Source organism: Amphiura filiformis, chromosome 1 (assembly GCF_039555335.1).
Source record: "Amphiura filiformis chromosome 1, Afil_fr2py, whole genome shotgun sequence".
NCBI lineage: Eukaryota > Metazoa > Echinodermata > Ophiuroidea > Amphilepidida > Amphiuridae > Amphiura > Amphiura filiformis.
This window is the reverse complement of record NC_092628.1, coordinates 79,183,241-79,327,419: the sequence shown is the minus strand read 5'-3', so window position 1 is coordinate 79,327,419 and position 144,179 is coordinate 79,183,241. Positions and strand designations below refer to the sequence as shown.

At 36.5% G+C, this 144,179-nt stretch overlaps 3 protein-coding genes across 3 annotated transcripts; 1 reads left to right on the top strand and 2 right to left on the bottom strand.

Annotated features, from left to right (window-relative positions):
- Window positions 1-49,255: 49,255 nt before the first annotated feature.
- Window positions 49,256-118,541, bottom strand: LOC140154151 (dymeclin-like). The gene is made up of 15 exons (XM_072176761.1): window positions 118,452-118,541; window positions 112,747-113,042; window positions 111,808-111,901; window positions 111,090-111,332; window positions 109,616-109,741; window positions 105,971-106,104; window positions 105,188-105,376; window positions 104,219-104,403; window positions 102,493-102,618; window positions 101,790-101,903; window positions 75,480-75,574; window positions 74,117-74,219; window positions 72,573-72,755; window positions 71,359-71,481; window positions 49,256-50,184 (listed from the first exon to the last, which is right to left on the bottom strand). Exons 2-15 carry the CDS (start codon window positions 112,940-112,942, stop codon window positions 50,038-50,040), a joined length of 2,058 nt encoding a protein of 685 aa, XP_072032862.1. The 5' UTR covers window positions 112,943-113,042; window positions 118,452-118,541; the 3' UTR covers window positions 49,256-50,037.
- A 1,006-nt stretch (window positions 118,542-119,547) lies between these two features.
- On the top strand, window positions 119,548-127,541 carry LOC140154140 (MIF4G domain-containing protein A-like). The gene is made up of 4 exons (XM_072176750.1): window positions 119,548-119,891; window positions 121,558-121,965; window positions 122,944-122,991; window positions 124,525-127,541. Exons 1-4 carry the CDS (start codon window positions 119,727-119,729, stop codon window positions 124,729-124,731), a joined length of 828 nt encoding a protein of 275 aa, XP_072032851.1. The 5' UTR covers window positions 119,548-119,726; the 3' UTR covers window positions 124,732-127,541.
- Window positions 127,542-131,488: 3,947 nt separating this feature from the next.
- LOC140154131 (tetratricopeptide repeat protein 23-like) lies at window positions 131,489-143,733 on the bottom strand. The gene is made up of 12 exons (XM_072176740.1): window positions 143,455-143,733; window positions 141,116-141,311; window positions 139,270-139,393; window positions 138,334-138,490; window positions 137,804-137,929; window positions 136,565-136,691; window positions 136,125-136,207; window positions 135,265-135,350; window positions 134,411-134,538; window positions 133,468-133,617; window positions 133,187-133,269; window positions 131,489-132,598 (listed from the first exon to the last, which is right to left on the bottom strand). The coding sequence occupies exons 1-12, from the start codon at window positions 143,619-143,621 to the stop codon at window positions 132,514-132,516; spliced, it is 1,512 nt and encodes a 503-aa protein (XP_072032841.1). The 5' UTR covers window positions 143,622-143,733; the 3' UTR covers window positions 131,489-132,513.
- Between the last annotated feature and the right edge of the window lie 446 nt (window positions 143,734-144,179).

Here is a 144,179-nt window from a genome sequence, read left to right as displayed (position 1 = left end):
GTATGCTCGTTTTGTTCATGTAACAAGTGACCCTCGCCGGCTTTAATAATAACCGGGCATTAATAGCTTCGTTAATTTTCATGAAATGTGTATAGTGCCTTTGTTCGATCTTCGTTCAGCATAATGTGTACGCATGCTTAATTAGTTAATCAAGATTAACTTATCTTCATCTGAAGAAATTTTCTAATGTGAACAGGCTCCATGACCAGTTTGATAAAAGAGCACAAACCAATTTGTGACCCATCGCCACAAAACCTGAAATGATGATATATGCTATCTACTGTAGATAGCATTATGACCAGGGGCATAGCCAAGGGGGCAAGGCGGACCCAATTTGCCAAAGGCCAAAAAGGTTTGTGAGCGTTGCAGGCTACAAAAAGATTTGCATATGATTCTTATTGTTGTATATCAATAATGGCACACTGTAAGTGTACCATCATCATTACCAGAATGTTTCAATGTGTGGGGGGGAGGGGGGGGAGGGGGGGGGGTGCAACAGGTATGATGCCCTGCCCATGCCGCTCCACAAAAAATCCACTTTTTCTGTAAAAACTTTGAAAATCCACCCTTTTTTTTTTTCAGTACTTTGAAATTGGCCTTTTGGAATGTAAATGTCATCAAAGGTCCATTTTTGAGCCTGCCACCACCCCAAAATAATAAATCCTGGCTACAGGCCTGTGACTTGTGGTGTTCAGAATTCATGATTTCTCAGTGTTTGGAGTACCTTTTTGCATGCTTTGCTGGAACTGAGAGCGTGATATATCTGATATAACTTATATGACATTGACATTACAAAGAATTGTAGTCAGTCACTCTCTGCCAATCAACCACATCTTGATATATTTGTAAACAAGACAGTTAATATGTAAAAGTAACATCAATAAAAATTATGTCAGTATTCATTGGAGCACTAGTCCAAAGCAATTATTTCCCAGCAATTTAACTAATTCATGACAAATTCTGTTTTAAACAGCAGCATAATTTTGTGTTTGTTTTTAGCAAAAGGCACAAACTTTAATAAAATAATATCACTTAGCACGCTCAGTACAACTCATATATATTTCATTTCCAAGTTCCAAATGTGAAAATATAGAAAAATCCAAAACTTTTTCTCAACTTCATTAATTTTTTTTAGCAAAAGGCAAACTTTAATAAAATAATATCACTGAGCACACTTAGTACAACCAGGGATGGTACAACTCATATATATTTTGTTTCCAAGTTCCAAATGTAAAAATATAGAAAAATCCAAAACTTTTTCTCAACTTGATTAAATTTGTTGATCTGTCTGGTGTTGTCTGCTGTTAACTTTGGCACACATCCCTGCTTTCATATATATTTCATTTCCATGTTTCAAGTGTGAAAATATAGAAAAATCAAAAACATTTTTTTAAACTTCAATAAATCTTTTGATCTGTGTGGTGTCGTCTGCTGTTAACTTTGGCACACTTCCCTGTATATTTCATTTCCAAATTCCAAGTGTAAAAATACAGACAAATCTAAAACTTTTTCTCAACTTTATTTTTTTTTTTTTTATCTGTGTGGTGTCGTCTGCTGTTAACTTTGGCACACTTCCCTGTATACATTTCATTTCCAAATTCCAAGTGTAAAAATATAGAAAAATCCAAAACTTTTTCTCAACTTCATAATTTTTTTGATCTGCGTGGTGTCGTCTGCTGCATGCTGTTAACTTTGTCACACAGAGCATTAAATGAGACTTAAATCATGCTTATCAAATCCATTTACTATCTTGTCATATCATCATCTTTAAATTCTGTCGAAATCATAACGGAGCCTGACTAATCCGTACACACAGATATCAAATAAATGTGATTAATCCACTTGGAGCCATTGGCAGACAGTGGCTGAACTCATCCTACTTACGATATATACACCGATAATAATGAGTTTATATATGTCAAGGTCCGTAACCTTTACCAAACAATTAAGTGAAGCTACTTCTACCGTAATTATCTCTACTAATAGTATCGATCATACGGGTATAGAACCAAATTCACTGCTTCGTATACCCGCCCTGATTTTGGTTATACATCTGTTTTAAAGCAATGAATTTTCAAGCTGTGATTCTCATCACAGATAAAAAGAAGCCGTTGTATAAGTAGGTTAATGAGGAATTTGTTGAATTCATTTAATTGTTGCTTCTGCTGTTGTTTCATATAGTTGTAAAAAGCCTTATCCACGCTGTCGCCAATTGTCTGAGTCTTTTGAATTTCAAATCACCTCGTAATAATTCATATCTATCTATATGAGGTTGTAACTAGCCTAGTTTAGATTGAAGCTGAGAGTAATAGCTTCATTAGCAATTTAGATAAAGATTTTGTGGCAAATATTATTGTACATTTGCATAGAAAACCGTAATGACCTGATACGTGACTCTTATTTTTCACAGCAAATACAAAGTAGAGCGAGTCGATACCTGGGTGGGCAGAGTCTTGCAAAAATGAGTTAATTTAAATTTTGTAGGAAAATAATGGATTCAACTCTCACAGCTCTAATTTATAGCTACATGTATCTCTTATATCACTCAAAGTCTCATCTATGATGTACGAAGCAGCCTGGGTAAGAACTCAACAATGTTGCTCACATTTTTTCAAATATTTGTCAACTTCACAAGAATTGTTTCTTGCCTTTGTAACCTATAGCCTATATTTTGCAATATATGCTCTCAGGCCCGTAGCAAGGTTGAAAAATGTGGGGTGGCCATCACAATGTGGGGCGGCCAAATTACAAATATATGCCCAAATTGAAATAATAAGATATACTAGTAAAGGAAAACATAACAAATTTCTCAAAAAGTGGGGCGGCCATGGCATCCCCTGCCGTCCCTGCTACGGCCCTGTATGCTCTTCATTTTGATCAACACTGATATAACAAAAGGTAAAAATAAGGTCCCAATGTTCAAATCGAGATGGACTATCCATTTATTTTGTTTGGAAGACTGGCATTGTATACCTGTCTATCTATATGGCCACTATGACATGCCATAAGCATAATTATGTAAAGTGAAGGATATATTTGTATTATGCTACAAAACAAGTCAAACAATGTCTTTAATTATTTCAGAATAGGGACATATTTGTGTTCCTACACACATCTCACTTTTAGCAAATTCAACACAGTTTTTGTTTCTTTATTGAAGAATACAGAAAAATTATACTTTCATTCAAGTATCTACCTGTGAAAAATATTTTGCAGGCAAATCATTTTAATTAGTTACACTGATCTGAAATCAAAGCAAATCAAGCTTATAATAACTATTTTCCACACGATTCACTCTAATCAATTGGGCAACACAATATTTTCTCCTATATCCGGACAAAATTTTAAACAAAACTGCATTTTGCACCTTATATTTCATCCTTATAATCTACAAGAAACAAGTGACGCATTCTTTTTGCCTTGACTTATTTTTTACACCGGTACATTGAGATATCTCTGCTTCCCTTTATAATAAATATGGTAAGTGTAGTTCTTATTAGATACACCATACATAGGCTCCATTGTGCTATCAAAATATCTGAAATATTTAATCACGTCGTCAGCGATGATAATGTTATAAGCTTTCTCGTTAATTAATGTACTATTGAAACATTGCAGTATTCATAGGAGTGACATATAATGAAAGTGAAACTATAGAGGAGACAGACTGTTCATTACCAATTAACTAATATTACATTTTTGGAATCACTTTTGGGATATCATTGCGCTTAAATGGATTGGATGCTATTCCATCTTATAGTCAAACTCCCTAACAACAGATATGAAGCATTTCAATTTCTCCAACTTTGCAATCCTTCCAACATTTTTAGTAAGCAAGCCGGGGGGGGGGAGGCAAACATGGGTAGCATTTTTTGCCTTTTATATTCAGTGATCCCTTTTTCTAGGTCAATTTTGGTATATGAATGGGTCCCTTTTTTTAAAATTTTAATTCTCAATTTTTTTGGAAAATAGCCCAAGTTTGCCTCAATCTAGCAAAAATTTTGAAATTTTGCCAAAATTTGAGGGAAAATTCAGTAAAAACTAAGGCAAATTGGACAAAATTCAGCCAAAAATTTTGACTTTTGGTATATCGATGGGTCCACATTTCTTGAAAAATTGGTATATTGATGGGTCCACTTTCAAATTCTTTGTGGCACACCTCTACCAATATGAAACTTGAGTACCCCCCCCCCAAATAAAAAGCAAGCAAACAGCATTTTGTGTGACTTCCCAAAGGGTTATGCCAGTTATTTAATTAACTTCTCTGGAACATTTAGATTTTCAGAGTGATGAGAACCATTTTCCTTTTCCTGAATTATTCCCTTCAAAAACAATAAATAGAAACAAAACATAATCAATTTTTCATTATAACTAAACACAAAATACTGGTAGGAAACCAACTAATGAAACATTAAAAAAACAAGCAAGCGTAACACATTTTGAAGCTTGAGTGAGAATTGTGCAGGCAGGTTTCTTGATATAGACGACAACCGTAGGATAGACTTCATATAAATATATATATTGTACATTAACAACATGATCAGACAAAAGCTTAGCGACAATGGAAAGCCAGCCAAATTGACTGGCTGGCGCCTGACGTACCCTCATTAATTGACTATCATTGGTTCCAGGTGATTTATTTTAATGTTGGCTGAACCCATCCTACATTTTACACGAATGAAGAAAAGTTTCCAACTTGTTAATGTGTGAAAGGTAGTCTTTTTAAGCACTAATAAGAAGGCTGTCTGCCTGAAAAGTGGAGAAAGGCGCAGGATTGGTTGTTTTAGTAAATTTCCTATACTTAAGGTATAGGGAAATTTTACATTTCGCCACATATATAAATTGTACAAATAGCACAAATAGCTAGAAGTAAATGCAAAAGACAAGGGTTCAAAGGGCTTTAACGTACTGGCCATATAAGCAATTTTGAACTTAGATTATTTTTCTCATATCCTAGTTGCTTCCAATGATCGCTATTTGTGCAATTTGTGCAATTGGTGGAAAGGGCTTTAACGTGCCGACTATATAAGCAATTATGACATTGATCGCCAAGTCCCTTCTAGCCGTCAGCAATTTGTGCAATTTATGCAATTTTGAACTTAGATTATTTTTCTCATATCCTAGTTGCTTCCAATGATCGCTATTTGTGCAATTTGTGCAATTGGTGGAAAGGGCTTTAACGTGCCGACTATATAAGCAATTATGACATTGATCGCCAAGTCCCTTCTAGCCGTCAGCAATTTGTGCAATTTATGCAATTTTGAACTTAGATTATTTTTCTCATATCCTAGTTGCTTCCAATGATCGCTATTTGTGCAATTTGTGCAATTGGTGGAAAGGGCTTTAACGTGTTTAACTATATAAGCAATTATGACATTGATCGCCAAGTCCCTTCTAGCCGTCAGCAATTTGTGCAATTTATGCAATTTTGAACTTAGATTATTTTTCTCATATCCTAGTTGCTTCCAATGATCGCTATTTGTGCAATTTGTGCAATTGGTGGAAAGGGCTTTAACGTGCCGACTATATAAGCAATTATGACATTGATCGCCAAGTCCCTTCTAGCCGTCAGCAATTTGTGCAATTTATGCAATTTTGAACTTAGATTATTTTTCTCATATCCTAGTTGCTTCCAATGATCGCTATTTGTGCAATTTGTGCAATTGGTGGAAAGGGCTTTAACGTGCCGACTATATGAGCAATTATGACATTGATCGCCAAGTCCCTTCTAGCCGTCAGCAATTTGTGCAATTTATGCAATTTTGAACTTAGATTATTTTTCTCATATCCTAGTTGCTTCCAATGATCGCTATTTGTGCAATCTGTGCAATTGGTGGAAAGGGCTTTAACGTGCCGACTATATAAGCAATTATGACATTGATCGCCAAGTCCCTTCTAGCCGTCAGCAATTTGTGCAATTTATGCAATTTTGAACTTAGATTATTTTTCTCATATCCTAGTTGCTTCCAATGATCGCTATTTGTGTAATGTGTGCAATTGGTGGAAAGGGCTTTAACGTGTCGACTATATAAGCAATTATGACATTGATCGCCAAGTCCCTTCTAGCCGTCAGCAATTTGTGCAATTTATGCAATTTTGAACTTAGATTATTTTTCTCATATCCTAGTTGCTTCCAATGATCGCTATTTGTGCAATTTGTGCAATTGGTGGAAAGGGCTTTAACGTGCCGACTATATAAGCAATTATGACATTGATCGCCAAGTCCCTTCTAGCCGTCAGCAATTTGTGCAATTTATGCAATTTTGAACTTAGATTATTTTTCTCATATCCTAGTTGCTTCCAATGATCGCTATTTGTGCAATTTGTGCAATTGGTGGAAAGGGCTTTAACGTGCCGACTATATAAGCAATTATGACATTGATCGCCAAGTCCCTTCTAGCCGTCAGCAATTTGTGCAATTTATGCAATTTTGAACTTAGATTATTTTTCTCATATCCTAGTTGCTTCCAATGATCGCTATTTGTGCAATTTGTGCAATTGGTGGAAAGGGCTTTAACGCGTGCCGACTATATAAGCAATTATGACATTGATCGCCAAGTCCCTTCTAGCCGTCAGCAATTTGTGCAATTTATGCAATTTTGAACTTAGATTATTTTTCTCATATCCTAGTTGCTTCCAATGATCGCTATTTGTGCAATATGTGCAATTGGTGGAAAGGGCTTTAACGTGCCGACTATATAAGCAATTATGACATTGATCGCCAAGTCCCTTCTAGCCGTCAGCAATTTGTGCAATTTATGCAATTTTGAACTTAGAATATTTTTCTCATATCCTAGTTGCTTCCAATGATCGCTATTTGTGCAATTTGTGCAATTGGTGGAAAGGGCTTTAACGTGTCGACTATATAAGCAATTATGACATTGATCGCCAAGTCCCTTCTAGCCGTCAGCAATTTGTGCGATTTATGCAATTTTGAACTTCTCGCCGGCGGGACTTGCCGTATGATGCTTAGGATGATGATGATGAGGATGACAAGATGCCGATGCCTCAAATTAAGCATGACTCGGATGATTGGATATAATGATGATGCATAGGATGATGATGACTCCGATATGATGCATAGATGATGATGACTCCGATGATTACGCTATTAGCTGGAATAAGGGCTAAATCAACCGGGATATTTTGTGTATTAGCATTCCCCCAACCAAGCCTAAGCATAATGACAAAATTAATGAAGGTGTCATTTTATTAGCGATATTGAAATTAGGGGAGCCGAAAAGTTGAGTGTTACCGTAGTTACTGCGGTTTTCGGACTTGTTTTTTCTTTCTAAACATCCTCGTACGTATCATTCTTCCATAAATTTTCTCGGTTTGTAATAAGGCGGTTCTCGAAAGCAATGGGACAGAGCTGCGTCGATGCCTCAGATTCAGGATGATGAATTGTACCGTATATAATATCATCACACTGCCGACGCAGCTTTTGACTATAATATCATCACATTGCCGACGCAGCTTTTGACTATAATGATGATGACTCCGATAAGATGCCTAGCATGATGATGACTCAGATAATGATGAATATGATGAATATGATGATGATGATGATGATGTTGACGACGATGATGATGATAATGATGATGATGATGATGATGATGATGATGATTAAGGCAGCCCGAAAAGTTTAGTGTTAGTGTTAGGCGGTTTTCGGACTTGTTTTTTCTTTCTAAATATCCTCGTACGTATCATTCTTCCTTAAATTTTCTCGGTTTGTAAAAAGGCGGTTCTCGAAAGCAATGGGACAGAGCTGCGTCGATGCCTCAGATTCAGGATGATGAATTGTACCGTATATAATATCATCACACTGCCGACGCAGCTTTTGACTATAATATCATCACATTGCCGACGCAGCTTTTGACTATAAATGATGATGACTCGATAAGATGCCTAGCATGATGATGACTCAGATAATGATGAATATGATGAATATGATGATGATGATGATGATGTTGACGACGATGATGATGATAATGATGATGATGATGATGATGATGATGATTAAGGCAGCCCCGAAAAGTTTAGTGTTAGTGTTAGGGCGGTTTTCGGACTTGTTTTTTTCTTTCTAAACATCCTCGACGTATCATTCTTCCTTAAATTTTCTCGGTTTGTAAAAGGCGGTTCTCGAAAGCAATGGGACAGAGCTGCGTCGATGCCTCAGATTCAGGATGATGAATTGTACCGTATATAATATCATCACACTGCCGACGCAGCTTTTGACTATAATGATGATGCCTAGGATGATGATGACTCCGATATGATACCTAGGATGATGATGACTCCGATGATGATGATGATGATGACTCCGATGATGATGACTCCGATGATGATGACTCCGATGATGATGATGATGATGACTCCGATGATGATGATGACTCCGATGATGATGATGATGATGATGATGATGATGAGGATGAGGATGATGATGATGAGGAGGAGGAGGAGGAGGAGGAGGAGGAGGAGGATATGAAAGCGGTTCTCGAAAGAAATGGCGCCGCGCGAGCCCGGAAAAGTTGAGTCTTAAATTTTCTTTCCACCAATTGCACAAATTGCACAAATAGCACTTACTGGAAGCAACTCAGATATTGTCCTCATTGCTTTTATAAATTGCATAAATTGCAACACCTGTGGCTATTTCTACAATTTGTAAAAATTGCTGAAGTGCATGGCTATTTGTACAAATTGCACACTTTCTTGCAACTGTAGGCAATTTGTGCAATTGACTGACATAAATGGCACAAATTGCAACACCTGTGGCTATTTATGCAATTTGTAAAAATTGCTTACATACGTTGCTATTTGTGCCATTTGTACAAATTGCACACTTTCCTGCAACTGTAGGCTATTCGTGCAATTTACTGACATAAATTCCACAAATTGCAACACCTGTGGCTATTTATGCAATTTGTGAAAATTGCTTAAGCAACTGGCTATTTGTGCAATTTGTGCTATTTATACAAATTGCACACTTTCTTGCAATTGAAGGCTATTTGTGCAATGACCAATCCTGCGCCTTTATGGAAAAGTGTTGGCTCTGTTAATTTATATGCTGATTACCTGTGTAGAAATACTCTCCATGTGGCTAATGGCATGGGTCACTGGCCGCTAGTCTTCACACTTCAGACATATTATCCGTTCTTTAACTTCAAATTGCCTAAATTGTGACTTAAAGAGTATAGTGCACACGTGCCAGAGCAAGATGAGTATTTTGTAAGACTGCTGCATAACATGGAAACATGCATGTTAAAATTATAATCAGGATGTAGAGATATAATGGATAGTAGAGCTGTACTATTTGGTATATGTGCATAAAATATTGAATCAAGTTTTCAAAAACCACAGAAACCTTCATACCTTTCGTCATACAAACCTGTTGCACACAATGCATGGTAAAATTCATTTAAGTTCTACCAACTCAGTATTTTACCAAATTGATAGCCATTTTATACTTCAGCAAACAATTTAAAGTTTGCATGTATAAATGCGGGATATAAAGGCCCCTTGATGCAAGGAATAAAATCCTTGTTTAGGGTGTGAAAACACCTGTTAAGGGTATTGTTTTAGCCAAGGGTTAAATCCTTGTTTAGGGTGCTTTTCAAAAGTTGATTATCGCGGATGGTGTACAGGCCACAATGGGAGTGACCCCCCCCCCCCGCCCCGGATAAAGGCATCTATATCACACCGTGTATGCACCATAATATTACAAGAGTGCTCAATACCAGCATTTCAGTCAGTAGAGCTAAAATAATTGAATAAGTTTAATTAACACAAATCGAGCATGTAGCAATCATCAGGTGGAATTTCCACCTGACGACATGCTCGTAGCATGAAACTCAGAGTAGTGGCCATGTGTTAATTAAACTTATTCAATTATTTTCCTCTGTTGATACATATTTTATCAAAACAAAATTAACTAAAAGTACAATTAAATAGATGCATATCAGATCTTCCTCATTTAGTTTGCTGTTTCAAATTGTTGATAAAATTTACTTTTGGAAATTACAAAAACTTAACAAATAAGAGCAATTCAATTAAATTTTATTCATAAAATTGAATGAAATGTGCATTCATTAAAATTATGAATGCACATTTGTGGTAATCATGCTAAAAACAGATGCATAATCAGATCTTCCTCATATAATTTGTCGTTTCAAATTTGTTGATGAAATTTCCTATTACAAAAACTTTACAATACAAGTAATCATTCAAGTTTCAGTATTAAATTTAATTCTAAAACTATGTGATATCAACTACTGGATGACTGAGAATATTAATTCATAATAATTATGTAGTTCATTAATATCACCTGAAGTAATCAAGTTTCTCCTTAACAATGTGAACTAATTATACTTAACATAACATTATTTAATCATCTTCTGGAAATGCTGTCTTCAGTAGACAGCAACATTCTTTTCACACACTCACACTATGTAACACATGCAATAAATGTCATATTGTCACTTTTATATGCATCCTACTTTTTAAACACCTTATGCATACACTTGAGATTCATGATTTAATTCAAGATTTATAAGACAAGCACACATCCTTATTTGCAATGCATAAAGCTTGAATTTCTGTAAATTTAAAACTCTCTCCATGGGATTTCTGTGAATTCACTCACAGGAGAACTACTTTCTGTCATTGTAATATGGGTAGGTTTTGCAAGAGCATATTCTATATTTTTACTTATTCCCGCACAGTTTTGGGCTTTTTTAAAACTTCCTGACTGCGATTTGACACTGATTAACTATATTTCAAATGCATTGTGTTATTTGACATTTCAAATGAATAGAAGGATTAACAGATACCTTTGTGGATCAATATTTGATTTAAAGGGTTTTTGAGCAATTAAAAACAGAAATGGGGGTATATGGTTATATTTTATTCATAGTACTGAAATATAGCCCTAAGAGCCTTATGACTGTGGCGAATCCCTAAAGAAGCTATACCCCAGAACTGCTAAAACCCAGTGACCCCTCCCGAAGTGTATAGCGGTCACTGGGTTTTTAGCAGTTCTCTGAGTATGGCGAGTATAGCATGTTTAAAAGGCCTATAGGGCTCTGAAATATTCACCAATGTTCACAGATAGTTCATCCACAGATACTTATCTGTGGTTCATCAAATTGCTCTTTTAAGGCCAGAGTAATGGAAGACACATTCGTCCACGACCGAATTTGAGATTTTTTGATATTTATCAACACTAAGATGTATTCTTTCACTTGAAACTGATAAAATACAACTTGCTAATATTTATTCGTATTTTTGCTTGATTTATTTCACTCTTTTCAACTCTAAAAAGTCACATGGCTCAAGACAGCTTAGTAAATTGGCGGAAATAATGAGTCAGAAATGCGCGAATGCGAAATATTGTGATTACTGGCGTGATTCGCGTCGCGTGACGCCGGGCGCAACTCTGCGCGTATGTCCAACGCAGTCAAGGCGCATTCGGTATGTTGTTCACGCCAGCAAATGTGGTGTAAACAAAACAAAAATTTGCAGTCAAAGTGCCACTTAGATTTTGAATTATTATGAATTTTGGCGCACTGAAATCAGACATTATAGATTCATTGGTGCAAAAAGATGCATATTTAGACCATGCACCAGATACAGCTTTTACAAGTGTGAAAGTCTTACTGTTTTAAAATTTAAGGACGTTTTGTGCATAATTTTGACATTTTTTTACTAAAACGTCGATTACTCTGAGTTCACTTTTGACAATATTGAGCGATTTTTGTGACAAGATAACTCGAAAAAATATGCAAGCAAAGGGTAAACTTTTTGCACTATCCTTTGGAGTACATCAAAGTCTAGGGAAGGTTTTTCATTTTTTCAAAATATTTGTTTTAAACAAAAATATACACCATTATGTGCAATTTTAGCTTAATAGAGTGACAAAATGGCTTTTTTTCACATGTTTTTTTCAATATTTGAAAAAGAGACAATTTCAAAAAAATAAAAAACCTTCCCTAAGTTCATGTCTCTTCTTCATGAAAAGCTAACTGAATTTTTTTTACTCCGAACGGATTTTTTTCTAAGTTGTCACAAAAGAATTGGGCCAAAAAAGTGAATTTTTGTGATTTTTTCAAAAACTTGAGATTTTTGAACAAATCTGATGTCACCATGGGATTCCTTGACTCATTTCCTTTCCAAAAATGTATAGTTTTATATACTTTGGACATACAATTCAGAAATAATGAAGCCCGAAAAGGTCCACGTTCTCTCCCATTACTCTGCCCTTAAGTTGGCTTTACCAATGTAATATTAAAAAAATTAAAAAGTGAAGTATGTCACTAACTTCAGCAAAATGTTAGGAGGCGGCTTTGTGAAATTGCGACCAAAGTTCGATTTACCGTTAAAGACAGGCAGACAAAGAACTTGTCAAAACTAACACAAGAGGAAGATTTATAGGCACAAAGGTGTTGAATGGAATCGTGACAATGATGTCATTTATATAGCCTAGTGATCGATATAGGGGGCTATCTTCATGGCACAAATGATTTACATCACTAAATCTTGGGTTGTGGGGTAACCTTGTAACCCAAAGTAGCCAATCAAGTATAAACCATTCAAAAAATGGGCGTGTTTTGAAAGTGTCTAACTGCATTTCCACATACTATAGTGTTTTCAAACAAGTGCATGTTGCACATGTTAGGATTTTGTGAACGCATTGATACTATTTTTACACTATTTTAGTGACAATTTTGTACGAACACAGCAAATTGTTTTTTGTTTTTGTCACATATTACTTCTGCATTTAGTACTACGTACTACATGTAGTTGCTCAAAAATAAAAGACAAATCAGTACATTTATGCTGAATTTGGATACATGCCTGATAAATATCTCAGATCCAGAGATGGAGTGTAAGTATTCAGGTTAGCACCCTTTGAGTTGACACATTTAGTAACGAACAAGGAACAACTTCAACAAGCTAAGAGATAAAAATACAAATTATACCTTTCAAATTAATGTTTTATAACCCCCCCCCCTACTTTTTTCTTCACAAAATATTATATTCTTTACAAAAAGTCAGAGTAGTCCATAAGCAAAACATGCAGCCCTTGTAAACACACTGAGAGGCATATCGCCTGTTGCTTGTATGTAATGCCAAATAATCAGCGACAAATCCTGTACATAAATCTACGCTGATTAAGAAACCCGCCTTATAGGTGCCGAACAAACTATAATGATGTCAGCTAGATTAGTGGTGGGGTCTAATTAGCTGGATTGTGCTGGCATTGTAAGAAATACAAAGCCGATGTTACAGCCTATTTGTTATTTAGTACTCTGAGAAGATGAGACACGCAAGCATGTGTCTAGAACATTAGATTATCAGGGCGTGTCATCATCCGGGGGTGCTCCCAATTAAATTATGGACTTTGGTATCAGAAAAGAATGGGAATTGTTCATCCTTTTGGGTTGATTTAATTTTTCTTGTAGATCCAATTGAAAAGTTTCAGTATATGAGCCCAGAGCAAAACCACACAAGTTCTGAACTTCAACTCACAGTATGGTAATAATATTTTCAACATTTAAGATTGTTTTAGCAATAGAGTTTACCAAAGAGGTTTGTGACAGAAGAGTATCTGCTTAAAATACCCAGCCAGGCCCAGACAAAAATTCCTGATAAATCCTAAAACGCTTACAAAAAAATCCTAATGATACGCTTACAAAAAAAATCTGTTATTTACGCTTTTTTGGTTAAAAAAGGTCAGAGTCCCAATTTTGGGAAGAAAGTCCATTTTTCACAAAATCAGCACCCCCCAAAAAAATATCATGTGTACGGGCCTGACTATTCCCAAGTTTATACATTTTGAAGAATTCAACAAGTCAACACAGTATACATGTACTTGCACATATATAGGCCTGTTTTTGAAAAAGCATAAAAATTCACATTGTATCACATACAGTGAACCTGTAAGTAATAAAGAATCAATTAGTTCTACTATATTAGTTCTAACTCCACCAGAAGTAGGCTAATTTGGTTTAAGGTCAAATACAACAAATATCAATACAACACAATACTCTATTGTAATTTAATTCGGTAACAAAACCTCTCTGAAATTTACACCAACTTGAATACCCTTTTGCATCACAGAGTAAGACCCCCATTGGATACAGTAGCTAAAAGATGGAGTCAAGTTGATGATTTGAGCAGCTTCACTCTGGCACCATTTTATTTTACAACAGTCATTGGCGTCAGAGAGAATAGAACACTATCCACGACAGCAGACAAGAATTTAACTAACACAAAGAAACATCCTACAATTAACTAAGTATCAGACCTAACGGCCCCTTGGTATATAGAGAGTGGGATTACGGTTTTAACGTAACTGATAGTATCTTCTTTAAAAAGAGAGCTTTGCTGAGATGTAGAGCGTGACAATTACAACGACGGCAATGTCATACGACAGTGCAGGGGTGTGTATGTGGATAATAGGCCATGTCAATGCCCTCATAAACAGTATACAGTAAGAATACATAAACAAAAGTAACAAAAGTAACAACTATATACATTTTAGTATGTGGTTGGTGGTAACATTTCTGGTCTGGCTGACAGTGACACAAGTTTCGTTTAAGAATTGAGAATAGTAAATACAAACAAATTCTTGCTTAAAAATTTTTTTCTGACACTAACAAGATTGAAGTCTGATAAACATAATCATAAATGAATACCTTATTTGTATCAGTTATGATATTACTTAAAACAGTGACATTGAGCCTTAATTTTCAAACAAAGACAATATTTTTTGTCCAAAACACAAATAGGGTTACTACACACTTTAAAAATATTTACAATGGAAAACATTCATATGCTTTTGCCCCATCCTAAACGTAATCAGGCAAGTGCAGCAAAACAAAGTTTACTATAAAAGCATGTTTCTTTTGTATGCTACCAGTGTAGAAAATGATGATCCTCCTGTCTGAGGTGGTCTGTTTTTTCTTCAGACAGGTGCTTACTTATCTGTTAGCATGTGAAAAAATTGGATTTTTTACACTTTTGCCATTTTTTGTACCAATGTTGATAATTAAAAGTTACCTCCAAAGTGAAAACACCCACCTCCATTGTTTTGTCCTCTTTTGATACAGAGGAATTTCACAAAGGGTTCAAATTGCATAAAAAGAAGGGACAGGTAACCCAGATAGCTAAGCAGTCAAGTTAGCTCAATCGATAAGGCGTTCAACTATGGTGCGAGAGGTTGCGATTTCAAATCCTGGCGGTGCCTAGTACGCTCTCTTGGAAAAACTTGAGATAGCTTGAAATTCCCCTGGACAAGGAACTTACTGCTAATTGTCTCTTTGTAACCTGTACAAAATTCGGGGGCTGATCCTGGTTGCGAAGGTTTTATTTGTGGAATTTTTAGGGTGTGCGCTCTTGAAGCAGCAAAGTCCCTGAATTGTTGTTAAATGGTTTATGGAATGATATGGGGCCACAGTGGTCAGCGGCAACCTGTAAAGTGTGCTGAGGCTTGTGGATCAAAGTCTAGGCATTGTGCCTGTGCGTAGCGCACTATAAATCACTCGGCTTTTTTTTCAACTTTCATGCATTGGCAACATTGGCGCTGGTAGCAAATTCCATTTTTCTTTGCTTTAACTCAGTTGTTCAGCTCAAAATTAAAAGGGGACATATCTGACAGTAAAAGCTAACATTTTATGGAAAAGAAATACTTATCTATTTTTTATCGAAATGTTACAATATGGCTTTAAGTGGAAAGAATCAGATTTGAAAGAAACCAACCAATTTCATATTATTAAATCGTACATTATGGCTTTAAAACATTCATTCTGGCAGATGGCAGTTTCAGCATAACAGCATTTACAACTTGTAATCTCACAATGTACAAACAAGTCAAACAAATTTAATACGTTCAAAATTGGACTAATTTTGCCTGATCACATGAAAGACAATTCTTGATAACATAAAAACCATACATCCAAGTATTTACTGATTAATGAATAGTATAAACCAACGGAGGAAGATATTATAAATAAACTTGGTCTCATCATGATCATTTTGAATCAACAAAACTCTTTGATGACACCCGCGCATAAACATAAACATATGCATTGAATAAGTTCATCAGGTTTGTAGATTAAATAAACAAGGCATTTTTGAGTGACAAAACCAAGTGAAAATTAACTCACTACAATATTTACGTCCTTCACATCGGAGGACTTCATCAGGTATGACTGATATGGTCATCTGATCCACTTTCCGGAGATGATCCGCTTTTGAAGACTGCGAAAGAGTCTAAGCCCAACCGAAACCCATCTCCGGAAAGTGGATCAGATGACCATATCAGTCATACCTGATGAAGTCCTCCGACGTGAAGGACGAAATATTGTAGTGAGTTAATTTTCACTTGGTTTTGTCACTCAAAAATGTCTTGTTTATAAACATATGCCTTTATAATACCACCACGCCCGACAACCCGCCATTCTGACTAGGCCTAGGCCTAGATATTCTAATGCATTTTCAATTCCTGCCATGATTCATTTTTAGGTTCAAAATACCAGCATGTTATTGTCACAATATATTTTCCTCATGCTCTCAGTTTCACCAAGTTCTGCTCAATGTTAAACTAGAAATGTCTGATGAATTTGATAAAATAAGGTCTGCAGGTTACCACAAGGGTCACTAGAATACACTGGTGAATTTACATTAAACATACACAGTGGTTGTAGTGTGTAACATACATGTAACATGTAGGCCAAGAGAATAACCAGCATTGCATCCACTAGTCTTGGTTTTTTTCTAGAAAAATGGGGATTGAGTGTTTTATAGGTGTGATGCAAACAGGCAGGGCAAAAGGACTCAATAATGCATATGATCACCCTACATATAACAGAAGGCAGAAGCAGCATTTGTGACCCAATTCTGCCAATGAATGAAGCTCTTGTAATATTAGAATGGGACAAAATTGAATGAAATGTTGATATCATAAATCCTATAAATCAAGGATCAGAAGTTTGCACTATTCAAAACAACATAAATACATTCTTTAGGTCGGCTAGAACAGAATATCAAAGGTCCTCTGACAAGATAAATGCATTATTGCAAAATTGTCAAGTTCTGATATTGTGGCACATAGTCAGTGCCACATCATTACACATCAGAGGCACTGGGTCACATTTTTGTGTGCAACAATAATTTCTAGCATGATTTAGTATTATATCATTAGGTCAGCTGACTGCAAGCTACCAACTGGTGCTGTGTTCTGCACAGGTGATCCTACAACCACCAAATAAAATATGCTCTAAATGACTACACACTCTCATGGTTCACTTGCTTAACTCCAAATATAACATGGCTATGATAGCACAACTTTTTGTTACTGTGTGCATCAATAAAGTCCTAATGAACTTGAGTAAATTCACAATTTTTAGAACAGTCAAGGAATCAAGACCTGGTCCCACTCCCCAACCGGCAGACCCCACTGTCTCCAACCACTACAGAGAGTCCTAAATATTCGACAAAATATGGTACCACTGACCAATGCCTCATCAATTCAGTTAATCTGATCATATGAACTTGTCATCATGATCATGCATGAACTGACAGACAGACAATGTGAGCGGGTGATTACCCTAGTTTTTCATGTGACTTCTATCAGTTTACTCAGATGAAATATCATGAGTTATAGCAGGTTCACAGCCGGGGTTCACAGTTAACTTGATCGCTTAAAGGTGATGAACAGTACAGATACAGTTTAATTATAAATTGTTAAAGTATAATCAAGATCTGTTGTTCAGGAGTGCGAAAGGTGCTCAAGCTGCACCTCCTTTTTATTCTAGAGAGTGTATTATATAGTAGCTTCCAGCAGAGGAGAACAAATTTATGGAAGGAGGTTCCAGGAGAGTAACAGAGAGAAGAGAGGAAAGATGGTGCCAGGAGAGGAGGTCCAGGACAGTAGATTCCAGGAAGGAGGTTTCAGGAGAGGAGGTTCCAGGAGAGGAGAGGAGGTTCCAGGAAAGGAGAGGAGAGGAAGGAGGTCCCAGGAGAGGAGCGGAGTGGAGGTGAGGTTCCAGTAAAGGAGATTCCTAGAGAGGAGGTTCCAGGTGAGGAGGTCCAGGAAAGGAGGTTTCTAGACCTCCTCTCCTCTCATGGAACCTCATTTCTTCTCCTGGACCTGCTCTCCTGGACCTCCTCTCCTGCAACCCCTCTCCTGGAACCTCCTCTCCTGGAACCTCCTCTCTAATAATAGAGAGGAGAGGTGGGGAGGTTCTTGTAGAGAAGGTCCTCCTGAAGGAGGTTCCAGAAAAGGAGGTCCACAAGAGGAGCTTCTTGGAAGTAGGTTCCAGGAGAGTGGAGAGTAGGTTACAGGAGAGGAGGTTCCAGGAGAGGAGAGGAGAGGGGAGGAGGGAAGAAGAGAGGAGGCGAGGTCCAGGAGAGGGCATTCCAGGAGAGGAGAGGAGGTTCCACATGAGGAGGTCGTCCAGGAGAGGAGAGGAGAGGAAGGATGTAGCAAGAGAGGAAGTTACAGGAGAGGAGGTTAAAGGAGAGGAGGTTCCGGGAGAGGAGATTCCAGGAGAAAAGAGGATGTTTCATTAGAGGAGGTCCATGAAAGAAGGTCCTGGAGATCATCGGAGATGGCATGAGGTTCCAGGAGAGCAGAGGAGCTTCCTGGAAAGGATGTTCCAGGAGAGGATTTTCCAGGGGAGGAGGTCCAGGAGGAGAAGACAGGAGATTCCAGGGGAGGAGACATGAAGAGGTTCTTGGAGAGGAGGTCCTGAAGAGAGGAGGTCCCAAGAAAGGAGCAGAGGTTCTGAGAGAGGAAGTCCTGGAGAGGAGGTCCAAGAGGAGAGGAGGTTCCAGGAAAGGAGAGGAGAGCATAGGAGAGGATATTCCAGGAGAGGAGAGGAGAGATGAGGAGAGGACAGCAGAGGAGAGGACAGCAGAGGAGGTTCCAGGAGAGGAGAGCTGAGAGGAGAGACGAATCAACCATGTGCAAAAGATTGGTACCACTCACGATTAGAAACATAGTAGTGGTTTTTTCTGGACTTATTACATTAGTCTATCTGGTTCAATCATCATCCAGCTTTGAACTGCTAAATATCTTTCCAATGATCGACCACATGGTATGAAATTCTGAACAGTCAACATAACTGTGCACCACTAATGAAATGAAGAGGTTGTGGTCTATTAAATTTGGTAAGATATAACAGTGTCAAGTATGTCTCCATCTGTACATGTATTTGGTTTGGTTCATGGCCTAACTAGGCTAGGCCAGCTAGGCTTGACTGCATCGGTTACATCCTATGATACCTCCTCATCATCATCATGTCTAGTCGAATAAATAACATAATATTATGTGTTAGATAAACCTTCTGCATGAGCAACCACCTTGTGTGAAAGCAAGAAAGTGGGGACCTATAGTCAGTGGCATGCGATTGTGCAGGATTTTTTGACTAGGGGGCACACAATCCTGTCCCCCGAATGACTGCATCCAAAAAGGTTGACCCAATTTTTTTTAGATGGTTTGAAAAAGTGAAGAGATTACAGAGGCTCTAGCGACCAAATCAAAGCTCCTAGTTTTTATGTTTTTATTATTAATATTTTTATTAGAACACATTTAATAAAACACATAAACGGAAAAAAAAACCAATGCGCTAACAAGCAAATTAACAAAAGCAACAAGTATACATTGCAAGTTCAAAATAATGTGGAAAAACATGACAAAAGTTACACAAGGAAAGCAATTTAGCTGCAATTTGCTTTTTAGCTGCACTTTGAATTGAGCAAGAGTGAGTGATTTGCGGATATGTTCCGGAAGTTTGTTCCACAGTATTGGGGCGGCAACCCGGGGGGATCACTCAAATATGACAGTGTACGCATGCGTGACCAAAATTTTTTCAAACACCCCTTACACGAGTTTTACCCTACCAGCAAATTTAGCCCCTTAATAAGGTAATTTAATATAGAATGTACCCCCTAATGAGTTTTTGGCTAGTAAAAATGCAATAAATGTACCCTTTTTGGATTCGTAATTTACCAAAAATTTGAAAAGATACCCTAAACAAGTTGTTCAGTTTCAGAAAACTACCCTTATTCTTGAAAATCAGTGTTTTTAGACCCTAAACACGTCACGCGTGTAACTTGCCTTGCCTAAAAAAACACCCCTTTTTACTTGTTTTTTGGTCACGCATGCGTACAGGCCATTTATGCGAAGTGCCCCTCTCTCACTGGGGCGGCAACAGCAAAGGCTTCATAGGTCTTTGTTCGGGAACGGATAGTTTGGAGATGATCATTGGGATGCATGTTACCTGCCCTAAGGACATGAGGTGAAATTTAAGGGCCGATCACTCAGTTGAGACAAGTATGAAGGAGCAATATACTATGGAAACACCGCATGCACAGATGCGCGCGCAAACAGCTGCCTCATCATGTTGATGTCACTGCCACTTCAGAGTGAAAATGGTATAGATTATGATTTCAAGTTTCAGCTAGATGAAAGGTAACAATAAGTGAATGCCAAAAAAAAAAATGTTCAATACATTTCGTTTTATTTGAGTGTTTTTGTGCTTACTCTATGAACTATGGAAACCTATGACCTATGTCTCTCTCAAAACTATAGGCCTAAATCACAAATTAGATCACATGTCATAACTTTTTTAAATGTTACAAATTCAAGGATTGAACAATCATGTTTGCAAAATTACTAGAGCAATTCCAACATTTCTGATTCGGATGAATTGTTTCTGTATACACAAAATAAACAAAAATTCATTTTGTGTATTTTATCGCAGAGACTAGCAGTATAGCAATGCACATTTGTCACATTATTACAGGTACCTGTACAAATATGACAATTTGTTATTAGTGATTTACTTTTGGCTCCTGCAAGTCTGATTCTGTGTACTTTTCACTAATTGTTGGGTATGTATACATTTTGATTATGTATGTACATGTATAAAGTCAACTCTACATGTATTTCTGGTACATTACCCCAGTACGGACAGGTAAAGGTATATTATGAGTTGCAAATTGTTACCACTTTTAATACGAGGCAAAAAAATCAAATAAAAGGTCTGTTTGCCCTTTCAGCTCAAAATTTATGTAAGACTTTCAGTGAACAGTTCTTGGTCTTGGTCTGTCACTGAGGCAACTTAAACATATAAAGGCCCCTAACAGTCAATTTTGAGTTTCCCGTCCCATAATTTCTGAAAACAAGTGAGGTAACTTTTTCATTATTCATTATTTTTCTGCCTTTCATTATATGACCAACACACATGTAAAATGTGTTGTTATTTGCCGCTCACTCACTTGAAGATGGATGTTTAGCCCAAATGAGATTCAAAAGTATTATTAAAAAGAGTCTGCAAGGTTGACAGCAAAATGCATGTTTTATTTTTGATTTTTCCACAAAAAATAAAGGGATATTCATAATTTTTTTTGCAAATAAAACACAATAATGAATTCAAGTGAGCGTCAGAAAATGAAGTGAGGGCGGGTGACGGGAAACTCAAAATCGACTTTCCTTGGCCTAATGTGTACATGAACTGTATTATACTAATAGTTCAAGAAATATAGCATTTGTTATATAGGCCTAGAGCATTCATTGACGTAAATGTGCATATATTGGATCTACACCTTAAGATCTAAATTTCACCAATATTAATGAGAACTCCATCAAAATGTTAAAAAAGCTACATTTCCACTTTGGAATAAAAAAGCGACTGTAATTTTTGATATTTTGGGTCGGTCGGGAAAGGGCAATCAAACTTTTTTTTAGGCCTGATAAGCCTTCATACTTTAATCATGTAGACTTTGAATCCATCCTACATAGCCTAAAACATTTGTTTACTTGCCCAATTAGTCTTATTTGCATAACTAATTATCATAATTAGCACTGTTGCCAATATAGTTTTATCTGTATATTTGTAGAACTAAGCATGGAAATTTCCATGAACTAAGCAAGCAATGATTTACATATGAGCAAATTATATGTTGATTCATTTTATCTGCAAATATTGACTGTTATCGGCAAAACCATTGTATTGTCGGCAACTTACAAAAGCCATATAAAAATTTAATATGTAACCAACTTGTGCTGTTGTTGTTATAATACAATATGGCTCTTGTTAATGTAGTTACTATTACTAATGAATAATGTTGCAGTAAGATTTTTACCCTTTCCCCTCACTTTTTAGATTTTTGAGCGCCATCCTGGCTAAAAAAAATTGGGGTCTACAATGCACAATTTTACTATGGCAAAATATACAGTATATCCCCCCCCCCCAATCCGATTGTTCTAGTGACACCCTGCCCAAAGATAATTAAATTAATTTAAGTATACCTGGCCTGGCCAAGAAGCCTCTCCCAATAACATGAATAAACATGGTTTGCAAAGTAACATTTCCTAGTCATATGAGAGAATATTTAGAACTTTGCTCCTGACAACCATCCCAAATTTGGGTTCAAACTTGACAGATAACAGAGGCTTCAATGTTTTGCTATTCCCTTCCATTTAGAAACAATTATTTTCCTGATTTGTACATATATCTACAAATCAAAGATGCAAATAACAGATCCCAGTGACCTCTTCACAGTACAAATACTTCATAAATAATATTGTCAAGTAGGCCTACTGTAAAAGTGGGAATTTTTCGCATGTGTAATATTTCGCACTTTGCTTGTTTTTAATTTCGCGATTTTGAGGTTTTTTTAATTTAAATTCATTTATTTATATACATAGACTTAGGCCTATACATTAAAGGGGCATTTCGTGATCCACAGCCTCATCCCCCCACTTTTCCCAAAAAAAGTTGAGATTTTTACACCACTGGATACCTCTGGCTACATAATGTTTATGTACCAAATATTCTTGCAGATTAATTCGTTTAGCAAAAATATCGCCAAATTTGAATTTCGTTCTGGTGCACCAGAACGAAATTACAACACATTGTCTATGGAGCAGTGTTATACACATAATCATGCATAACTCGCAAACGCAAAATCGGAATCAACTGACATTTTGGAAATAAGCTTTTTTCGTGGATATCTACTGAAAAATGTCATAAAAAGAGGATGCTAGGGTCACAAAATCCTCCTTTAAAAGAACATATTTGTGTGTTTTTATTTTCGCGGTAGCTGTGTTGTGCGCGAAAAGCGGGAAAATTAATGTACCGTGAAAATTTCCACTTTTACAGTCAAGTTTCTATACTGACAACAACTGAAAACACTGAACACATCATTGTATCAATACTTTACTATTTTTGTATGAAGCTGAAATTGTGTGTCTTTTCCTGAAAATGACTGGGTATACTGCTGCCGCCTAATAGAAAACTTTGCTGACTTGCCACGCTTGAGCCATTCTGTTTGCCTCCTGGGCATATGGCGCCTTAAGGTCACTCGCAGTGCAGGGGTCATCAGGTCATACTACTTACAAAAGATTATTGACTAATATCAATGCACCATTTACCAATTAGCATCATTAAAAAAGTATCTAAAGTTTAGTTCTGAAAGATAGTTGTGCAGTAAGCACAGCCGTAAGAATGCATGAACGGGTCAACTTGACTAATTAGCTGTTTTTGTATTAATTGTAACGACCCAGTGATGACTGTATTACTTGCCCGGGGGGGCCACTCAAATATGAGAGTGTACGCATGCGTGACCAAATTTTTTTCGAACACCCCCTAAACAAGTTTTCCTCTGTGAGCAAAATGACCCCCTAAACAAGTTTTTAGCGCGCTTTCCAAAAAAAATTTGACCCCTAAACAGGTTTTTGTCTAATTTTGACCCCTTAAACAAGTTTTTGTCTATTTTTGACCCCCTAAGCAAATTATTGTCTAAATTTGACCCGCGTTACAAGTTTTGATGCATTTTGACAAATTGAACAAATTTGTAGGCCTACTAAGGCCCTACTAAGTTAGTAACTTGTCATTGAACACTAAAACTGAGCCCTCCCGTATAGGCCTACCCCCCTCCGGTATACCATCCTTTAAAATATAAATAATTCAGATTTGTAGCTTGTTGAATCTGATTGGATTCTCGTAAAGTAGTTTTGTGAGAATATATCAATATTCAGCGTAATTTATCATCATAGTTGCAGGACGCAAGCGTTAAAGCAGTATTCACATCGTATTTGGTTCCAATTCGGCACCTAAAGTTGATTATTGTGTCCTGATATCAGCGGCCCTTTTCATGCTTTCTACTGCATATATAATTTCCTAAAGTAATCCAGAGAAGGGGAAACTCGCAAATCTACCAGCAGGAGTAGTAAATAATGTGAGGAATCTATAAAGGTCCTAAAAATCTTTTTGAAATACATGATATTTTCATACCGGATTTTCGTCTTCCCGTTTGTCCACTGAACTATATACCCATCATCATAATCATGACGTCATTAATTAATATGCACGCGTTTTTTTAATCTAAACGGTATTTTACATAGAAGTACGAGGCATAGTTAAATCACATGTAACACGTCATGAAATATATTTGCATAACATAGTGCTTAAAAACATTTATACGACACTGGAATAAACTTTTTTCGAATCGGAGTTTCAGCAGATTTGAAAAGCGGATTAAATGGTACCCTAAATGCGTTACAAACGATTTTAAAACAACCCCTTTTCATGAAAATCACCGTTTTTGCCCCTTAACGCGTCACTTGTAACGTGCTTAACCGAAATAAACACCCCTTTTCACGCGTTTTTTTTGGTCACGCATGCTTACATCATTATATTTGAGTGGCCCCCCCGGGATTACTTGCATTGCTTTGGTGTAAACCAATAGTAGATATGGGTGGTAGGGTGCTGGGTACGGCATTCATATGATAGGGCCATTTGTCTGTACACATACATATTGGTTCAGACTAAAATATTACAGCAATTATTTCTGTAGGTCTACATACGTACCATTGGTGGCTTCCCTGTCATGGTCACCGTTTGCATTCATGAGTAATTTTTGGTTTTGTACACAAGGAAGTATTATGATCTTTTTTAAATATATGTATTTACAATCTGATGCATATATATTGCACAGCCTAGCTGGAAAGTAAAACTTCCTGGAAATATTTTTTTACAATAGGGCTACAAAAGCAGACATATCTTTTCCAGTTCCATCCTTTTTGTCATTTAGATGGATTACTTTTCACTGTCTATCATTCTGCATTACTTCATATATAATTTTAACATGATTAAGAAAGACTGATATGATCTTTGTAATGCCACAGAGAGAAAATAAGACACTGGTATTGTCTTTTTTGTATTGTATAACTGCAAAGATTTCAAATAGTGCTCCAATCAGTTTACACATTTTTGAAGGCCGATATTAATGGTTTACATGAGTAGGCCACATTTACTTTCATTGCATGCAAACACAAATTCATGTATCTGTGGATAGTGCAGGATCCCCAAACTGTTCGTAGTGATTTTTTGTGTAGAATAATGCAGGAGCCTGAACACAGTCATATCACACATGTAGGCGACAGTAGTCACAAATGCTACAACACAGTACCAGTCATTCACATCACTGCACATCACAGAGTGTGATGCATAGCTACTTTATGCCACTAGAGGGCAGTATTATAGACTGGAAGCAGACTACAGAACTGAGGAGGTGTGTCCAAAACACTCGCATCTGATTGGTCCAAAGTTGTAGACTTGTGATGATTGGCTAACACTGATAACAAGGCACAATTGAGCAAGTTTGAAGGGATGTTTACTTGGGGTTTTTTTATGTTAGCAGGAATTTCCTTCTCATTCTGAAATATTCCATTATTAGGCGGTTAGGCCTATGTTATCATTGCTATTTATGCTCTATTTATTCATTTGCTTGTTTTGCTATGTTATTAATTACGAAAATGTATTCAAATTTATGCAAAACGAAGGACTGTCTTTGGCAAAATAAACTTACATGATAAAGACAATCTATTGCCGTGTTCTTCTTCTTATTATTATTTTTATGTTCTGATTTTTTCAAATAGGCACAGCTCAATAAGGCAGTCCATGATGTTGGTCAGCAATCTTTGTCATCCTGCCCATCCAGCTGACCACATGAGACCACAACAGGTACTTACTGACCACGGCTGACAGATATACAAAGTTAACACTTGCCTACCTCTTCCAGATATATTCAAATAAGGAGATTTTGATGACAAGTCCAAGCATCTATTCTGTTCAAGATTAGATTTCTTTCATCTGGCAGCACCGAATGGTTCATTCCATGATGTAAGTCCAATGCTAGCTCTGCTAAAGATCAATGTTGTCAAAAGCAGTATTGAAGGCAGCAGTAGCTCCACACTGTAGACTTAAAGGTCTTCTCTGGACTTTATACATGACCAAATCTGATCCACTCAGGCTAAAGTCAGAAATTTTGAAAATTGAGTTACTACTATTACTTACTTGCTCAGTTGCGTAGTACCTACATTACTGATATGTTTGAATCCCCAGGTCTCTTGAATACTTGGTTAAGCAAAGTTATGAACCTTTTATATGTCCATTTTCCTATTGTTTTTCTCCACACTTTTTGCTTAAATCTCAGTTTCATTATTGCCGACTTTAGCCTGATTGGATCAGATCTTGTCACATATATAACCTCTCAGACCATGCAGACCCGGCTTACAGACTAGTTGTCATCCATGAAAATGTCAGGTTTTACTCTTAAAACTTACACTACTCTTTTTGGACTATAAAGGACCTTGACCTGATAGACAGCCTCATCCCCCAGACTTACCGCTCATCATTGACTTTCAAAATCAATGTATTTCCGAAGAAGTCATCAAAAAACATTGATCTGTGGTAATCACATTAACAATGTTTTGCCACACCTATGGCTCACTTTGACAAATTGAGCCATGCAGGCAAATTCTGTAAACTTCCCAAAACATTATTGTAAAATACATTTTGGCAAACATGTTTGCAAAATATTTTAGCAAGTCTTTAACAACATCATGGAGAAATATTTTGCATCTAGCACACCTATCAAGTCAATCCGCCTATTCATTCACAAGATCCAGCATCTGGAGGTACGGAAGCACGGACAAACATTGTAAAAACTGTTGCCTTGCGTTGGAGGCATAAAAAATCATACTTTTTCTATTCGCTGAAACTATTAAAACCAATAGCAGTATGCAAAATATCAAAATCTCACATCCTCCTAATTACATTACTAAGAGAAATGTGATCTAAGGATGTTACCAGCAATGTGTTTCATACAAACTGACAACTTTATAGGAGATTTCCGAGCATATATCGCATACAACATGAGATTATTAAAAAAGCCCAAGTATGATTATGTCACCCGCAATTTCCTCCTCATATATTCGAAGTATTTATCTGGTACTATTTGCACTTTTGTGGGACTAATCTCATAATGTTACGTGTAGGAAAATTAGTTAAGTTTGAAGTCTATATGAGGAAATGGTAACTGTAGAAATCCCTTATAGGCTTTTCAGTGGATTAGCTTTGTCACAAACAATGTTAGAATATGATTAAGTATTTGCTGCATAATAGGATGTTCATTTACCTTATGAAGAATGTAGGACCTATGGATGATTTGAAAATCGTTATAATTTATAGAAATATTTAGCTGTAATTCATTGGTAACATACTAGAAATTTAATCAAATGAAATTGTCAAAAGCTGCTATTTTATTCCCGTAAATAACAATTTGCTCTATTTTTGTAGAGGATATTAAAATTTCTTCTTATATGTTTAGAGAATGATTTTTTTAATATCAAAGACGATCAGGCTACAAAGGGGCTGTATAATCATTATGAGCCCTGGCAAGGGTACAATGGGGGGGGTAGGGCAATAATGTTTTGGCAAGCTAAAAAGGGGAAGCAATTTTTGGCAGGGGGAAACAAATTTTTGGCACACATTTTAATGGGTCTACTTCTAAATAAAATGCTCTTATAAGACAAATATGCCAAATTTCCTACTTGCGCTATACTCACATTCAAAATCATTTAAGGTTTGCAAATTACTTGCAAGGGGGCAAGGATGTTTTGGCAAGCTGAGGGGGAGGAGAAAATTTTGGCATGCCGTTTAGATATTTTACCCACAAAAGGCTCCTAATTACACAGCCGCTAAAGATAAGGCTATATGCTAAAATATTATACCAAAATATATGTAACAAGATGTTACGCCAGCAAATTACTTAGTACAGAACTGTTAAAAACAATGTTATAAACCAAATTAGTATGAATGGAATAGGTTAATTCTGGGAAAATATCTGCCACAATTAAGTTATATAGGAAAACAGACCCAATCTTATAAATGTCCTTTTTTGCAAATGGCATTAAGCAGAGGCGCCATATTTAGCACCCGACTTACCCGGGTGATATATAAAGAAAATATGAATGTCCAAAGCTAACGCTAAATACTCACCTCCGCCTAATGGACCCAAATTCAATGGTCATGTTTGAAGGAAATATCCTTAAACAGCAAAATAAATATATCACTCAAGTTTTACTAGACCATTTTATGTACAGATATTCAAAATTAATAGGAATACATTGACAAAAACAATAGGAATACATTGATACCTAATATGTAATCATTTGAAATTATATAGAGGTTTGCTTAAATCTGGAACATGCAAAATATTCAAAGTAATCAACCTCTGGTGAAAAGGGGACATTTTTGTCATACATATTATAAGATTTTCACAATGTTTGGCATCAAATGAATTATAAATGATTATTTTTATAAGAAATAGTAAAAAAAAAAGAATTTGAAAGACCAGTAAACATTCACATGCAGGTTCAACACCCTGTATATCAAAAACCATAAGTCTAATGCTGAATAGATTGTCAACATATTATTATAACATGTTACATAAACAAAAAAAATTAAAATAAATTAAGTGACAAATAAAAATTGATTTCAGTCCACATCTGACTAATTTTTGCGAGCTGGCGTCACATTATGGCAGTAAATCCGACAATCACTTGAGCAATCAATATCATAAAATCTCACAACTCCTCAGAAATCTTTATTAATCATTCCCACCGGTTTTATGCGTTTCTATATTTATAACAGCAGCCATTATCCAGCGCCATTCCTCCATTCACCTGAACAAATTATTTCTCGTCAATTCTTTAGTCTCAACAAGGATGTTATGAAATTGACTGAATAGAGCTAGACTCCACCTTGAAACTCATTCATAGTACTTATAAGAGCTCTATAAATGGGTCTCATTGATGCCTTTGGCGTCGCCTAGACTGCCACGAGCCAAGTCTGATGAAATTTTGTCATTATTCACAACTTTTCAGGCATGAAAAGGTATAAAATTGGAAAGGAGAAATTGTGAATTAATATTTGTTAAAGCAACAAGGCTTGTATGAGCAGTAAGGAAGCAGTTCCTACTCCAGCATCTTAGTGATAAGATGAAATTGTTTCTTTTTGTTCAGTCAGGTGTTCATGGTCAAATGCATATGGTTAATTGTATCCATGTTCAAATAAACTGACCACTGCATAGCCAAGCCTGCAGAGAAAATGTAATAATTATTGGTTTGTAGCATTAGATGAAAATATTTAGCAATTTAAACCTTGTTTACAATGAACCACGGAATATGGGCGGATATTGTTCCATTAACGCAAACATGTTATTGCCGTCTTTATTAAATCTCTTTTTTTCTTTCTTTTTTTCATAATATACCTTTTTACTTCAGTGCCCTTAAATTTGTTTTTGGCATCACTCATATGAACGCTTTAAAAAGATTTATATTTGTTGTTTAAAATGCATTTTCTTGTCACCTGATATCTTTCTGGTAATATCAGCATTTGTGTAGCTTTCATAACAGTAATTTGTTAGGTAATACTAAATTTGTTTTTGACATTACTCAAATATGCTTTAAAAACTAATATTTGATGTTTAAAATATGTTTTCTTGTCACCTGATATCTTCCTGGTAAAATCAGTATTTTTGTAGCTTTCATAACAGTAATTTGTAAAGTAATACTAAATTTGTTTTGACATTACAAGGTTCTCTCAATGATCCTCCTGAAGGTCTCAAAATAATATTTGACATTTGTAAGAATCGCTTACAAATTAAGGATATCTCTATAAAATTCAGATTTTGTATTTCTCCTCTTTGCATAATCAATAGTGATCGTAGCCTTCTGCATATATAATCAGGAGCGAGGGTCTGCCCAGGCCAGATAGACCCTTATGAAACAGTGCTGTAAAACCATAATTATACTTTACACTACAGGCTGTATCAAAATGATTGGTACCCATCAGTTCTGATGGTTATTGAAGTCTCTTCCAAATGTGACATAGGGTCTTCTTAAAATGACCATAATTAATCACAGCAGCTGAAGGGAGTATCCCATTAGGCTTTGCGGTACCATAATAGAACTGAATGTGCCATAGAAAATGTACACAAAATCCCTCACTTCAACTTTAAATAACTTGCTTAAATCAAGGAAGCTTAGACTTTTGTTTGCAAAAATATGACCCCTAAAGTATTGTGAAACTATCCATGGCTCTTAATATCTAAGCAGCTCTTGTTTATATTTTGTATACATTTGCTATGGGGCATGCAGATATACTGCAATGCATGATGGGATACTCCCTTCAGCTGCTGTGATAATTAATAGTTACTTATATGACTGTTTATGACATTAATCAACAAATATTTATGTGAAACCTATAAAAAAAAGTTGCATTTTGATGTGACAGTCATGTCCATTTCAACGAAATAGGTACTTCAACTGATAGGTACCAATTATTTTGAAACAACCTGTTGTGTATGTATGTAACATCAAGTCTTAATGGTATTTATTTACTTTGGCTTCCTTCACTTATTGAGTACTTTACCATTGGATAGTTTTACCCTTACTTGGATTAGAATTCTGAATTGATATATTTTTATATAAAAAATTAGAACTGACAAAAAGGAAAAAACAGCTGGCAGTACAAAAACCAATTCCTTGGTTTTTTATTTTATTTTTGCAAATATATGGCTCCACAAAATCACAATCACATCTGCACCATATTATAAGATTCTTAAGTAAAGTACTATGTGATCCACTTAAAATGTATAAGATCTTTCAGGCTTTGAACCAGTGACCTTCAGTCTCATCTAATCAAGACAATTTACCATGCATCCAAACCAATGAGCCAATGGCATCCTAACTCAGAAAAGGGGCACTCAACTTCCTAGCTATACAGGTATAGTGATATATAAATATTCCCTTTAAAAGGGAAAGCCAGCCTCAATGTAGAAGAGGTCTTGTAATTAGTTTAAAAACTCTTTTCAGTTCATATTACTGTATTTCACTGAATATCCCCTTTTAGTTACCTCTATAGACACAACTTCATCTTTACAGTTTTTCACTTAATACCCACCAATTTTTTTCTTATCATTTCATTTCATTTCATTTCATTTCATTTCATTTCATTTCATTTCATTTCATTTCATTTCATTTTATATTTGAGTTAATTTTAGAGTAGTTTAGTTTCATTTTTTTTTATAATATTCAGCAAATAGCTGACAAAACCCAATATTCATAAACAATAAATTGAAGGGTTAATGTCTAAAACTCCAAAATTCAACTTTAAAGAGAAAGAGAGAGAGAGAAAAGATAATTTTATTCAAATGATAATTCCCAAAACGCTATACTACTGTTTTAATGGGGGGGGGGGTACATCAGCCAAATTTTGCTTTCTAGAGCCTGTTCTATTTTAAACAACTGAATAGTTTTTCAAGAAACTTCAGCTGCTTCATGACTATCTGAGATCACATTAATTAAAATAATGAAACCAGTTTTGATATAAATTAAAAACGGCGATACTAATTTTTAATATTTTTACCTAATTTCTACCAATAGGATCTATGACTATTATGTGGTTAAAAAAAGAAAAATAAGTTTAACAAAATCTTGTAAATAAGTATGTAGCTCCTATTCATATTTTCCTATTGATTTTCAAGATGAGCTTATATAGCTCACATCTATATAATCAAGAAATCTGGAGAAGACCAATAGTCTCGGTCAATTTTCTCAGTGTCTCGAAATTTATAGGATGACGAGTCAGAGTTCTTGACAAGTGTTAAATACAATATTTGTTACAGCAATCTTTGCTGGGTGGGCGTGAACCAGTCTGATGAGGGATTACCAAATGGGTGCAACTACAAAGGCTGCCACAAGTCACTTCTACACATAAAGATTGTACAAAACTACTTCTATGCTGTTTTACAGATGGAATCTTGGGTGGGTCTTGGGTGGGGATGTGTGCGGGTCAGTGTTGTTGCAATAGTAATGGAAAGGTGATGTACAAAGGCTGCCGTCACAGTGCCATGATTTAATTAGACTTTCATTAATATGCTATAATGTGAATCAATGGTACTCAGTGGTGGCACAAACGGGGGACATTTGCATTGGGAGGGCAAAGTGAATTTCAGGGGGGGAGGGGCAAATCAACAAATTTTGCGCAAAATTGTTGCAAAAAGTGGAAATTTTCAGGTTTTTCCTTGGAGGGGGCAAGGGGGGAAAGAGTTCTGATGGTACTAAGTATACGGTAAGGATTAAAGTACATAATGTTGAATAAGAATGTATATGGCACTTAAAGGGGTATTGTGTGATGTTAGCATCCTCTTTTATTGTATGGTTCGATAGATATCCACAAACAAATGATTTTTCAAAAATTTCGGTTGATACAGACATTGAATTTTCAAGATACGCATATTTATGTGTACATGTATTATAGAGCTCCAAATGCCACTGTGGTGAAATTTTAAGCTGTCGACAAATCAAAAGATATCTTTGTCAAATGACCAAATCAGCAAGAAAGTTTATGCTAACAAATACTGTTGTGTAGTCTTAGATTTCTGACGGTATCAAAAACTTTTTTTGGATCAAGTTGGGGTGAGGCTGTGGATCACAAAGTGCCATGAGTTACCGCAATTTAATAGTCATGAACATTTTCATTTTAAGACCCAAAATCACCTTCACCTTTGGATGTTCTGGCAATCAAGAATTCACCAACAATGATCGCTAATAATCATTAAAATGTCATTGACTATACATCCAACTTAAAGATCACTATTTCTAAATCAGTCCAAGCTTGTTCACATCCATGCCCTGGAAAAGAGCTTTTTAAACGGGTGTAAAGGGGCACATTCACAGATTGAATCTTGCAAATACAACTGTTCTCCAAGTTACAATTTAAGTTAGTACAATCTTGGTAGACTGTTCATCCTTCAAGCCAAAAGTTTCCGAAAGAAAGCAGCTTCTTGAAGTTACGCCATTCTTCCTGGTCCGCCAGGATTTATTGGTCTATGACAAAGCAGACTATATAGGTTGGCACCAGGATTCAGTCAAGCAAATGATTTATTTTGAACACAATTAACCGTATACAATATCATGACCATCGCCGCCAAGCGAGCAAAAAGAATAGCTTATTAGTGTCTTCCATGCTACTGAAAACCATACCATATAAAATTTAAAAAAGTCATCAAAATCTTACTTTTTTGGAATTCACTAATTTCATATTTTGTAAAAATTATTCCACTAAATTTAATCATGGTCATACTCACTTGAAGTTTTGGTACAGTAATTTTGTATATTTTTCAGCAATAATGTGAAATTTGTCTTGTTCAGTTTAAGAAGCTGACCTGTAGTCTGTGAAAGTTGGGACCAACGTAGCTACAGAGTTAACCTTTCTATGGGAAATAATTGTAATGGATATGTGCAACCAGGGAACTAATCGAGATGAATTTTAATTTGTCATCAACAAAAAACAAAAGCAGCCAAAAAACAAAGAAGCAAAGACAATGTGTCTATGATGGAGACAATATTGTATTTATCCAGGATATAAATTGCAATTATTTTGTGTAAAATGTTTGTTCATCAAGTCCAAAGTGAGTTTATTTATCCATGAACCAGACATTTATACTCCAGTTTTGTAGCCATGGATATACAAGGATTCTCTCTCTTGCTACTTAAGGTTTTACTTGTTGTTCTACTTTACACTTAAAGTGTCTGAAAAATTAACACTTGAGGTCCCCTACTCCCCATTCCAGATAAATACAGCATTAATTTTTTGAGATTAACAAAATATTATCAACTTCTGCCCAATGAAACACAGCTCAATCATAATATTTTCATTTGGTACTAACTGGCAATAAAAGTTAAATTTCACTATTTGGCCAAATTTATGAATTAAGGGCCAAAAATGTGCATTTTTAGGGTGTATTTCACATGCTGTGACAATCAAGTCTAAAGACTTGTACGGAGTCTAATTTCAATTTAGGCCTTCTGATTTTTGGAACATAAATATTTTTCCTCTTAAAACCAATCATTTAATTAAAGTACACAAAAAAGTGAAAATTAGAGCAACATTTATGTCATATAATCAAGATTTTGAATGCTTAGCCTTGTTCCAAGTCTTTGATTTTTGTGACTCCATTGATCAGAAAATATGCCAAAAATGCATGTTTTGGGCTCTTTTTTCAAGAAATTGGATAAATAGTGAACTTTTTCTTTTAACTCCAGTTAGTACTATTATGAATTCAGCTATGTTTCATTTGGCAGAACTTAACGCGGCTGTGTACTCAAGACGTTGTTTCTTTCGCAAAATTGAGATTTTTTGATATTTGTTACTTTGTTATGTTTTTTTATAAATACAAGGAAAGAAAATCCAGATTTATAAACTCCAACTGCGCTATTTTATGGATTTTATTTCACTATTTCATTCGTGTTTGCAATTTTAAAAGAGAGAAAATCTTTGTTGTATCAGCGAGGTACACGCAGCAAGCAACAACGCATCGCGCCGCGTATCGCGCAATTTGTTAACGCACAGATACGCTACGCATACGTGACGCTTATCTGCATGCGTGGCGCATCCTTTGGAAACACTAATTTCAAGTGGTCAAATGGCTCCGTTTTAGCTGATAAAATGTGGGTTTTTTCAAGTTCTCTCCTCGATTTGAATATCAAGTTTGAATGGATTTTGCTCAAACTTCTCAACGGGCTGTGGATTTACCCGATGTTCACGTAATATAAGGTAGAAAAACGAAAACTGCCGCAAGATTCTCCTGTGAGATTCGATGAAAGGGCAAAATGTGACCACTTTAAACTTCAACGGCCATTATTTCAATGTTCATTTTCTCGGTAAAATGACGATTTAGGTACACGATAACTCAATAAATACAGCATCTATAGGTAAGCAAATATGATCATCGTAAAAAGCATGATCGACTCAAGAAACGGTTTTCTCATTTTTTATATTTTGGTCTATTTCCGATTTTAGGCATCATTTTGTGCAAATAGGCGTTTGTGAATTTTAAAAGTTCATTTTGATGCCTTATATGGTCAATATCTCAAAAACTAAGGCCAATATCAAAAAATAAAAAAACGTTTTTGGAATGGAGCCTCAAGATTGAGCTAAAAACAAAATAAAATATTTTGGAAAGAGTGTTTTTTGTTATGATGTGCCTAAAAAATAATGCCAAAAACTCACTTTTTTGTGATTTTCTTCATAATTGTTGTTTTTACCCCAAATCTGTATTTATATTAAGATTTATTGATGTCTTGCCTTTATAAAAATGTATACTTTTATACGTCTTGCGCGAATAATTACAAAGTTATTGCACTTTTACTACATGCATGTCTGAGAGTACACAGCCACCTTAATGATATTTTTATAATCCCCAAAGATTGGTGCTGTATTTTTCTGGAATTGGGGAGTAGGAGATTGTAACATCAGCGGAGCCACCTAACATCTAAGCTAAGTGATAATATGTAGAATTTAAAAGTAATGAAATCGGGTCTTGCAAGCATTTTCCTTATTTAAATAGAAGAAACATTTAAAAGCATTTTGACCTAGTCTGTTTTTATTTACAATATGGGTCTAATGATCTTTGATCACGTATATCTCTCTGAAAAGTTTGAATAACTTAAACATTTCAACATTTAGATTTATTTCAGTTATTCCAAACTGATATTATTGGAATAAGCATGAGTTGAATAGCATTGAGACCTTTTGTGTCAATTCACATAACTCATACATAACCATGTGTACAACTTGATCATCATCATGACAAAATATCTGTGATACTATGGCTGCTTTCATAGATGACACTTTCAATTTTATTCAATGCTGTAATAATAAGTGTGGTTTGACTTGATTTTTTGGTATCAAATATTGATTCTTACTAAACTGGGACATATATTTCTCTCTAATTTCCTTCTTCACAGGCTTTTCAAAATAATAGCAGAAAAATAATCAAGAAAATACCAATAATAGGTTTATAGTGGACAGGTATTTTATGAAGATATGAGATTGCTGAAGCGTAAGTACAGAGCGAAAGTTGAAGAAATGTGGCAATTTAAAAGAATTATTTTATCACTTAAAATGAAACACTTTTGGCGAGTTACAGGGAAATCTGTAAAAAATAAATATTTTCACAAATATTCTTGATTTTTTCCTTGTTTTCAAAGCTGACCAAAGTAAAATGTTTTTAGGTGACAAATAAAACCAAACCCTGTTCTATGGGCGGATGAACTTTTCAAGTAGGGTCCGTCGGTCAGGCTTCTTCGGCATTCATTTGTACAGGACAAAATTTCTAAAAAATCTGGAAAATCATAGAAATTTTCGCCGCCTTAGTAATTTTTGGTGCTGTTCAGAATCTCTGGTTACTTTAGACATGGTCACTCTGACTCGCTGTCGTCAATACCAGATATTGCGTCTTAAGCCATTTAATAAGGCGGATGTCCAAACCTGTCTGGTATGACACTCTCTCTAATCCATTTCATTAACTCAATTGAGTGATTTAATTTACCCATAATTTTGTTGACTTTACTTATTATAAAAATGTATGCCTGGTTCACCCTTTGCACAAATGCATATCTATATGGCCCCGAAATATTATTGACTGAATTTTTTTAAATTTTTTTTTAAGTGACCATAGTCAATTTTATGCATCAATTTATAAATGTTCGAAACTTACCGATATTATCATGAATTTTGAGATTTGGGTTATATCAAAATATTAGCAGTGAGTTCTCAATGTTCATTAGCAACACCTACAATCAGGTAACAGGACTTCCTGTGGTAGACCACTAATCACACTTTTAAGTGTTACATTCTCCTAGCCAAAAAATGGTTTAAATATGGAAAGCAACACTTAAAGGGGCATTATGTGATTCTAGCATTCTCTTTTTATGGTATGGTACAATAGATACACAGGAAAAAAGCTTAATTCCAAAATTGCAATTGCTTTGGACACTGAATTTGAGAGGTATGCATAATTGCATGTATTACTGCACCACATACATTGATTGGGGAGGGGCACCTGGTCTGTTTGGGGAGGGGGGCACAAGTCATTTTACAAGTCGGCACTTTTCCTATGGGATTTTTAAAAATTTCAGATTGATTGGGGGGCACGTGCCCCTCCCCCCGGTGCCCCTATGACGCTACGCCACTGGATCTGTGGCCCAAGATGCATCATATAAACCATTTAGCAACAATCAGGGATTTACAGCTTAGGAGTGCAGTCAGTGTACACCCTTAACATATCACAATAAACCATCACAGCCAGAATCAGCTCCATGATCTCCCTTACAGGTATTTAACTGAGACAAACAAGACCACTGTGGCCCAAGATGCATCATATAAACCATTTAGCAACAATCAGGAATTTGCAGCTTAGGAGTGCAGTCATTGTACACCCTAAACATATCACAATAAACCATCACAGCCAGGATCAGCTCCATGATTTCCCGTACAGGTATTTAACTGAGACAAACAAGCAATCAGTTCCTTGCCAAGGGGAATTTAAAGTTAGCTCAATTATCTATGAGAACGGACAGACTTCAACATGGTTTGAACTCGCATCGCTAAACACCAATGCACCCGAGTCACCTTATCGATTGCGCTAACTTGACTCCTTCAACATTTACTTCTTTGACATAAACTCACATGGACATTCTTTAGCCAATGGAGAGGATCCAGGTATCAATGCTTATTGATATCAGTAGTTCTTTTGCCAGCCTCCAGAAAGTGATGTAAATGCCTGCAATACATTGACTTGCATTTGTAAATACACACAAATAATGATACATTAGTAGCAATTCATCAAAGTTGAAAGCAGTATAAAGATAGCAACATGAAGCAGCCTAGTGCATGGCCCGCAGAAGCTGGGGAGGGGCAGGGGGCAATCCCCCCACACTTTTTAGCAAAGAGAAGAAGAATATGTTCACCCCCACAGACACCCCCCTGTGCGTGCTTATGTGTTCAACTGTTGTCTTTTTTATTCAAATAATTTGAACCATTCTCGGCCTTTTGTGGTACATTTCTGTCTAAAGCTTTGTCTAATTGCTTTTAGAACCACCTTAACCCAGCAAATGAATTAGTGGCTTACATTAAACAGTGACATTAATTTAATGGAAGAGAGCAAAGGTTTAGAATGACATTATAGCCAGCAGTCATTATGTACAGGTAACTTAATAATGATGACAAACGGAAACACTTACCACAGAGAGGAAAAAATAGGCCAAATTTAGTTGTGCTTTTATTTATTCTTGCTATAGTTAAGACATAATTTGTGAATTAAATGAAAGGAATCACAAATTAGTCAGTAAATTGCTTGTGAGTAAGTGCGTAACAGTTTTTTTAAGCACTGCAGACACTTTGGCTCCTTGATGGCCTATATCAGTCTTCCTGTCATACGCCTGGTGGTTTCAATGATGTCGCGGTGAAGGTGGTATGGCAGGGGGGTGGGTTTGAGGGGCTGGTAGGTTGAAAAGATAATATGCGGTGATAACCCTTTCTGGAATCTGTGGCTATAACATTGTAGGCAGGTTACAAACTTATGTAGAAAGATGACAGCTTAGTTTCTTGCTTTCCAAGATAAGCTGCACTACATCCCAAGTCATTTGAGCTATCATCCAAGTAAGAGTCACCCAAAATTGCCCTGGTCCCACGGCATGACCGGTTCAGGGATTTCACCCAATGACCCCATTTTCTTTGCATCTCACCCAATAACCCCTTTTTTTGAAATCAAATATCTTACCAAAAGACTCTAGTTTTTAATTGCTGTCAAAACACCCTGTCACTTCAAAGGTTGGTCCTATGCATCGGCTGTTACACACAGATTTCTCACGCATGCCTTTATCTGGTGGTGTTTATAAAAAACACATACCCACCCCTACACACCCCCATACATTACCACTATGGACCTTCGGTATACACCAACACACTGAAGACACACCCAGTAAAACTTCAGTCAAATCAATGACCAGGTATTTGATTTATTTTTTGACAGGGAGTGCCACCTGAGCTTCAAACCCTAAACCCACTCCTAAAAGTAATTTTTACTCAAAACAGTGAAAACTTGCTCTTTTTAGGATGATGTTTTCGAGACATGGACCATGCATGTCTTGGGATTTTATGCAATTTCACTGGCCCGGTCAGCGAAAGTGGCCAGTGAAAAGCGTGCGTACTGCGTACATATGAGTTAGGGTGATTGCATCATCACATCACGTGGGATGCATTCATGCTGGTGGTTTCGCTTTGTAAGATTATGTATGATTTTTTACAGTTGGGGTTAATATAATAAAACCCAAGGATGTTCCCTTATTGTAGGTAGTTTCTCCAAGATAAATCAAGGGTGTGTCTTCATTTGGTGCCAAACACCAACACACACACCCACATAAACAGCTCATTTGATAGATGTTCAAAACTTATTCTGCATGAGCATGAAGACTAGCTTCAAGAATTCTTTGTCATCATCACAGCTGAGGTGAGTTTGAATTGAAATGAAGTGAAAATAGCCAGGGAAACAGCTATCCATTTCAACCACACATTCACTGATTTGATTTGCAAGTAGCTAACTAGACCCTTCAATTTTGTCACCATTTCAAATTGCTTTAATACCTTTCGTGACAATCTGATTAAAGACCGAATTAAAGTAATAATCTGCAAATTACTGACAAACCCAACAGTCACCAGCGACTCCAATTCTTTCCATTAAACCATTCTCACTATCAATTAAAGAAATAATCATCAGATAATGTTATAGATTTACTCACATCAATTCGCATTTTCACAAGTAAATGAGTAATTTATTAGTTTGAAATTAATTGGTTACTTTTCTCCTAGGGAAATGATGGATTTTAATAAATTAAGTTGGATATGCGAGTAGGTTCCGAAGTGGCACTATCCAATCACTTTGGGATCTTTTCTGACACTGATACCTTAACACAATTATCGAGAAGCTTTGTGAACCATCTTGATGAGCTGTTGGAGGGTTTACTGACCAGTTCAACATCCAACATATTGAGGTAGTTGTACTGTTGTTTGCATATTGTTGCTGTTTATTTATCTATATGTTTGTTTTTCATTTTATATTTAACCTGCCGTGCCAAGAAAGGGAAGTTTGTGTCATTAGGTCTGTCGGTTCTTGTGGTAAGTCCAAAGTGTAACAAAATTAAAGTGTCTTCCTATTTTGGCACCTCTCAGACCACAAGACTTTGTGTCTGGTGTGTTCTTCAGAAGAGCACAGAAGCAATAATGAAGAATGAATCAAAAATCAGACCTACTTGCATAGCTTTATATGTAACACATTATAACACAGACCATGGTTTTTTGCTATCGAAAGGCAGAGAAGGAATGAAAAAGGAGAGAAGATGAACTAAGATTTCACTCGGTACCCCTGGGAATTGATCCTGGGACACCTCGGTTGCCACTCACACGATCACCGACATCATGCCACGGGGGTTTCGCAGTGGTTTTCCTTGTAAGATTTTATAGCGTTAGGGTTAATACATAGGCCTTATAATGCAAAATATGTGTTGCTTAACCCTAACACGGACCATGATTTTTTGCTATCGGAGAAGGCAGAGAAGGAACAAAAAAGTTGAGAAGATGAACAAAGATTTCACTTGGTACCCCCGGAATTGTCCTCTCGGGTGCCGCGCACATGATCACCGACCTCATACCAGTGATGCCACTGAGGTTTCGCTGGCCACCCAGCCAGCGATTCGGTGTGTATATATGACTTCGGGTGATTGCGCAATGGAATCATGTGGCATGCATGCATGCACAGTGGTTTTCCTGGTAAGATTTTGTAAGACTATAATAGCATTAAGTAATATTATCAACAATTAAATTAACAACAATAATGATAATAACAACAACAAGAGCAAATAATTATGAACTCAATGCATGATTCATTCTGGTAATTTCTTGTTATTTATTTATGAAACTTGTCTTGATATGAACAAATCAATGTGCTTTAATATTAACAAAGCAAGTACGGGCCTGTCTGCTTCGACATTTTGTATTTTCAAAAATGTTATATTACCATCATTAGATCATGGTATTTTGCAACATATATTGCATTAAACTGCTAATCTTATGACAATTGTTTGTGTAAAAGAGAATGCACACCCTGCTTTTGGTGGCAACAAGATATCGACAATAAACTTTTGCCTTAGAATTTTTGTAATTTTTGTAATACAGTATGAATTTGTATCAGTTGTAATTCCCTTCTGGTGATATTTGAAGTTCTGATATTGAGAATGGTTACAAATTTGTTTCAGCACCAAATGAGCAAAATCGATTTTTAGCCCTTTCTGCATTTTAACTCTTTTCATGATCCTAGAATGTTGCCATTATTTAACATGTGACTGCTATGGAGTAAGTTACAAGTTACAATTGCCGAAGCAAACAGGCCGTATATAATTTATACATGCATGCATGTTTAGAGCAGAAATTATTTCAGATAGACGTATAATACAAATACTTAACGAATGAATGATTCCTGTGAATGGTGTACATCAGAAGCTTTTAAACAGCATAACATGAATATAATAGTCAAACAATGTTTCATCATAACATTTTTGAACATGGTACACTGAGCAAGTGTTGGAAAAGCACTCTTCATTTGGACTATTCCACTTGAATTCTATACACCCTATGGAAGACATGACCTGAATCTCCCACACTGGAAGGGTAGATTTCAAATGCAGTCACCCATTCAGGTAACCTCATTTGAAATCTACACCCCCTGTGTGGGAGATTAAGGTCATGTCTTCTATAGGGGTTTAAGGAAATCATCTGGAAGAGCCCATCTTGTGATGATGATCAAGCACCCAATGTGGGATTTTATTGATGCACGGATGAACAAAACCAAATAACATCCACCTGTTATGTAACAAACTTATAAATGGAAAAAATTATTCAGTTTTTGTTCCTGCGCGTGTCAATAAAGTCCAAACTTACGCCTATACCAGTCACTCATTATGCTAAGCATAACTAGGTGTTGTGCCCAAGTGCTTGCACGCCATTCTAATAATTCTATATCAATCCATGTTGTTATGAGTCTTTGCCGTTCATAAGTCGAACAAAGTACCGTATTGTTTGCATTTTCCAAAAGGGGGCGTTTATTAGAAGTGAATTTTCAGTGAAAAAAACTTCAAAATCGGGATCAATTTCCCGATGGTGCTTCTTAGAAAGGAGGGATTTACGACTATACTAAACTACTGATGGCGCCGCCCACAGAATCGTTTGAAAAATGACATTTTGTGGTACATACCACCAAATTACATCTGTAAGTGCATCATCAAGTAAGAATCTGATGAAATTAGTGAAATTCTACCATAAGCAATGAAATGGATGGAAGTTTGAGTCATAATAGGTTTTGTCCATACAATTTAGTGATCGTCACTGACATGACTGATGCAAGTTTAAGCTTACTCACACCATATAGCATGGAAATGTTTGCATTTTTGTCAATTTTTCATTGACAAATTGGAGCGGGGTGTTTATCATGTTTATTAGAGGGGGATAGTTTATTACAGACAATACAGTACACAGAGTTAAAATATCCTGTCACATGAAATTGGAGGACAATATTTTGCTGCTTTTGTGTCCTCAAGACAGTCACATAGAAGCATCATTCAGTGGTTGAAGCCTGGGGTTGAAGCATCCCATTGCACATGATCATTCACATCTGTAAGCATGCACAAAGGCAGTATATTGTTCTGTGTGCATCATAGGTGCATCCAAGTTGACTTTATGTCACTGTCTTGAGGAAGCAAAAGACACAAGTGTTTTTTTCTGCTGATGGATGCCAGATGAAAGTTATAGATTGTGCATGACTAGTGCATTATGGAAAATGGTAACAAAACAACAGCCAGATATCAAAATTAATGTCATACGGTAACAGAATATGCTACTATTGACCATCTCCACCCCAAAGTCAAGAATTCCTGTAAAAATTCACTTGTGACCGGTGGTCAAGAGGGGGGGGGCATACGTCAATATTTTTTGGACGGGTGTGGAAAAGGGGTTTATGTCAAAAACAGACCCATGTCTAAGGATTTTTTGCAAGAGAGCAACCCATTGGAGTGGCACATCCCCGTATGCCTTCTGTATGGGAGTACCCCCGGGCCAGTGGTGCCCTCTGTATCATCCATTTCTAAGTACAAAACAACTTTTTTGTACATGTTGCAGCATGTCAGTAAATGGGGTCTTTGATGCCTGTTGCATCAGCACATACAATTATGTGCCTCCTTTTGTGTTAAAAAGCTGGCTAAACCACTACTAATAACTTGTTCTGATGCAGCTGGGAACAAAGCAAAAAAAATTGTTATAAAATACATTTGTAGCTATCCTGCCATATGACATTCTATCTAAAATCAATGAACAGCACTTTTAACGATATTGAGTTGAGATCCTGTTTCACCACCACAAAAAGAACCGACAAGCCTAGCAACCACCATGTGTTCATGCACAATACATGACTATTCATTCGATTTTACTTTTTTTCTAGTTACATGAAATGGTGTAACATGTTTCATATGTTTCTCCTGAACATATGTTGTTTTTCATAACAAACAATAAATAGCGTGATGGATATTAGTATACGACTGATGGCGAATACAGTGAATGTTATACAACTTGCAAAGCTGTTGTTATCAACAAATCAATTTTATCATAAAATCAAAAGAAATGAGACAGAAGTCCAGAGTATTTTCCAAATTGACATTCTTAGGGCAACATTTTAATCAACCTTAACAATGATTTAGAAGGCAAAGAATTTTATTTACCATATGGGATTGAAAATTCATCGTTCACCAATGCATCAGAGAAGATTTCTTACCCTTCCCAGAATCCTTTGCAACATGTTTCTTTGTACAGGTTCCCTTTGTTTTCATCATCTGGCTAAACGTGGGTAGATAGTCAAGAAATAAACACATTTTGTAAGATCGGGATGTGCTCTGTTCATTGACATACATTTTGTTACTGTCGACCCATGTTGCACTAGATAGCAAATTAGTACAGAAAATGGGAGAAATGCATTATGGGAAGTGTAAGATATCTTCACAGACAATGCACTGTCATACACAGCTTTTTGTACACCAAATTAAAGTAATCTTAATTATAACTTTCAACCATATTTCAAGAACTCCAAAAATCCCTTTTTTCATTTATTCTATTACATCGGACTCATTTCTCTTGATCAAACTGCATTTATTTCAACTAACAATTATCAACTGGATAAAACAGGTAATTACAATAGACCTTTTCAAATCCCAAGTTTTCCGAAGATATGCACTTGTTTATGATGGCCCAGTTTATAATCTAGGTCATCACACAGCTGTTGGGCGAAGCACTTACGCTAGTAGCTTAGTGTAATGCGTGTCGTGTCACTGGTGATCATGTATGTGAATTTACGCGAGATTTTATGACGCGTACACACCTAATGCACATGACCTGGTTTCCCAACACGTGACCTGGTTTTCTGAACATTTATGATGTTGATTTGAAAAGGTCTATTGACCTTTTCGGGAAATCCCATAAGCCTTTGCGAGTACACTCGAGATATCACATTTGTTGTAACACCAATCTGCGCTAATGCACACATCGTTTATCTAACATTGTTACTGCACATTGCAAGTCAGCGCGACGTCAAATGACGACATCTCAGCTGTCCTCGCAAAGGCTTATGGGATGTACCAAAAAAGGTCAATTGAATTGAGTTAGAATAAAAGATGAGATAACAAACTCTGATGATGATATGTTATTGAAATGATATGTACATCATTAACATGATAGGTATGCTTCTGTCTGGACTTGAAACTACCAACCTACTGCCAGCATAGTGGGAGGGGATACTTTGAATTGGTGGTTCCCGTTTAGGCTTTCACTAATGACTGTTATACGACAACATTAGTGAACAGTCCCTTTGCAGGACTCACCATGATTACCATGATTGAGGAGGGCTCCTAAAATGTGTCCATTTACAAGTATTTACAAGTATGTCACATACTTGTATATAATGTGACACTGGGGTAACTCCAAATCAAATATTGAAACTGCTCTCATTACAATCATTTTAATCTACATCATACAGGGGTGGAAGTTAGTCCCAACAGGTTGCAGTAAAAAACAGTAAAATAAAGATGATACTTAACAAAATGGTACAAAGGCAAAATGCAAAGTGGTGAATACAGACAGGACAAAATGATACAAGCATCACCAACTGCTGGTACATGAATAGACAATGGGTATTTTGGTCCTAATTTGTTTTAAAACAACCTCGTAAAGTAGGTCACTTATACCATTTTAACTGTTACACCTGTTGTACAGTACCACAATGTAAAAACACTATGTAAAATGTGTTTAAAACATGCTTTTTAGTGAAAAGGATCAATTTGATACTCTTTAATCAATATGCTCAACATCAATTTTAATTAAAACCTTATTAATCCTTCAATTATATTTCATTATGATTTCTCAGGTTGCTGGTCTTTTGTTTTATGTCATTTTCAGGATTGTAAGTGTTCAAAAAGGCCTACAATAATGCTGTATGAAAGTCCTGAACAACATGGAATAATTTAGGCACAATCAAGTAAATTTTTGTTTACAAAAAGTACAGATTTGTTATTATGTATCAGAATTGTGACTTCGTTAATATGTGACATGATCTGGTCCATGGGGGCCAAAGGCGGCAAATTTGAAATCGAGATAAAGGTACAAATATGGAGTAAAAAAACAATGAAATACATAACTCATAAGAAAATAGACATCAAAAAACTTCATAACTTTAGAACCAAGTATGCTACACCTTTGGTGTTTTCAGGTAATAATAGCCTATTGTATGTATAATGTAATAATTATAGTAACTCAATTTTTAAAATGCCTCCTTTGGCCCCATGGACCAGATCGTGTCACATATGTTAAGACAGGGAATGCCAGGATGTATTTTTTATGCAGTCACATTGTTAATCTCATATTATCATACAGCATTATGTACTTCAACTCACGATACTATGCACTAGAAACTTTCAATTGGTATCCCAGACCATCATCAATTGAGAGAAAGACATGTATGATACAATCAAGCAAAATCAGTCATTTGTTGCACAAATTCAATTTTCACATTTTCATGTAGTATTCTTAGACATTCAGGTGCACCACATGCTGGAAAGTCCACTCATATTGGACTCACAACTCACAATATGTGACCCCTCAGCACAACTGAGCCCTGAAGTCGCCAATCATCATTTTTGAGATATTCAACCAAAATATTCTGCTTGAAATTAGCTTTAAAATGATGTATATCATGTCTATAGTACTTGACATTTAAGTAGTGAAAAATCAATAAAACAGTCAATAAATCCTTTGTTTCCTATTGTTTATTGTTAAGTTCAATGGAGCATATCTCAATAGTGGCACTGGCGACATCCGGGCTCAGTTGTGGAGGATGGTCACATATCACAACTCACAATATATGATTATTGTCAAGATACAGAGAAAAAAAAATGAAGCACAAAGACTTCTACTGTCCATACGTTTCAAAATCGATTTGTGCAACAAATAACTTATTCTGCTTGATCATGCCACTAATTTCCTCTCTTAGCTTGGAAAGTTTTTAGGCTGCTGAATATTGATTTTGAGTTTCCCATCACCCGCCCGCACTTCATTTTCTGACTCTCACTTGAATTCATTATTGTGATATTCCAAAAAATCCTCAATATTGATCGTCAGTAGCTTTAAGGTTTGAAACTGGAAAGTAAAATCTATTTGATAAGCCTACATGGACAGTTCAACATCACATTCTCAGTCTCGCTGATGAAAGATGGAGTAGCCATCTAAACATTTCCGACGTAGGAATAACTTGTGTTTGGATCAAAAGTTGTAAACATTTTTCATTGATCCTCTTGTTTCAAACTAAACTGGTATTCACAAACAACTGTGAAACATGCCGTGATGCCATAGTCAACCAGCATCTGGTCCATAGAACTTTTTGAAGCACAAAACAAGTGTAAAAAGTACCTTGATACGCTGGTAAACTGGCAGCTGGTCCATAGGATTGCTATGTATCTTAAAAGCAAATTGGGTTTTGTGGTTTTCTATGTACAGAAATATCCACACGCACATGTTACAGTTGCACAATGATACAAAACATGAGACACAAAATATAATGTAATATTATTCACATCTGAGTAGTTTCACACATCCTGGTGTTAAAATGCTGGTATATAGTTTGAAAAAAAAGTTTGAAAAATGAAACATTGTAAAGTATTGGCTTTTAATACACAATCAATGATTTGTAATTAACAGTATGCACCTCAACTTCACATAATAGCTTCAACATTTCAGATCTGATGCTGCACTATTAAGCAACAAACCTCAGTAACGTGTCCCAAAAAAGAAAAGTTCAGCTAAAACCGGGGTGTCAGTGACCAAGCTTATATACTTTTGTAAGGAACAGAGGTACAAAAAAACTTAAAATCAAATCAAAACGTATCAGAGATCAGCTTTAGAGCTGAACTCTCACATCTCTGCTCAAAAAATTACATCATGCTTTTTGTTTCACCTATTCTATATAATAGGTTTCTTCATCATATAAGTCTCTGACAGACCTATGTCTCTATGTCAAGAAGTCTCTGATACATGGCCAGTCCTCAACATCAGCCAATAACAGAAGACATATAATAGTGCTAGTCACAACAGGTTTTCTAACATCATATCTGCAAATCTCCATTCGCCAATCACACAGTCATCTAAAAAAAAGGTTCTACCCGCAAAGTGCATGCTGTCCGTGTATGTGTAAGCACAAGAAACAAAAATGCACATTTTGCGCGTGCATTTTGCAGGGAGAACCTTGTTTTGGTAGCAAGATGGCGGATCTGTGCAAAGGGTGAATAATGAACTATGAGAGCACCATATTCCATGAACAAATACGAGTGATCCTACTCTCTTAGTCACCTCCTCTATCAACACTAATGCCATACATAGATTTTATAGACATAATTACATTGACACTCTTTTCTTGTACCACTATGTACCTTTTTATGTTTCTATCAGACTTTTACCTGGACAATAAGTGGACATGGTATCAAGTGATAGAGACTCACCAGATATTAACACCCTCTTCACCATAGCAATACTACACCAAAACTGTAGATAGCTTGCATTATGGTCATCCAAAGTTTTTGTGGTCAATCACTTGACTGTACTTCTCACAGCATCATATGCTAATATATAAGGATTGTGGACCATTCTAATTAGTGCAAAGGAGACTTGATAGCTTTCAAATCTAGAATCATTCAGTCAGGGATGAAAGTCCACTTTTGACAAAAAGCCTGAATAAGCTTGAAAAACAGTGTGAAAATGACCAGAATGGCCCTAAAACAGGCTGAAAATAAAAGAAATTGTATAAATCTGGACACCCCTGAATTTCTACTGAAACTTTCAAAGCATTTTGATCTCTGTGCTGCAATATTATTTAAGTGAACTATTGTAAAATTAGAGGCTCTTTGAATATCAATATGCTGTTTAAATAACATGGATTCTATAGGAACAGATTACTTTAGTTTATCATGGTTATTTCATTTCTAATAATAAAAAATAATTATAAGCATAAACCTGAGAAATTGACATCCATACATGTTATGGATTACAGTTTCTCATCTTCATATTTTACATTTCCCGCTCATGTCTGATTGTCTATGAACACGTAACAAAGAATAAAAATATAAACAGGTCACATTTTTGTCTCTCATGCAAAGTAGAGTTCCAAAATTGTATAACCCTATCAGAGAAATTACTGCAAACCAAAGGCAAAGTCTACCAATCACATAGCAGTAGGTGCTAATACTTTATGTTTATTGGGTGAGGTTTTGTGCCTAAAATATTTTAAGAATAAAGAAAGATGGAGTTCATTCTCCATTTCAAGACAAGTCAAACAAAAAATCCCGGGCAAAAAATACTGGATTTGTGAGAATTTTGATATTTTATGTCTAATTCACTATTGTTGCATTGACAATGTGCTATTCCAGTTGATATCCATACACCCGCTATGGAAGACACAACCTTAATCTCCCACACAGGGAGTGTAGATATCAAATGGGAGCCACCAAATTCAGGTAACCCCATTTGAAATTCACACCCCCTGTGTGGAAGATTTAGGTCATGTCTTCCATAGGGGGTATGGATTTAAACTGGAATAGCCCTGTTACAAGCGCATACCAAGCATATTTTGAGATGTCAAAAACTTTTCACCAACATCAGCCAAAGTTAAAAAGGTTTGTCTACAAGTAAACTTACAATGATTTTTTATCCAAAATATTTATTTGATTTAATATGGTCATGTTTAAATTTCTTTTGTTCATTACAAAATCCAATGGACGAGGCAAGTTTAACATCAAAATGTTAAAATAAAAACTTTATACAGCATTGCCCACAGTCCATCCAGAAGTAACATATTATCTTACATTATATACAAATAGGTCCAGATGCGAGTCAAACATACCTCTGTAGCTTGACTCGGCAAAAAACCAGCACAGAAATACTTGCCCCATTCTAAGACATACCATAGAAAAGATTGGTACTTTATATAAACAGCACTTTTAAGACAAATCTTATATAAATAGCGAAGGGGTGATGTGGTTTCACATTGCACGACATGCCTAACCTCAAGTTTTAGCCTACAGGCTGTCTTTAGCTACTTCAGTTCTCTTAAAGCTACCACTGTGTCTAACCTGGCTAACAAACTGAGGTACTTCATGACATACAAACAGACAAAATAGACAAACGTACATGTATACTATACAGTATTGAGAGAGAACAGCTCCACTCTGTCAGGATCCCAGTATAAATTGGAGGAATGATACACCAACGACCACACATAGGGGATGAAAAACTCTTCAGGCTGGTCTTCTTCAACATACTTGAACTTCAGATCTGGAAATTTCTGGATAAAAGATAAATCACAAAAGAAGACAATGTTGAGTTAATTAATTCAGTTTCAAATCAAATTTTGCAAGGAAAAATTAGATACTTAACCCCATGAGAACTACCTGCCGATTGACCAAAAAGAAGTTTTCATTATCAGTTGGCCCAATCAGCAACATTGTAAGAATAATTTCACCACACAAAGATATTGGGGTGAATAATTTGCAACGCTTCATTCTGATTGGTGATTAAAATGATGATATCATGTAATTGACCAATCAGAGGCAATGTTAGATCAGCAGGGAGTGCTCAGGGGTTAATTATCAAAAAAAAAAGGAATTGTTTTTAGCATGGTTTGTCAAGCTTATGCTGTCAAGTTATTTCACTCTATCCTATATTCTTGATATGACTGAACAGATAACAGCTTTCATCCAAATGGGCTATTCCAGTTGAAATCCCTACACCCCCTATGGAAGGCATAACCTTAACCTCCCACACAGGGAGTACACATTTCAAATTGAGTTACCTGAATGGGTGACTCCATTTGAAATCTTCACCCCCTGTGTGGGATATTGAGGTCATATCTTCTATGGGGGGGGGGTATGGATTTGAACTTGAATAGCCCAACGGTCACCGTAAATGAACATCTCCGCTGACGATTCCACTAAATTCATTGAGACATGATGTGATCCAAAGATATTAGAGCCTAATTCGTTAGGCTGGATGGTGTAATCCTATCAAATTGGCAAGCTTCAATGTGGATTTTGACATTATACCAGGATTTTGATCATATACAGTGACAGTAGGTATCATATACAATCATGATATTTAGCAAAGAAACTTTAAACTGTGAAAGTGCACTTTATAAGAAGTGATATACAAGATTAGACTTTGTCTATAGTGTATAAAGTGCATTGTGCCACATTTAGACATCTTGGACTTTTTGAAAGCAGCCTAGCACACATGTGTAATGCTTGATAAGGGAGGTGTGGGAGAGAAACAAACCATTGGTCCTAAGTCCAGAACGGCAAGAAGTATGAAAATATAAATATGATTATTGGCTTCCTGGATTCATTTCCTGTGAAATCAATGTATTAATATTAAGATGTACACTGAGGTGTTTTAGTTCAATGGCCACAACCAGAAAGTATGGCTCCTGCCCACCCCACTCACCTTAACCAATAAGATCTGGGGAAAAGGATTTAAAATGTCTGTATTCGCCCTTTCCACGGATCCACCATCTTGCTACCAAAATGGGGTTCTCCCTACAAACGTATGCGCAAAAAGTGCATTTTATTTCTTGCGCTTATCTAGGAATGCGCGGCAAAGAAGGCTTTTGCAAAGCGTACGCGGTAATCAAAGCAAGCGTTTGACAGGTGTATGCACACACAACACACACTTTGCGGGTAGAACCTCATTTTGAGATGACCGTGCAAAGGGTCAATAGATGACATATAAAGTATAAATATTTTGCTGACTTTACAAAACATGGTACCACACAGTTCATCTGTTTTTGCTTGTAAATTTTTAAATTTTAAAAGCACTATTTTAACAACCAAATCATTATTTCACTCTAGTCTTTCAATTTATTAGCACACATTCTTATGTGAGAGCAAAATAATGGTTCAATACATCTTTATATAGCATTATTACCAATCAGTACAAAAATATGTGTCTGGACTCGGAGGCTCAATATCTAACTGTGTCTGTTCTGTCACCTATTTTCAGTTCAGTTCACTTCACTTCAGTTTTACTTCCAGTTCATCTTAACAACAATTCTTGTATTGATTTAAAAAATGCCACATTTCTTGCTATTCTTGCACTTTCTTCAAATTCTGCGCTTTTAAGGGCTGGGGTGTGAACGTTTGGACAGTATTTATTTTGGGACATTAGAGCACATCAGACATATCGAATTGCATTCTGAATACGAAGAATGTCATTCTGATATCAAATAATTTTGGTTTTTTGAAATTCGCAATTTAATACACATTTTATGGCAAATCATAAAAATTGATATTTTTGATATAGAACAGTACTCGAAGTAAACTTTATAAATCTGATGATTTATACTTAACGTGTATGTAGGTGGGATGAAATGCCGACGATCAATTGAAAATTTTGACCTTTTCGTATTGAAGATATGGATTTTTCCCCAAAACACCAAACAAAATTAGGTCTTTTTGGGAAAAAATCTATATCTTCAATATGAAAGGTCAAAATTTTCAATTGACCGTAGGCTTTTCCTCCTGCTACATACACTTTAAGAATATATCATTAGATTTATATAATTTACTTCGAGGACTGTTATATATCAAAATTTGAAAAATATCAAATTTTTATAATTTGTCATAAAATTTGTATTATATTGTGATTTTCAAAAATGAAAATTATTTGATATCAGAAAGACATGCTTCAGTATTCAGAATGCAATTCGATAGGTCTGAGGTGCTCTCATGTCCCACAAAAAATACTGTCGAAACCCAATAAACGCTCATTTTAGATCCCTTAATAAGCCTAGCTAAAATGCCTTCAATGGATGACAACACAAACAACTTATTGCAAACAATTTTGGTAGTATGTAGCTAACTTTGACCACTTCTAAAACTTTGGAGCTGACTACACTTTGCCCTTTCATTGGCATCACTACCTCCGATCCCATTGACACATCTCAAAATATCAGTATTACATCCCAACCATCCAGACAAGTCAAGTGTGAGCGAGCACACAACATGCGGCCCCTACAGCTCCAGAAATTCCTCCATGAGACAGGAAATCTTGGTGCTTTAATGAATTTCCTTTCATTCGCCAACTGTAATTGAGCCAGTCAGAACCACTACCTTAAGTAGTCTCTTGCATTTAATGGACAGACCAATACTACAGATTCAGTCAGTGAGTGAGTGAACAAGTGAATGTCTTTGCAGACCAATTTCCTAGTAGAACATGTAAGTGTGACTGGGGACAGTCACATTACAATTCATTAACAGAGAGAATAGTTTAAGACTCATTTCTCTCACCGCAGACCAGGATCTTGTAATCGCTTTCATTAACTTCTAAATTTGACCTCAGGATTCAGGAAATGAGCTTAAAACATGAAAATACTTCACCTGTCTCCAACTTTACAGCCCACTTTACCGACCGATCCTTTCATTGAGGCTAGTCGTTGAATTTGTCGTTGAATTTTTACTTGCAAATAAAAGTAACTTTACTCAATGAATATTCATAGATAATATTAATATTTATGAGCCAATGAACCAATAGCAACTTAATTTTTCCATGAGAACATACTAAACCACTGCCAGGGTTCCACAGTCGAATGATTTTATGGATTGAGCTAACCTGACATACCAAAGTTATTTCATTAATAAATAAACAAATCAAGCACCAATTAATCAAATGATCCATGAATTAATCAATCAATCAATTCATATATAATCAATCAATCAATCAATCATTTTTAATAATTTAATGTCCACAAATGAGATTTGTTCCCACAAAACAAGAGGAAAGTTATAAATCTGTATTTTTTTAGTTATAAATGGCCAGATTCACAATCTCTGGATCATAAGCTTTTAAAAAAGGATATATATATCTTGGCAGATCTTGCTCCCTCATTTGCTTTTCAGAAGTCAATATTGCAAAGAAATAAATTTTCTATGGTTTTTTAACATATACAATGAACCCTGGCGACTTTCCGCTCATTTTGTCAAAACTGCCCGGGAAAATTGGTATCAAATGGATATTAAATTGGTTTGATTATGAGCTACATGCAAAAAAAAAATATTGACTTTCTGCAGGCAGATAACTGGCTGGAAACATGACATATCTCTGGCAACCAAATGCTATGAGGCTCAATTATGCATCTCAACTCTGGCATTGGCATCACAGCTCAAGATACTTATCATGGTATAACACATTTCAACATTTACAAATCACAAAACTAAATCCATACCCTGAAATTTGATTACATTAATTCAATGATAGTGCCGCGACTCTCTGGCCTACGCTACTAGACAGTAAGCGAGTCCTTGTACTTTATATCTCTGCATCCATTACCTTCAACACATGTAACCAAAACAAACTAAATCCTAAGTTCAAGTTCAAGTGCAAGAATCAATAGTATAATGGTTGAATTACAAGATGGCTCAAGGGAGATGCAGTCATTGCTATGTACATCTCCAAATACATCTCCAAATACTCCTTAACTGTTCATTGATATGAGTGTCATATCTAGTACTTTGGTTGTGCAAAGTGATGAGATGGATATCTAAGCATTCATCACATACCATAAAAACTCAATAGTTAGCATATGTGCTTAGGGGCGGTGCAATAATTATGAGCCCTGGGGGAGGGTAAAATTGGGGGGGGGGGGGAAATTTTTGGCAAGTTGAAAGGGGGGGCATGCAATTATTGGCCATCCAAGAGGGGGCAAGCAATTTTTGGCACACATTCATGGGGTGCCTTTTAAATAAAACGCTCTGAAAAGGCTTAGGAAAACAGTACGAAAACGCTTTAATATGCACATTTTCCTGCTCGCTGCGCTCGCAACATAGCAAATTGGGATCCAAAAATTTGGCATGTGTAAAGGGGGGCCAAAGATTTTTGGGCTGGCCGAGAGGGGGGGGCAAGCGATTTTTGACAGGCCGAGTGGGGGGAGGGGGCAAGCGATTTTTGGCGAGCCGTTCAGCCGGGGGCTCATAATTATTGCACAAGCACTTTAGAAAACATGAAATTGTACCTTAGTCTGTTGCTTTACCAACTGAGCTAATGGGGTTGAGACACAAATTTGCAGGTTTACTTGTTTGAATATAACTTATGTGTATTGATGATTTGCTCAAAACCCTTTACACTTTTGTGGAAGGAACTCGTCATGTTTGCATGTTTTTAAAGCGTTCAATAATAAGCACATAAGCTAACTATCATCAAGTTTTTACGGTAAGCTTATGGTTTGTTTTTCCAGTGACTTAGACCCGGTCCACACAAGTGTGTTTGTTTCCATCGATTACGATCTTGTCATAATCGTATTATAATATTAGTATTGTGTGTCTGCTCAATGTCGTCGGCATACTACAATCGTGTCATCATTCACGAATGATGAAAATTTTCATCATTAGGCTGGTTTCTAGCATGATAGTGTCGTAATTGCAGACGAAAATTACCCTTGTGTATGCATTTCATTGTAGTATTTATGTTTTCTCTCAATGGACTTCGTAATTGCTGTGGCGTGTGCATATCCAGAGTTTATTATGGCACAATGACAAGGTGCTGACCGTGTGGACACTCTCATGCTGAGTGTGACAGACGACAGGCCCAGGCTGATCCCCTGCTCTTTACGAAAAGGCCTGAGAGCATTCTATAGCTCTTAACCTTATTTCAAAAGTCAATCTACTGGTTTCTGAAAAACATTACCATACCATAGCAGTCAGGTTGATATGCAAAACCGGTATTCAAACAGAAATAAAAGATACATTTAAATAGGCACTTTAAAGAATAGATTTGGATTACCCCTAATGCCTGAAGGGCTTTTTGGCGACTGGAAGGGAAAGAAGGGAGGAATAAAGAGAGAAAACAAACAAAGAAGTTGTTTGCTCTGAGTGGGATTCAAACCCGAGACCCCTCGCATGCCAAGCACTAGGTCGCCGACACTCCACCGGTCTTACTTCACCTGTCTCAAAGAGAGCCTATACTTAACCCCATGAGAACTACCTGCCGATTGGCCAAAAAGAAGTTTTCATTATCAATTGGACCAATCAGCAACATTGGGGTGAATTATTTGCAAAGCTCCATTCTGATTGGTGATTAAAGTGAAGAATGACCAATCAGAGGCAATGTTAGATCGGCAGGTAGTGCTCAGGGGGTTAAGGTGATTGCGTCATCACATCCCGTGGGATGCACGCACACACAGTGAAGTTGTTTGTTATATTTTGCAGTACTATGGCCGGTTAGGGTTAATGTACCATTTCATGAAATTTCCTACATGTTACAAAGGCTTAGTCCAGATTCAATCAAAGAAACACAATAACCTGAAAATACTCCCAGGACATGATAACTATGTACAACACTAATCACACACATCACTTTATAGCAATGGCAAGGAACATTGCATAGTTTCCTTATCAAAACATTCAAGTTCAACTAGATTCCTCACTTTACATTAATGCTAATATCAGGCAACAGCAAAGACAATTATTAAATCCATGTTCAAATTCAAAAACCCGAAACTCATTTTCTTAATTGCAGTTACCCGTTTCCATCCCTAAAGACAAGTTGGTTATATCAATGGCAAGGAACATTCTTATCGAACCATTCAAGTTCAAACAGATTCCTCACTTTAGATTAATGCTAATACCAGGCAACAGCAAAGACAATGATTAAATCTGTGTTCAAGTTCAAAAACCCAAAACTCATTTTCGTAATTGCTGTTACCATCCCCCAAGACAAATTGCATGGCTGTTTGTTCTCAAGAGTATGTGACTGTCATGCCAAGGTAATTAGTAATAACAGGTTGTACTCAAAAATTCAAACAATTCATGTTCAGGTTCAAACACAAAATTACATAATCTACCGTGACCTAAAATATGATCCAGGGTTTCAAGGATCCAAGTGCTTATCTGTAATTATTGAAAGTTATTTAAAAGAATACTCTACAAAAGCAAAATGAAATTTACGCACCAAAAACCTAATTTATTAAATGAGTTTACAAAGCTATTGGCTTATACTGCACTAAGCTTCTTGACTCCACAGGAGTACATAAATGTCATTTCAATGAACATATAATCAGTAATGAGAAATACCGTAAATTCAAAACAACATGTTCCAAATTCAACCCCCATGCGACATAATTAACCACATAACCTATAAAGTTTATAGGATTGAAAGAATTATGGTATTTCCTGATTTGATGTTACCGTAATATGGCCAAGTTCAAGTTCATACACCAAAAATCTAATTAACTAAATTAATCTACCATCTCCCTAGATAGGATGTAATCTTCGGCCCAGACAGTAAACCATTCTCCTTTTCCCAATGAATGGTGGCTTATACTGCTAAGACGCTAATCCTTTACAAACTTTTCAGACCACTTAACCCTAACAAGGAACATGCTTTTTTGCTATCGGAAGGCAGAGAAGGAACAAAAAAGGAGAGAAGATTCCCCCCGGGCTTGCCCGGCCAGCAACTTGGTGCCCATAAATGACTTAGGGGATTGCGCAATGCCATCACGTGGAATGCATGCATGCGCAGTGGTTTTCTTTGTAAGATTTTGTAAGATTTATAGGCGTTAGAGTTAATGCAAGTTATACTTAACAACCTCATTACTTTCATACTCATTCCCCCATTGCCCAATTCATATTATCTTTAACAATGGATATAGTTTTCTTGACCAAATTCAAATTCGTTATCAAAATTTATATTCAAAATAGGAATTCATGTTCACTTCTAGAGTCTGTTAATGTTACATAAATTTACTATTTTGATCACAAAGTCAGTGATGCAAAATTTATTATTTAAATTCAACCATGTTTACAGTTCCATCCTCAATTACAAAATAATTTAATTCCACAAACTCAAAGTATATTAGGACAAATTCAAGTTCAAACATAACCAAATTACAATATTTAATCATGTCCCAAGAACTGAGCCAGCAAATATCAACCTGCACATTTTCCTTCCCAAGAGTAAATTTAGTCCGTCCTTGCATAAGTACCGGGTGTCCCAAAAGTCCCTGAACATTGTGAATTTGCCATAACTTGCGTTGGGTTAATAGTGTTGTTACAAAAATTGCACAGAATGTAGATAATTCTTTTAGAAATGTTATGATACCAAACATGCCTATCTGGTCATGACCCTTTGGCATGAAATTAATGGATATCTACAGTACCGTAAAACCCACTTTTATAAAGGCAAAATAAGTCTCGTCATTTGAGACGTGAACACGATATAACGTGTTATCATTTTAAAATCTGTTTTGTTTAATTTGGCTGTGTTTGTTTGATTGCTTGTTTGTTTGTTTTCAATGCGTAATCTTCATTTTCTGTTTTATCTGGGTTTTATATGGAAACTACTTAAGATCTTTTCTGAGGATTCGATGAACAGTTGTATGCGGTACGTTGTTCTCCATTGAAAGTCGACGTACTGATCGCCTTGGGCTTTTCGCCACCGCTCTTCGTATGACATCAATGTTTGTAGCCGATCTTCCTGTTCTTCCACGCCCCTGCCCAAGTAGATCATGAACAGATCCAGTTGATAGGAATTTCAGCACTAGTTGCTGGATTGTATTTCGCTGGGTAGTGCATAATTTACATTAAACTGTTCCTTAAACATTGCTTCAGTGAGTTTCATTGCTTCAGTGACTTTGTCTCGGCAAAGAACCATACGACCTGAATCCGTTGATCTATAGGAAATTCATCTTCACTTCAACTGTTTTAAAGTAAAGTTTAATATTGTCAATATATCCTAATTATAATCTAAAACAGCAGTCACGCTTACGCTAAGCCATGTAATCCATGAATGTTCATACTTAAATGTAGCGTGTGCAGTGAGTGAACCAACTCTATTGTTCAGGGAAGCACATCATTCATGTTCTTGAACAAAGAACACATGAGCTTGCTTTTGTGGGTTTGATACACACATATGTACAGTCGCACAGTAAGGTCAACGGGTCATCAATAATGCTGTTTTTGGTATCAGAATAATTCTAAAAGATCAATCTATATGAATATGCTCCCCATTTTGGTATGAAGTAGGAAATATTTGAGATATGGCCAATTCACAATGTTAAGTTACTTTTGGGACACGCTGTATATGACTCTACCCCCAATTACATAACTACAAGATAAATATCATAAGAATTATATAATTTCCTCCTATAATAACATACAAAGTTCAAGTTCACCAAATCAAAAATGTCAATTACAGGTTAGCTCAATTGATAAGACGTTCAAATATGGAGCAAGAGGTTGCGGGTTCGAACCACGGTGGTGGTTAGTACGCTCTTGTGGAAAATTGAGTTAGCTTGAAATTCCCCTGGACAAAGAACTTACTGTTAATTGTCTCGTTGTAACTCATACGAAACTCGAGGAGCTGTTCCTGGTTGCGATGGTAATTTGTGGTATTCCAGGGTGTGCGCTCTTGAAGCTGCAAAGTACCTGTGTTGTTGTTAAATGGTTTATGGAATGATGTGGGGCCGTAGTGGTCAGCAACAACCTGTAAAGTGTGCTGAGTCTTGTGGATCAACATCTAGGCGTTGTGCCTGTGCGTAGCACAATATAAATCACTGTGCTTTTAACTAATCTAAGATACCAGCTACTTTACGACATAAACCCGGGAAATGGGCACAAAATGTGTCTCTTCATGAGTAAATAGATGTCAATTCAATGCACATAATCAACTAATTAACATCCAAGCATAGCCCCTCCCATTTAATTTACACTAGTGGGATCCCCGTACTTTGCACGGCCACTCCTAGCTGTAAAACAGGAGCGATCACCAAAATGTGAAAAATCACTAAACAGGTGACATTCACACTATGGCCATTGATACCACATCGAATTGCTATTTTATAGCCCTGCCCCCCCCCCTCATGCACATACACTCAATAACATATAAAGATCTTCGTACCCCCATTTTATAATTCCATCCCTTACCCTTTTTTTATATCATCTTCACATTCTGTACCTTAACCATAATTCCGTACCCGTAACTTGTCCATGTATCTTTTTCTTCTTCCTTTTCTTTTTTCTTTTCCTCTTTTTCATCTTCTTCCCATTTTGTGTCACCTGTGCATTACTGAGTACCACTAATAATACACGGAGTGTTTTGGCTTATCACATCGATGTATCGCTTTCGCATTACCATGGGTGTCCAGTCGCCTGTACATGCGCCAAGTCAGTGCATTTTTTCACCATTTTGAAAGGTAATTCTACAAACCAAATTTCAACCAAAAGTATTCATCAATCTTCTGTGTGAATTTTGTGCTATTTGGATCAAACCTGATAGGCTTTTATGGACACACATACATACATACAACATTTCCCTACTTTACACTAAGATAACCTATTTGAAGCGGTAAATTCAAAACCCCATGATTTCAATGAATTGTACCATTTCCTGAAGGGCAGGTCAGCATATGGCTACACTTTTGAGCCTTTTCTCACAAGCACTTGAACGTCATCTCAGTGCACTTGTAAGTGAAATTATATTTTAGAGCAAATTAATTAAAATTCAAGTTCAACCCCTCCCACCTTAGATTATGGAATGAAGTTCAAGTTCAAACATTTAAACTCTAATTACTAGTCATTTCCCATGGCACAAATTGACGCCAGGAAGGACATTTCCCCCTCCCTGAAGTACATAAATGTCATCTCAATGCTCATGATATATAATATGAAATAACACTTCAAGGTCCAAAAAATGAGATTTAAGTTCAACCCCCTCCCTCCTGGACCCTCCCTCCATAATCACTTAACCAAATAAATCTATTTCATCCCCAGATACACACCAATGTCCGATAACGTCATTTACGGGAATACATACATGTCACCTCAATGTTCATGATTTATAATGTGAAATAACATTTTAGGGTCCAACAATTGAATTTAAGTTCAGCCCCCTCCCTCCTGGACCCTCCTTCCATAATCACATTAAGTAACTAAAGCTATCTTATCCCCAGATACACACTCATGTCCGACAATGTCCTTATCAGGAATACATGCATGGCACCTTATTATATCAAATGCAAAGTCACATAATTTATAACTTGACCAATTTGTAACAGGCCAATGTTGAACAACAGGTTTGTTCCATTGCAGGAATTTATCAATGTCATCTCAATGTTCATGATTTGTAATGAACATCAGCACTTTAATAACTAGTATACAACTTCAGTACCCAATAAAAATGAAGCGCATCAATTTAATTAAAGGATTGGAGTTGTCATATAAACCACGATGATTTGAATGTCTAGGCCAAGTTTGGACTCCAATATCAAATTACCCTAATGAATTTAATCAGATTTTTAGACTGCACAAGTAATCAGTCAGATCATTTAGACCCCGGTTACACGTACATAATTACGTCATCCGACCATCGTTTTATAGTTGACTAAACAACGTATGGTCACACTGCAGTGTACTGTAGTTGGATAATGATTACTCGCATTCATACACTCATGTATGCTAATTACACTGCCATTCAAAAAATGCATGATCCGATGATGCATTGTGGTCACACAGGTGTTTTTTTGTACTAACTATGGTCCGACCATAGTAACTTGGGCACTAACGATGCTGATTAGCATAGTTGGGGAAAGATGGTCTGACTATTATAGTCTGACCATGGTCCCGTGGGGTCGCACACTACCCGTACCATGGTCCGACCATCTTTACTTGGTAAAAACATGCACGTGTGACCGGGGTCTTAGACTTCACTGGTGATAATACTAGATAGTTCACCTCAAGTTTGGTCAATGCTTTTTCACGGTTGACATACGTTTATGTGTATGCCCTGTGCTATTAACTTTACGCATGTGATTCAAAACTGTGACCAATAAACTACGCACCTTCATCACTACCAAACTTGAGGTGAACCAAAGTCATTTCATATTCTCCCCCCTCCAATTTTTTCACTGCTGTCAAAGACACACAGACAGAAAGAAAAAGAACAAACACATGAACCAACAAAAAACAAACAAAAACAAAATAAAAACAGAAAAAAGAACAGGAAAGAGAGAAAGAAGTGAGGGAGAAAGGACAGAACTTTGAAGGTGCACAAATGTAACATGTACCATAAGAGTGCCTTTTTTTCCATTGATCAAAACTGCATGCATGGATGAGGTGACATCTAACATCATACCAAATGGTTGACAGTTGGTACAGGTGGGGGGGCACTCATGTATAAAAGTTGTAAGCATCCGTGTGAATTGACTTTCAAAAGTAACCCTAAGCGAGGATGTTGACAATCCGTCAAATTTACCTTAAATGAAACTTTTACTCAAATAAAAACACCCTAAGCGAGGAATTGGTTTGAAATTTGACCCTAAATAAGAATAGACATTGTATGAGTGTCATTCAGTAATGATGCTACTGGTTTATAAGGTGTGTCTTGGACCAATGATCAGCGAATTCCTGTAAAGTGTGCCGAGGCTTGTGGGTTTATGCCTATGCATAGCACACTATAAATCACTGCGCTTGATGTAAACTGGGCTCAATTTTTTTTTTCACAAGGTCATATCTTAAAATCCTGTCCATAAAAATGAACCAAACTTACACACAGGATTACTTCAATACTCTACTCGCATGTCAGTAACCAAGCAATTGTCCAACTGACACAACAGCAAAATGCACTGACACGGAACAGCTTCCTGGACCGCATTCACAGGCGAATAATTGGCACCTAGCAAAAGAAATCTGTGAGAATGCGCACAAGATCCTTAAACAGGTGATAATTTCAAAAGATTAAGTGGAATAGTGTGGAACGGGGCTGCTTCTGCTTTTCACACACTTTCTTCAAGAAACAGGTATTGTCCCACACTATTCCATTTTCCCACACTATTCCACTATTATTTGGCTGTGAATGTGGTCCAGGAAGCTGTCCCATGTAAGTACATTTTTCCGTCATGTCAGTTGGATAACTGCTTGGTTACTGACCAGTGTTTAGAGTAGAGTATTGAAGTAATCCTGTGTACAATTTTTGCTCATTTATATAGACAGGATTTTAAGGTATGATCTTCTGAAAAATCATAAGTTTCCTTTTGAGCCCAGTTTATGTGCCCACGCAAGGGTACATTTTTTCCATATTCACATAATGTACTACAGATCCAGGGCTATCGATGCATCAAGATATTATCATCATTGCATAAGGAGAACAATACAGAACAACTTCTTGAGTGTCCTGTTCAAAAATCTTCTGACAAGCTAGACAAACATTACTCATTGTTTTGTCGCCAATGCATATTATTACATAAGTCAATATACTGGTGACTGTATGTACTATATCATAGTTCAAGTTCAAAAACCAATAACACAATTAAAGATAGTTGTATCCAAACACTCTAGAGATTTCAGCTTTCTCATTAGAACTCCCTTGTGCCATGTCACACCCATGTATGCTTAATTTCAAACAACCGCTACAAATGATATAATCCATTCAAGTTCAAGTTGAAACACCAATAACACAATTATCAGATGCACTAAAGCTTCCCCAGTGGAACACTGTCACTACCCATCACATTTGTAACATTGAATTTCTGATACTTTTCTTTTGAATCAGTCAAATTCAAATCATGTTAGAGATAAGCAACAAAAACTAACATACAAATTACATGGATTGAGTAATTTGATTTAGATTCTCAAAGGAATGGTGAAGTCATTGACTTCTTGTAGATTCAGTGATGCCTGTATCTTCTTTAAGATACATGGTGGGCTCTTATATGTTGGCTTACACCATCAATACTGCACAAGCAATCATGAAGACTACATGTGGAAACATTGTACCTCAAATATTCACGTCACTGTATTTCTGTATTTTCTCTTTGTTTATATGCTCTCTGTTCTTCCCTAACTTGACAAAGGGCACAACAGCTAACAGGTTGATAATTTCACGATAATGACCAAAAAAAAAGTGTGCCCAGGTTCTATTACATGCAAACCAGTTTTAATATTCGATTTAGGGATACATATTTTCAAGGTAAGAAACCAACATCCTAAAGTAGCCCTCTTGTCATTGTAGAGCAGTGTTTTTTCTGGCATATTTGGAAATAAATTTTAGTCTCTATAGTACTCAATTTGTTTTGCAGCTCATGCAAGCAAATATCTTGAATATTTTCCACTCACCAAAGCTGTGTCTATATTGAATGGCATGCTATATAAGGGATGAAATCAAAAGTCGACCGCCGGTTGACCACCGGTTACCGGCGGTTGAAACATGTTCTATTGTATACAACAATAGAAGCCAGCTCCAACTGGACGGAACCTGCGGTCGACCGCTGGTCGAGTTTTGTTTGATTTCATCCCTGGCAAATGGACTTCTTAAAGTTAAGTTGCTCATAATTGACCATTTTGCCAGCGTTTTTACTTGCTGCAGTTGGGTGCACAAACATTCTGGCAACACTGATGGACATGATAACAACAATATTATATCCAAACATGAAGAAACATGAGGCAACTGGTTGATAACCTTTGCCAACGGTACATTATACGATTTGGGAAATCAATGTTCATCCTGTGGAAGCCCTATGTACATTATATTAATCTCATGTTTGTGTTTCCAATTAAAGGCTGATTTCTATAACATTACCCAGACTTTGAAATTCAGATGATGGAAAGGGTAAGGACAGGGTAAATGCAAAACAAATGAAGTAAAATACTTCATAAGTGATTATATTTGCTTTAAATGCGTCCATTGTGATTATATTATCAGGCATGAGACTGCACTGTCCTAAAAAAAACCTGAATAAACTGAAAATGTGCATGAAATTGGGCAAAAAGTACCAAAAACAGGCTGAAATTATATAAAGTTGCCGAAATTTTGACAAAAAAACACCCTGAATTCAGTTTTAAAACTGAAAATTCTCATGCCTGTATTATGTAATGGATGCACTACCGCAGTTGCAGTGAAATTTGGGCCAGATTTTTAAAGCCTCCAAAATGAAAAATCTGTTTGTCCTGTGAATTTCTGGTCATTCAAGACAGTTGAAATCACTTTCCCAATCACAGACCCACCCAGTGTAGCAATCCCAAGGCAATTGGTAGAATCAACTGTCCGCAGAATTAATCTCATTTGCTCGAGTTTGATCTTAACCAGGAGCATACCTAGAAACCAGCAAATGGGGGGGGGGGGGTACAGTTGTTGAAATGAGTAGTGGTTAAGATGTACCCAAAATAGGCCAATTTTTTCAGAAAAACCTGGAAAACATGCTACTGTTAATTGCTACTCACCAATTTATCACCAAAGTTTTCTCCATCGGTTCACATTAAATGCTGATATTATTGTACAGAAACTCCTCTACCCTAGATATCCATGCATCCATTCCGATTTACACATCATTTCTTGCAATGCGCTATTCCAGTTGAAATCCAACCACCCCTATGGAAGACATGGCCGTAATCTCCCACACAGGAAATGTGAATTTCAAATAGAGTCACCCAATCAGGTAACCCCATTTGCACATGCACTGTGTGGAAGATTAAGGTCATATCTTCCAGAGGAGGTGAATGGATTTCAACTGGAACAGCCCAATCCTCCCAAAACATAATGACAATTTGACCACCATTTAGTGAGAAATGCCGCTGGCTTGCTGAGAAAGTTTCTTTAAATCTGTTTGACATCTTACATTACATTACATTATAGGCATTTATGAGCATCCCCACAAAGAACGGAATGCTTTACAGAGTAAAGACCTTTAGTTTGGTCCCCCCCCCCAGATACATACACATATGCCCATCCTTAAGATTTTAACATTTTAAGAGCAATCCTTTAATAAAGACTGACCTACAAGCCAAGAGAGTTTATTCACCTGATACCAGTTGTTTTTGAAATCGCAAAGAATAATAAACATTTTCATGTTTCATGTAAACCAACAAACTCTGATCAAAATCAACATTATCACCTCGTAAACCGCCAATTATAGAAGACAAGATTTCAGCCAGAAAATGTATGTCACCCCCATCACTCATCTATTGCATGTATCCATTACTAGACAAGATTTATGATTGTTTGGAAAACTTAAGTGCTTGGTTTGGGTGATAATAATATCATATTTATATTATGGGTTTCATTCTAGACAGGGCAAGGACTGTATATGGCTAGAAGGGATTTTGATGTGCTCAGTCACTCATTGGGAAACATGTATTAAATATTAGGCAAAAAAATTGTTTGCTTGCCCTTTGTTTGCTTGCCCTCCAGTGGAATTTTTGGGGTGGGTCGGTAGGTCAGAAACATTTTTTTTTCATGACACACTACTGTATAGGCCTAGGCATTGAGCATTGGTCATGTGGAAAGATAAAATATCGTCAATACACACGACACACTATAGAAATTGATTCAAATTAAATACTCACAGGCGTAAAACGCAAAGTTTATTGGAAACATGGATGCAGTAATGGACAGTTATGTTATATATGAGTTTACAGTAATGATGTTGTTGGCCAAATTTAGCTTTGAAATGAAATTTACATACAGAATAGGTACAAAAAAACATTAAAATTATGAACTAAAATCTATAAAAAAATTTGAGAAGGCCGACCCTGATTTTGGCCAATTTTGGGTCGGTCGGTGGAGGGCAAGCAAACTAATTAATTTTATGAGGGGGGGGGGGAGCGGTTGTACTAACATTGATAAAAATATTTTTCGGCTGTATGTCACAGAATTCTTTGCCAAATTATTTTGCTGTCATGAACAACTGTGCTGCATGTTATCAGTTTATATAGTATATTGCCACTAATTTCCACTATTTGATCTTTGACCAAAAGCAGCTTTACTTTACAGCCAATTAAACATGACCGCTCCCTCATGTCATATAATTTATAAACAGAACATATGATTTACGCATCCAAATCCATTATCAGAGCATATATCTGTAAATAAACAGAAGCAAGTAATATTCAAGGAATTCTTTCAATTCTTGGCTCCATATGTGGCATCAAAAAAGATAAATAATTGTCTACTATGCCATCTTCTTGTAATGACATACAGGGGTCACATAGTCAGACAGTGCTACTACTACAGGTACATGGAGAAATGTAGGTTGGTGGGACAAAGGATGAACCTAATAGTTACACTTTGTAATACAGATCTTGCAACTGCACACCCATATAACTAATGGTGGGAACCATGACTGCTGATCATCATAAGGTCTAAAAAAAGATTTGATTGCCCTTTCCCCAAAATAATCAAGAAATCACAGTCGCTTTTTTTTTTTTTTGCAAAGTGGAACTGTAACTATTTTGATTGAGTTCTCAGCACTAAATATTAGTGAAATTTAGATCTTAAAAGGTGTAGAACCAATATATTCACTTATACATGGAAGACATGGCCGTAATCTCCCACACAGGAAATGTGAATTTCAAATAGAGTCACCCAATCAGGTAACCCCATTTGCACATGCACTGTGTGGAAGATTAAGGTCATATCTTCCAGAGGAGGTGAATGGATTTCAACTGGAACAGCCCAATCCCTCCCAAAACATAATGACAATTTGACCACCATTTAGTGAGAAATGCCGCTGGCTTGCTGAGAAAGTTTCTTTAAATCTGTTTGACATCTTACATTACATTACATTATAGGCATTTATGAGCATCCCCAATAAAGAACGGAATGCTTTACAGAGTAAAGACCTTTAGTTTGGTCCCCCAGATACATACACATATGCCCATCCTTAAGATTTTAACATTTTAAGAGCAATCCTTTAATAAAGACTGACCTACAAGCCAAGAGAGTTTATTCACCTGATACCAGTTGTTTTTGAAATCGCAAAGAATAATAAACATTTTCATGTTTCATGTAAACCAACAAACTCTGATCAAAATCAACATTATCACCTCGTAAACCGCCAATTATAGAAGACAAGATTTCAGCCAGAAAATGTATGTCACCCCCATCACTCATCTATTGCATGTATCCATTACTAGACAAGATTTATGATTGTTTGGAAAACTTAAGTGCTTGGTTTGGGTGATAATAATATCATATTTATATTATGGGTTTCATTCTAGACAGGGCAAGGACTGTATATGGCTAGAAGGGATTTTGATGTGCTCAGTCACTCATTGGGAAACATGTATTAAATATTAGGCAAAAAAATTGTTTGCTTGCCCTTTGTTTGCTTGCCCTCCAGTGGAATTTTTGGGGTGGGTCGGTAGGTCAGAAACATTTTTTTTTCATGACACACTACTGTATAGGCCTAGGCATTGAGCATTGGTCATGTGGAAAGATAAAATATCGTCAATACACACGACACACTATAGAAATTGATTCAAATTAAATACTCACAGGCGTAAAACGCAAAGTTTATTGGAAACATGGATGCAGTAATGGACAGTTATGTTATATATGAGTTTACAGTAATGATGTTGTTGGCCAAATTTAGCTTTGAAATGAAATTTACATACAGAATAGGTAACAAAAAAACATTAAAATTATGAACTAAAATCTATAAAAAAATTTGAGAAGGCCGACCCTGATTTTGGCCAATTTTGGGTCGGTCGGTGGAGGGCAAGCAAACTAATTAATTTTATGAGGGGGGGAGCGGTTGTACTAACATTGATAAAAATATTTTTCGGCTGTATGTCACAGAATTCTTTGCCAAATTATTTTGCTGTCATGAACAACTGTGCTGCATGTTATCAGTTTATATAGTATATTGCCACTAATTTCCACTATTTGATCTTTGACCAAAAGCAGCTTTACTTTACAGCCAATTAAACATGACCGCTCCCTCATGTCATATAATTTATAAACAGAACATATGATTTACGCAGTCAAATCCATTATCATAGCATATATCTGTAAATAAACAGAAGCAACTAATACTCAAGGAATTCTTTCAATTCTTGCCTCCATATCTGCCATCAAAAAGATAAATAATTGTCTACTATGCCATCTTCTTGTAATGACATACAGGGTCACATAGTCAGACAGTGCTACTACTACAGGTACATGGAGAAATGTAGGTTGGTGGGACAAAGGATGAACCTAATAGTTACACTTTGTAATACAGATCTTGCAACTGCACACCCATATAACTAATGGTGGGAACCATGACTGCTGATCATCATAAGGTCTAAAAAAAGATTTGATTGCCCTTTCCCCAAAATAATCAAGAAATCACAGTCGCTTTTTTTTTTTTTGCAAAGTGGAACTGTAACTATTTTGATTGAGTTCTCAGCACTAAATATTAGTGAAATTTAGATCTTAAAAGGTGTAGAACCAATATATTCACTTATACATGTCAAAAGAATGCTGTATATTTAAAACAAATGCTATATTTCTTGAACTGCGTAAAATTTCATGTAGTTCATACAGTTCATGTACATTCTATTAAAGTTGCCTCCGTATGGTATTACTGACCAAGATCAAGAACTGTTCACTGAAAGTCTTACACAACAGCTTGTGCCTGCAAACGAGCTAAAAAATTATTCACTGGAAGTGTTTGACCATGTGGTCCATGGCAAGTTGCAGATACCACAGAATACTTTGGGATCGTAAATAACAAATAGGTGGACCTACCGACTCAAATAAATTTTGAGCTGAAAGGGCAAGCAGACCTTTTATTTTTTTGGCCTAATGGCAAATCAATACACATAGCATGACGATCGCTTGCGTACATTGTGTGACGTTGTGTGAATCCATGTCACTGCTTTGATTGGTTTGATCAGTATTTTTGGCATGCACACATTTTGTCCCTTGAAATACAATGTTTTGTTCAGTTCATTCATTTGACATTATGACTAAGTGATTGTTATAAATGGTTGACAAATGTGGAATAGCTGTGAGGATCTACGGCAGGACGACTTGCGATTGGTATCATACCTAATACTATGTTATAAGAATATGGAATTGCAATAACTCTCACCAAATAACAAAATTTGTATATGTGATGTGATCAAGCTAAATGAGCCGTTTGTTAATTTTGAGATATAGCCAATAATAGTTCTCAGACTCCTTTGTATTTTATTGTTCTGAGCAACACTAAAATTTCCATATCTCTGGAAACATAAGTCCAATTGTAATGGGGTTTTCATCAAAATAAAGATCTGCACTAGGCCCAACAAATGACTTATTTTGCTTGACCACATCACATATAATAAAATAAAAAAGAATTCTGGCTAGCTGCTGTCAAATCACAACAATCTCTCTGTCTTTTCCTGTCCAATTTTCATGATGGACAGAGCCACATGGCAGGAGCCAAGTCCACATTGGGACTCAAATATCAAAATCAACTGCGACATTAGGAAAAAAAATCACACAATTAGGCAATTATAGTTTCTTATGATCCCATCCTCTGTAAGTCCATTTCATTATTTAAACCATCTGGGTGCCAATTGAAACATTTCCACTGAATCTGTAGCTTATTTACAGTAAATTGGTGAAAATACATCTTGGTTTTGATCCATAAAGCTTACATTATGCCAAACTGATCCTGGATGGTTAAGATAATCTGCCGGTACCCTGTTACTTGACCTTTTGTGGTGTGTCTATATTCATTCAATTAGAGAGGGATTCAGGCTGATGGGAGATCTAAGCATGGTTATCACACTACTTCAATATCAATTTTCTATACTTTGTTTTACCTCAAGTTCAGCAGTAACGTTGATGCTTTTCTGAATTTGCGTCGCAAGCGTGATGACAAATCGCCCTTGTACATGATTTGATACGGCAACCAGCAAAATACGCACATATGTATTCGGGGACACTCTGTATATAGTTCAAGTGCAGCATTGATCCAAATGCTTTACAATCACATGGCAAATTGCATAAGACGACCATAAGAAACAACAACAGTCACACTTTTCCATTCCTTGAACAATACTTGCACTATTTTGATACAAGGTAGAGACCATAGGAGGTATCAACCACATCCTAGTACACAGAGCAAGCAATTGCTTCCCTATGTTTGTACATATGTCCCATTTCAACGTACTCATTTAGTACACAGCAGGTAACATCATTTGCAAGTTCTAATTATTTTCTACCAATTTAGCCCCCTTTTGTCATATCTCTCTGATAAAGGTCTTTGATTGTTCTCTGCTAAGGATCTGTGTGACAATCCCAAGTTGGCCTGTGCAGTGCACAGTACACACTCTGGTTTTCATTTTCAACTTTGTTTGATCTTTCCAATACCCCGTATTACACTTCTGCGCAATACCTCATACTTACCAATTCCATTTCCATCAAATTATAACATGTAAAGCATGGCAACCTGGCAACTTGCCCCAAAGGGGTGTATTTTGCAGAATAATAGCCAGCCTTTTAGTGTGGGGGCACTGGCTAATTTTCGTCCCCATATGTCATTTTTTTTTTTCTTTTTTTGTCATTTTAATGACACTTTACTCTTTGCAGTCCCCATTTTATCCCTGAAAAATGGTGAGGGGGCAGCCCCTGGCTATGAAACTGGTATTATGCGGTGGCAATGGATGGCCATCTATTATGAGCGTTGGCAATCTATCATGAGCTTCTGTAAGACCTGTATGAAAATACCTACCCGTAGTCTATCTCTTGGCCACTGTAACATGCCCTGCTTGATGACTTCTAATACTTCTTGCACCGACAACTGAGTACCTTCGCTTTGTTCCTGATCCAACTTAGCAGAGAAGTATGTCAAAACCTGCAAAAGGGGAAAAAAGGGGAAAAGAAGTAAAACAGAGCATTAGATTGAGGAAATAAGAAGGAAAGAATGTCTGATCACCACCACGACTACATCCAAGCTGCTATCAATTGCAGCTATTAGAAGCGCATCCTGAGAGATGTCAATCCCGTGAACATTATCATAGAAGTTTAGATCTCAAGGAGATTATTACTTGATATCGCAGGCTATTTATTAGGAAACATCACGCTCAAAATTGGAAACGATATAATTGGTAGACGGATCAGTGTGCATTTTTGTGGACTTGATAGTCAGGGTGTCTTTGTGATACGAACCTCTGGTGGCTTATTTTATGATGATTTTATTAGTATACTGTGTAGGTGTCTAGGATTAGGAATAGTTTATACCTTCAGTGTGAATTTCAATGCCTACATGTAACACTGATGTGATGTTGAACACATCTTCCTGTCTCGGATTCAAGATTGAAAGAAAAGCTGACGGAGTGTGATAGATGAAGTGAAAAAAGATGTGCATTGAAAGTGAAAGTTAATCTTAGGTAAGGGTTTAAGATCAAAGGATAAGAGGTTGAAAGAGAAAACTCAAGGAATTAGAAGAGAGAATGATATCATGATTCTGCTCTATATCTTAATAAAGTTAGGGAAAGGAAAACAGGAGGAGGTAGAGAAATGTGTTTGAAAACCTACAATCCTTGCCAAAATGTGTTGGGACACCTATGGAAATACCATACTATATTATGGCCTATTTTCCATTATTTTTTATTGTACTGGAACACTGCTGTTTTTGGTGTCAAGCCTAAATCCTTCCCTAACCTCCCCTTTCCCCACCATTCAATTTTGGCTACTGCTAGGCAAACACAAGCAATATTACATGATCCAACATTGTTCAGGGAGAATGGGGGGGGGGGACTGAATTACAATACCTGTTGAAAGCATCCTAATACTTCTGACTAGCTTTGTAGGATCTGCATTCATACAAAACCAAATGAATCCCACACTGACATACTACAGTGCCAACTATCCTTACTCACATTACATCAACATTCCCATAAAACCATTTTATTGAATGTACCATGACAAACTCATATGACTTACAGTATCAATATTCTGGATAATGTCTTGAAACTTTGGATGTGTCTTGAATCCTGTGAATAGTTCCCTCTTGTAGAGTAATGTGTAGACAAGGTGCGGATTATGAGCCAGTGTGCTGCATAAACAAGAATTGATGATTTCTAACACCATGCGGATAACTTCTTCTAACACGGCAAGATCTGAGAGCTGTGAGGAATACAATAAGTCAGAGCTTTAGAACCTTAAAAGCATAATCTTTCTGTTATTTCTTCATGTTGACCAATGTTTACTCAGAGACCATATGTCACAATTTTGGCCCAGTGAAAATTAGATTTGGCACACAAGAATTGGCAATTCTATATTAAAATTAGTAAATTTTAGGCCAATTTGGGAAAAATGTTCCAATATCCAGAAAGAGTAAAAACTGATGGTGACAATTTCAACATATCTACAATATCAACACTCTGCAGCATTTAAGTGGACACTAAAAATAACAGGACATTTGTGACCATCCATGACAAACCCAGTGTAAAGTCTCAATTTTGAATATCTTAGACTATTGAACAGTTGAAATCGCCAGAAAACAAAAGCTTTCAAATGATATATCTCTTGTCATAACTGCTTGGCAAATAGGTGCTCAAAGTTTGATCTTGAAATTCTTTTGTTTTCTGTTGATTTCTATTTGCATATTGGTCCGTATTTCTGTGACTTTACACTGGGTTCATGGTGGATGGTCACAATAATTTTTGTAAAATTGATTGAACTGCAGAAACGGAAGAAATAATATGGCAAGAATATGTGCTAATTCGTCGGTCGCAACACATAGTGGCGTAGAGTGATTTTCCAAATTTTCCGTTTCACAGTGGCGTATAGCTTTAGAGCTAACTATTATCCTATAACAGTTATTCCTTGTTAACTATTAAAGACACAGTTAAATAGCTTGAACCTTAAACTTCAATTTCAAATGGAATCGGGCCACTGAGAGATAACAGTGGAGAAGTATAGACCCGTTACTAGTAGCATATCCTTCAAAAACGGTTTGCTCGGAAACATATTTTGTCCTTCACGTACGCCACTATGTGTTGCGACCGACGAATTGTATGGAGAGTATGAAATTTGTGTTTTAATTCACCTTCAACTTTCTAACTTTACTTTACTTTAACTATCTCTGTTACTTGTAAACCAATTAAGTAGGAAGTACGAGTTAAAGTGCTTATTCATGACTTTGATGTTTCAATGTAGAGTATGTAACTTGTAAAATTGGTTAAAGCTGTGAAAAGGGTGTGCCAGTTAACAGAGTTGACATATCTCAAATGACACATTCATGTGCTGTTTAGGCTAGATCAGCTCATCTGCTATCAAATATGTCTATTTTAGAAGGTACTCTCAAAATATTAAGTTTCACTCTTTGTTGACCAGACTGAACAGCAAATCTAGCTCATGTAATAGTAAAGGGTGACTGTCTGATGCTTACGGTATGTCTGCAGCACACTGGCAAAAATAAGCACAAGATCAACCCACCCTGTTGTGCAATTATAGGTATAGATATACGTAAGTGAGCCTCTTACCAGATCATCATTTTCTGCCTCCTCATCTGCACCATCTTCAGCCTCAGCACTTTGAAGAAATACTACTATCTTGTCATGCTTCTTGATCAACATCTCAAATAAACTGAAACAAAGTCAATATTGGGAGACTAGTTTAGTTCAGTTCAGTTTTTCAGACTATTATATTCATAATTGGAAATTTAAACTTATGATCTCAACACAAAATTAAGACGCACCTCAAATTTTTGGCCACAACTTTGACCTTCATCTGGAGACTGGCAACCCAAGTTTGGGATCAGTGACCTTTTGGACACCTGACCCCAAGAGATCATAAGTTTAAATTTCCAATTATGAAGTCTACCAACACAGATGAACTTTCATGCTAGTATTATATTCATGTTTGGTATGAATTTACTTAGCAGTTTTCAGTCCCATATGTTGATTGGTACCTTAACTTTTAATTGTTGGTAATAGCTAGTTTGGTCAATAGACCTAATTCTAATAATTATAAGAAGATTCAACACCACTACAAAAGTTTAGGATAATACGGACCAATTTGATTTGCAGCTTAGTGCCTTTTAAGAAGAGTGAAAACAATATCAGAATGAGATCGCTTCCTCCAGGACGGCAGCCATCAGATCAAGTTGTGTCTGTATATAGAAGATCTAAGCAGCACTGGGACAGATTGGAACAGTAACAGGTGTGCAAGCCCCTCTTTCCAATAGTTAATGTACAAGTGAGACTATGTACATCAAATTGATGGCTTGATACATTTTGTCAGAAGAATGGAGCACTATAGGCAAATGCAGTAAACCTTTGACGAGCGCGTATTTTAAGTATACATCGCATATTTACTACGTTGGACGTACTTGTCTCTGATTGGCTGCTGAGGCAATCTGCTGTTCCAGAGTGGAAATTTTATGAATGAACTGTGCGCCGTACGCGTTGTTAGCTCCGAATTTGCAACATCGCGGTAGTCACGCTCATTTTTGGTTTGCTGCATTTGATCATATCATGGATCACTGTCCAATCCAACTCCACCAGAAGGAGAGTCATATACTAATTAAATCTATAGAAGTTACGAATGCTCAGTTCTTATATTTCTCAGTCAATTACCAGCAAGTGGCCCTACCAGTGATTGGACTAGGGAATTGATACACTATAGAACTAGGCTATAATAACTAGGCTATAATATGTTGAACCTGCTTAAAACTTAAAACTGGCATTGCTGTTGTAAGATACTATAGCTTCACGTTTCTGACATATATTTAATACTTTTGTCTTATATCTCAACATTAATTTTATGGACAGGTGGCATATGTTTCTTTATCACATCTCATATAAGTCTGCTGAACATTGTATTATGTCAGAATTGACTACCTACCTGACTATCCTCTGTGTAACATATGGATGTAATGAGTGGAACTGTGAAGACATATTAGCCAAAGCAGCTAAACAGTTGGTATGAAGGTATTTATCCTGTATTGGAAAAAGCAAAACACACAAAAATAGGATTAAGAAGTTGCAGAGTTTTAAAGATTTTAGGTGATTATGTCATATCCCTATTTGTGACCTACTACCACAAAATGATCATAAAGTAGACAGTGCCGATCTGAGTTTACTGTTCCGAATTCAGGCTACATGTGTCAAATAGGGATCACCCTGTAGTTTGTCCTGATGAGGTCAAAAGGGGATGGAAACCATACCACACAGGAAAAGTGGTGGTTTGAAACTTTCCTTTTAAACATGGAGCGAAAATTTGTACACACCAATACTCTTCTATTAACTTGGCCTTAATTTTAAAAGGGAATTATAAGGCTAGTTAACCTATAATCTGATTTTTAGCAGAGGGAGGAAAGAAGGAAGGAAGGAAGGAAGCAAACAAATCAAGTGGGATTCTTGCGATTGCAGTCGCTTTAGGCTGCAAGATTTTGACAGATTTATTTGTGTTGGGGTTCCAGATCTGGTAAAAATATTTTATAGCCACATCATAGGTACTGCAGAGGTACACTAAACATGGTTGAGTTATGTACACACTAACATGTTACCCAATTTGCTAGAATTTAGCTGTGTAACATATGTATACTTCATTACTGGTATCAAAATTTAAATATGTATTGGTAATCCATCTTATAACTATAATCAAGTAATTTGACAACATCTTAGGAAAGTTATCCAAGCATGATTATTAAAATGCTCGAACTTAATATCAATAACACAACTTAATATCAATAACACAACTTAATATAAACTGTCAATCAAGAAGCATGCTAAAGATTCCATGAAAATGTGCAAACCATAACCACATAAATGATGATGAGATGGAAATAGCTGCTAATAGTAAAGTACAGACTTAATCTCTCCTTAATCCCGAGTGCTTAATGGCGCCAGCAATGTAAAACCAAACTCCATATATTTACTCAAAATGAATAACCACAAGCCATAATGCTAGTCACTCCAAATATCAGTCATTCTAATGCCAAATCCTAACCAGGCATTCTAACTCAAACTTATCCAAGAATATTTCTATGAAATATTAGTTCGCTAGCAAAAATCGGAACAGAATTTTGATTGAATGAATCTGACATGATACTGAATAAAAGCCACAAATCATATACAATGATGTTCAGTTAGAAGACATATATATGACAAAAGAATCAGAGATGAGTTGGATGCAATGCTCATGACATTGCTCAAAGAATGAACCTTTGACCAAAGGAGGCTGATATCATTGGAACACATGTGTTTGGATCATCCAGCCTGCCTGCCGGATCAAATCTGATGTTAGAAACGCCAACTGACTTCAAACGTCAATCTAAAGGAAGATCTGTTCCTGGCTTGGTCTAGCATCCATTTAAGAGGTAATTGGACATAATCCTTTCTTATTCAACTACCATTTCTGTTAATTTCTTGTTTATAGTCAAGATGTTTCAGTCAAGACCCCTTCCGGGACGCTTAATTTCTTTCTGCAACCATAATGGGCCGCAATACCACTAACCCTTAGGGTTTACCCCGGTTTCGGTTTAGGTTCAGGGTTAGGGTTTAGGGTTAGGGTTAGATTTAGCATATTACAGCCCATTATGGTTGTATAAAATAGACATGCTTCCTGGACTATACAAAAATTAAACTTCACATACAAGTAATTTATACTTAAATCACTAAATGGCTAATAATAGAATCCGAAATATCTGAGCTGTTCACACTGTCACAGAGAGACATGCCTATATTTTCATCAAGGGAATGTTAAATCTTACTTCTGGAAATATACAAACCTACAAGTCCTTAACACCAAAACTCAGCTAACTATCAGTCCAGAGATAGGGGACAGACATTTTCTGCAACCTTTTTTAAAATTTCTTTTTTTTTTAAATGATCTATAAAGTTAGGAAAAGAGAAAATATACATAGGGGGAAAGAGACTGAATGTTGACTCAAACTTGTGAAAGAACCACCCTTGGCAAACCCAAACCACCATATCCAAACTCTAAACCACTTTTTCACACCACAACTTTGCACTAGCTTGACACGGCATACATTCATAAACACTAACCAATTTTGGCAATTTATTAATAATTTTCCGCTCACTCATAACTGTTTCTCTCATTGCAGCCACTAGTGCCAGGAAACCAATACTACAGTGTCAGTCAACAGCCCCCACCCTAATTGAGTGACAATTAACGGGACCAATTAACTCTCCATAAGGCATTAATTACTCTCACTTGCAACACTAATTTAACAGGGAGTCTATGTGGAGTCGTACCATTCCTGGTGGGGGAAAACGCACACGCACATTTTGTGATGACGGATGAATATTATAATAAAATCTTCAAGTCTGTGTACCTTCTGTGCACAGGAGCTGGTGTATTTATTCAATTATATGAATTATAAGTTTGTCAGTTACTAGAAGCAGTCCAAGCGTAATGCCTCATACGTGATCAGTGTTACATGCTCTCCATATGAGTGTTTGTTGCCTTTCTCAACTTTTTCATTTTGAGGCTTTGAGGCTTTGACACGTACAAAGTTCTTTCAATGCATTTTTATTTGTTACTCAACTTTACAATTGTGTCAATAAGTTGTAAACAAATTTTGGTTGCTAAGAAGACAAACCAATACTTCCATATTGCTTATGTGAACTAATCATGTTGCCTGTGGATTCTGTTCATTGTGAATAATTCCAAGAAATATGAAGATGTTTAACACACATTTTAGTGGTGCTTCACTACACTAGTGGTTTCATCAGACTGGCAACTCATCACATCTGACTGTTTCCTTATATTGAGTTAAACATCTTCATTATCCTTTGGAAATGTTCAAGATGAACAAAATCTACAGTTGAAATTAAAATTCCTAATGAACTTGTTCAAAGGACATGTTATCTTCAAGATGATGAAGCGGTGAAGTAAAGTAGGTTATATGTTGTCACCTAAAATATCGAATTTGTTATCTGTTAGTGATTTTGTCATTGGTCTTTTGTATGTTAGATGGTGGCAGGGGTGCAAATTGTGATTTCTTCCTCAGGAGCAAGGTTTTTAGGCTCAAGATTTCCTCAATAGTACCATGCATAAAATAGCTTTATTCTGTAATTCAAAAGATGAGAATGTAACATATTGTGTATTTTTAGAGCCACTCAATGTTATAAGTCTTCAAGCTTCCAAAAAAGGCCTTACATTACATGAGGACAATGTGCGCGCGTAGCGCGCAAAAAATTGGTATTTTACACTAGTTTTGGTGGGACAGAGGCTCCTTTCCCCTTTTATTTTCCTTTACCCCCATTTACTCTTTCATTTTTTGTCAGGGGGAGCACAACTTGTTCAGTGTTTTATGGTTCTTCTGTTTAAATGTCCTCAATATTTTCCAGTTTGTCCTCTAGTGGCATTAGTATTGATACACTGAATTCCTTAATAATCCTTAATTTGTTCGCATAAAATCCTCATTGCTGCCTCTCTATAAATTTCCTCAGATATGATTGCCGCCTCTTTGTAAGTTTCCTCAGATATGTGCCCTGTTTCCACCTGCCTTCATCCAACTTCTTTTTTTCCTGTTAAATTACATTGAATACCTCCTGTGGTGATGAATTGTATATTTCCTCATATCCCATTTCCATATTCTAACACCAACACCTTCCTATTTTTGCTCTTATTTCTTGAACAATGCTGTGAATTCCTCAAAATTTTGCACAACCAGTCTTTAAAGATTTCCTCTCTTCCATTCAGTAGCTTCACTGCCTCACAGCCCTCCCCTATTATCTTGTACCTCACTCCTTTTCATTTTCTTTTCTCTTTCCCCCTTCCTCTCCTTTTTCCTCTATTTCTTTTTTCTTCTCATGGCATTATTTCCTCAATTTTGATTCTCATTTCCTAGGAGCGGTGCTCCCCGCTCCCGCACAATTTGCATCCCTGGATGGTGGCTTGCATTAAAATACTTTATATGTCTATTATTAAATGTATGAGAACTTAAACAAGCCAATGCATACACCCTGAGATATTGATTAATCTAAGGCACATGCCCACAATTGGGTGTGTGCATTGGACAAGCATCAACATTCAGCATAAGTACACCATTGATTTGTCCAATTCCTCCAGCATCTCCAGCATCAAATATTTATTGCAAATCATCACTAAATATGTTGACAAATGTGAGCAATATAAATGCATATACCCCCACTAAATCATTACCACATCCTACATGATGTGCACACCTTTAAAACACTAGTTGGAGTGCTGTGCAAGTAGACACTTTCAATATACTCTGCATATTTTTTAACATCTTTTCTGATTGAGTACTTGTTTATGGATGTCAATCATTTACAACATAGACAATCCATTATCTATAAACGGATTCAAAATATCAACTCGTGAGGGGGTACCTTCAACTAGATAGTCATTGCTCCAACATTGCCAACCAAAATTCTTACAGCAGGCTGGCCATCACCACTGAGTCAACAATTACACAAATTACGCCTAACTGTATCAAGACAAGACTACGATAGCCAAGCAAGCAGTCTATCAATAAGTGTGGTAGACAAGCTAATTTCCAGGAGCTACCTCACCAATTTCTGTTTGTCAACTTTGCTAATTACCAGGAAACAATTAATGCAAACTGGCACACAGTAACACTAGAACCCTTACACTGGTGACAAAAATGCGGCGAGGCGTTAATCTTTTGTCAGATATAGTGGTCAGAGGAAGATCTTGACTCTGACCAGATGGGCGGATGCACACATATAGATCACGATGACAAATTGTGGAGGTACAGTGGACACTGGAGGGAGATGGTCACTCTAAAATCATACACACTATAATACAAATGACTGGAACAGGTTATTCTTGATAGTTTGAACACAAAATGAAACAAATTATAGTCTTTGTACCTGTGAACGTGTTAATCAAAGATCTCTTCCATGGTAAACACACAAGTTAACTCTAACAAATGCTGTAGCAAAATAAAATTCAATCCTTGCTCAATGCTCATATATAGCTCTATTAAGTTTTTAAACACCTTTAGAACAGAAACAGATTTTGTTCCTGTTAAATCTGAAAATAATTCTTTATGTTTGAATACAAATTAGCTTTGTAATGACTCTTGGCTGGACTGGCTCCACACCTACCCAGTCCAATATCATTAAATCGTAATTCAATTTTGTCCAAGTCATATGCCTGAAATATCAGCTATCAACCTGCTCTACTATCCTCTAGGTAGGTACGCCCTGGTTATCAGCAATCAGCACAGGTGATGTATAATTAGGCTGTATCAATCCCCGGTATTACGGACCTGCCCCGGTGCCTGGCTAGAGAATTAACCACTTTTCACTGTGGTGCCATGGAGGCAATCTCCACCTTCCAAGGACAAGGAATTGACCTTAAAACTGGGTGGGTACCTAACTTAATCTTGGTAGGCTCCTTCGGTCTATTCATTTAGTCTTGCAACGAAGACAACTTCTTTAATCATTTAATCTCACAATTTGGTGGATCTTGGTTTAATGAAGATAGCAATTTCACATGTATCAAGCCATCTAGCACCCACATATCATCGTTGGGCAAGAAAAAACCTCCTATGTGCTTGTTGTGGCCCCTGAAAATGATTAAAACAAAACTGCCAACCGGTTACATAGGAGATTTTCCTTTAAACATGTTCAGGGCCAATGACACATACAAGGTTTTTCTTGCCCAACGACGATATCAAAATGCACTGTTGCAGAGTGTCTCGGCGACAGCGCTTTGGAATGTGTCCACTCCTGATACAAGTTCTTTGGAGTTTTTATCAACTTTCCCCTAGCGAGGCCCTGCTTGAATCATATGCATTGATTCACAACTGTCCCACTAGCATTTCAACTTGTCAGAATATTTTAAAATAGTCTGCACCTATAAGGCACCTGGGCAATTTCTATATTACAACTTGTCCAATGCATTCCCTACTCTCAATTACTAACAGACAGGTTATAATTCAAGTCCTGATTTCTCAGTAAAAGCAATCAGTCAAGTTGGCTCAATCCATAAGACATTCAAATATGGTGTATGTGGTTTGTGTACTGAGGCTTGTGGATCAATGTCTAAGTGTTGTACCTGTGCATAGCCCACTGTAAATCACTGGGCTTTAAAAAATTCTATGACTTTTGGTACTGAATAGTCAACAACTATACATATTTTATTTAGCTTTATCATATTTTAGAATAGAGAAGAGTACAGAATCTTCAAGGACCACACATTTCCAGGCCCTTCAAGAAGGGTGAATAAACTGGTCAAATTAAGCCAGGCTTCTCAGAAAGCACTATGTTACTCAGCTACATGATTATATGCATAATAATGAGAATTATGTCATATTGTTTGAGTTAATTATGCTCTATAATTAACTTACAGAACCTCACATTAGTCATTTGAAAAATATAGACAAAGACAAGAAAATCTGTTCATTCTAGTCAAGAATCTCCTTGTATAGCTTGGATAAAAGTAACCACAAGGTCTGCAACAAATTATTATTAGCAGATGCTTGGCAGCTATCGCATCAGACAGGATAATGATGAGAATAAATACTAGTAATGTTGACCCTGCGTATAGTATTAAGACAATAATCAACAGTAGCCACTGAAATAATCATAAACAGACAATTGACAACATAGTGATTAGTTAAGTCAACCGTATACATTATGTGTGACTGGAAGCAAAACAGATGTGTTAATTATGACCAGATACTTGGCAAGACATCAATAGACAGGACTTTGTAAAGTTGTAGTAATGTCAGCCCTATGTCACAGAGTAGACAGGAATCAACAAGTAGCCATTGGAATTAGTCAAGCAGGAAGAGAAAGATTCAAGGCAACTAAGTTGACTCCAACTAATTCATTAGTTAACTCTTTATCTTGAGGCATGTCTACTACTAATATTTTTCCTTGAAGCAGATCTGTCTTAACCTGTACCTGTGCATCAAAGATATTTGATAAGAACTAATACACATAAAGGCAGAAAAAGAGATTGAGAGAGAAAGAGACATGCAGGAAGAAATAAATACACCAAGACCAGAAAAGTCAAGAGAGAGAGAGAGAGAGAGACGGACAGAGTCAGACAGGGAGAGAGGCTGAGACACAGACACAGATGGAGAGAAGAGAGACAGAAACTGCAACAAGGCAGTTCGTGACCCAACAGATCCCTGCCTGTCACTGTAGTTACAGGGGAAGAATTAACTTAACATTCAGATCACAGGGAGGGTTCGGATGGAAATAAAAGTGGTTCTCAAACCACTGGCAGTTGCAATAAGTAAGTCAGTCTAGCAATTGAACCCTCTTTGACCCCATTTGGCCTTTGACCTGACACATGCCCCACCTCTAAACTCAACCACCGCCTACTTGAATTACATCTACGTTGGGAAGATGGATATCCATACTCGCTTAGATCAAAATATATCACGTTGACAAGGTGAATGCCACCACACAAATGGACATGCAGCATTCCTATAACCCCCTTTGCCAATTCTTGAAAGGAGACTAAAAATGAGAAAGAGAGATAGAGAGACAGAAATATAAACTGAGACAGGGAAAGGGCAAGATGCAGTGAGAGAGAGAGCGCGCAAACAGAGTAATCAAACAGTAAGTAAAAGAATGGGAAAGATAAATGAAAAAATGAATATAGTAATTATTGACATAAAACAAATTCAAGGAAAGTAGAAAGGAAAGGTATACAGTTTCAAAGAAAAATTGAAACACATTAAATGTGCTTCATCTTTTTGCCTCTCATATTAAAACAACGCCAACCCAATTCTACCAATTATGCAAAGATATACACATTAATTGCCTATTAGACACCAACAAATTGATTGCCAAGTTAAGGACACACTGAGGACAGGATACAATAAAAACAAGCTAGTGCGGATTGATCAATAAGCACCGACAATAGACAGGAAAGAGGTGGGCTGGACTAGGGAAGCATTAGGGAGGGGTAATGGTTACAACAATGTCTCAATTAAATCCTAGTTATCGGCCAGTCAGGGTGACGGCCATTCAATTCAATAGAGCAAGACCATGAAGACAATTGACTGAATCTTGAAGTAGCCAGTCAAGTGTTTCACCAACATGTGATGTACGGGTCTGGAACACATGGCAACACTCTTTCTGCATTCTCTCACTTTGGCTTTACTTGAATAAATTGAAGAAGAATGTTTTGGGCCTTTCTCTTTTTTATGAGCTGGTCACCAGAGGCTGGAAATAACATGATGCTATCCTTACCCTGGGGGAGGGGGTACTACCATACAAAAGGCATACAGGGATGTGCCGCTCCAATGGGTTGCTCTCTTGCAAAAAATCCTTAGACATGGGTCCCTATTTTTTGCTGGAAAATCCTTAGACATGGGTCCATTTTTTACATAAACCCCTTCTCCACAAGCATGAGAAGTAAATCTCGATCTTTTCGGGGGAAATGGGTCTATATTTCAAAAGAAATCCTGAGATATAGGTCTCCATTTTTGAGAAAATCCTTAGAAATGGCTACCTGTCCACAGTCAAATGGCCCTTGGAAATGGGTAAGGGTTTCAAGTCTTGAACCTCACACCCCTGTACAAAAAATATTGAAGTACTCCCCCTCCCCCCTGGCCTTACCAAGTTTATACAATTTCATTCAATGCAATTATTGGGCACGGTGGCTCAGTGGATACGGCCTTGGACTCATAATCTGAGAGCTTGCTCGACGTGCGTGGGTTCGAGTCCCGTCCCGCCACCGTGTTGTGCCCTTGGGCAAGGCGCTGCCTCGCTTGCCTCACCCCACCCAGGTGCAATGGGAAGCTGTTAGGGGTAGTCACAGTCGTTGTACTGATGAACCCTGCGCCATTTGTAGGCTGCAAACGTGGTTCCGATTATTCTAATGACGGCAGAATAAATGTAAAGTGCTTTGAGGCTGTTTACGGCATAAAGCGCTATATAAATATCTACATTTATTTATTTTATTCTTTTGGTGCACTTTCACTTCACTATGTTCATCATATCAGGTATAGACTACATACAATCTGTGTCTTTGTACAATGATGATAGTGACATTGATAGTATTTCCAGTTTGCATCACTTTCATTCCTGCCTACTGCCTCATGAATGTAACATTATGAGCTACTCCAAACTGAACACCACACCTAATCTTACAATAACCCTTAAAATCTCACAAAATCCTTAACATTAATCCTCACACCTTTCCTGAATCCGAGCTCTTAACCTCAACTAGGAGAATTTACATGTAATCTGACCCTAAGATCAACTTGTCACAAATGAGACCTGTGTTGTATCTCTATGGTCAGTCAGATTGACCTAGACAATGTGTTTAATTTCACTCATGTCTACTGACCATTGAGGGATGGACACTATGATGCAGTCAGCCATCACACTGACACTAAACACACTGTTGTCGGACACCTCATATATATGTCAAACATTTCCCACACCCTTATCTATCTCTTTACACCAAGATTAACCTTCTTTAGCAAGTTTAACCCACAGGTCAGTTATTCATATAGTTCAGAAAAGTAATGAGGTTTGGGGAAAAAATACCTACCACATCCCCCCAGAAAAAAACACTCAGCCAAAAAGTAAGCACCCTACACAATTGAAGAAAAGTTACCAAAAAAAACACACCATACATACACCCCTCAAAAAGTTACCCTGAAGGCAAAACCTCATTCTGCACTCAGCTTAAACCACACCCCTGCATCAAAAGTACCCTGCACACTGCAATTGGGCTCAACCTGGATTGCACAACTGGTTGCTAATATAATTCATCAATATTTTGAAGAAACATTGAAAATTGCATGAAAATTTTAGAAAAATATCATCAAGACAGAATATTCAAATATCATGTTCTTTCTTTCATCATTAGAATTCAGCTGCAGTGTAGCAAACCACATGCTTTTTCCAAGTGCTGCAACCTTGGACTGGACATTGATGCACTGTGGTTTGTAGGCAGTATCACATCCACATCCTTTAATGTTAACTACAGCAAGAAAAGTATGCACTGTCATGCAGGTCTCCTCTATGGATGCAGTGGACATTAAAAGAATACAGAGTGCAACTTACAAAGTTTCAAGTAGGATGGGAGAATGACTTAACACAATGTTAACGTAAGACATATGCATTAGTTTGGATGGGTGCTGATTGAATCTAGCTCATGATTCAGTCCCTTGGGTCTAATCACTGAAGCCACGCTGATACCATCAACAAATGAGTAAATACTTACTTGCACTAAATTACCACTGTCTGCAGGTTTTAATTACTCAGCATGCCATAGGTTCCCTTGCTTCTTCTTGAATAGTAAAAAATAATAAAAATAATTGCAAAATGTGGCCTTTTAATATGGCGCTGCAGCAGTGAGTTGGCATTTTGTTGACATTTCAATTCTTCATCTCATCCAGCAAGGGCTCAAAATATATGTGGGCCAAGAGTGATTTGTCCCTGAAAAGCTAACAATAGTAAATAGCTCTCCAAAATTCAATTGCAGGGTTGCTTTTTAAAATAAAGTAGCCTCTGAAAGAAAATCATTTTGAGGTTTATGGCTGTAAATCAATGCGGAATATGGGTATTTAGCCTATGAAATCACGAAAGTAGCCCAAAAAAATTACATTACAGGGACCATTTTTTTCTCAGAAGTATCTCTAATTTAAAGAAGTATTTTGAGGCCTCCATCCACCTCTCAACATTTAATGTGAGTGAGTTGTTTGTTTGGTTTACAGCAGTTTGAAGTAGTGTTTTGTATTATTTCACTGTTATCTTTTGTTTTTTTATTTGCATTATATCTTTTTTCCATAATGTTTATACCAGGAAGCAAATGGAGGATGAAAGAATTGACCAATGCAAGCTAAATCCAAATATTACAAAAATCTTAGTTGGTTTCTAATTATTGATAATAAATTCTTGTTTTACTCCATTAACTTTTGCTTTTTCATTCTCAATATATCATTTTTCCATATTTTTCATACCAGGAACCAAATGGAAGATAAAAGAATTCACCAATCCAAGTTAAATCCAAATAATCTTCTTATTTGGTTTCTAATTGTTGATAATAAAACAAACAGAAGAAGAAAACCCGAACAGCATCATTTATAAGAAAACCTCTATCTATAATTCTACATGCATCATGGATGTGGCGTCATGAAAAGACTCAAAATATCAAAAACTATGTTTAGATTGATGAAGTCAGTAATGTCATTCAGACCTTTATAGAACACATAATCTGGCCAAGTCTCCGCACATCCTAAACAAAGTCATTAAGACATTGAGTGGACAGCTAGGCCGGTGACCTCGGCCTGTAATACCGCAAGATTAGTCAGGGGTGCCAAAGCTATTGTAACTTTTAATACCAATTAGCTCAACATTGAATCATTTTCTTTACAAAATGTCAGCACCAACTAGCGTTTAAGATTCTGAGTAATTCAATCTCATTAACTCATTAACTTTAGTTAGTCCTAGAAATTTGCAAATTCATATTTGAAAAGAGTTTTAACTGTTATATTTAATAATTCATTTCACATTTATGGTGAGCTTATCCATGTTTCACCCTGAGGTTTTGAATGTCAATTAAGCATACATTTTTTGAAGAGAAAGTTCAAAATTAAACATGAGTAGTTAGTTTTTCTTTCAGTAGTGTTGAAATTATTTTAGTGCCATGGGGCTACAACACATCTTGAAAGTATCTAAAAACAAAACTGACAACATATTTACACTTTACAAGGTTAAAACAGGCTCGGATCGCAGGCTATGATGTATGATACCCCTCCAACAGCTAGAGTGAAGCTTGAACTGGTCCTCTCAGTGACCAGCAAACATCTTCCCTGCAGCTGTATTGGGATATCTCTGAGGGAGGGTATTATACAGCACTGAGCCAGTGGTAAACTTTGATTCATCTCAAGTTTGGTAGTGAAATACATGCATATTTTGGTTGGTTACCTTATCAAATTGTACACATAAAGTAAATAGCGTACTATAAGGGCTGTTTGTCGGCAAAAAAGCATTTACATCACTAGCTAACTTAAGGTGAACCAAAGTTTTAATATTCTTAACAAAATAGGTATTTGATATTGTAATTGACTTACTATTTATGTGTATCTTGAATATTCTATAATGAACTGTCTAAAATATTGGGGAAATGGTGACGCAGAGGTACAGGCTCTACCTCCAGATGAGAAGGTTGCGAGCTCGAGCCCCAGCGGTGCCATCGAGTTGTGCAATTGGGCAAGGTGCTTTACCTCACTTGCCCCTCTCTACGCAGGGGAGAAATGGGGAGCTGTTTGGAATATTGTCCATTGAGCACTGCCCAAAGGTATAAGCATGCCTTGGGCCTTGTATGGCAGCTGACATATTCTAACGACAGCTGAGTAAAGCGCTTTGATATATGAAAACCCGCTGTGTAAATGTCAACATTTATTTTTTACAATGAACTGTCTAAAATATATTACAATTAAGAACTTGAATCACAAGCACAGGCCAGAGTCTCCTGCAGCATGTGGACACCAGCAAACGCACAGGCCAACCTGATGGTATGTCACTCCACAAATATAGCTATTTAGACAGGTTCCAATACCAGGCTGGTTAATTTGGTCAGAATCTAGGCAAAATTGAGTTACAGGCGATTAACCAAAGGTGCCAAAATATTTGAATCACTAATCACAACATTAATCACCTCTCATTTCCACTTTCTATCAAGTTTTCATTGAGGGTCATTTAGCACTAATTCACCCTGCCTCCATATTATCTTGTCTTATTAACCCTTTACATCTGCTGTTAAACTGAAAATCTACACAAAATGCATTCAGTTATATAAGAAAAAAACATTCCCAGAGTCTGTTCAGTGGTTCTTGGGAAACTCCTCTCAATTCCAGGATATTTGGCGATGACCTGGACATGTGGATCACATGAATTTAAAAGGATGAACTAAATTGGTATGGGTAGTCTCAGTGAGACTAGACAATAAGATACCAACTTATTTCTCTTATTGAAACAATCCTGTACCTATACACAGCATCTAGTATCAAAATCTTAAAATTGAAAGAGCAAACATTTTAAGATAAATCTTCATAGGCTTCCCTGAGGTGGGCTCTGCAATCTGTAATTCAATGACTAGGCCTACTGCCAAGATATGATGACCAGTGTCAACACAGTGTGACTGACACAATTATGTAGAGCCTCATATGAAAGAGTAGTGCCCATCTTCACATTTACTACTCAGTACATCCTTGTTCCTCAAACATCTTATTTAAGGACCAAAACAGCACCGGTCCACTGTGTGTACTGTACTTCTGATTCCGGAGTGTGTACTCTAGAACAGAAGTACTCTAGAGTACCAATGAAGTAGCTGCGTTGGCAGTGTACCTCTGGGGCAACAGCAATTTGAATCTGGTAGTGTATCTCATATCATTTACAAAGGCCAAAGACACAAAATCATTCTGGACCCTTATTTTTATAATAAAATCTCTCTAACAATGATATCACATTAGCAATGCCTTACCAGCATCCACACAGTAATTAGGTTTGACTCGTTGATCCGCATGGGTTCACAAACTGTATTACAAGATTATCGCCTGGCGCTTCGGCCAAGTATAGCTTCAAATTGAGTTTCAAGTTTTAATGAACATGAGAGCTTTGAACATGGGGTGATTGTCCAGTAGGCTACTGGTCAGATATACAAAGAGTTCCATCAAACATAGGAATAGGTTGGTTAAAGGGGGGTAACCCTATCGGTTTAGGATATGAATTGTCTTCAAACTTACATACAATTTCAAATATCGTCCCCTTTATGCATCTATGTGAGAAAACAAGAAGTGGTAAAAAGTGGTATACCATAATTAGCATGTTTTTCATGATTTCTCCGGAAATACATCGAATTGGATCGCCAAATTTCAGGATGGTAATGAGAAAAATATAATCTATTGTATCATACCAAAAACTCATCAACAATGAAAAAAATTGGGGGGATGATGCTGTCGATCGGGTTACGGACCTTTAAGTAATTGTAACTTCTGTTTGGCAGATGACAAAAATAATATCACATATTTTGATATCTTTTCATTTTGCAGCACATGTTGAAGAGACAACAAATATTAATTCCCAAACCATATTGCACATGGCGGCACAGTTTGAGCCCAAACACATGTCCTTTGAGTCATTGCAACAAGAAGCACATTGAACATGGCTCCTCTATTACATTGTACTTTTTGGTAAGCCACTTAAGCTATAATTAGTTAGCTCTTCATTTTTTCAGTTTTGATATTGTCAAACATGTTACTTCAGAAACATTGTTTTCATAAATGCAGCATGGTGCTTTGTGATGTGAAATTTATGCCAATTCCGAGAACAAAATGCAAATGGAAGACAAGTGTTGAAGTTATTAATTAGGCCTATGTAATTGAGATAAAAAAGACTAGTTAGGAAATAAACCAAAAGTTTGATGATGTCCTATAAATGAAACGAGGGGGTCAAAAAATGTGATTACGATTGAAAAAACTAGTCAAAATATCAGTCAAAATTGATCTTTTGGGGTTGGAAATTTCAATATTTAAAACTTACATTACAGGGAGGAAGGGAGGGCGTCAGCCTTCTAATGAAAGTACTTTCATTTATAGGATGTCACCAAACTTTTGGTTTGTTTCCTTTCCTGAATTACAAGTTTATTTATCAACACTGCTGTTGTTTTCCTATTGCCAATATTTTATATGAAAAAACACCTCATGACTATTTTAATGACTTATCATTCACTTTCAAGCCATTCCTAAGGGAACAACCCAAAAGTTTGAAGTTCTACAAATGAATGGGCTTTTGTTAGACGTCTGAACCCCTGCTCCAACGTAAGTATGACTTTGAACAATATTTTAACTTGTTTTTTACAAATGTAATCAAACCTTTTGACTCCTCCCTGAATAAAAGGACTTTCGTTTATAGGATTTCATCAAAGTTTTGGTTTGTTCCCTAAATTATTTTAATATTTTTGCAGGCATCAGTGGTAGTGCCTTTAAGAAAGCACTGACATAGAAGTAGCAAAATGACAGTGTTAACTTGCTTATAGTTTTAATATATTTTGCACAAAGCATCACTGTACTTTGACAGTATCTTATTTTGTTGAACATCACATTACTGGTACAGGAAATGTTTGACGGAAGTCAACAATTGTGATTTTCTATTCTTGTCAATGAGGTAAATTATGAATTATGAGCTTATTGAAAGGGCTTTAATGTGTTTCATATGTCTCCAGGATCCATAGTCACAAAATGTGTGAAATATGCAATCTCTTTTTTTCTTTACAACATATACATTTTATATCAAGTAACCAATGCTCGTCATATTTGCTTGAATTTTTTTTTTTTACAAAGATTTAAAGACATGAAGTTATTATATGTTTTTGTTTCTGAAAAAGAAAGGAATTGCATTTGACATCTGATATTGACATTCGCATGGTAAGATTTTGACATTTCTCAGTATGTTAAATGTTCACGGCGAAATTAAAACTTGAAAGTGTGATTTTTGTGACAGAAACAGAAAAGAATAAAATTGAATTTCATTTTTTTTTATTAAAGAGAAGGAAAGAAGGAAATTGAATTGGTCTAGCGAAATTGACACTTGTATACAAAGATATTAGCATTCCTCAGTATGTGATATAGAAAAACATAAACCTGCATTTTTTTATCTGAAAAAGAGCAGAAAAGAAATAAATTAAATTTGACATCTGAAATTGATTTTGTATACATGTATGCAATGATTTTGATCATCCTCAGTATGTTGATAGAGATAAACTCAAATCAAGTTTGGAATTATATCAATCTTCTGTAAGGTCAAATGTCTCAACAATTGTATCTCAAGCAAAATATTAGTTTAAGACTCTGCTAGACAAGCCTGATCCCACGTCTTAGGCTACGCCTTCAAAGTGGACAGTAGGTCTCGGACTTTGACTCAGCCTTGGACACTGAGTCTATGTTGGCTTGATATGTAAAACTAAGTCATCATTAAGTAGGGCAGTGTGATAGCCTGAGCAAGTCGACTGGCTGCCTGGCTGGCTTGTGGGTTGGATAAGCTTGGTGTTGTCACTCCGCTGCTTAATTTAGTGGCCATACAGTAAGCAACTGGTAGTAGACTAATGGTCTACTGACTCACACAGATTGAGTGACCAGGAGTCTAACTTGGTCACGCTACCAGTAGGTACGTATCAAACATGCTACAGGCAAATTGTAAAACTTTGTTGTGTTTGGGATAGATGGGACTTATCGGATGAAGAAGGATGGGACTTATCGGATGAAGAAGGAATCCTATTTAAAGAAAACTGATAAATAAGACTCAATTACAGCTTTATAATTGCCAATTTTCATGAAAATTAAAAATAGAACCATTAATAGAACTTTTCCACATATCATATAGGCTTGCATCCCTTGAGTAAACTGTGATATTGCTCCTTCCAAATCCAGCTATGCATTGCTACTGTAAATCCAACAACTAGTTATTGCGTTGGTAAAATTTCATTTGACAGTAATGTCGGCAAAGTGGAAAGCCAGAATTTATGCACTGTCACAATGCTTCAACTAACATTGCCAATGTATGCGCCAGCAGAATGCACCTGTTTACTATGGTTGATGGCAAAAATACACTTGTTTCCATAAATTGTCTGTCACATGACTCAGGAGATCAATATCAGGACTTGTGATGCTCCCCAGTTTTTAGTGATTTATCTTAAGTGGAGGTTGATTCATCAGACGATACCAAATTTATACTGTGTGTCTTTCTTTTCCCCCTATTAAGAAAGAGTTTACGACTTACAGTACGACCTGAAGAAGAAACATAAAATCATTCTATGATTTAACTCTACATAAATCAATTTTTCAAACCAAATATAACAAATTTTTGAAACTGCAAATTTCAATGTAGATTTGTAACATCTGTCATAGTTTGTAGGGTGTATCTGTTACAATTTCTACTGAAATAGAAATAGCATACAACCAAACTATAGTATATTTGCTATTCAAGAAACACAATATTTTATCATTTTTATGAATATAGATACCATTCATCTCATAAAAAGTACTTTTTATCAAATTGCTACAAAGTATACTACCAATATTTGATACCAATTTTTAACTGTTACCTATTAAGTGTACATGACAAAGCTGAGGGGTTCTTATTTCGGATTGAGCCCACCAAACACCTTGTGCACACCATATGCACACAAAATTCAATTGATAAACATAGGCCTGCCTGGACTTTGTTCCCCAAATGGTAATTAACATATAACATGTAACAGGATGTCTTAATAGACAAGCATCACAAACTGAACAAGCCATATAAAATCACTCAACGTCTAGCTTACGATGCATGCATCAGTCCACGAATCATGCAGAGGGAGTGAGTACAGTTCATAGGAAAGCCCACACTGGCATGTTGCCACACTGGTGTTTTTAATCCTGGATTTACACATTGAGACTATTAAGAACTACAGAAGTTAGTTTACGCAGGGCTCATGGAGGCTCTGCTCGGTGTCACAGCCTATTATTGATACATCATGTGTCATACCAAGTAGGCTGCGCTAAGAAATCATTACGACTCCACTCAAATCTGCACTGGTGAGTCGCTTGCCCGGTGGAATGCTTGACAGGCGTACACTGGGGGTACGAGAGAGCCCGCGCACAGACTGCCCCCTTCCCCCAGCTGATTCTGTGCATAATGTTGAATGACAGGAGTGCTAAGTCATAAACTCACTGTTTGACAGGACCAATTAAGGTGCATTAGGTGGCATAGTACTGGATAATACTTCAAGGGAATTCCAAAAATTTCAAAAGGTGAAGTCAATTATGCAATTACTTCCTTATAATAGGTGAGCCCGTATGGCTTAAATTACCATATCCGACATTTTGCGATACTAAAAATAAGGCATTGAAAATAGCTGAATGTATCATGCAGGTGAAACAATAATAGTAATCTATATTTTTTTCCTTTTATTATGAAGTCTATTTTATAGGAATTATGGAATTGGTTTTTGTTCAACTTGGCCAACATTTTTAGATGTACCTTCTTGGAGATTTCAATAATCCTATGATCAACTTTATTTTGAAGCTCAAAACATAGACAAAAATGAAGAGCAAGAAGGAGGTGACAGAAAGTTCAATGAGGCCTGTAATACATCCTCAACCCCACCCCAAGATCAGCAAAGAGATTCATTTGGTAGGATTGTTGAGATCATAAACTGGTTAATTATGTTAGCCAAATCCAATAAATATTACTCATGGAACTGAGCTTTCGCCATCTTGTCTGGTGGCTTGATCACAGATGAACTGGTCCACTGCTTTTCCGCCTTGAAAAGACGCATCCTCGTTATCCGGAAGTGATGTTGATTTAAGCAGTGGGTCATATACATGATCTAGAAAGTACGCACCCTCGTCGCGGTTGAGTGAGTTCTTGCCCTTTTTGTGGACCAGTTCATCTGTGATCAAGCCATCAGCCAAGATGGTGAAAGCTCAGTTCCGTGAGTAATATTTATTGGATTTGGCTAACATAATTAACCAGTTTATCCCACCCCAAGATGCTGTGCATGATCTGAATTTCAGAATTTAAGATAAAAGATTTACATTTTTTGTTCTGTAAATTACTAATAACATAACCAATACTTTAATTCACAATAGACAGAGCTGGAATATTTCTAAATTTGCATCATTTTTACAGATACAATGAAATGGGTCTAGATCAATTTCAATACCCTTCAATTGAAGGGCAGTTTCTAGGATTAGGCTAAGTATTAGATGTCCTAATTAAGCATAGGATTAGGGTTGGAATTAGCAGGTGGGTCAAGAGATTTGGGTTTTTAATTAGCATTACAGTGTATGCCTGGAGTGGTTTGTCATATTCTTCAATTGTTCTCTATTCTATTGCATGAAATTACCTCAATTCACTCATCAGGATGTTCACAGACTATCTATACTTCTCCTCAAAATTTGGTTGTGACGTTAATGACTTTACACTGTTATGCCGCAAGCATGTTGACAACTGCCCTTGTATGTGTAGGTTGCAGGTGTGCTTTGATACTGCATACACCTATTGCAGTGTTCGAAATATGCCTCAAAAAGTTACAGGCCAGCCGGGCTTGACCTTAAAAGTTACCCGGCCAGCCGGGCGGCAACTAGATGCCAGTCAGAAAAGTTACCGGCCAGGCCAAAAAGTTACAGGCCAATGGCCGGCTGACCGGCCCTATTTCGAACGCTGACCTATTGACCCTTTGCACAGTCATCTTAAAGTGAGATTCTATGAACAAAGTTTGTGTTGTTTGAACCTAGCCCTTTCATACGCATGCCTAATTATCACATATGCTTTGCAAAAGCCTTCTGGTGTTGCTAGAAAACCGGTCTAGAAAAGCGCGAATAACAAAAATGCATTTTTGTGCATGCATTAGCAGGGAGAACCTCATATTGGGAGCAAGATGGTGGATCCCTTTGGAGGGTCAATGTCACTACCAAACTTGAGGGGAAACCAAAGTATGGACAGGTTTCTTTCTAATATAGCTAGTTAGGTTACAAACCTCGAATTAATTTCCTTGAACTATTCATAACCTAAATACCAATGCAGATACCTGTCTCTCTCTATGCTGGGGAATTTCTGCCACTCTAAATTAACACTTATGACTCATTGTGTACAATGACATCACCCCCACAGCCAAAGCTATTATATCCTTGTCTCCCCTGTCAATCAACCCTGTGTGACAGCTTGGCCCCATCACTAGGCTCATGGCGCTTGTCAGTTGTCGCGCGAAAAGCAAAACACGGAAACCGAGTGGAATTGCATTCAAAATGTGGTACGGTGATAATGACTGCAGGTATGTTACCACAAGTAAGATGCTGTTGACGGATCATTCTGTTTCCAATGAAACTTTTTTGTTAGTTGTCGGAATGTAAAGAAGGCTTAGTTAGATATAAAATGCTAAAAACTACAAACACAAATAATAACCAACTTTGCAATTGTGTTGAATTCACTGCTCACTTCTCATGATAACCTCACTGCATTTTTATTTTGGGAAGAAAATCATAGTAAAACTGGTAGCACATATCTGGTAGAGGCTATAGAATTACTTAAATATAACAAGTGGGGTAGAGATACAGGTAGCTTCCCTGAACGTAGGTTTTCTTTTTGATCAGTTTGCGATCATTTTACTTTGTGGATTTTTTTTAGTTTACTGTAGAACTTGCAATTTTGAGCTACATTAATTTGTTCCATTCCAAACACACTTGGTAAGTCAACTTAAATGAAAAAAATAGCTGAGAAAAATATAACAAATACCACTTTTCCCCATACCAGTTGATCATTAATGCCTATTATTCTTTGGTCACTTAAACACATTGCAAAAGAACATATTCATTTATAGACACTCAAAACACCCTAAGTACAGTCTGTCTACTCTGAAGTACAAAGTACCGACGCGGACGCACACACTGTGCCGACTTTGATAGTAGTAAGGTATTTTAATATCTAAAATTTTGTTTAGAACTATGAAGTATATATTTGGTAAATTGAGCACAAAAGCAACAAGATGTAATAAATAAATCCGGCAAATGTTTCTGTGGGGGCACCACATTTGATTTTGCGCAGGGCAGTTAAACAGAAACAGCAGTATGACCAACTCTGCTCATGGTACATGTATCTTTGACAGCATCTGCATGTGAAATTTCTCCACTGTACATAGTGCCAAATACAAAGCATCCAATACATTGAAGTGACATACTTTAACAGTGACTTAAAAATCTAAACAGTTTTGGAAAAAACTAGTGACTCCATCATAATCACATACAATGACAAGCTAAAATGAAGTTATGAAACATACCCAGATCAACTGTCTAAAACACTCTGATTTCACACTAAAATTAATTACAAGATTAGAATTTTGGAGCCACATCTCAAAAAAAGCCAGTGACTTCATCTTCATCATCATCATTTCCAATGACAAGCTAAAATCAAGTTACGAAACATACTAAGATTGACTGCCCCAAAACACTATGATTTCACAAAAAATTAATTACAAGATTAAGAGTTTTGGAGCCAGTGCACTGACGAATCACTGATTCGTCAGTTAGTTTTAAGATGTTAATTTCCCAACCTGAGCAATGGCCATATCCCAATTATAACATAACATTACCCAAGTAGAATCAAAAGGAAATCACCTATATCACATCCATATGTGGTCGGTGGAAAATAGCTAAAAGGTGTCAACTTCAACACTTTTTCCACAAATATTTTGATGAAAATTTGACACTACATATTATCAACGAGGGTTCTGAACTCGAGAGTAAATGAGCAAATTTGCAGTTTCATAATCTTTGTTATAGATCACTAATGGGTGATTCAGTGCGGAGCAAGCTGGTTATAATTATGATTATTAAATGCATCAGGGAATAAGGAAGGATAGAGGGGGTAAACACGTCTGTCAGGCTTGATTACCATTCAGGATGACAAGCAACACTATTCTTATTGTTTTTCTTTTTGTCTCTTTTCTACTGGCCTAAATTAAATCACCTTTTTGTGTAAATCATTCATTAAATCTGATAAATTGAATTTGGACCGTTTCTTTGGGTTTAGCAAAAACGAAAATTGAAATCACATGCATTATAGCTCGTAATTCTTGAAATAGTCATACAACAATGGAGTGACAGTTCCAGGTTTGAAGGCTGATAGATACCATACACTGGTTACTACAACTTCTACAAAAAGTTGTATAAAGTAAAGTTAAGACTTTCTCTTTCTTGTACTGAATTTATATGCATCTGTTCTCTGGCCAGTAGATCAACACTTAAGATGCATTAGGTCATTCATATAATACTTTTGTCCTACAAGCAATGCATGCCTATTACAGTGAATGGTATATCCACAACAATTTGCTAAATCTCGTCCAATACAACATCATTTTTCACAATAGTGTTGTTCCCTGATGCAAGCATTACCATTCCTAAATCCCATACAATACAAGCAAATACAAGCTTACGTGATGATGATTCTGTGCTTTATATTTCCGGAGCTACTTTTGAAAAAAATTACTCTCGTAATTTAACTTTCAGGGCTACTGTCGGGGGGCTAATTACCAATATTAATTTTGAGAAACAAGCCGCAAATTTTTTTTCTGGGGCTACTTTTGATTAAAAATGGTCTTTATAATTTAATTTTCAAGGGCTATTTTGGGGTTATGGGGGAAATTGCCCTTAGCCCTCATCTATTTTGAGCCCTAGCATAATTCCCAAATTATACAAGTTCACCTCCATGCCCTAATATAATGCATATTCTCCTTTAAGTTGCAGGATCCTCCCAAAGGGCCACATCATTTGCTATATCAAGCCGCTCAATGCGTGGCGTCCCTTGGTCTTCAAATGCCGTCAACAGCATGCATACTATGAAGTTACCTAAGCTGTACAGCGACCCAGGCACATACCAATGACCTGATATCATTTGATTCCTATAAGTGATCACCTGTTATGCGTATAGCTGAGTTAAGCTTATGGTTACTTGTCTGGCACCTTGCAAATTATCACTTTGTTTCTCGTTGCTTTCCATATGCTTATCGTTTTCACCACCAGACAAAAAATATCAATAGATGCTAAGATGCTGCCCCTAATGACAAGTGCAAACTCACAACTTGAACTATACAAGTTTATATTTTTTAGAATTTGTGATTTTGTGTTTTTACATTCCATAATTCAGAACCTGTCATCACCAAACATGCATCAGTATTCACTTTATTTGTGCAACCTCGATAAACTTGCAAATTTCTGATATTTCTAGAAACTCTGTTCAGGCAAACCAAAGCTATGAAATGACACATTAATGATAGTATAGCACACACAAATCCTACAAACATCAGTTTAGTACTGGGAGACTTGTAATTCAATAAAATACTTGAAAAACGTTGTTCAATTTATATAAATGTGCTTTTATGAAACCGAAGCTGAAAAAAATTCTTACAGCACTAAAGTTGCACAAATTGGAAGCTCCTGATTTGGTCCATTTTGTTTGAGTTACATTTTTAATATAAAACATACAAATTTTTGATAGTGTACTATTTTTGTTTTGTTTTTGGTCCATCAGTTCATTTTTGTACATGTATCTTGCTGTTAAAATGCCATAAGATTACAAATGCAAACTAAAGGAAGTTATACAGGGGAAAAAAGAATCATGCATCTAACACTAGCACAATCAAACATAATTAAATTCACTTTTATTGTGCTAGTGTGCGATGCGTGATTCTTCTTTCCCCTGTATATTGATATATTAAGAATAACGATTAAGCATCATTAATTTGATCTTGCACACTAGTTTGTTATGTTTGAATGTTTCTATGTTGCAGTGAATGATGCGTAAGCCTCTTCCCTTGTTCGTTTAAAGGAAGTTACTTATATTATCAAACTGAGACCATAAGCATAAGGACAATATCTGACAAAATGTGCAATAACTGCCTCGAAATCTCACATATCACACCAGCCAGCATCCCACAGAGGCAGGAGCTGCCATCCTGGAATATTGTACCTATAGTTAAAGCTTGAAATACTTAAACTGCCAATCATTAACATTTCATCTCTAATATATGGATACAGATACCCAATAGCAGAGACACCAATACAATGCAAGTAAGTACACTTTTACAAAGTGATATCTTAATATCACACAATACAATGTACATTTGCTCAAACTCGTAACAAGTGCCATGTCCATTTCAAAGGTAAAGGTAAAAAGGTAAAGGAGGCGATCCTGTATATAAACAGTGATCGGAGTGCCCATCTCTCTTTCATTGGCGATTGGGCCAGACTCCTCCATGTTGCTATAGGGGGATCGCTACACCTCTTCTACAGCGAGTCTGTAATCATCCCAGCATTTAAGAATGCCGGTACCCATTTATACACCTGGGTGGAGAGGAGTAATCAAGATTAAGTACCTTACTCAAGGGCACAACACGAAGGCGTTGCCATGGCTCGAACCCGCAACCTTCCGATTATGAGTCGGAGCCCGTTCTGCTCGGCCACCATGCTCCCGCTATAGTACACTATTTGCCCCTCCATGAGTAACCTAGTCTAATGTACATTTGCTCAAACTCGTAACAAGTGACTTGTCCATTTCAAAATGGCGTCAAACTATTTGCAAAAGTTGTATAGCCTGTCTGCACTTGACAACTGCACACAGGTACCTCCAGGAAGTCTAGACTACCTAAAATGGGAGTGCTGGGTAGCTCCAACCAAACCCTGCAGCTAAATCAGCCATCTCATCCGTTGCTATAGCGACTAGTCAAGATGATGCCATTATATGATGACTTTTCAAAAAATTTGAGTCTTAGTGTCTGTTTGTCCATTTCTTTTCAATTTAAACTAATTGCACTGAGTCTCAAAAATGTTTCTGCCTTACAAGATGACAAAATGACATAAAAGGTACCTACGTATTTCTTAAAGTCACAATTTAAGTATCTGACTACTAAAACATACTACATGTATATTTTGGCTCTTACCATCTTAATGACATACCATGGTGTTCAAATTAAAACCAAAGAAACCAGATCAGGAGAACTTGTACTTTGTATAGCAACATACATTACGCTGTGGAAATCATGAAATTGTGGACTTGCATAGGCCCTATAGACTAAAATCAGTTAAGCAATATATTTTTGATTTAAAAAAGCCACAAATCTAGTGACAATATTGACCAAGTTCAAGTATAAACATTACAAACTTTGTGCATGTAGTAATTAGCATTGCACAGCAAAGCATTACACACACTATCATAAACAAGTAGACACTCCAAATTGAAGCTTGTTTTGGTAATATATAAACCTGCATATTTCCAACATCTAGAGAATTTGCCATTTATTTTGAACGCAATCACATAAGGGAGGTTTAGGGGACACAATTCAAACTACTGCCATGCTATGTGCATTGTATAATAATCCAGTGGTACACTATCTGCCCCTCCATAAGCAACTGTCTAATTCAATGGTGACAACAATGTTTGATCCACCTGAGCCAACATAATGCATGCCTTACTTTCCCATGCAGACCAACATGCAAGGTAATATTTTGTAGATCCATATCTTTTCTGAATGTCACATTCATTGGCACATACTGTATGTATAAATGCTAGGAGGTATTATTTAAACATTAAAGAGAGTGCATGCAAAACTTGACCAGCAATGAGAGGTAACTAACTTGATATTTCCTTGACTTTACCAAAGGAGAAACAATTTTGGGTCTGACATCAACATTACTAATCCACCTTGCACATTAATGCTATACTTTAGTACCCTGAAGAGGCATACGTAACATGTTGACCTAAGAGATAGACTGAGGGTATACTATGTACTCTCTGTATTTGTGGTATCGGTATGCTATTAGATGTATAATAATACAGGTATTTAGCTCTACACCAAAAAGTTTGCAAAGCTGATCAAATTGGGGGAGTGGGTCTCTAAACAGGCATTACCCACTGTGATGTATATTTGTTGATAGTTCAAGTTCATGTACAGGAAGCAGGGCATGCTTATCCACAAGCACCTGGATGTGCACTTCCAACACTCCTGGATGCTCCACAGGCTAACAAGATTGGTTGAGTTGACAAAATGCCTTGCTCTCCCAGTAAAATATCAAACAAACTAACTTTTATACTCCGGTTAACCTGGAAGACTGACCACTATAATATTTTGCAGTAAACCTTTGACGGAAGCGTATTTTAAGTGTACATCGCATATTTACTACGTTGAAATGCACTCGTCTCTGATTGGCTGCCGAGGCGATCTGCTATTGCCAAGTGGAAATTTATGAATGAACTTTGAACCGTACGCGTTGTTAGCTCCAACTTTGCAACATCACAGTAGTATGCGCTCGTCAAAGGTTTACTGCAAAATATTATATGTTATGATGACCCTACAATGTGACTGGTTGAAGCTGATTGAACCTTTGCAGCACATCTTTAAAACAAATTTACTTGATCATGCTGTGCTTTCATGCTAGTATGCTATACATTGTTTAACTTATAAATGGCAAACATTATTTGGTTTGCACGTATCAATAAAGTTCCAACTTGAGCTCATATATATTCACATAAAGTCACACATTACGCTAAGCACAACTATCGTAGGCACTGTGCCCAACTACATGCAAGCCATTCTATATCAATGCACAATGCCATTTGTAAGTCAAACTAAATATAGTCACTGTTGAGATTTGTCTCCTTTGCATGCCATGTGACTTACCCTCATTCTTGTCATGTTGAATTGTATTGTTCTGATGACTACTAACACAATAAGACCACCTAATGTAATTTGGGATATTGCCCTCTCTGTGTACCAGGAAATATTCTTTACAATCTACAAAAGAAAAAAAATATTTAAGTTATTACAAAAGTCACTGTAAATTCTAAAACATGAGACATTGCTCTTCACATTTAGATACATTTGTGCATGCTGTATGACGGTTATGACCATATCTTTTTGGCTTGTATTTAGGAATCTTGGGGTTTTTTCAGGACTTCACAATATGTCCGGTCATGTATGGAAATGTTGCAACACTACAGAGAAGGAAAAAATGATAATCCATGTAGAATATATAATTCATAGCTTCACACTCAAAATTTTAAGTAACATGACACTATAAAGTTTGGCCTCCTTGAGTTTGGTCATGGCTCTCCTCGTTTATGTTAAAATCAGAGTGAGAAAAAGTTGTTTCAAGCCCATTGATTAAGACAATTGCTCTTCAATACCTGACTAAAAGTATCACTGTGCACCAAGTTTAGTGTTATTGGAAACATTAATTTCAGACCCCCCCACAATTTAAACAAATTTACAAAAAAATCAAGTTTGAAAAGTGTCATTATTATTTAAAAAGTGTCCCTCTTGCAGGTAGAAACATAGGTCTACTACATGTGCACCATGCATCTACTAATGTAATAATACAAACCAGTTCATGAACACATTTGTTGAAAGCATCATCTTCACTGAGAATGAGGAGAATGATGAGTGCCATGTAGATATGATGTGAGTTCTTGTCCTGAGCATTGTATAAGATTTTCAACAGAGGCATCATCTGTGGACAAAAGTTGAGGCATTGGTGTTATTTGCGGGCATTCAAAACATTCATACGCTGGTGCAAAGATGGATCAGAGGGAATAAACTGTTTCTGTGTGGTCTTTGTTGGGATATGCACACCATTAAACCTTTGTTGATATGAGTAGAGCAATGATGACCTGTCCTCCATGGACCAGATCATGTCACATATTAAAATAAAAGTCTCCATTCTTTTTCTAAGGTTTTGTGGGCAGCTACCATGTTCTTGTTTGTGATCAGTGACTACTTTTATTTTAATATGTGACACGATCTGGTCCATGGAGGACAAAGGCTGCAAATTTGAAATTGAGATAAAGCTAAAAATATGGAGTAAAAAGACATCACAAAACTTCAGAACTTTAAAAGAAAGTATGCTAGACCTTTGGTGTTTTGAGTATATGACAGCTTAATGTTTGTATAAGGTAATAATTATATAAGGTAATAATTATATTAACTCAATTTTCAAAAATGCCTCCTTTGGCCTCCATGGACAAGATCGTGTCACATATGTGACATGATCAAGGGGAATGAGTCACATGTTGGCAATTTTCAATTTTTTTTACATCATTTTCTTGCAGTTTATGAATACTTCATTTTGATACAAACACCATCAGAATCGGACATCTCGTTTCTGAGTTATGAGTAATTTAACAATGGCTGAAAACAATATAAAACAAAAGAATTTGAAGACTGTTTTTGCCAGTATCTCAAAAACAATATTAGCGACATCCGACTCATTCGCCTTGATCATGTCACATATATTTTCTGTCACTTAGTATGCAATAGTGGACTTAGAGAATGTAAGTATTGTTTTGAGACCATTCTGTGTTACTATCACATGATATACTGGAGGTAGTATTATTTAAAGTGGAACAACGGAGCAGCAAAAATGATGTTACTGGGTCTCAAAACAATACTTTTATTCTCATTCTTAAACAGATCACTGTAAAAACATGTTTGACTTTGAATGTGATTTGCGTCCACTCTTTATGGCCATCTTTTATCAAGCTCAACCAGTCACTCCTGTGCACAAAATTGGTGAATCCAATGAGTCCTTCACACACAACCGTGCATTTCAGTACGCACCAGCTGTACTCTATTGTCCCATATATTATAACAAAGGCAAGAATCAATGAAATTAAATGGAAAACAACATCTGTTTAAGAATACCAAGTACAAACTGCAGGTAGGTGTACCTATCATAAGCTACATGTTACCAATCACGTCTCAGTAATACACTATCACTTTTCAAAGCACAACATTAGTGTGGAAAAAAAAATGCTTTCCCCCTGTCCATGTCACATGTGGTACAAACTGTATAGAAGTAGAAGTGCAGTCACTGCGACATGAAGTAAAGTAAAAATAAAGTAAATTGTACATCTGATTCCAATTCTTTGTTTCACGTTTACCAATTTGAGTTCTAAAATTCCATTTTAAATGTTCAAATTTTATACAGTCATATGGTTTATTTTGAAGTAGTCAACCCAAACCCTACCTTAAATAATATTTCCTGGGACGAAATTGATTAATATGCAACAGGTGCCTATCATCTTGTTACAACTACATTACCAACCACTTACTAATTGATCGATGTTTGTTCTAGATAGGATAAATGTCCTGAAGTTGAGATTCCTATGCAGCAGAAGATAGAGAAGTAATGTTGTCTGATCATCTCCCAGGTGTTTACAGAATGCTTCGTATAAATTCATAAAGTTGATTTTGAAAGGAGGGAGTGATCCCGATGGACTGGCTGGTGTACCACCATCTGAGGAAGGAAAGAAAACAAATCTTTGTGTAACCCCTGCCCACTTCACACATTTATGATCAATCTTAAGCTTGATATCTAGCATGAAAACTTAACCAAACTTAAGGTTGATTAGCGGCCTTTGTGAAACAAGCCACAGTTACACCTTACTTCAACATGTAAACACCTTAACTTACATCAACATGTTAGCATTTGAACTTGATAAAACTCTATGGTTTAGCTGTTAGTACTTTGTTGGTTCTTTCAGAGGAATTGTAGCAGCAACATCACACATCACTTCATTTTCAAATATTGAACCATGATACAATTTCACCTTCTTTCAACAACTTTAGTTGTGGGTATTCATTACCTCTTTATTTTTAAGCTCTGCTAAAAATAAATACAATCATACAATGCTGCAATTCAACAAATATTTGTCAATTTATAACGAATCCTACAGAAGTTAAATGTCTAATATCAAAGGTAATGTAACTTCAAACAGATGTTGCAGCAAATTAACGGAGGGAATCAGCAACATGCAAGCTTGGGTCAATTTCACTCAACTTTGAACTCTTCATACCTCAAGTAACCATTTGCAAGATACGAATACCCTTTCACCAGTCGTAATTTACAAAGGGTCCCAGTAGTTAATCCCTCTTGCTAACGAAGAGTACTGATCGTAAATCATTTTACTGAAACAAGTTCTATGATGCTTTGCAAGTTATGATGGATTTTGAGACTTACAAAGCTTTGTAAAGTTGAGTGAAATGGACCCCTGATCAGATGGATTTTCATTTGTACATACCTTGAGAATTTGAAAAATTGCAGAGTGCTACCCTATATGGATTACGTGAACCTTTCTCATGTGTGTAATGATTGGTCAATACTAATAAGAGAAGTAAGCTCTGATTGGACAATAGAGCTGTCTCCATCTTCTCACCATCTTTGCCTGATCTGGCACCATAACCTAATGTAAGAATGGTCCACAATCCAGCTGTAAGAGATGAACATTTCAAAATATAGGTAAAAAGTCAAACACTGTTTTTGTGTGAAGACCAAGAGCATATTAGCCATTTGCACTGACCATTCAAAATACAATTTAGCAATGATTATCAATTTAAGCGAGTACCTCTGCATCAAAATTGTAATTCTGTTCAAGGTTGTCCACTAATCTGTATAAATACAATGAATCTGCATGGAACTTCCATCTGAATTGGCCATAAGCTTATCAAATGAGAGCCCAGCAGGTTGAATTCATGTTGGTAACTTTTCAGGTAAATTTGCAAATGCCTATTACTTCACAAGTACGTTCTTGTTGTTGTTGTTGTGATACAAAAGGTACAAATATGGCTACGCTATATAACAAGATATAAATGTGAATTCTCTTGGCTGAATAAACAGTCATAATCACCAATATACACCCTCCCCTTCCCAATATAATGAGTTGGCCAAATAAAATGTGCTTAAACTTTTGTTAGTACATTCCACACAACGTTTTGTGGCCATTTTAACCAAGAGGCTGAAGTCTGATGACAGCTTGACACTACCTGTCCAATGGTAAACCAGTAAGACATAATATTGTTCTTACCTGCCACAGCTGCTGTGATACCATAGAGAAAACTAACAGGTTCTTTGGAGTCCTCCAGTAATTCAGGCGGACACTCTTGATGCTTGATGAAATGGTCTAGCAATGACTTCACTAAGATATGAGCATCTTTTGCACTGAAATAATAGAATTGTTAAATCATCTTATCATTCAGTTTGATAAGCAACATTTAACCAAGATTTGTAGATGTAATTTTCACAAACTAAACACACTTGTAGATACAAATGTTTTCTACAATCAAAGACCATACATAGATGAAACACAATCTAAAACACTTCCTCAAAGGTCAATATACTTTGGCCCTTGCTGTTCGTTATTTACTTAAATGATCTTCCTAACTGTATCAATTCGGGCGGACACTCTTGATACTTGGTCTAGCAATGACTTCACCAAGATATGAGCATCTTTTGCACTGCAATAATAAAATTGTTATCATCATATCATCCAGTTTGACAAATACCATTTACGTAAGATTTGTAGATGTAATTTTCACAAACTAAACACACAACACACTTGTAAATACAAATGTTTGTTTGTTTTTCAATCAAAGCCCATACATAGATGAAACAATCTAAAGCAATAAATCAAGGGTCAATATTACTTTTGGTCCTTGCAGTTTGTTATTTACTTAAATAATCTTCCTAAATGTGTCCATTCAAATGTTTGCTTCAGATCTATTTTCACCAAGGATGATCAACATGCTGTTCAGTCTGACATCAACACCCTACATAATGTCAATACTGGATACTGGTAATTATGAGCATAGGCTTTCTAAAATTGAACATCAAAATGATCTTGGTATTCTTGTTTCAAACAACTTCAGTTGAAAGTCCCATATATCAATTGAGAAGGTCTAGCCCATAATGAAGATTGCCTCAAAGAGCTTGGGTTTTGGAGTCTTGAATACCACCCCAGACCCCAGTTTTTCAAGGGTCTCCAAAACTCAAGCTCGATCAATGTCTCTGTCAACACAACATTCTGTTCTTTCAATTCATACAGTTACTGTCTTCTGACTGTCTAATCCTTATTCCAAATAAATACAGGATCAACATTTTCAGTCAATCAATTCATATTCTCATTTGCAATACAGGGAATGACATCCATGATTATATAAGGACAATCATCAATCTCCTTTGTTTCATTATTATGTTTTGATGAATCCAAGCATGTGAAAATATTGGATTCCAAACATAATAATGATAAAATTGGATGCTTTACACCCAATATTTATTGGTCTTGCACTCTCGCTACGTCTCATCCAATATTTTTTAAACCCATAGCTCCAGACCAATAAATATGGGCTCAATCGATCTCAAACATGAGCTTTCTGATTATTATATTCACACATACTTGTTCTTGCATTTCTTCTCTTCATGTGCAATAATATTCCAGTCTTTGCTGTTCAACATGCTTTCCTTTCAAAAATTGTGTGTAATATGATGTAGGTAGCAATGCCATTTGCAACAACATTTTTAATGTTAGCCAAATTATTTTTACTATGTATAAATTGGTCTATTGCCATTTGGTCTAATACCATTTTGTCTAATTCCCGTTTATTCTATATTAAATTCGTCTATTACCAGAAAGGCTAATTGCCACGTAATCTAATAATCATATTGTCTAATGTTCATTTAGTCTAATATTGTTTGGTCTAATAACCGGTATGTCTACTAACCATATAGTCTAATAACCATTTGGTCTAATATTTCTTTAATAACCATTTGGTCTAATACCCATTTGGTCTAATAGCCGTTAAGTCTAATACTCGTATGATCTAATAACCAGTTAGTCTAATACCATTTCGTCTATTTATTAATAATCTAAATGCTTATAAGACTAAATGGTTTGTAGACCAAATGAGTATTAGACCAAATGGCTATTAGACCTATTGGTTATAAACCAAATGGGTATTAGACTAAATGGTTGTTAGACTAAATGGTTTTAGACTTATTGGTTATTAGACTAAATGGTTATCGGACCAAATGGTTATCGGACCGAATGGTTAAAGGACCAAATGATTATTGGATGTAGTGGATACAGACCAAATGGGTTTAGACGAAATGAATGTAGACAAAATGGATATTAGACCAAATGGCATAAGACCAAATGGCAAATCCCCTATAAATTTGTCTTACTCTGTATATATATATCGATATTTTTTCTGTGTGTATATTTTTATTTTGCATTTGCAATGTTTGTTGTGAGTTTAACATGTGATTCAAGGATCCCAATCCTTGGGCCTTTGTGCCTGGTAGGGGATTTCCTTTTACACCACATGTCCAGTTTTGATGTTTTGTTGTGCAATAAAAGTAAAACTAAACTAAACTTGAGGAAACACATGGAATTTATTGTTTCCTGATTCCGAAATATGAGATGATGTAACAACTCCAGTCAAACAAAATCGATCAATTTAAAGTTCAATTAACTGTGTACCATCTAAAAGAAAAATGCCTACATTTAATACATAAATTTTGCTTATTAAAGGGGGTAACCCTATTGGTTTTGGATATGGATTGTCTTTAAAATTACATAATAATATCAAATATCGCCTCCTTTATGCTGCTTTGTGAAAAGCGAGAGCATTTTCAGCGTAAATGTGAATAAATAGCCAAATTTGCAATCCAATACCTTGGTATCGTGAATTGCATTCTGGGCAGGCAATGACGAATGCTGACATGCTGTACAATGCCCGGCCCGTATTGAACGGAAAATGTTTTTATTTTCGTACCGTTTCAGAAAAAAGGAAACAAAATATATTTCCCCTTGCAATATGTACATTTCAAATGAATATAAAAAAGTTTGGGTAAAATGGAGAGGAAAAAAACCTTCCGAGACCGGGTTTTGAACCGGGTACCTCTCGGTAAAAAACAAACGCAGCTAGTCAATTGAGCTATTCAGCACACCACGCTTACTCTTGCCGTTTTAATAACTATATACTGCAAACCGTCTCCTCAGCAGTTAGTGTGGTTCGCTTTTTCACAGAATGTGTATGACGTGAAACCAAAGTAGCTGTTGCGGTGACTGATATTTCGTTCATAATTCCCTCCCAGAATTCCAAAGTATTTACCATTGTTTACAAACTGGTATACCTGTAAAACCGCTGTGATTCATGATTTCTCGGAAATACATCGACTTGGAGCGTCAAATTTCAGGATAGTAATGAGAAAAATAGTATCTATTATGTGATACCAAAACCTCATCAACAATGAAAAAAATCGGAGGATGATGCGGTCGATCGGGTTACGGACCTTTAATATATACACTAATATTGTTTTCTGCTATACACATGACATTCAAAATTATTTTTTAAACTAGCCTTTTATCCCATGCCAAGTTTTATATTTTCCTAGTCTTGGCAGATTTATATAATTTTTATAAAATACTGTATACGCTGAAATTTTTCGTGGTGGTTTTATTTTCGCGAATTTTGTGGATTAATATATGTGCCCGCGAAAATAATAACCCGCAAATATGTTGAAATGAAGAAATTTCTCAAACCGCGAAAATATCTGTAGGCGAAAATATTGGCGTATACAGTACTCCATAAATTAGTTGATTATAATTCATGCTGGTTTTGAGATAGGAATAAACATTTAAAACACTTGTTCTGTAATTCTGTATACTTACCACTTTCCCTGCATAATGCAATCATAGAACATATTTTTATGTGTAATTCTGGGGATAAACATTTGTACAGACAGGATCACCAGCAGTGTGTTGATGGCTTCTAAGTGTACTACATAGTTGAAGTTTCTGAAATCAAATGCAACCAAAGATTATACAAGAATCATATGAGCTAATTTTAATGCCAAAGTTCTAGCTAACTATTTCATTTCATACTCTTTTAAGGTAATTTTCAAATACATTGATTTACCAAAAGCAGCAGACATGTTGATACACTGTTTTAAAAAGACACAATGATGACCTTTACAGTATTTCGCAAAAACCTTTCACACTGACTGACCGCTTGTCCTGATCAGCCCATAAAAAGAACTGGGCCACGCCTGCACCATGCGGTGCTTCATAGCTTGTACAGCGAACAAGGTGCCTATGTGATGATGTCATCATTCAATTAGCCAATCAGAACCCAACTGTAAACAGCGCCAAATTGGGCAGTGCGAAGGGTCTTTACAAAATACTGTAGTATTCAAAAGTAAACTCAACCAAAGATCATGTTAACAACATGGGCCATGCTGATTTTGTTATTTTGAACATATAAACATTTTATTGGAGACCTGCTACCACAGAATGAGCTCAAAGTTGCAAGCTGGTAGTTTTGAGACATCCTGGCTGCTGAGTTGATGTTCTTTGTTTGCTGTGCTCCTGTACAAGCCATTAGTATGTCCTTCGTGATTGGCCCATTATGCCCCCATTCACAAAGGACTACAGATATACTATTCGCTCGAACAGGTGCATGCGAAACCAAGAACACAACGCAGCAGCCAGGAGGTCTCGAAACTACCAACTTGCGACTTGACGCTCATTTCATGGTAGCAGGTCACATTTGTTCCTGCTGGGAATTATTGTAAAGGAATTGTTCCACCCAAGCTTGGTGACTAATGACAACAAATGAAAGAAACAAAATTGAAGAAAACATTGAAGAGGGGGGAAACCACTTCTCACAAATGATATAAACAATTTTAGCTTCAACCATTTAGTCTAAAATAAGGAAACTCATAATGCAATCTCATCAGCCACACAGGCTCTCTAAATGTCATTTTGTTTGATATTGATGAAACATCCAAAAGTGTTACAATACAATGTATATTGCTACGTCACATATAAACAGAAGAAACCATTAACACCAATATCATAGACATACTTTATTCTGATTCTGGATACTTTTGAATTACCATATGACAGGCCTTGGATTTTAATTTTTTGAGGCACAAAGACAAAGAAGGCACCAAGATCAACAAGTGGATGAAGAATGCCTTGAAGTTGACAAAGATCTGGGGGCACCAAGGCCAAAACTTTAAAAGAGCAGGCAATGGCCTCGGTGGCCTCCCTGAAATTGTTTGATTGATGTATCCCGTCCGACCCTAAAAATAGGCCAGACCCTAGACTTTTTTAGGCCTTAGCCCATGACAGAAATACTTACAACACAGGTACTTCTACCAGCAATTGCACAAGACCATGCAAGAACTGTTGGAGTAATGGCTCTCCTCCTGCAGCTCCACTGATACCACCCTCCATACTGTCTTCATCTAAAGATAACTGCTGTGGTTGCTGTGTAACAGAGAGATGTTGGATGATGCGACCCTCCGAGAGATACTCCAGGAAGTACTTGATAGCACATCGAATGATGAACAGGGCATTGTAGGTCTGCCATGTGTGCACATGACTGTAGGTAGGTATGAGAAAATATATAATAAACAAAAAATGTATTATTTAAGCAAACTGTATTCCTCTACGCATACAGTAGAGAGAATGAAATGCGGAAAGAGTTGCATGTCAGGTATAAATGGGTCATTAGTAGTTTCCTATGCCAGAATATTGTGATTCACTCACAAACACAAACTATAATTTACCAATGCCAAGTTAATGTGAAATGATTCCTGAAATGTTTCAATGCATTTTAAGATAATGAAGAAAAACAAAGTTTTCACATCTTTGTTAACATATCTTCAATCTGTCTAACAATTCCATATCAATCCACAATGTTACAATTCTTCACAACTTCTATATCAAAATGGTAGCGATTGCAGAACACAATACAAACCAACAGCTTGCAATGTTTATCCTGTACATTAAACAGTGATTTCATAAGCCAGGTCACTTGACACATTATAATTCTAGTTTCTTTTTAAGCTACTTACTCTTCTGATTGAGCTGATTTCTTGAGTTCTCCGACTCTGACTAGGAATATGCGTATCAATGTGCACAAGTTACCAGACTGAAGATTATTGGATGCTGTAAGGATAAAGAGATAATAATACAAACATTTAGCAATAAAGAATATTAAACTATTACATGTAGGCCTAAGTACTCAAAGTGGAAATTAGCTCACCTGAGAGCTTTCGGAATGTAACACTATTCTTTGCTCACTTGGTAGATGGACTGGTGAGAGATGCTTGTTACTGGTCAGAGACCATTGAACCGTGACGTAAGTCATATGACATGCTCTGACACAGTAAAGGGTTGTCACCTCCAGAAAGTTTGTGGCGGCCCTAGTCTTTGTTCAAATCACTTTTGCTTGTCCTGATGTAAATGGATTCTTTCACGACCCTTCAGGAACCAATCCAATTAAGCAATAATGTTAGGGAAGGAGTTGTTGCTCAGAAAATGTTTGAAATGAGTGTGGGCATGGCTATTAAAAGTAGGTGGCTCAAATGTTGCTCAAAAGGGCTCATATTGAAATTCCCTTACACAGGAAGGTGTGCGCCATCCTGCAGCTTTCCTGTGCTAGCCGCCTTTTGTTAAAATCCTGGGCAGGGTGTATCACTGATGGAAAAATAATCCATCCGTTTTATGACCGAGCTTTCCTGAGGCGCGCGCTTAGCGAGGGGAATCCTGCCTTCTTTCTGTGTGAAAACGTGGTAGGGTATTTCAATATGAGCCCTTAGGAGTTAGTCATAGAGTGGAGAAGCATACAAGCTTTAATTTGAACTGTTGAATTAAGTGGGAATGGGTTATAAGTCTGAAGTCAAGTAATCGGATATCAAAGAACTTTCCCTCAAAATACTTAATTTAGAAACCATTTTTAAGGAAGCTTCCTACTTGGTTGGATTAAACCACTAAAATACAATGAAACTCACCAAATGTCTTGCATAAGGATGTGATGGCTTCCTCCAGCAGTCTTGCATCTGAGCTGTTCTTAGAAATACTGAATGAGAATGATAGCATCTGATTCCAGAATGGGTCCTCTTCAGGTATGGGGTTTTTACCCACTAATTTTTGCAGGTACTCATTGCTACTCAACTCCGCTATACTACTGCTACTGTTGGCTCCCATACTTGGGCTCTGTAGTGAGGTGCACTCTTGTTTAAGAGTGAAACCTGTAGAAGTGTGATGTGAATTTTGTAATGAACAAAATTCCCTTGGTTGACTCTATCTGGAAAATTAGTATAGAAAGTGAGGAAATTGTGTTACTTAAAAAATGGTTTTTACTGAGTGGCGCTGTTTCAGAGTCTTAGCCAGGAATCAGAAACCACCCGTCCAAGCAGACACCAAAATTTGACCCTCAAATATAAAACAACTTGTCCCATGGAAGGGTCACTGGGGTCAAATATGTCCTGATTTGGCCTTTACATGTCACTCTGAATTAGTCTCAAGTTCATATAACCTTAAAATCATCTGTTTTAAACCTATAACATCTGTAAAATCCATTAAATCCACCCGTCTAAAATTAGATTAACCCGTCTTAAAGACGGGTGGACGCATGGCTGGCTCATTTGCATAAAATGTTTGTGATACCCATCACACATTTTTTTAAGTTCGTTACCGTCCCTCTAGTTGGAAGAAAATTAGATACCGGTAAATTATTTTTGAAGATACATGTAGCATCTAGTTATTTTGAACGGAAATGTTCTAGAATGTATTTAAGGGGGTACTACACCCCTGGCCAATTTTGTGCCTATTTTTACATTTTTCTCAAAAATAATAGTGCATTGGTGAGAAGTAAGATGTATATTATAGGGGCAAGGACTACAACTACTGCACTGAAAATTCAGCAACTCAAGACAAGTAGTTATTGATTTATTGATCAAATATTGTTTTCCCTCATTTTTGACTGTAACTCCACAACTGTTGTCTGTGCAGAAATAAAATTTACAGTGCAATAGTTGTACTCCTTGCCTCTATAATATACATATCTTACTGTCACCAATGCGCTTATAATTTTTGAGAAAAATGCAAAAATAGGCACAAAATTGGGCAGGTGTAGTACCTCTATAAAGCTTATGGGTAATAAAACTGAGAGCACAAAATTGCATTTTGAATTTTAATTTTTTGAAATTTGCGCTATAGCCAGTGCTCGAAATACCACATGCATACATGCACAGATGCATGTTACTCTGTGCATGTAGAATTTTGCCTGTGCATGTATAATTTTGTGAAAATCAGCCAAATTTTAGGAAAAATCAGAGTTGTGAATGTAAGTTCGACCCCTGGATTCGACCCCTGGATATAGCACACATTTTATGGCAAATGATTAAAAATTGATATTTTTGAAATTTAACAGCAATGATATGCACTTGAACGTCTTGAAGTGTATATAGCTGGGATGAAAAGCCGTCCATCATATGAAAATTCTGGCATTTTGTATTTTTTCCCCAAAACACCCAAAAAATGTTGGTCTTTGAGGAAAAAAATCTCTATCTTTAATATGAAAGGTCAAAATTTTCAATTGATAGTCAGCTTTTCATTTCCAGCTATGTACATTTTGTGAGTATTTTGTGATCCTAGCATCTTCTTTTTCTGACATTTTTCAGCAGATATCCACAAAAAAAGCTTAATTCCCAAAATTGCAGTTGATTCCGATTTTGCGTTTGAGGGTTGATTAATATGTGCATTACACTACTCCATAGACAATGTGTTGTAATTTCGTTCTCTGAACGTAATTCAAATTCCAAGATATTTTCAAATTCATCTGCAAGAAATTTTTTGCACATAAACAATGTAGCCAGAGGTTTAAAAATATCAATTTTTTTTGAGAAAAGTGAGGGGATGATGCTGTGAATCTTGAAATGCTCTTAAAATATATTTAGCTCATGAAGCGTTTCTAGATGATGTGTAAGACCTTTTTAGCCTACGTCTCGTATCCTACTATCGGATCATTGAAACAAGAAAACCTCATCACGAATGCACTCACCTTTCTACACCACCAGTTGAAATAAAACTCAAAACTTCCCGTGTTATTCCTCAAAACAACATGTAACTTCATTAATAAAAAATTGAAATCCTAGTATATGACCCATTATCAAAAATTTTTCTCACAAGCAGAACGCACATGTCAAAATGGCGGCTCTAACGAGGCTTCCGATTGGCTGATACCATGCTGATACGTCATCGCATGTGTATAAAATTAGTCTTAGGCCAGACTGTATATGTGGCTATCACAGGTTTGTTATTAGGATCAATCTGGTTGTGTAGGAGACTATCATCGTGATGCCCACGTTGGTGCCCAGTTGAAACCATTGGAGTACGGAAGAAATATTCATTAACGGGACTGGAGTAATGTGGCCATTTCTATGTTTGTACCGGGCAAGTACCGGGCATTTTTCGACACGGAGATTGCTACAAATTCATCCAAAGGTAAGCAAAGGGTTGGGGATCGCATTTTTAACTTTGACTAAACTGTTTCGGAGTTAATGGTCGCTAAAAGTAGACCATTTTGGGGGCTGTATTTGGTGTACATGTCACGTTTTGAACAGAGTAAAAAACGACCATTACTTTATAGCTGCGGAAGAGACTCGCTTCACCACGCAGCAATACTTCGTATTGCATGCTTGAGCCACACATACAGTCAATGAATTTTGAAAAAAGCAGGTGTGCTATAAATCGCACTCCTGGAAATAGTCAGGCGAGCTACAGGTGTGCTGTTAATTGCACTCGGTAAGGATTTTAGGTGTGCTATCATTTGCACTCGGTAAGAAGTTTAGGTGGGCTGTTTGAATTATTGCACTTGATATTCAGATAAGAAGCATTGGTGTTGAATGTGGGACTACAATGTTTAGGTGGGCAATCAAACATCTTACCAAGTTAAAATTATGCAAATTTCCTAGCACTGCCCCACGCATGACATCACGTGCACAGAACTGACGAATCGTGTGCGTAGGATCGGTGAAATTTTTGTAAAATTTGGTAAGAAACACCTCGTGCATATTGTCTGTCTCCGTTGAAAAACTGGATCCTCCGCAGTAAAATCCACCACGACCACTTGAAATAAGCTTCCAGCAAAGTCAGAAAAAATATACCATGTCCAACAAAAAATTATAACCAAAATTACAGATGAAATTTGAGTATCTTCAGTCATCGAAATTTTTGCTCGTTTGACGCCAGAAAAGTCAATTTTCAGACGGCAATATTTTCCGAACGGAACCATTGATTTTCATTCCATCTTTGCCAGGACCCCGCAGCCATCTTGAATATGCATATGTCTGAGCCCAGTAAGGTCAAAAATTCATTCATAAAACCATGTCGGGTTAATTGCAATGATTCTGATCGGCCGAATAAGACCACATGTTTGTGACGTGTTGGGTTCATGAATATTTAATGAGCAGCGCGCTCCTGTCTGACACGGTAAAAAAGATAACGGGGATCACCAAAAGTCCGATGCTATGCACTTTGCATGCTTAGTGGTGCCTGGCGTGCTATCTGGCTCCTTTTTTTTCTAACTTCGTACAGCGTGAATGGGGGTAGTTCGATTCGTGGGATGGGCTTACTCAAACAACTCAAACACCAAACTTTCGACACGAATATCGTCCCGTCTGCCTCGGTTTTTTTCAAACCCCATTAGGGGAGATTGGGGTTAGTTGGAACACTGGGTAAGTTGAAACATTGTATTTTTTTCTGACACAAAAAATTAATTTGGTAAAATACTGGCACCTAGTAATAGGTATTAGTAAGGGTCATCCACCAAATTAGCAACAGCACTGATGCCCCACCAGTGTTGGCTTGGGAAAGGAATATCTGTTTTTGACTTGCTGACTAATTTTATACCCCTCAGAAAAGATGCGTTATCTCCATGTTGTTTGAAGATTCAGGGGATTATTTTTTGAGTATCATAAGCACTAGCAGTAAGTCCCAGAATAATGTTAAATAAAAGTTTTATTGTATTTCTTATTTTGTGTAATGAACTTTGAAATGTAAAAATAGGCATCGGGGTTAGTTGAAACTTTTGAGGTGGGGTTAGTTGAAACGTGAAAATCGCATAGAAAAATATGGTTAAAAATTTGACTTTTTAAAATTTGTAACATGTTTACCATTTCTTCAATATTGCTTTAATATGGTTAAAAGCAATAATACAAGCAAAAAGTGCACACAGAAAGTACATTTTATAATATTTTAGGCTTCTCATATTTTTGTCCATGGTGACACTCGTCACCTTGTGTCCAAAGTATTGACCCACGCTCCCACATATTTATTTATTCATTTTTTCACACTGATTGTATGTTAAAGGGTGCCTTCAAGGGAAGTATAACCCTAACAACACAATAATAATTATTTTGAAATTTTTACAAGCCATGTTTCAACTAACCTCACCTATGTTTCAACTTACCCCAGGGGTGGGGTTAGTTGAAACACGTTTTTTCAAATTTTCAAATTGGATTATATGAATAATCATAAGCAGGTCCAATAAAATTTAAGGCTGTATTTGTAGCATGTATGTATATGTTTATACTGATATGGTTAGTGTTTCTTGAAAGTAATCGGTTTGCGTTAAAAAGACGATTTTGTGAAAAATGTTTCAACTAACCCCAATCTCCCCTACATCATTAAGCTTGTAGGTTTTCCATGTCTTTTATACTGGACCCATTTGTTCTTTTTGTCCGCCATGAATCCATGATGAGTAGTATAACTGATATTTCTATCGGCAAACCTCGGTACAATTTTATCATAGCGCTACACTCACCGCTGACAGATCGCACGTGTGTAGGTCATGTCAAAATATTAAATCAGCCTTGTTCAGCTTCTAAATAAAATTATACAGTTCAGTTGAATGCATAAACATTACCTCATTTACTACGGTGGGCAATGGCATGTCACGGCTTTGTTGTGACATGAACAGCACGATTATGTTATCATATTTCGCAGTAGCGTGACCTCACAAGAAAGGTCAGCTAATTTACATATTAAATTGTCGAAAACGGTCAATCAGCGAGTAGAAAAGATATTGTTTGGGTCGTCACTTTTGTAAAGGCCATGACATCGATTTATTTTATGCAAATCACTTTCGGGAACCGCTGCAACTTTGGAAACTCCTTCAGGTGACAAGGTGCGCTATAAATCGCACTCGGTAAAGTGATTTAAGGTGGGCTCTATGCGCGCGCCTTAAAATGCATTGAGTAATGACTGCACATAAAATAATGGCGTATTAATTCCAATTTCAAGCATAGGAGTTTAGGCAAGAAGTAAAAGCTGTGTAAAATATTATGACAAACATGCAACTATTTAAGCTGAGCCTTGTATTTTTTAGTGCAAACTCTAATTGAAATCATGCAATTGCGCTGCACTAGTTTTTTGCATACACTTTATCCCATACCGTTGTACTACAGTATGGGTTCCCTGTACTACTGGAACAAGACAAATCAAGAAATATTTATAAGATGGACAATGTCAATGGCAATGCCACATACACACACAGCGCTTGTCTGATGAATTCTGCAACTTTGGAAATTTATCGTCACAGACCACACAGAAAATAACATTGAATTTATCCAATTCATAATTACTTATCCCACATAATATGTAACCCAGAGTATTCAGAAAAGTTTCATTTATGTCATAATTCCACACTCACCTAATTTAATCACTCAGCTGGAGGTCAATTTGCCAACAAATTAGATGATTTTTCACTGTTGACGTCGACATAGAACCAATATGGCAACTTTGCTAAATATACACTGGGCAAAGATCCTTTAATTGATTGATTTTAGGGACGAGTCACTATTTATAAGAAGACTTACCGGTATACCCACAAAAAAGTTCCTCCACAAACAAACTCCAGAAAAAGGTGAGAAATTCCAGAAAAATACAGAACTAATTTTTTTGAACCAAAAAAAATATTATCCTGTTTTTCCACATGAAACATAGATAAATCCTAATCCTTTAGGGGGCTGTGCAATGTGTAGGCCTAGGCCTACCCCCGGGGTGGTGAATTCTCAAAGTGGTCTGCCAAAAATTGCTTGCCCCCCCCATGCCAAAAAATCTTTGCCCCCCCTTTCGACTTGCCAAAAAACCTTTGCCCCCCTTTCGATGTGCCAAAAAATCTTTGCCCCCCCTTTAGGCCTACACACTAAGATTTTAAGAAACCCTAATTTATAACCTCAAATTGTCTTAACATATAATGCAAGTGTAGCGAGCAGGAAAATTGCATACTAGTATTTGAACGTGTTCCTATAAATGTTTTCCTACACCTTTTTAGGGCGTATTATAGAAACGATGCCCAAAATATTTGTACCCAAAATCGCTTGCCCCTCCCCCCTTTCGACCTGCCAAAAATCGCTTGACCACCCCCCCCCCCCAAGCGCTTTTTGGCGGGCCTGAGAGGGGGGGCAAGCTGATTTTAACGAGCTATTTGAAATTTTACCCCCGGGGCTCATATTATTGCACAGCCCTTATATAGGCCTTCCCCATTAAACAGGCTAAAATTGTATTGAAATGAACCCACCCGTGGTCATCTTGTGACTCCCTACATTTTGGTCATCAAAATTTTATGACCCCTTATTGTTCTTTCCAAAATGTATGATCCCCCAGTATATTTTGGAGCCCTCCAAAGAAAATACCAGCCTCCACCCCCCCCCCCATAACCGAGACTAATCCGAGACTGGTCCCTAACATAAGTTTCGTCATCAGTAACTCTCCCATTTGCACTTCAATTTTATGTGAAAATAACAACATCCTTTCTAATACCAAGTTCAGTCAGCACCGTACATTATGTTACCAATGATAATATTTCTAAGTCTTCCGTGGATGAGTTTTTCTTACCCATGCTGCCAAATTCTGCAGTCACTTACAGTGTAAACATAGTTGCTGACATTGACATCTTTTTTCGAAGAAATTTCAGGTCATTGTTATGGCATCTGCCAGAGCACTTGGTGGGGCAATCCCAACATCTAGGACAACTTATATAGGCAAAGGTCGTGGCCGTGGGAGGGGTGCAGCTGCTGGAGATGGTAGCCCTCGTCAGCCGGGAAGTCAGGCAGGATCTGCTGGCACTGACCAACGACAACTTTTGGGGGTAATAAACATGATTTGATAAATGAATGTATAATTATGTATGCATGGAAGAAAGATCTAATGCAAATGCCTTTCATGCTTTTTCATAGTCTAAAGTTTGTTCCACTTATAAGGCCAAGTAAAAAATAAAACATGTTTCACGTCCGGGTTTTCGAAAAAAAGGAGGAGGAGGGGGCTTTTTATTTTCTATTTTTTATCACAAAATTGGTGTAAATACCCATACTTAGAGCTGTTTTAGCGTATACAATAATGCCTGGAAAAAGAAGGAGGCCCTTTTTATTTGTTGTTCTGAGAGTTACACCCCTCCAATGATCACAAAACCTTCCTAAAATGTTTCTTGTATCTTAACAAGGCTATAGAAAGCATTCCAACTTCCTAGACATATTTTTGAAAAGTTATAACTGAATTTCAAAAATAAAAATATATTTGAGGAAACCTCAAAAAAGGAAGCGGGAGGGGACGTGAAACATGTTTATTTTTTTATTTTGCCTAATCAATAATGGGTGAAAATTGTTTGGTTTTGTTATTGCACGATGAGTCAATTTTATCATGTCAGTTTATGTTAATTTATTATACATGTAAGTAAGTATTATTCAGATTTCCTTTTACAAATTAACCATCGCGTATACGTGCGCGACGTCAAGCGTGTGCATTGGACCATGTGGAAAATAATACGCGCTGGACGGCTAGCAGTACGCTTGATTGTTAAAGGAAATCTGAATAATACTTTAGTAGGTATGTATGAGAAGCAAACCTTATAGCTAAAATAATAGTTTCTCGATGAGAAAATGAATGTACTGCGTGCACCCAAAGCAAGGAGCATGTGTGGTAGGCGTTGTACGCCGACGCAATTGTCATTGCGTGCCTATTGAGCTCTCATGATCGAGAAACTATTATTTTAGCTATAGTTATTACACATTTGCTAGTCAGCCAAATTCGCCTAGACCTGGTCCCAAACACAATACATATATTTATATACATCGAAATTTAAAAGAACAGCTAGGTCAAGGAAACTTACATAAATATATGTTGTCTATTTATTAATTTATTAAATTTCTTATTTAACCTGGGTGACCAATCAATGCACTGGCACTGTTTGTTCTCCCTTGGTTCCCAGGTCTATACTTCACTTGACCCAAATATATGATTTTTTTTGGTGATCGGACAATCGCACATGGAATTTTAGAGCGATACTGATACATAGAAAAGCTGCTGTCATCATGAGACTAAGATCTAGAAACACGGCCAAAATGCTGTTTTGTTAGCCGAATCTTCCAATTTCAAACAATGAATGACCTCAAAATAGAAGGTGCAAAGTTATTATTGTCATTCATTGCCATCGACCGTCGTATCTAATATTTTGAACAAATCAAAATGGTATGTTATTTTATGCCATATAAAAAAATGGGATAAAATGCTGTTAAATATAAACAGTTTTAAATATTGTTATATCCTACCCTACAAAAAATTGACCAGGCAAACTACATTGTACTTGACATTAGCGCCGACAACAAGAGCTACCAATCACAGAAGCGTGACGGCATTGTGTTAGTGTCTTTGTTGCCATAAGGCTTAGCGTATACATGCACGTGCACGCAGAAGTCATTGTAGCGCGTACACCGTGTTCCATTTTATAATAATGATAATTTTTATGATGTTATTCACAGGTTGCAGGAATTCTTGAGCTGCTTGAAACAGCACCACCATCCACAAATGCAGAGTCCCTAGCAGAACAAGTATTCAAAGAAGCAGAAGCTAGCATCAACACTGGAGATGAGGTCACAAAATTTGCACACTCTTTGTACAAGTGGACTCTCCAGGCTCCAGACCGAGCCAAGAATGCAGCTATTGCTTGCAATGCCGTGGGTCAGCTAGAAAGAGACAATATCAAATTCCGCTCACCCTTTTTGCAGACTTTGAAGAAAGACTATGATAGTAGGAATGAGTGGAAGGATGTGGAAGAGACTAGATGGGTTTCTTTAGCTTGCTTAGTGTGCCAATTCTATAAGGAGTTTAGAGTCGCAGGCAACTACGTTGCTGCTTTGGAATCACCAGCTTTAACTTGTATAGAAATGGTAAGCCTAAATTATTGTGCTAACTACGAAATAGAATTAAAGCACAAAATGTGTACCTGTTAGCTTGAACATTGCGAGGTCTCTCACGGCAAAAGTATCGTAACTTTACTCCAAAATTGTGATTGGGAGAAACACACAATTTCCCATTATCTTTTAAAACTCCATGGAGATAAGATTTTGTGGTGCTGAATGCAAAAGACCCCCTGCAGGGCCAATGCAAACTCAGGAGTTAAAGATGTTATTGCTCTGATTCAGTAAGTACAGCCAGGGCCTTATATCAATTGTGTATTGTGTGAAATTGGAGTTAATTGTTGCGCTGAGCCCTCGACTATTTGATAGTTTTCTTTGAACACTTTACTATTTGTCCCGGAACTACTTGTTGTCCCATATTTGATTTGAATAGTGGTTTGTTTGGATATGGAAAAAATAAGCACCTTTGAAGTTATGGAAGAAAAAAAAGCCCTCTGTTACCCGTTGAAAAATATGTCAAATCATGGAAATATAGACATCTCTTCAAAATTAAGGTGTGGACAAATTTAAGCCTTATACCCACTGTCAAGTAAGGGCATTGTGTACCAGGGGAAGTCCATATGCATGGATTGGGGATAAATCCCCCCCCCTTAATATTTTGATGGGGGAATGGGCCATACATTCGTCCGCCCCCCCCCATGTTGGTGCCTGTATATGGGTTTCTGACCAAATTAACCTCATATTTGGCCATTTTTAAGCCTAAAAAAACAACATTTCACTATACTTCAAGAAAATTTTCCCAACCTCATCGCCCTATGTCAACAAGAAGTCTATGCTGCTGCTCAAGTCAGTGCAATCGCTGATCAATGCCCCATGATAATGAACATTTGATCATTTGGAGTTGTCAGCTAAATTCATAAAATTGCTAATGCTGAGTGACTTTGCATGTACATTGTACAGTATATGTTATATGAAGTGTGACTAATAAATGATATTGATTTTATACAGCTACTTTCAACATCATCTATCAAGTGCCATGTCTATGGAATAGAGCAGGTAAGTTAGCTCAAGTATTTGAAAAAAGAAATTGTTTGAAAAAGATTGATGAAGCCTTTGTAATTATTAAAGCTGATCCCTTGACTTCACCATCTGTAACAAAACCAAGACATAGTGTATTAAAATAGCATTCTTGTTCTTACGCAGTACACAATGTTACATAATCAATATTATTAACCCCTAATGAAAATATTTTTGTTAATAATGGATATTCTTCATCAATCTGTTGGTTTCTTCCCCAAGATTACTAACATAAAATCATGGGATTTCAGGCAATATGAATATGTGTAGAGGTTCATCAGGTGTGTTGATTAAACAGCTATTTAAAGTTCTTTGTCAAGACCAAAGGAAAACCTTAACATTTTTCTTTTAGCCTTTCTTAAAGCAATTGATGTTGTTATTGAATCCGGCTGAGCAGGGTCTTAGTTAGGAATTGAGGTTTGCCCGTCATTTGAATAAAATAGCCTGTCTTAATTTGACCTTAAAAACATTTACCAGACTTCTGCAGCTCATTGGGGGTTCAAATAGTTCAAATATGTATTGCTATAGCTTTGTTTTGCAAATCTGGTCTACTAAAAAGGTCAACAGCCTTTCTCAACATCTACAATTATAATGTAGCATCTGTCAAAGGCATTAATTTTGCCCGTTCCAGGAGCTAATTCCCCGTCTGAAATGACAGGCAGACGGGTGGCTAGCTAAGATACTGCAGCCGAGATTCCCGCTCCAAGCAGATGGATCAATGACAACATCAATAATTGCTTTGAGAAAGCCAGAAGGCTGTCAGCAGAAAATCAAAAGTTTATCCTTTGATCTTGACAAAGAAATTTAAATAGCTAAATATGAATATGTATTTGGACTGTTTACTTAATTAAAGTAAGAGGAAAGTATCTTAAAAACAAATCTTAATTTTGCTGGGGAAATGTATCTTTTTGTTGATGAACAATTTGTGTCAACTATTGAAAGATATGATCTTTACATGTTTGTCTATGGCTTGAATTGAGCACAATTCAGCAAATGTAACAAATTATATTGGGATTATTATTGCGAACAGAAGAATATTATTTTAGCTATTAATCTGTTGTGAAATTCCTTGTAATAGATCAGTAATACATGTATGCATCATCTAAAAACAGTTACTATTTATCAGTACATGTACTTATCACCATTGTTACACTATCAATACTGCCCTCTATAGTTGACTCTGTACTATAGGTTGCCCTCTTGAAAATTATAAATGTCCATTTTAACTGACTAACAACAAGTGTAATTTTGTTTGTTTGTTTGTTTGTTTAAACGGTATCTCCATGTGGAGATACAATTGGGTTCTGATGGGACCAGGCTCAAGCAAAATGCTAAAGCCAGGCTACACTTAGAAATGGAATTGAAGATAAAGAACACGGAAAAGAAGGCCACTCCCAACAAATCATGTGTATAATGTTACAAAGGTGCCGTAGAGGCATGTGGACGGGCATGTGAAACTCATAGTTTCATTGTGTTCTCAATTCTAAAAATATATTTCATATCATTTTTCAGCTGTGTGATCTCGGGCCAATTCTGTACCCCAAGAATTCTGAGAAGATAGATGAGATGATGGATGACCTGCGTAGGAGACTACTAGCTTCTGATACACTTTCCTCCAGTCGTGTACTATTTTTAGAAGCCTTAGAATTTTACGCAGGAGGCTGGGAAATGGATGAAACGGCAGTAGACTATTACACAAATAAAAAAGCTGGCATCTAACCAGGATTGGTCCAAGTACTGCCAAAAGAAGACATTTGTTTTTATAAAACATTGTATATTCTGTTTATATACAAAGAACATGTTATAATACTTGTTTATTTGAGATGTAAAAAGAAACATTTCAATGGGATTTGAGTTCCATTTTATACCAGTGGTATTTTCTGTGGATAACAACCATGGTTAACCTGCAGGTGTGGAATATAAGCTTGAGCCTGGTGCTGTTGTCTTCTAAAACTGATGTCCAACTCTGGGAGAAAGATTTTGCCACCAGCCAGGGGCTGTCATCAGCACCTGAATTGAACTGACCTGAGTTTCCTTATTAATACAATGAATTTACACAAGGCTGTGTAATAGTTTCACCTTTGTACATTTTAGAGACGGACGGCACTCTTGGACATGTAAGACCACTATTCAGACAATCTAATCCACTCAATCAGAAACAAAACAAAAACTGTTATTGCAAAAACAAAAGAAACATAAGAAAATAATAACTTAACACATGTACGTGTATCAACTCAATATACAAGACTCGTACTATCTGAAAGACAAAGTGAGATATTTTGATGATAATGAATTTAAATATCATACATTTCTATTCCATTGAGTGAGTCAGTAAAAAACCTCAAGCTGGAGTTACTGTGTCCTCAAAAATTTGTAGAGTTGGAACAATTCTAAAGCATGTAGAGCTACAAAAATAAAGAATGCTCACTGAAAGAATAAGTTTTTGTGATTGAAATGGTACCTTTTTACTTGGTAAATGATATAATTAGGTGCTTGAAACATGATATAAAAGCCATAATTTTTTTGTTTTATGTACTATATCATTTATAATGAAAGTACTATTCCCTAAGATTTTTTTTCATATTTAAAAAATGTTAATCATGTGTTGTGTGTCCACCAGCCAGTATGGATAAAACTTAAATGTACCCAACTGATAGGAAACAGACTGTCATGCAGACAGGGCTTGTATGCCCAAAGGTATCAAATGCTACACCAAAATCATATGTGACATGATCTGGTCCATGAGATAAAGGCAAAAATATGGAGTAAAAAACAATAAAATACATAAGAAAATACACATCACAAAACCTCATAAGGGCTCATATTGAAATTCCCTTACACAGGAAGGTGTGCGCCATCCTGCAGCTTTCCTGTGCTAGCCTTCGTTTGTTAAAATCCTGGGCAAGGTGTATCACTGATGCATATAATCCATCCTGAGGCACGCGCTTAGTGAGGGGAATCCTGCCTTCTTTCTGTGTGAAAACATGGTAGGGTATTTCAATATGAGTCCTAACTTTAGAACCAAGTATGCTTTGGTGTTTTCAGTATATGATAGCCTAATGTTACTACAAGGTAATAATTATAGTAACTCAATTTTCAAAAATGCCTCTTTTGTCCCCCATGGAGCAGATCGTGTCACATATGATCTTGATTCAAGGTACTAGTATTCGTTGAATCTGAAGCACTGGAAATATGTATATTGTGCTTCTGTAACTCACTTTGTGTTTGCTCTTGTCATTCAACACTTCGAACCTCAGAAGCATGCATGCCTACCATCATGCCATATTGTGCACATGTATGCAAGAGTCAATAGGCATGTTAAGGGTTAATGCACTTGACGGCGGTCACATCGCATAGTGATCTATATGAACAAGTGTTTCACAAACAGAGCTATACAATACTGGTTTTAGATTTAGCCTCAAACTTGCTTTTTGCTCAATTAATTTTCATGGTATTTTCATGAAGAAGACACTTGATTGACTTGCACATTTTAAATTTGGTGAATTCTACATGCCAATCTTTTGAGTAACATTGTGTAACATGGTATTAAAGTTATAGCTCTGTATGTGACAAAATTATGTTCAAATGGTATTAAACTTATAACTCTGTATGTGATGATCGATGTAATGTGACACAGCCTAGGGGAAGCAAAAAAACGCTGAAGTACTCTAATTCTTGGAATGATAAATGTACATGACACAATCAAGCAGGATGAGTCCTCTGTTACTAAACTTAGATCCGAGTTACAAAGGAGATGGAATTACCAGCATATTTTCATATATATCATTGGGAAGAATGTTAAATGAAAGTGATTTTTCATGATGACAAGTGACTCATTTTGCATGATTGGGTCACAGATTAGTCTAGGATTGAAAATGTATTGAATGATGTGAGATAATTGCTAAAATTCACTTCTTGAAGATGACAGTGGTTTCATATCAATATGTGCATACAAGATTAGAAAATGTTTATTATTATTCAAGACAATTTGTTGCAACATTCAATACGCCAATTTGATAATTCAGAAACCGTATATTATAACAGGTGGACATGACCAACTGAATGAACTGAGACTTGTTGGGCATTCCCATGATTTCACTTTTCAGTTACAACATTGGTATTCTAACTTGGCTCAACCAATACTTTGTTTAGTAAGTGCTGTGCAATGTGCAAACACAAGTTCAAAACTTTTTTTTTGAAGTGCTAGTTCTGCACTGTTTATCCATCTGACATTACCCACAATGCACTTTGGTCTGAATTATGGCAATAGCTTATTTAAATTTTCAATTCTGGTACATTCCTGTAGTTTTCATTTGCTGAATTTGCAAATGTAAAATCTTTTCGGTTTGTTTCAAGATATCAAGAGTCAACAATTATATTGGAAGGATTCTTTAAAGATGCCTCTTTCAGTTGATCAAATAAAAGTTGCCTTATAAATTGATAATTTAATTGTTAACAATTGGTACAAATTCCTGTTCTTTTTGCAATTGACATTGCCAAGTTGACTCCAGTATCATATGAAGAAGGAATACATTGACATCATTTCCTAGAATTTCAAATATTTGTACACATTTTAAAACATGAACTCTCAAAGATTGTTTGTGATGACACCAAGTAAATTAATTCAGGCAATTGTATTGAATAGCCAATCTCAATTTGTAGCTGAGACACTATACATGTAGTTTGAACATCACCAAATAGGCAGGAGTGATTGGGCTATTGTTACTACATCTTAAAAAGAAAACCTCTTTGCGCAACAATTGACATATAGTGCATCTCATCTCAATAAGATCTCATATTGAGATTAAAGCCACGTTGGATTTTGCAGTGGCAGATAAGAATCAGTTTTGGTTGTGTATATGCCCCTCAGGAATATGTTTGCGTGTGCAATTCAAATCTGCCACTGCAACATCCAACATGGCGCTACTCTCAACTTAAGATCAGACACTCTAGTTAAGACAACTTGCTTCAATTTGTGCCTATAGAATGCATTAAAAAGACAATGATTGTTTTCAATTTATATAGCTGCGATATCACAATGCAAGCTCACTTTAAGGAACATTTTGATATCAATCTGTGAGTGCTGCCAATTTGGTGATCAACAAAGTATAGTCCCAGGCATTGAATAGTGCAGTGTAGGGATGGCCAAACTTTTTGGAACGATGTCCAATGCTGCCCACCAAGCATTTTCTTACAAAAAATAACAAATATAGAAAACAAAAGTCAGCAATAACACTGCATGCTGTCTGAATTTCACAACATGGTCCTCTGGTCCAGAAAGGTAAGCCACTACTGGTGTAATGTTATGTTTGTATCCTGGGGTTCATGTATAAATTCATTATTTCAATCAATATGATCATGTCCCATCAACTTATGGAAACATAAAGTGTATTGTAATTTTAAGTAAATTGTGGTGCATATATTTCATGTACTAACACTTGAATGCTTATATTATATATAGTTAACCACATTTTTACAAATAAACTTGTCTTTGCTACTTTTCTGTTAACAATGTGGTACATGCTCTTATTATTGTGTTTGCTTCGGAAAAAATCCTTGGGCTTTAAGGACCATACAGACTCTGAATATTCAATGTAGAATATTTGTTCACCAAGTATGGGGGTATTCGTTATTAATGAATGTGTGATGACAGAAAATCAATTATATGTTGTCGAATGTCTGGTGGAAAAATACTGATTTTACATCATCAAACATTCGTTAAAAGTTAAACATTAAAATACTGCAAATAGGGAATAGATTAAAGCCATAATGTGTGATTTAGTAATAGGTGATCTTATAAGAGGGCATCATACAGGATTAGTTAATGGTGCAGGGCTGCCTTGTCCGATCCCTGTTTTTAAATTCTAGATCATTTTAAAACAAATATTGCCATTTGCCAAAATCATAATGATATAGATAAAAATACCAGAATGGTCACCAGCCAAGGATGAGGGTTAGGTGATAAAAATTAAGGTTGTAAGTAAGAAAACAATTGTTGAATTTAGGATTAGAATTAGAGTTCGGATTAGAAAATGGGATCTTCAGGACATCAAGTCCAGATTCACTAAGCTGAACATTACTTGCAATAAAAGTCAGACATACATGTAAGGAAACTATAGAAAAATTATTTAATTTGTGTACATCATGGAACATTCAACTATGCTTGTTACTCCGCGACTAATCATGCTAATATACAAGCGTACAACGCTACTCTATGTGTCCATATTAGCGAGGTTATCTGCGTATAACAGCTTACTACGCACAGCCACGCAAAGAATATGTTCCACGATGTACACAAATTAAATAATTTTCTCTAGTTAGCGTTCGATGATCCTGTCATGATCAATTAATCTCCTCATGAAGGGCCTGTGATTGGTTAGCGCATAAAGGGAGGTTCATACACCTGGTACCTTCATTGGAGAAATGAATCACAGAAAATGGCAGATCATGTTGATACTTTTACAAGGTAAAAAGGAAGTTTCTAGGCGTTGTTAACATGGTTCCGAAGTTTCCTTTTACTAAGACTTAACTTTTGAGATGGTTTGTATTTTTGAAGGAAAAAAACTAACCAATGGTAGGTTTTTTTGTGGCACGCTGTTTTTCGGCTATGTAAATTATGTGAGATCACAAAACACAAATAATAAATTCACATTCACAGAAATGATATGGAATGTATTTTATTCTATTACTGGTACAAGATTTACAAAAGTTTGCAAATATATTAATATACATACAGATGAATACAAAAGGTGTTATAAAGACTACAAATAATGTGATGAAATCCTGGAGGGGGTTCTTTAGTGGAAAAGAGGGTTCAGGGATGTGCGGCATATTCAGGGTGCATTTTCAGCTATTTAGTTTCGACTCAAAGTGCATTTTCAATCATTTTGGTTTTAAATTGATGGCCCTCAATTTCATGAAAATTGGCTTTAAGAAAGGGTTGTTTAATTTCGGGTTTATTTTTTTCGTCAAATTTGGTTTAAAATCAGGTAGTTTTTAGGAGTCCCAGCTACACATTCCACCCAAACCAAAGTTGAGAAGCCCCCACCCCCCATTTAGTGTTCTTTTCCAATTTACAGGGTACATAAGTTGAAATTGAACTTAATACAGGTTCTATCAAAGTACAACACTTTCTAGTTAATGTCAAGCAAATTACCAAGACAGTTGCCAGTATATTTGAACAGAAAGTATGACTTTTTATTTAGCTAATAGCTCTGCCAACATGCTCTCTACATACTCTTACAAACTGGCTCTTCTACGCATCAAAGTACTAGTATACCTACCTCTGTAACTTTGAAAAATAAACACTCCTATCCTAACACATTGAATGGATACAGCCCCTTTAATATAAATATTGTAGAAAAAAAGCAAGGCACATTGTCAGACAAAGAAGATATATTGCACACAAATAGTACAAACTGTATCAAAATGATATTGGTATCTATCAAATTCCAATGGTTATTGAAAAAAAAAAACAATTCTGAATGCAACATTAGATTCAATTTTCTTGACATGAAATATAGATTGTGGTCATTCAGTAGCCATCGACACTCACTCTTGGCTTCCTCAAGAGTGATGTCAGTGCGTGCTCCAGGAGCAAAGTATTCAATTGTGGGTGGCTCAAATAACCCAAATGTTTACACTCGCACTCATGATTAAAGGCAGTGCATTTGTACATGTGCACTGTGACAAAGTACTGACATCACTGTTTTGAGGAAGCTAGCCAAATGGACTAATAGTTCTATGTCAGATACAGGTCTGTATATTCAACAACCATCCAAACCTAGCATGTTTTATTGTACTATCAGAAATCTCACTGGGGGACAAGCAGAATGTTACTTAAATGAGGATGATCATCACTGCATAGCCTCTGCTTGTGGAGAGGACAGTCATGCCAATTGATACTGGAAACCGATAGGATAGGCTCTTATCATTTTGATACATGTTATATTAATCTACATTCTACCAATAATACTATAGCAAGGTGATGTTCTCACACAAATTTTACAAAACAGACCACAGTGTTATCAAGATGTTTATTATAGCATATCAATGATAACAGTTGCACACAACTCCCTCCATCAGTTCATAATAATGACATGATATAAGTTACAAAGTAAATGATCACCATAGTATCATGGGGTCATCAATCCATCACATGTCATTTCACTTCACATATGTTCTGCTTACATTCCAGTTCATCGGGTAACATGCAAGACAATTTACAGGACTAGTTTTTTGTATAATTTATGTGGATGTGGTATGTGAGCGCCTGACATCATTATAATGTCAATTTTATTTGACATAATCAAATGTAGTAAACTTTTACAGCAACAAGTATATGGTACTATAGTCTGAGAGGCAATTCTATGGAAATACACTTGCGGTATAATGAGCCCACACGTTCATGAACCACATTCACTTTACGAAAAACCAATTCTGTCAATTGAAATGTTGCTCCAGAAAATACACTTCCATAATATAAAAATATAAGATAAAATTATAGGCCCACAATGATCTCAAAACCATGCTACAACCAGAGGTGCTTCATAGCATGGTTTTGAGATCATCAAGGGACTATACTTTTAACCGTGCCCCGAATATAAAGCAGTCAATATATGTTTTATTTGTTGTACCAGTTGTAATGGTTGTAGACAAAGATACCTGACAAAGATTCTTGTCATCTGACCGCACTGGGAATTGTGATGCTTGAATTTTTACACGCAGATCAACCATGCTCATCGCACAGCGGTCCTTGGCAATGGGCATAGTCCTTGCCAATGGGCTTAACTATGCCCGTCACCCAAGGCAATGGGCATAGTCAAAACTATTCCTGCACTTTTAGCCAATCAGATTACAAAAGATTACAAGATATATAAATATGTTTATCATTCACAATGATTTGTCCGTGGTACACCAACAACCATGACAGGTTTACTCTAGCATACCATGATAGTTTGATGACAAATCTTCTCAGAGCAGCCATATACAGATGTGAATTTTGGGCTTCCATAGAGAAGGCTCTAAAATCATATTTGATCAACACAAGAATGTGATGCTTTTGTTACTACAGAAGAGAAGATCCACTGAATGTGCAATATCCATCATATTAGTTCAATTTGTTTGTGTATAAAGTATGATGAAATTGTCACTTGCACTGCACATAGGCATAAATATCTGCCACTCTGAAGTTTATAGGTTGAATATCACTATGCAAGATGATATCAATCTGTAATGTTATGAGGCCTGTCTGGCTGAACAAATGAAGCTATACCATTTTCCACCCTGATGTGGCAGTGATGCCAACACGCTGAGGAAGCTGTTTCGCACACACATCTATGCTGCGTCTTTAAGCGCATGCGTGTGTAAGCCAGCGCTTTGAGCGAACACTAGCGATATGAAGCTGTGCCCAATGATATCCCCACATGAGGGTGAAAAATGATGTAACTGGGAAATTCACTTTGTAGTTAGAGTATTGCAGCACACACAAGCTAGGTGGATTTATTTCACATTGGCTGAGAAGCGTGGTCTTCTCTTCAGCTGCCCTGCTTTAGTCTGCCCTTCCTTAGCTGCTAAAATGGGTGATCTATAGAACAGAATGAAAATGGTAACAAAGATACCAGATTAAAACATGGGAGAGTAAGAATAAGCTGATCAGTCTAATGTACATGATGTAAAACTTAATAAAGCTTTCAATTTGTGGCACAAACCGGATTCTAAGAGGAACACTTCTCTGTTCAGGATTGATGCTCAAGTGCCAGGAAAAAGTTCTGATATTGTTTTCAGCACATGTAAAAATTACCCAATTTTGATTGAACATGAGACATGTGTATATTTAATCATAGAATAACCTTTTGTGGCCTGGATACTAAACCCCACAAAATAAAAGCCCAAATCACAAAGTTCCTAGCACAGGTTGTTAAACAATGGACTGTTCCAGTTGAAATCCATACACCCTCTATGGAAGTCATGACCTTAATCTCCCACAATTTCCAATAGAATCACCCATTCTGGTAACCCCATTTGAAATTCACACTCCCTGTGTGGACGATTAAGGTCATGTCTATCATAGGAGGTATATGGATTTCAACGGGAATAGCCCAATGTCACTATTTTGGCTTTCATAGGGAATGAATATTGCATCTCTGATCCAACAAAATAAATTATAACTTACTGTAATAACATGTCAATAGTTTGTTGTGTTGCCTTTGACTTCCTATGTCCTGCTCCAAATAGGTTACTCTGGATGGTATGGCACTATAGGGAAGAATTGTGAGAGAAGATTTACTGCATAGTCAAAACTAATCAATATCAATTGATCAATATTTAATCAAGTAATCAATCAACTAATCAGTCAGTCAATCAATCTATCAATCATCAAAGCAAATCAATCACATCTTACTCCTTTGTCTTTTAAGTAAAATTTTGAAACCCAAATAGTTTATAAGCACTCACCTTTTTGAAGTATCTCAGTGCCTTCTCCATCTCCCCTTGTGCTAGTAATATAGAGCCATAGAGCTTGTATGATTCACCAACTTCTTCACTCAGATCTCCATATGTAGCATTCTTGGCAGCAATGATTGTCTTCAGTAAGGACAATGCATCCTGCAAAGTCAAAATATACACTGGTCTATCATTTGCAGGGATAGAATGGAGCTAGGACAAAATCTTAATTGTGCTTTGATCCAACTTTGATTTTTGTATGAAGTTAAAAGTTTTGCCAATTTTGTAAGTACTAATTTCAGACAAGTTGGGAAGAAAAATACCAAAATTAAGCACTAGAGGAACTGATGGTCTTGTTAAATACTAAGTGTGAAGAAAAGCCAAGGATGTCACACTCATCAATCACTCAACTCATTACAATAAAGTAGAATTACCCAATGAGACCTGTGATATCACCATGCAGCACTGATTATCAAAGACGAAACAGTGAGTGTGAGATGCTTAGGGTGCTCCACAGGTTATATATTAAATCTGGTATTTGTAATTATGGAGAAATTATGATGATATGAGGCCTATCTACCCCATGAAGTTTAACCAAACTACCGACTCTGTCATATTTGCATGTCACTAATAATATCACTAATAGTGTATCTCTGGATTATTTCACCATGCGCCCGGAAAACTTCGATATAACGTGTGCGGTTGTTTGCGTTCTATGTTTAACAAGTGGTACTAAAAACACACGCTATAGCACTGCATGCACATACCTTTGCAATGCTCTAGCTTATACACCAATTATCATTCCATTTTTGGCTTTAGCCAATAAACGCAAGAGATACACTACTTTTTCTCCATGAGTGACAAGCCATAATGGTGGATTTACCATAGCATTACACATAGGGTACTCTTTGGATCTAACCTCCTTGGGTCTACCAAATGTCAAAGTGTTCCTTACCTCCTGCCTCTCTGTTCTAATCATGAGTTTACACAGTGATTCCTGACTTGATATTGTCTTAGGATGATGTGGCCCATATAAAACTTGTCTTATACCAAGACTCTCATCTAAATATCTCTCTGCAGCAGCTAAAATTTAATATTAAGAAAAACACACCAACATTGAAGTTATTTGGTAACATGGTTTTATGTTTAAGATACACAAGTATGAGGTGAGATGAAAATTGTACAAGAATAAAAACTATGAATACAATTTATATGATAGCAGCAAAAGGCTTTTAAGTTTTGAAGAAAAGTTTTAAAAAACGTTTCTTCTCCCAAAATATCTTTCCCATTTAACAATGTACTACACTTGCATTTACAACATAGCAAAATTCTGTGACCGATTCATTTCAGAGCATGAATATACACCCCCCTCCCCCACACACATATGCTTGCTTCAACTATAGCACACAAAGAATACACACCCCAGCGTATGTGTGTACATTCACACATACTTACACCAGGATTCTTGTGGGATCCAGCATTATGTGTGTATAAAATAGGCCAGTGGTTCTTTATGGGGTATATTTCTTATCACACCATTCTTGTAGGGTACCAAAAACATACCACCAATAGTTTGTGGGGAACATTTTTTCACACAGACCCACCTTACCCCCCTTATGAGGTACCTCTAAAAATTGCATTTTTGCATGTCTCAGGCCTTATGGGTCCTATAAGCTATTTTTCTTTATGGGATCCATGATTTATACCCCCCAAAGAAGTTGTACCCCACAAGCTATTGCTGCAAGTTACACAGTACCCCAAAAGAATGCTGGCACAAGTGCACCCCCACATACACAGTTACACACTTACTTTCTGCTTCAACAGTAACACCCTCTGAATAGGCCAATGCCAACTTATGTGCTGCTTCGGCTACTTCTTCACTCTGTCCATCATAGCTGAAAACAACGACATGACAAGATTCAAGCATCACCATCTTATACATGAATTTATATTAAAAATATATTGAAATGTTCCATTAACTATTCTCAATAGGAGACCAAGAACTTTGTAATATTCTTATACTTTGTTATCCTTGATTCATGTAATACAAAAATAATTCAATACTTTGGCGTTGCACCACATCCCATGATACAACTCAGAAAAATATTTCATGTAACTTGTCAAGTTATCATTCAGGGAACATGGATTTTCATTTCAACTTTTTACCTGAAGGATACATAAACAGTACAGGACTTATCCTGGCTTAAATAACTCTATATGAGAAAGGCCTACTAGAGTCTTACATATTTACATGATTGCCTTGAAGTAGGTTTTTTTTTCTCTGCTTGCAATGAAAAAAAACACTTCACGAATACTACAGGCTAGCTTTATTTATATCAATTCACTCCTAGGAAGTATGGTCTTCCTAGCCCTATTAGATATGCCCCCTTTACTATGGCCTCCAAAAACTAATGCTATCCCAGAACCAGTCTGCATGTTTCTCGGGTAATATTGGTTTTCACAGCTACAGGCTTTTGCAAAGACCTTTGCACTGCTGCCAATCAATCACGTTAAAGGAACGCCTGCATCACGTGATTGATTGGCGAATGAGGTGCTGATGTGATGATGACATGATTCAATTAGCCAATCAGACTTCATATTTAAGCCATAAACTGCGCCAAATAGGACACTGTGAAAGGTCTTTGTATATCAACTTATCAACTACTTACTTTGACAGTGAAATAGAATATGCCTGCAAGTAGCTCTCTGTAGCTTTATCATGGTCTGCATGTTTACCTTTACTCTGTTCCAAGTAAATTACAAGTTAAGGAATATAGTAAACAAGCAAACAAACAAACAAACAAACACATATAATAGAGGGTATCCACTTTACTCATGCGTGACTTCTAACAAAGGCCGCTGATTCCAATAGTATTCCTCATTCAAACCAATTCAATGCACAACCTCGGAGTTACCTGCATGACTTTCAGACTTTGGCGGGCTATTTTGAAGCAGTCATGGTTGCACATGCAGGTACTTCTTTTGAAAGTCCTAAACAAGGTATAGCAGTCGCTGATAGGATATGCAACTTATAGAACACGGATAACCTCTATAGCAGTCTAATAGTTCAAGTAAAATTTACATAAATCTTTTGAAAACTAAAGGATATTTTCCCCATGTCTTGGTATATAGCGATGAGTTCCATGCTATCATTGCCATAATTTTTTTCAACCTTCTTCATAGCTTGTTCATAGTACCCCTGACTGGCAGCCTGTTTGTTCTGATTGGCAAATAACCTGTCAACAAATATAGAACAACAAAAAACATCAATGGTCTCATGACAGAATAAAAAATTATTCATTTTATCAGTTTTGTTTTTATATCATAATATTTCATTGCTGAAGAAGATGAAAAACTGCCTGAAGTATGCACCTGGTGTCTTGTCTAAATTTGAGAGTAACGGCATGTTGGATTTCACAGTGGCAGATTAAAATCTGTGCATTTATGGGATTGCGTTGCCACTGTACGGACAAATCGTTCTTCTACGCACATGTTGTATGCCTTGCAGGATTGGGTTAGCATGTACGATTTGAATCTGCTAACTGCGAAATCCAACATGGTGCAGCTCTCAACTTGAGACGAGATACACTATCAATTAGTAAAAGCATCTTGGAGTTTGGTTTCTACCATCATCTATATATTACCACTATAATTATGAGCAATACAAGGGTGAATGAGACGGATGCCAGCAAATATAAAATTTACAGTGGAGGAAAAATATACACGATTGGTGGTTGCAAAAGATCAATAGGTCTTCTTTTTCCCAAAAGCAAATACCTTAAAATCTCCTCTTTCATGTCCTGTATTTTTGTCTTGATAAAATGGGTAATTAGTGCCCAGGAATTAGTGCTTTTTACTAGAATTTTATGACACATATCAATCAATCAATCAATCAACCAATCATTCGTTCATCACTTCCAGTTTAGGATATTTTGAAGTGTAAATCTAAAAACACTAAAAAAGTAACATCCTGTGCCAAGATTAGACCTACACAATAACCTAACCTGCTTACTATGCATTTTACACTGAATATTGCTCCTTTGACCTGCCATAATTTGCAACTCTAAACCTTAGAGATGTGACTACCATTTTACTCCATATGATATTTATAGGTTAATGAACAAGTATTACTTGTTGGGAGAGAAATTAGACAAAATAATGCATGCGCACTGATGTTGATGTGTCTAATGCACGAGCCCCGAAGGGGAGTGCATTAGACGCATCAACATCAGCGCAAGTGCATTATTTTGTCTAATTTATCGAGCAACAAGTAATACGCGTTCCTATCTAAGAGTGTATGAAATTATTACAATAGTTCTGTGATGCCAAAACCTATTTTACTACTTACTTTGCCATTGCTATTGCTATCTTGATATCCAAGTCAATTTTCTCTGTGCCTTCTGATCGTCCAAGTTTCTTTCTTTCATCTGATACCTTCTCTGCTTTCATTAGATTCTGCTCAGATTCAGGGTATGTAAATATATCAGTTAAGGAAATACAGTCACAGTAAAACTCATCCCAGGAATGATATGGTATCGAACACAGCATCTTATTGGAAATAGGTTCATCAAGTTTGAAGATTTATACATAATTACTATCACTTATACTTATAGTGCACATTTTGTTTCAACCAATGATTGTTTATTTTACCCATTTATAAAACACCTTCAGATGATCATTGATGATCCGTCATACTCTTAGATTATAGAATGTTCATATTCAAAAATTGTCTGAAACAATGCTATACCAAACCTTCATTAACACATTTACAATTATTATGTCACTTTTTTACCATTTGTGACCAACATGACAACCCCTCTTCACATACAATGTCTCTCAGATAATTAAAAGTCACAACAACTTCAAACATAAGGATATTTCTTAAGAATGGTGAAGGCCCTTCCTAACACATAGTACATCTTGACCAGCATGAGTAGTAATTCTGCCTTAGAGCTGCTTGAATCCGAGGTATGTAGACCAGACAACATGATGTTCTTAGCTATGTCTGCATGGTACTGAGCTTGCACTGGCAAATCTGTACAATTTATAAACCAAATATCACTGTTACTTTAGTGCACTTTTTTATAACTACAAATGCAAAGCAGAGACAATGACATTTTTAAACAAAAAAGTGACAACAGAAAATTATGGAAAGGAAAGTGAAAAATCAGTTCACAAATCAAATCTTAAACAAAACAATCAAGAACCTATGGGAATGAAACTACCAAGTCCCATGGTGGGAAGTGCAGTGAGCCTGGACATCTGTGATCAAGATGGCATAACCGGTCATCGAAAGCTCAGAAAGTGAGTACAATTTTTCTGAATTTGTCTACCAAAAAATCACCAATCGTATGAAACAATCCTACAAATGAAACTCTTTAATATTAAAGAAAACAGATTGATAAAGAGGCTCGAAGAAAGGCAAACAAGAAATAAAGAGTTTTAAATAACACTTATATTCTCTTTTTTTCTTCAAACAGAAAATTAAAAAGTTGAAAGCATCAGAGGATGCCACAAACCATTAAAAATCACACATTTATGCTATTTCAAAATGACCCGCTTATCACCACAACTTGCTAAAATATGAGCCACTTCTACAAGCATAAAGGCATGGTGGTATTTTTATGAAATTGTATGGTAATGACCATTTGTTATGTTGAATTTGTAATCTCTTATATGCTCAACCCTTTTATTTAAGTACCAATTTGAAAATTTTAACTTGAAATGGAAATTAGTTAAGATTTGCCACTACCTTGATTTGCTTTGGTTTATAATAGTGGTAACCACCAAAAAGTATGGAATAATTTTTCTTACTTTTAAGTGTTAAGTAAGCATATGCCAGGTTTGTGTGACTTTCTGCTAACTTCCAATTGTCATCCCCATACACCAGTCTGGCTAATGCTGTACATTTTGTTAATTCGTAAATAGCATCAGACACCTAGGTGAAAAAGAAAATAGAAATCATAATTTTGATATTATTTCTAACTAGCTTCTATATAAGAATAGCCCTCTTTTGCTCTGATTGATGCACATGCTTTGTTAATGAGCGACATAGACAGAGCTTTGTAGTCCTTTTGAGACCCTTCACGAGAACAGAGTGCAGCTTTGATGCATAATTGGTCAATCAGATTACCAGTTTGTTATTATGATTGTCTGATGATTGAATAAGCTAATCAGAAAAAACAAAGGCTGTTATTCTCTGCAAGCAAATTGTATGTTGATATATGCTGGGGTGTGTTCTGAAGTAAAACCAGGGCTGTGACACTCGTATTCAAACCCTGTATAAAAATTGAAGTCACTTTACGGCAACTTAATTGACACATCGGCAGTTTGAGTGACGGTTGCTAGGCTTTTTCAGTACACCTAGTAACGCCCTGGTAACGCTCAGGCACTTTAGCCTAAAATTTACGACAAGACGTTTCGCACAACAACGTTAGCGATTCTGCCACGGTGGAACAGACTTATCCTATATTCAATTGACAAGTTCGTATTTGATTGACAGTTGCTGGGCATTTTCAGTACACCAAATTTATCCAAGATGGCGCCCATCGACTGCCAATTTTTCGGACCCTTTCCAGAAAAAATACAGCTTATTTAGCCAGTCTCGTCATAGGGTCATCGAACAGAATATTTTCCTAGCATATTGAGCTAACTCCTCAGCTATTTGGTTTTTCACGATATGATAGTAATAGAAAGATTCGACCAAATGTTCGCCGCTTTTTCGCCATTTAATTTTTTTTTTTGGAAACGATGACGTAAACATTGCATCATCTCTTCCACAGGTTATACACTCCTACACGCATTTGGGTACAGCTATGCCATCACATGCATGAAGGCGCATAGGCTGAATGACTGACTTCATTTGCGCAAACGAGTGGCTTATCCTATAGTATATTAGTACTCGAGAATCCTTGGTAAAACCTACAGGGTGGTTGCATTGTCCTAATACTTTCTTCCATACCTACTTGTAAGAAAATGTAAGTGGTGGGAAGCATTAGGAGAAACTAGTAATTTTTACATCTATTTTAGAAGTTATCATGATATATTAGTAACATGTTAGTTACCTTTCTTGCTTGGATGTAGGATTGAAAAAATTGTTTGGGGCATCATTTGATATCATTACAAAGCAATGGATAGCAGTGTCTTGCATAGTTACTCCAAATCAATAACACACAAAAACAAACAAGTTTTAATGACACAAAGAATATTTGAATATTTATTACAAAACCAGTATGCAATAATATAATGTAATAAATAGTATGTGCCAGCATCCACTTCACAAAATGGGCTATATCAGTTGAAACCCAAACACCCCTATGGAATACATGACCTTAATCTCCCAAACAGGGAGTGTGAATTTCAAATGGGATTACCTAAACTGTATGAGATGAGTCCATTTGAAATATACACCCCTGTGTGGGAGATAAAGCACAACATGTCTTCCATAGGGGTGTATGGATTTCAACTGGAATAAACCAATGCTGGCCCTGCCTACATGTATATTGTAAGCTGTCTCAAAACAAAAATTCCTCTTTAATTCTCTTTACATTAAAGGTCACACTCAACCTTAATTTTATTTCTGGGCCTCAGCATGACAAACTGAATTACCTTCCAGTATAACAAGACTGTATTTCACAGTTTGTCTTTTTTAATTCCCTACCTCTTCATGCTTTATATGCCTTCTGGCTCTCTTCTCAGCATTGGGAAGGAGATCCTCAGGAGGAGTAAGATCCAAGGTAGTACCATCTTTTAGCTTCACCTTTGACTTCTTCTGTCTTGTAGGACTTGGAGTTCTGTCACTTCTTTGAGTTGAAAGTTCCGAGCCAGAATATTCATCTGAGAAGGAATGGTCTGATCTGTGAAAACACATGTTGACAGAATATATTATTATTGATCACATTTAAAGGCTCTGGTATGAGCGTTTCGACAGTATTTTTGTGGGACATGAGAGCACATCAGACATTTGATATGCATTCAAAATACAAAGAATGTCCTTCTGATATCAAATAATTTTACTTTTTTGAAACTCGCGATATAATACAAATTTTATGACAAATTATTACCATTTGATATTTTTAAAATTTTTGATATATAACAGTCCTCGAAGTAAACTTTATAAATCTAATGCTATGTACTTAAAGTGTAGCTGGCAGGAAAAGTCGATGATCAATTGAAAATTTTGACCTTTCATATTGTAGATACATTTTCCCAAAAAGACCTAATTTTTTTTTTGGGGGGGGGAGGGGAAATCAATCAATCAACAAAAATATGCCACCTGTTGAATCAACCATTGGATCTACAAAAAAATTTCCTGCAGTTCAGATAACATTCGTAGCCTTGCATTCATTTTTGGAGTCATTCACATGTCATCACATTTTTCAATTAATTTTCATGCTAAAAACATGTGGAGAATTTGCCATGAATTCATAGATATGGATTCCTGCCATCATGCTATAAGAGCCTTGGTAACATCTTGCTTCAAATAATCAATTATTCACTCAACTTCCTGCCAAAAATCTTCAGAAAATACATTGTCCAGCATCAACAAAACAGTTCCAATTCTCAGCCACTGATCTGCAGCTATTTCTTGCAAGTTGGTGAATGAATTTTTTTGCTAGTTGTAGATTTTTAAGCTCTTTTTTTTTGTATGTATTTGTTTTCACTATAAAATTAGGTAAATATCATCCTCAAATGATGTCATTTTTATAGGCCACATTTATTTTGATTATTGATAAAATTTTCAGATACATTGTGCCTTCACTAACTACCTGTAGGCCTACCTATTAAAAACCCTATTTAGTAGATCCATTAAATAAGAGTTTAAAAATATTAAAAACCCTACATCTCTGTAGTAGGTATGCTAGGTAAATTCAATTTGCCATCAAACTGCATCATTTTACATACGGTATCAAATTAAAGCCCTTGAGTAAAGCCAAAACTGAAAACATTTTTGTCATAGCACTTTCCGTAACAAAGTTACATCTTGTCAAAGATTGACTTTAATCAAAAAAGATTCTGCTAGCAAAATTCCCCAAAACAGCATTTAGGGGTGTTTCTAGATCTTAGTCTCATGGCAATAGCAGCTTTTTTTAATGGAACTGCTATAAAAATCCCTCTAAAATTCCATGAGCGAGTGGCTCATCACCATAAAAAATCATAAATTTGGGTCAAGTGAAGTATAGAAAACATATTTATGTAGGTTTCCTTCACCGACCTGTTCTCGAAAAAAAAAATTCAAATTTCTATGTAAATATGCATTGATTGTGTTTGGACCCCGGTCTCGGCGAATTTCGCTGACTAGCAAATGTGTTAACTAAGGTTTGCCTGGGATACCTATCTGTAGTATAGTCCAAATAATCAGTCCCAGAACCAGAACAAAATATTTATTTACTGACATGATCTTCAAAATCTTGATGGCAAACTAGCTATATTATGTGGTTCTATGTACAATGTATGACAGCTTTTTAAATTAATTCCTATTCATAAAAATTGTGTGAATCACTCTATTGTGGACCATCCTTCTGATACTTGAGTGTTTAGACAACCGGAACGGTTGTGACAGGTCTTTTGTCTACCTTCCTGTTTGTAAACAGACAAGGATGTCAAAATTGACATCCTCACCTCTCCAAATAGGAAAGTAAGCGTTAGTATGGCACTTTTGCAAAACAATGCTGTAGTTTTAGATTATACAATTATTCAGGATTCCCTTTATGCGTTAACCATCGCGTATATGTGCGCAATGTCAAGCGTGTGCATAGGACCTTATAGAAAATAATATGCGCTGGACGACTGGCGTAAAAGGAAATCTGGAAAAAATAATATGGTACTTTTTCAAAATTAAAATATAATCTCAATCTCCTTCAATCAACAAACTCAGTATCCTTAGTCACAGCAGCAATGTACATTGTACCTAGTTATAACACGAACATATGGTATTTTACAGCCAATATTTCACATATTCATGATATTAAAGTTAATTGTAAAAACAAAAACACTCACTCCGAATCACTTCGTTGTCTTGACTTGGCAGGCGAAAGTGGCGGCGATGATGAATCGTTCCCTGTTGGAATATCTACAATCGCTAGACCCAATCCTCCTACGTCTGCCTTACCTCCAGACCCATGGTCAGATTGCTCTGAATCCGAATAATCGGATTCAGTGCTCATTTTCTGTCAATATCTCATAAAACGTAGGCACTAAATTACACACAAACGATGTAAACAACCCAAAATTTTACTTGACGATGAAATGTGACCTCTGACCTCAACCTCTGACCTGGCAATATTTAGGCTCAGAGAGTGTGCGTCACGACGAAAGAATCTTTTCTTAATTTTATTTGCAGATCGACTGACGATTTACGATTTGAAGCTACTAGTAGCTTACGGGTGGTGCAATATTAATTATCTGTACCCCGGGGTGGTGAATTCTCCAAATGGTCTGCCAACAATCGCTTGCCCACCCTTTGGCCGTGCCAAAAAATCCCTTTCGATATGCCAAAAATGCTTTGCCCCCCGCCCTTGGCGTGCAAAAAATCTTTGCCTCCCCCTTACACATGCAAGATTTTGGGGAACCCGAATTTAAAACCTTAAATTGTCTTACCATATGATATACGGATAATACGACTACAGAATACCCCTCTCGGGGGTATAGTTGTATAAAGTTGTAACATGTTTGTATGTATTGGAATAGGGTGTTTTGTGCTTGAGTGGGGTATTCTGTTTTAA

Excerpts from the sequence above, each read along its gene's own strand:
- LOC140154140 (XM_072176750.1), top strand. The coding sequence starts at position 119,727 with ATGGCATCTGCCAGAGCACTTGGTGGGGCAATCCCAACATCTAGGACA. Across the intron at positions 119,892-121,557 it reads ACCAACGACAACTTTTGGGG|GTTGCAGGAATTCTTGAGCT; the intron begins GTAATAAACATG and ends TGTTATTCACAG. Across the intron at positions 121,966-122,943 it reads CTTTAACTTGTATAGAAATG|CTACTTTCAACATCATCTAT; the intron begins GTAAGCCTAAAT and ends GATTTTATACAG.
- LOC140154151 (XM_072176761.1), bottom strand. The coding sequence starts at position 112,942 with ATGGGAGCCAACAGTAGCAGTAGTATAGCGGAGTTGAGTAGCAATGAG. Across the intron at positions 109,742-111,089 it reads CTGGTAGAAGTACCTGTGTT|AAACTTCAACTATGTAGTAC; the intron begins GTAAGTATTTCT and ends ATTTGATTTCAG. Across the intron at positions 50,185-71,358 it reads GGCCAAGAGATAGACTACGG|AAATTTCCAGATCTGAAGTT; the intron begins GTAGGTATTTTC and ends TCTTTTATCCAG.
- LOC140154131 (XM_072176740.1), bottom strand. The coding sequence starts at position 143,621 with ATGAGCACTGAATCCGATTATTCGGATTCAGAGCAATCTGACCATGGG. Across the intron at positions 135,351-136,124 it reads TATTCTATTTCACTGTCAAA|CTATGATGGACAGAGTGAAG; the intron begins GTAAGTAGTTGA and ends CGTTGTTTTCAG. Across the intron at positions 132,599-133,186 it reads ACTATTGACATGTTATTACA|ATCACCCATTTTAGCAGCTA; the intron begins GTAAGTTATAAT and ends TCTGTTCTATAG.